This window comes from Vipera berus (assembly GCF_964194415.1).
Source record: "Vipera berus genome assembly, chromosome: 2".
NCBI classification, from domain to species: Eukaryota; Metazoa; Chordata; class Lepidosauria; order Squamata; family Viperidae; genus Vipera; species Vipera berus.
In genome coordinates this window covers 34,521,935-34,666,113 of record NC_138203.1, presented here as the reverse complement: position 1 = coordinate 34,666,113, position 144,179 = coordinate 34,521,935, and the positions used below count along the sequence as shown (strand labels likewise).

The following is a 144,179-nucleotide window of genomic DNA, read 5'->3' as shown; positions in this document are numbered from 1 at the left end:
GGTATGTGGCAAAACCACACATTTTACTCAGAACTGCAAGTTGTGGTTTCTTTTTTCCTCTACAAAAGAAGCCAGATTTTGCTTCTGCTTTCCAATAGGCTTTGTAGGGGAAGGAAAACCACTGATAACAAAAAGTAAATTGAGAAAAGAAAGGAGCTAAACTATATGAAATTTAAGTGTAGACCAAAAAAGCATATATACAGTGGTGTTCATCAGGTTAGAGAAAAGTAAAGTCAGCAAGATGGCGAATGGAGAATTTACTCTGATGCAAATGCCATTTGTGATTTGTATTACAATGGCCCATCTGCCATGATTTGCAACCTCTGTGGAACAACCCCAGCTTTTTTCAATATACTTTTTTCTAAAAGTAGAGTACAGATTTATACAATTTTTAAGTCAAACCAATTCGTGACTAGCTGAATTAATCAAGGCACAATTCCAGAAGACCACATGATTATTACAGAGCTCAAAATCTGACAACCTCATGGAATTAACAATTTATTCTTTAACCCAAACCAGTGCAATCAACCCAATGTCCATAAGTGTATTTCTATTGAATTGGTTGCATCTGACATTTGAAGCATTAGAGCTTGGGTTCACACCATCTCCACAAAATCTCCCCATGATCATACACCCAACTTTCTACTCCTTCTCCACCCCCTACATACAATCCTCACCTTGCACAAGGGTGGCAATTTCAATTCTTTTCCATCATGAACATGGCTTGACAGACACAAACGGAGGATGATATAATTGGGGTTGCTTTAAAAAAGAAGTCAACTGACATAATATTGCTAGTAACTTGACAGCTTTATGGAAAGTCTTCCCAAAGAATCTCAAGCTGGTCACACCAGAGGTTACAGAGGAGGGTTAGGCTCTCTTCAGCTCAGTCTTTTAGGAGCTTCAGCCATATTTAGCTTGACCTGTGACATGACCTAACCTTAAACAATAGCTTTCTGGATATGCTACATGACCAGATCTTGCCAGTCACTGCCAAATTAATGAGCCCATGTCATTTTTAGTTTACAGTTCAGCTGTAAAGCAGCCAAGTGGAAAATGAAGCCAGGACCATTAAGGACCCCTCATCCACATTTTCAAAGCGTATCTTGCTCCCCCTTTCAGCTCCTAATCATTGTTTCCCCAATTTCAGTCTCCTCTCTTTTCCCTGGGTCAGAACCTCTAGAGAAAGTAAAAGAATTGCTAGGAAAAGCAAAGACTATCTGGCAATAACTATTACAGGATCAATCAGCAGTAATCCAAAATGTAATCCCTCATAAACAAGAGTATTAACAAATAGTTCTAAGCAATGTGAGTCCATTGCTGCCCAAAGACAAATACAAATATTTGTCCTTACAGTCAAATAGCCCGGGGAAAAAATTATGAATGGATGTGATGCTCATAGATTGCAGCTGCAATCTAAATGGAAGCTCAGCTCAGAGTCTCCAGACATTCATCTGAGTATGTAGAGGGCTTCAAACTGTGTCCCATGGAGAATTAAACGCTTGTTCTGTTCCTTCTTCTCTCTTTGGCCATTGTAGATTCAGCTGTGCAGGCAATAGCCTAACCATGCGAATCATTGTCACCAGACCTGCTGGTGAACAACAATATTGCTGCAATCCTTCTATATTTGTTAGACCTGAAGCCTGATCACAAGCCACTTCAAGGATTCACTACTATATTTTAATGTGCAGCTTCATTTATGTGTGTGTGTGTGTAGATTTTCAACAACTCAATAGGCAGACTATTCCAGAGCAATGAAACAAATTCACTTTGAGCTCCATTGATGGGTTGGGGTTTTTTGGCCAAGATGACCAAAAATTATAGCTTTCTCTCTTCACACATTATCACTTCCTTCTGTAGGGGCCTTTCTCTACCTAAATTACTTCTACAGATCAGTTCTACACCAAGATACTGTAGGTCCTTTTGAGAACATCCACGGGAGGAGCAAAGTCAAAAAAATGTAGATAGTGCCATGATTGTACAACTGAACGTTACCCTCCCATTTAAAGATAGTGTGCATTAATTCAAGTAAAAATGGTAGGGCTTTAATTCTACAGTTGTGGCCATCATTTTGATCTTTTTGACGCCCCCAAGATGTCCCTGGGCCCTATTTTAGTAGGCTGCATTGTGCTCCAATTTTGAACTCATACTTGACTTTTGCAGGCAGAGACAAAAACTGCACTTTACCCAAGAATGTGGGAGACCCATGTACATAGCAGTGATTTGTCATCTTGTATGCATATACCTTCTGCTCCCATGGCCGAATAGGACAACAAAAATCAGCCTAAAGGTTGGGAGTAATGTTTTTAGCTGGACTCAGAATTATGCAGAACAATTCAGCATATCACAAGCTTAAACCCAGAGCAAAGGAACCAAAAGGAAAATAAAAGTTATTTTTGCTTGCAAATATTGTCACCTAATCATTCCTCCAATTTATCAAGACACTAGACAAGTAATAGACTTTTCAAGTAAATTTCCTGCAGACATACAGTATTAAAATGCCAATCATGATTGAAAGCTACCTAAACAGCAAGGACAGCTATCAATAACAGGAGGGAAAATCTTTAAAGAGAACAGAACACTGCAAGATAGCCACTATTCTTGATAGCCACTCAATCAGAATACGACTGATGGTTATAGTAGGTAGATGGAAATGAAAGGGAAATAAAAATATAGTGCCTGAAAAAAACCCCAACAAAATATGATTAATTCTGGCTTAATGGAACTCATTACCAAAGTTCTTTGCCCTTGAGTGCTTCCCTAGAGATACCATTTTTTATAAACTGCTATTAAATTACCTGATGAGTTTCAAACAATATAAGCAAGAATGCAGCCCAGTGATAAGAGAGATTCTTGTCCCAAAAATATTATAATTGAAATATGGTAGAGAAGAAGTCTCAAAATGGATTATAGGCTTAGAGATAATTGTATGGTTTATATGACTCTGTGTTGTGCAATTGAACAGGTATAGACATTCTTGTTCAGTCACATTTTTTAAAATGTTGTTATCAAATTGCAAGGATCAGATAAATCCTTTCAAGCTTTATGCCACTTACTGCCAAGAGAAACGTAGGACCTGAAACCAACCCGCTGATAAAAATAACATTTGCTTGGCCTGTGGTTAGATTGCAACCTCCAGTCCAAGGTTTGCATAACATGCTGCAGTTGTGGGGGGGAAATAAAGAATTGGAGTTCTTCAAAACTTTCAGCATCTTCTACTAGTAGTGTTTTTAAAAATTTAACTTGTATTTTTGAATAGCTTCAGTCCCTGTTTGCATATCATCTGAAATCAGGCATTCACAGAAAGCCTTCATTTTCAGAGATGTGGGGAGGTGGGGGGGAGATAAAGATTTAGAAGTCAAAGTCACTTTAACCTATGCAGTGATCTGTATTGGAACACAAGAGATTGGATTCTCTAAAGACATTTGGGAGGGTGGGGGATGTTCAGTGCTTTGGAATGTCTGCATGCATCCTCAAACCTCTTCCCACAGGCACAAAATAGTCTAAAGTAAGCCTAAGATTCAAGTGCCAAAGATAAGATTCTGTAATGTGCAGAATTCTCCATTCTATGTCAAAAGGCAACTGGAGAAAGAGTAATGAATTAGGATCCTTCCCTATACCTTAGGACAGTGTTTTTTCAACCTTGGCAACTTGAAGAAGTGTGGACTTCAACTCCCAAAATTCCTCAGCCAGCAAAGCTTAAGGGTTTGAAACCCAGTTGTGTGGCATACACAACTCTGTACAATAGGATAGGATAGGATAGGATAGGATAGGATAGGATAGGATAGGATAGGATAGGATAGGATAGGATAGGATAGGATAGGATAGGATAGGATAGGATAGGAAGCTGTTCCTCTGGTTAATTGTCCTCACTCTTAGGAAGTTCTTCCTTAATTCCAGGTTGCTTCTCTCTTTGATCAGTTTCGAACCATTGTTTCTTGTCCTGCCCTCTGGTGCTTTGCTGAATCACGTGACCCCCTCTTCTTTGTGGCAGCCCCTCAAATACTGGAATATTGCTATCATGTCATCCCTATTTCTTCTTTTCTTTAGATTAGCCAAACCCAAGTCCTGCAGCCGTTCTTCGTATGTTTTAGTCTCCAGGCCTTTGATCATTTTAGTTGCTCTTCTCTGAACTTTTTCCATAGTCTCAACATCTTTTTTGTAGTATGGTGACCAAAACTAGTTGCTGTATTCCAGGTGTGGTCTTACGAGGGTTTTATAAAGTGGTACTAATACTTGGTGTGATCTTGATTCTATACCTCTGTTTATATAAGCCAGGATTGAAGAGCTAGGTAAGTGCTGCTTCCTGGGTAGCTGGTAAATACTGTCTATTTTTTATAATTTAAATTTGAAATCCATTGTTTTTCAAGGTAGACAGGTTGTTTTTTTAAAAAAAGGAAATTAATAAAACAGAGGCAAACCACTTGCTAAGACTGCCAAAGAAAACTGAATAGATCTCTCCATGTAAACCCTCCTTTTAAGGAATTCAGACTATTATTCCAATTTCTGCTAAATTTATTCTCAGAATAGTCATGTAAGAATGCTGATTCTAGCATTTGCTGTTGTCCCTGCTCTTCGGTAGCCAAGAGCATCCACAGTGAGGTGTCAAAAAAGTAAAGATGGTAGTGACAACTATACAATTAAAGCTCTGACCTTTTTTAGTCTATAGAGATAGTCCTTACTTAGTGAGCATTCATTCAGCCAGTTTGAAGTTACAACAGCACTGAACAAATGGTAGTTATAGTTGGTCCTCAAACTTATAGCCCCATCTCTGCCCTTTTGGCTGTTCTGCACATTGCCACCGCCACATACACATATCACACACACACACACACACACCAAGCTAACCTTCATTGTCTTCTTCCTCCTGCTGCTGAGTGTAGCTGCTGCCTCTCCTACTATTGAGCTGAGCTTCTGGGCCTTCAAAAGTTCACACAAATGGCCTGCATCTGCCTTGGCCAACCACACATCATCAGCAGCAAGAGGAAGAGGGGGGCACTGGTCATCTGGGGATGGCGGAGTTGGTGGCAGTGGAAGAGTGCAGCATGGCCAAAAGGGAGAGATGGGAGGTGATAGGTGTGGGAGGGGGGGAACAGGAAACTGAGGCAAGTTCAGCAGGACAGGAGAAGTGCATGATACTTGCATAATGACAGCATGGTCCTAGCTGTCACTAAACAGTGTGGTCACATGATGTTTCACCTAACAGCTGCTTCATTTAGTGACTAAAATTCCAATTAGGTTATTCAGCAAGGACTACCTGTATTGTAATTTGATTATGTGGACTTGATTACAAGGTGGTGGCCGTGGCTGTCATCTTGACTTTCTGACTCCTTTGCAAATAATCCTGTCAGCATCCCAAAGAATATGGTTTAGTAATACCTACCCATAACATTAATTAATTCTCACAGTTTTTCTTACTTTTTTTATTCACACAATCTTATTTTCACATACTGAGTGCACTAGTTGGAAATTACATGGATGCAATAGTTTAAATACATCCAATGCCTATGAGAGTGTTACATGATCCAATAAAGCAGGGGAAGGATGTTTTAAATTTTTAACTGCAATTGTTTACCATAGAAAATCAGTTAAAGGAATTATTGTCATCTTCCTTGAAAGCCAAGGGAATACCATATGCCTTATAAATGCAACCCATGATACCCTCATGTTTTACATTCTAAGCACAGCAACCAATTTCTTGCAAGCCAACTCCAGACCATGGGGAATCGCTTGTAAGCATGAAGCCACAAGTTACAGCAGAGAATGGTGCTGAGTTTCATTATGTCCCTAGAGCAATCAAGGAGCTTCTGTTCATATCCTGCATGGCTCTGTGTGTGTGTCCTGAGCCATATAGAATCCAGACTCTTTAACATAATCCAGCTTCCAGATCATCTCAGCTTGCTTTCCTTATGTTTTACCACTCTGTCCCTTGCCATAAGTGTTTTGAAATTTGGCAAAATCCAAACACAGCAGCTTGAACTGATTATGAAATGTAAGCAAGCTGCACTCTAATTTGTAACATTTATTTTCAGTGTGGAATGGTGGATTTAATCATTTAGAAAAGGGTTTGATCTAAATGAATGGAATATCTTAATAAAGACAATGCTTTTCTGTCCACTGAAACTCAATGGGTCCATAAGTCAGTTGCCTATGGAAATATTGCTTGTATGATGTAGATAAATCCAAATTTCGATTAGACCAGACTTACTCATCTTGGTGCCTTTCAAATGATTTTTGATGCCTCTCAGAATTGACAAGTTAGCATGATGGGAAACAAATTCTGGGAAATGTAGTTGTCCCAAATATCTGAAGGACTTTAGATTGGATAAGACTGTTGACAAAGGTTCATTGGGAAACAAGCCATGACTTAATGACAGATTCATCTTAGACTGGCAAGTCTTAGATAATAAGGTATTAAGGCTGAATTTTGCTATAAGTACTGTATGGTGTTGAAGAATGAAGACAGAAGTAGCAATAAATATTAGCAGACTAAAAAGCCAATGGATAAATTACAGTATTGAACCTGGTACATCTACCAGAGTGCACAAACTTAAAAAGCCAAGTAAAAACTGGAATGGGTCCTCATTTTTACACTTCGATTTTACCGGTATTTTTAAGCTACAAATAGTAGAAAAGCCCCCACTGCATCTCTAAGGAGTAATAGATTTAAATGACTGCTTCAGTTACACAGTTGATCTAATTTTTGCAATGACCAGCTGAGCTTCCTGATTCCATTTACTACTGTAGTGTAACTTTTTCATTGGTGTGCTATTGTAAAGGGTACAGCCTTTTATTTAAAGGCATTGCCTGTGTGAAGGACAGCATGACTGTTATAGATTTTTGGGAGTGTGTTTTGTTTTCAGTAGAAGTAATTCTTCCAAATCTCACAGCTGACTGCAGTGAGGACTAGTAGGTAGAGGGCAACGATTCCTTCCATGTCCCTTCTTTGATTTTGATCCCTCCATACTCCAACTCTTAGTCTCTGGGACCACTGATCATCTCTGGGTCTTCCTTCTGCCTTTGTTTCCAAGACAGCTTTGCATGGTGTCTTTGCAGGCTGAGTCTCCCCTAAATGTTATCCTTTCCATGTATTTCCTTAAATAAATCTTATCTCTATTAGTTATAAACCTGCTTCATTAATCCTTAATCAGGCTAGATTCCCATTCTCAGAAATGTTCACACAGAGAAAGTTGTTTTCTACAATTGGTAAGGAAAGAAAGGAAAAACACTTTTCAAGTTGTCTACTAGTAAAACTGGCATCTACCCAAGTCAATCCTTCACAATCCTTCTCACGATGTGAGCTGACATTCACTGCATTTCTAGCTCAACTATTGGGAGTGGGTATACTGTATATGCACATCTACATAGGCACATATGCACTTACAAATTTTATACAAAGGGCTGCCTACTTTTTCTGTGATTGCTTCCTTGCTTTGAGCAATGCACACTTGGTAGCCCCCAGAAGCAGAAAATGATTCATTTGTATATGAAAGACTATTTCTTGCTTCCCCTCTGAAAAGAAAATGCATTAAAGCACAGTAAATATAGATAAAATATGTAGCTAAAAACAGCAAACAAATCAAGGCAAAAAAAACACCATTACTGATAGAAACAAGAGACATCCTAAGTTTCATTCACCAGAAGATTCTTTATAAGCCTGCAAGTTGGAGCTATCTAAAAAAGGAAAGCTTACACAAAACAAAACAAGACCAAGTATGCAGGCCTTATCTCCTTAACTTCAATATCCATATTCTAAGTCTAACCATGCAGAAGAGTGTGAAACAAACTTCAAATTGATTGCAAACTGGTAGAATAAAAAAAGTGCCTACTGAGAGATATTTGGTTGCAGGGACGGATCTATTATTGGAATAACACAATGTTTCAGACAGCAAGTTTAGGAAATCAAAGGCAATTTATCATGATGATTGTTATTAATACTCACTGTTGCTATATATAGCTGGTGTTGGGGGTGATGAGAGTTTTGAATTTTAGATCTGGTCTTGGGTAGATGGGAACTTGATTCACTATAAAATAGTTTATGTCAACCTTGATAGGAAGGTATATTTATGCACAGGATCCAGGATGTATGTTTAGGAAGTTAATGATAACAATAACTCCTTGAACAGACCTGGAGACAATACAATTACTGTCAGTAACAGTTATCATTCTGTTAATTGACTACTACAGCATATACTGTATAGGCCAGTGTTTCTCAACCTTAAAAATTCTAAGACATGTGGGTTTCAGTTCCCAGAATTCCCTATCCAGTGTCAGTGAGAAGGTTGAGAAACACTTGTATAGGCACTGAACGATACAGACAGAAGCAAAAGTGATATCTTTCCTCAAGATCCACCTTCTTTCTTTTCAATACACCCTCTTTGGATTCCTTTATTACTGGCTGCAGTGTGAAAGCACACAACAAAAGAGCAAGAATAAAAAAGTATGAGAGAATACACTTGAAGGAAATCAAGCTTTGCTAAATTAATGTGGTTGTGCTGTCAAAGGTCTGCAGTGTTGGAAGCTCAGAAGAACTTAGCTGGGATTTTTATATTAAATGTCAAAAACAGGGTAGCCAAGAAACTGTTCCAATCTGGATTTAATTCAGAAACCACTGGGATTTCACTTGAAGTGAAATAAATTGGCAAGAGGTCCCTAATCCATATATCTAAGGCTTAAAACTTCATTCCATTTTTTCTCCATTTTTATGTTGTGGCTGGCTCTTTAGATTGTAAATTGCACTAATTGAACCATGGGATACTGGTGGGTTTTGCTGCCAGAAGCAAAGTTATTATTTATAACAGGAAGAACATAGAACACTGGCAAAGCTTTTCCCTACTTGGCAGTTTCCAAATTTGTTGACAACTCCCATGGTTAGAGTTAATGGAAATGATAATCCAACCCATTTGAAGGACACAGGATGGATAAAACTCATCAGTATTGGGTGACAATGGTTTTCTAGCCTTCCAGAGCATTTTGCTAACCGTATTTGAAGAAGCTGAGGGTCCTTTTACATAATTTTATCTCGTCTAAAGTACATATAAGATTTCCTTCTCTGTATTCACTTTGCTGGATCCCTATTCAACTCTCATATGATATGTTGGAGATGCTTCCCCAATTCTGTAGAATGCCAATTATTGGGAAGTCTTAAATTATATTTCACTATCAAAATAGACATATTCAACAGTGAGATAGTTCATTAAGATCACTGGTGAGACTGAATTAGAAACCCATTGTTGTACCTCTTGAATTAAGGTAGATAATGTCAGCTGATGTCCCATACTCTTTATTGTTGTTATTAACATATTTATCCTGAATTCAGTGAGGTAACCCCTTAGTAGATGTGCATGGAATGGCTACTGTAAACCATTCCATTAATATATATAATAATAGACACAATTCAGTACAAAATTAAGCATTCTTAAATCACTTATTTCAACTGGATTCATAATCATAAATGTTGTGTTGGATTATGGCTTGCATTGACTTTTGGGAGGATATTTGTGTATTACAGTATAAGCACAGTCAACATAGTTGGTCTTTTTCATTTCCAACAATCATGGGAATAAATGTTATAAATCATTCTGGTCTAAAGACTTATGCCTGTTCTGGGTCAAGGTTGAGGTGTTTTTTCTTGCTGGATATAGGCCTGCTTCCCCTGATGCAAATACATAAGTCCAGCTTTTGTATTATGTTGTCACATTTTGTCACTTGCCTCTCATTCATGTAAGGACATAATTAGAGACACGCCTGAAGAATCTTCGCCAAATTATACCATAGTTCTGACTATATACGGAACAGCTTTCCCAATTTGATGTTCTCCAGCTATGTCAGTTTTCCCAAACTTCCCAAGCAGCTCATAAAATCCAGCTATTGGATTACTGAAATGATAACAAAGAGTAATTATGCACATGACCAGAGTATTTTTTTTTCTTCCTCATTGTTCATTGTTTTGTACTATACTGGAGTTTGGGCTTCATTGTATATTTTACAATATATGCAAAAAGATGCTATTTTAAATCTTAACTTGGCTAACAAAGGTGTTTTTTAAAAAATATCTTTGCGTGGCTCTCTCTGCATAACCCAACTAATGGGCTGTTGATAAAATAAAATAAGACAGAAGGAGAACCATGTATGTCCCCTTGAACTCCTGAGAGGAAAGATGATCTGAAAGTGTAAGTCAATAAATAGACTGAGGTCAAAGGGCTTGGTTTCTAACATCTCTCATTTTACAAATAAGCTAATGGAAGAGATGTTTCTTATTATCAGTCCTGGTTATAATATTTGCACATCACATGGTTTTAATCATTATAGTCCAACACTGATTTTCTTACTGCCTGCTTCTTTTTCAGCATGCATAGACAAAGTTGGAGTATGTTAAAAGAAGTTGGGAAAACTCCAGTATTCTTTCTATCCCCATTTTTCTTTTTGAGTCAGAAGAAGTGGAAGTGAGTCACCACATAACCAACTTTCATGCAAGTCATAAAAGTGATCCTCCTTCTTTCATTCCTCCCTGCATTCAGCATTTTATAGTCCTGGGTACTGGCTTGTAATTGCATATCAGCCTCTTGGACTTGCATTTATGACAGTTTTTGTGTATTCATAACAGTGAACTCTGTTAATGATTACAGTGCTTATGGCTGGGATTAAACATGGGAAGCTTTAAAGATGAAGCACTAATAACATGAGGAGACAGAATGGTTTTCCATGCCATATACTTTTGCACTAAAGTTTTTTGTGCAACTGATAGATAATTAAGCACAGGATATAGTAATAGCTATTGGAGAGCTTTTAAGATTTAAAATGTGATCAGCTTTTAAGATTGAAATTTGACAAACTGGATTAAAAAATATATGAGGGGCCCTTAATGCTCTCTGAGCTTGGTTGTTTTCTTACAGACATTTCATTACCTAGTTTGGGTAATGAAACATCTGCAAGGAAACAGCCAAGCTCAGAAAGCCAAGGACCCTTCATTTCAACCTAGATATTCTCCTTTAAAGACCTATACATTTGTTGTGTAACATAATGATAATATGATCTGTAGTTGCTACGTTGCTTGTTTACTTCAAAATGATTGTTTTTGTTCTAAAGTTGCTTTAAAGTGCTTTCTTTTTCTTCCCTTTCATTCATCACATTGAAGGTTTTTTTTGATAGAAATGTAGAATATACGTACTTTAAGGAATAATAAATAATATATTATGTCAGGTGCAGGTAGCCCGTGGCTATAGGCTCAAATGTAGACTTTGAACAAATTTTGTGAATTCGCCACCCAAATTTTCAAAATCATTTGCAAGTGATCAGTTCAGAACTCAGACAAAAGTGAAATTTCCTCTGGCTGGTGGTTGCAGCATATGGAGAAAGCTCAAAACAAAAGGGTTTGAAAGAGGAAAACAAAGGGTAACCTGCAATGGGCTCTGGGTATACCTTTATTTGCCTCAGCTCTACAGATCACTTGCATGCAAAGAGGCCCCAGCTCAGATATAATTCTGAGTAGGAAAAAGGTTGCTTTTCTTTGTTTCATAGCATGATAGGCAGCTGATGTTAGATGCTGAGAACAACCACCAGGGAAGGGCCAGCAGCTCACTGGGTCCATGTAAGCCAGGGGTGTCAAACTGCCAGCCCGTGGGCCGGTTGCATCATACAGAGACCACACCCACCCCAGCTCCAGCCTTGCAAAAAAAATTGTGATACATCACAACAGGTCACATGATGTGACGAGTTTGACACCCGTGATGTAAGCAGAGACATCTTCAATCTCAGATCTCAAGCAAGGGGGCAAAGAAGGAATGGGCCTAAGGTCATGGAGATACCACTGGAGGAGAAGAAAGTAAGCAATTAAATATTTGAATCAGGACAACTTTGTGAAGTTTGTGACAGCAGCTACCCATTTTTTCAGGGACCATGCCATCCTGCTGGTGACTATAAGTGGTGGATTAGCCTATGTTTTAGTTGCTATCTGGTACATCAACACTGAAACAGCCCTTACAAATTGTAAAGCATCTCCTCCAAAGGGTTGGGGGTGGGAGAGAGAGAGAGAGAGAGAGAGAGAGAGAGAGAGAGAGAGAGAGAGAGAGAGAGAGAAGTTGTATGTTTAAATTCCAACCAGTTAGAAGCAACAGAGGCCCCAGTCTCCTAATATCTTAACTAGAGCACCCATCTGTATGGAGGCATGTTTCCACAGGTGCGGCTTGGTGTCAGCTAATGTTTAACATATGTACGTCTAAACAATCAGACAGATCTCTTTCTGCTCTACAATGCATGCATTGTAATGTCTCCTGCTGCACATTGGGAGGTTAGACAACTATTTTAAAGTTGTCTCATTCTTTGAAAACAAAAAGTGAAAACAAAAAATCCAGCCAGCAACAAGGTCTCATCCCCTACTGTATTTGACTTCCAAAAGGCAGATGGGTATTCTAGAGACAAATTCTTATGCCTCAAATGGCTACAACAGACTGGAAGTCCTGAAGGTGCCAAGGATTCTAGATCTGGTGGCTTCATGGAGGCCAAAGGCACTTCCAGTGCTGGAGCAGATTGCAGGAGAGCAACCCATTTTGTTTATCTCCAAAAGAAAAGCACTTGCTGGGTTGGGCAAAGAATCTGCAGCAATAGGACAGATTACAGACAGGGATAAGCTGAGGGATAGAGTAAAGCCTACCTGAATGAAAGCACCCGGCCTAATAAAAATCCAGTAACAAGCTCATGTCTTCAGTTTGCTTAGATGTATTGTGAAGCATCTACCTCATTTTGGAAAAAAGGTTGGAAGATTATAAAAAACAATCTGTGCATTCCCAGAACCCTGTCAATTTATACCCATTTTGCTTGAGAAAAAAGAAAGGATAGTCAGACAGCTCTGTTAAAGTATTACACTCCAGTCTGAAAGCCAGCAGAAAAGTACGCTGGTTAGCTTGCTCTCATTGTTGATGTCTATTCGGCCTCAGTAATTAGGAGGATGAATTATGCTGTCCTTATTGGTTTAAAGCAGCAGAACACTGTTTTTCAAACTTAGCAACTTTGAGATACGTGGACTTCAACTCCCCAAAGTCTATATTCACTGGGGAGTTCTGGCAATTGGAGTCCACAAAGTTGTCAAGGTTAAAAAACACGGTAGTATAAGTTAAGGAAAAACAATTCATATCCTCTAGGTTAGGTTCCCCTCCCAGAAACAAGACAAATACAGAGCTGTCTTATCTTTATCAGAGCTGATAAACCTGAGGAGTGTTATAACAACAAAGTGACAATCAGATCAGGTTAAGTCCTTATGGCTGTACTGTAAAAATGAAACAAATTAAGAACTCTGAAAACATTTCCAGAAGAGTGAATATTGGTAGTAAAGGCAATATCTAAAATGTCTAAATGGGACCTTAAAAAGTGCAAGGTGTGTCCATGGGGTGGAGGAGTAAAAAAAGTCAAGATGAAAGTGATAACATAATCAAAGGACCTTTTTTCCAAATTGAGTATTGAGTATTGCAAATTGAGTATTATTTTTGAGACAGGGAAGGAAAGGAAATGGGTCACAGAGCTGTAGACCCACTGTCCTAGAGGTTGTTGTTTAGCTGTGATTAAAGGTAAAGGTAAAGGTTCCCCCGCACATGCGTGCTAGTCGTTTCCGACTCTAGGGGCCGGTGCTCATCTCCGTTTCAAAGCCGAAGAGCCAGCGCTTGTCTGAGAACGTCTCTGTGGTCATGTGGCCGGCATGACTAGATGCCAAAGGCGCACGGAGCGCTGTTACCTTCCCACCGTAGTGGTCCCTATTTTTCTACTTGCATTTTTTACGTGCTTTCGAACTGCTAGGTTGGCAGAAGCTGGGACGAGTAACAGGCGTTCACTCTGCTACGCAGCACTCGGGATTCGACCCGCCAAACTGCCGACCTTCTGATCCACAAGCTTAGTGTCCTAGTGTTGAAAAGCATAGGGACACTGTTCGGTCATTAGCCATGTTAGCATCACTCAGCAAGGCTTGGAACAGAAGCAGGACTGAGACTAGCAATAGGGGTTGAATTCTGTATCAACATAGTTATACACCAGCTCAAGGATAGGTGGATTGCACTTGAACTACATAGTGGAGAAAAGCCCTATTTCCTTCAATGATACAGGAGGTCCTCAACCTATGACCAGTTGCTTAGCAACCATTTAGTTACAACACACCCAGAAAAAGGAATTTACAATCCAGATTCAAAGTTGTAATGTCTGCTCCTCCCCCACAGTCATGTGACCATTTTGGACACTCAGCAACCAATCCATTTCCAGTATCCCGCAGTCAAGTGACCATAGTTTATGATGTTTTTGCCAGAAACCAGCATTTACTTCCAGTTTCTGGCAAAAAAACTCCCCATAGCAAACAATGAATTCACTTAACATGGTGTTTGCCTAATGACTATGGCAAAGGTTGTAACATGATGGCCGCTTTACATCCATCACAACTTACAGTCAAAATTGCAGGCTCAATTACAGTAGTAAATCAAGGACTATCTATATGGATAATGAATGGAATCCTAAACGTTACAGGGCTGATCAATTTGGGCAAATCTCAGATACCTTGTTAGAATATTTGTGTTTCTCCATTCTGCATATTTGAGCTTATCAGCTAGAATGCATTAGTTTTCTTCAGGTGCAATAAAACAACAAAAGATATTGCATTATAAGTAATACTTTATAAAAATACGCCATACTTTTGTAACCATTCTGAATTGTGACATTCTCTCCCCTTAAACATACATTTTAGTTGATTTGTTCATGTCAGGATATCACTTCAGACATACAGCTGATATGCCAACATAAACATTAAAGGGAGATTAATATTTTGACAGTGAATTATTCTTAGCTAGCCTTGAATCAGCAAGCTGTGGCTGTATCTGAACTCCACCAGAAAATGATTTATAGGGTTCAGTGATACTAACAACATAAATCTTGCCTTGCACACAGGTAAAGCCAGCACCATGCCCACTGTGCTCATGTCATAAACCATTTTAATGTTTCTGTCAGGGGAGTTAATGCTCATCTCCTGACCACAGAAACTGCATGGATTCTTCAAACGGCAAAAGAAGGGAAGGATGTGGAAATTAACAGATGATAAACTACATTAAAAGCATATTTATTATCTAGTGTGACCCTTAGAAAGGAAAATAAATCTACAGCCAAAGTTCATTTTGGCAACAAAAGGGCATCACTTGTTCAACATCCCCCCCTCCCGAAGTAGGGACAGCCTTCTTTAACCTGGTGCCGTCCAGTTGTGTTGGACTGAAATTGCCATTAATAGGAATTATGATCCATTGCACCTTCTCTAGTTGATGTAGGGTCAATGGAAATTGATTTAGTGGTTGGCTAAATCAAACAGAAGAAGATACTACTATTCATTTTTTTAAACCCTGTCCATTTTTGTAACACATTTTGGATTTTTTCATGTATCTTCCTCTTAATTGCTGTATTGTATTGTATAAAAAGGGACACAGTGGCTCAGTGGGTTAGGACGCTGAGCTTGTCGATCAGAAGGTTTGCAGTTTGGCGGGTCGAATCCTGAGTGCCGCATAGCAGAGTGATCACCTGTTACTCGTCCCAGCTTCTGCCAACCTAGCAGCTCGAAAGCACGTAAAAATGCAAGTAGAAAAATAGGGACCACTACGGTGGGAAGGTAACAGCGTTCCGTGCGCCTTTGGCGTCTAGTCATGCCGGCCACATGACCACGGAGACGTCCTCGGACAAGTGCTGGCTCTTCGGCTTTGAAACGGAGATGAGCACCGGCCCCTAGAGTCGGAAACGACTAGCACGCATGTGCGGGGGAAACTTTACCTTTACCTATTGTATAAAATGTCCTCGTAAGAAATTAAACTTAAGGAGAGGGAACTCCAGAATTCACCAGAATATTCTAACATACTTAATCAAATGAAATAATTGCAACAACAATTTTTGTTGTTGACTGTTTCAGATATTGAAAAGAAACTTAAATAGTGTGTACAAAACAATGCTTTTTTTGAACATGCAAATAAACCAGGAAGATGGTTGGCATAAAGGTAAAGGTAAAGGTTCTATTAAACATCTGTTTAATAGTATAACATCCCATCTAATAGGTCAAAACCTCTATTTTCTTCAGTCTTACACTAGCTTTCTTCCTTGCCAAATAACTTCCCAAGTCAGTGAATTTGAATCATCAAGCAATTCTTCCTCTGTTATTGTATATATTGTTTGGAATGAGGAAGAGAATTTGATTGAAGTATTTTTGGAAGAATGCTCAACCCATTTATATTTATTAAACAGCCTCCATCCTTCTTCAGTTTTTCTTTTCATTTCTTGTTTGTCAATATTCAGCATTTCTCCTAACAGCTTTGTCATCCGTTCGATCAGCTCTTCTTCCTTATCCTCAAATGTGTTCTGAGATCTTGACAAGTAAGATACCTTTTCCATTTCTGGTGTTATCACTGCCTCTTCTAATTTTTCATTTGTCTGTATCTGTCTGTTAATTACTTCCTTTAGGTCCTTTAGATCTGTTTCTTCTAATTTTCCTTCTGTTTTCTGGGTTATTAGTTCCTTCTTTGTAGTCATTGTCTGGTTTGTAAGTTTACATTAGAAAATTGTTCTTTTATCTCATTTGTGTTATTTTTAGTCTCATCATGAAATAAAACAATTGTCACTTATATTGATTTCAACACAGAAAGAATTTCTGAGATTCACTAACATTTTCTTGTTGGTATATCAAGCTGGAGGCTTCAGAGACAAGTGTTAAAGATGGTTTTTTACCATTTGATGCTACATATGGAACACCCATTTTGTTTTTGTATGTAGTCTTTGTAGTCCAATAGGGTTCCCAAAACAGATAAGCAGACCAAGAATTTTTTTCCCCTTTGCCCAGCTGCAGTCTGCAAAAGTGAAAGTTCCCAGGAACAACAAAGTGTCTTATCTAAGTTCGGGCTTTAAGCCAAATTTCCTTTAAGCATCAAAAAATACTGCTTTAGTTTCTGGGCTTTGGCTCTGAGATACAGTTCTAGCTTTTGGATCAATTAAAGCTTATTATGTTCTTAACTCTTGCTTACACAGAACCATTCTGTTAACTATAACAACATGGAACCCAGCTGCTGCTGACACTACTATAATGCAATGTTAATTACTGGTTACAATGTGCAGCAGGAAACTCACCACAAGTCCTGTGTCTTTCAAAATCAGTCTCCCAGAAATTGTATGATCTTCCTATTTTGTTGCCTGTGCTTCTGGATGTGTGTATGAAAGAAGCATTGTTTATTTTTCTGGCACAGAGTTAACTTTAACATGCGATTACTTTAATTGAAGAAAACATTTCTTGACATCCTATGAATCAACATTTCCATTTGCTTATAAAGAGGATGGGTACATTGTAGCCTGTGTCAATCCATACAAATCTCAGTGCTTTCATTCTAATCTCAAAGACATTTGGTTATACAAACAGAATGCAGCAGAAGAGTGTGAAATGGCTTTTCTGGATTTACACTATAGTATTTAGGTTGGCTAGTTACTTATATTCACATTACAAAGGACTTTGTAATCACTCCATCTCAACATAATACAGAGTGCATTTTAATGTCTGGTTTGTACTGAGGGAAGAACAGCTTATTTTCTTCAAGTCTTTGATGACAGCCTTTTGCTCAATTTGTGCTCAGGGAAGATCCTGCAACCCCTAATACTAATAATTCCTTAAATATTGATTGATTAATAATTTAATCAACTGATATTGATGTTTGTTTTCATTTTATGTTATTAATTGTAAGCTGCTTGGAGTCTTGGAGAAATGGAGCCACATATAAGTCAAATGAATGAATGCTGGGTTGTCCTCAGGAAGGTTCAAAAGAAGCCATGATGGTGGGGGGGCATCATGGCTGCCTTCTTAACTTTTTTAAAATTTCCTTTTCCCCAGTGATGACCCCAAGTGAATGACTGAATGAATAGATCCACCTGTAAATGTTCAGGTCAACTGGTTTGAATGAAATTGATCGTTGCCTTTTTTGTTGTTTAGAAGCCAAAACAAACAAATAAATATTTTGACATGTTTGTCCTGAAACATGTTTATTTTCTGTTTAGACCCAAGGTTGCTTGTAATTCCTTTTTCAGTCAAAGTCACAAAACTCAGCAGTGAAGAAACACCGAGGGCTGTGCCTACGTCTGAACGAACTGCGGATATATTGAAAAGCTGCTCCCACTGTATCACAGTGGGACAGGATGCTTGATTGCCACACATGGAGTCATTTTCTCTTAAAACATATTATCCTTTTAAAAAAAGAAATCAACCATATTCTTAAAGGTCTAGAGACTCTGGAGTGATTATACTAAATAGAATCATGGCGCTGAAGCCCTAATTCTATAGTGTGTAAAGATGAAATAACCCAAAGGTTCAATTCATATAAATTGGCCTTTGGAGTCCTTAAAAGTTCTCTAAGCTTGCTTGTTTTCCTACAGAGATTTCACTACCCAACCTAACGTCATCAGGATTCCACAATTCAACTCTTGAGTTACAAATATTATCTTCTACTAAGCATTGATTTGCTTAATCATGGATTACTAAATACATCTGAGTAGATTCGCACAACACTTACAACCATAAACAAGCGACTGAGTTCACAGAATTCTATGCCTCAATCAAATCATATTTTGGCATAGCCAACCAAATAGTTCTATGATTCTTAAATTGCACAGGCATTAATATCAAAAGAAGCACAACAGAACAACACTTGGCTTTTATGTTCCATTTCATTTTCATTTCCTTTTATTTGAAAAAATATCTTATCCAAATGGTCCCTCATTGTTGAGGCTATATGTATGAATTTAAATAATAATACTTTTGGAACTCTATGATGATACAATAGAACCATTTTCTCATTTGGCTTCCCAAAAATTAGGGGGGGGAAATCCATCTTTTCTTGGAATTGCATTCCCTAATCTTGCCCACTTCCATTATATTGGATTATGACTACAGTACTAAAATCCACAGTAGAATAGACAGATGGTCAGATGATGGGATTTGTTGTCAATACATTGGAAGGTTTCCAGGTCAACAAAGGTGATCTTTGGGTAAATATCCTCAGGTTAGGGGACCAACTCCCCTCCTTCCCCCAACTATGATTTAATCAGTCACACAAGATTTCTCTCTGGTTCCATCCAGAAATATCCAAATGACCTTTTGAGGGATTTTTTTTCCATCAATTGTCTTTGACTAGCACTATGTGAAATGATGATTATGCCCACAGGAATTTCTTCAGAGTGCTAAAGCCCAAAAGAAAACATAGCACCAACCCTTCCTCTAGAAGAGTACAAACGTTTCCTTAAACTTCAGCATCTCAAGGGGGAAATTGACAGAATAAACTTTTCACCCAGAAAGCCAGCACAAGTGGCATTGGAGTTGTGTATAGCACCTCCTCCCTACATTCTTGTATCATTGATTTATATACAGTTTTGCCAATAAAAGCAATCACATTTTCTGATTCCAGCTTTACTACAGTGGAAAAGAGGCCAAAGTCAATGACATTATCGTATGTTTTATTAATGGCAAAAAGGTGTGGAAGCCAGCAACATTTCAGCTCCTGTGCTTCTCTTATTGTCAGCTTGAACACCTTCTCCCAAAGATCAGTCAAGGGGCAATTTCTGGAAACAATAATAGATTTAGTATAAGGATAATGCTATGTCTATAAAATAATAAGAATGTACATTATAAAATCACACAACCTCTAATAACCTTTTTTTGTCACGAGAACTTTCTTTACTTGCCTCTAACTATGGCACAAACATGCTAGGATGTTTTTTTTCCACCATGTTCCTAGCACATCTTCACATCAGCACCAGCTAATGAATGAGATAAGCTTAACATGTCTTAGCTTTACCAGCATTAAAGTAGCACTTCTCCTCTAATGCCTATGCCATCCAAAAACATCCATTAAAATCCATTAGATTTTGTCATTCATTGCTCTAAAAAGAAGTCAGGTGACTCACAGTGATTGAAAGAAAGACGGAAGTGGAATTGGCAATCAGGACTTGTGTGGGTTTTTGTGTAATTTTTGTGTGGGTACAATTTTCTGCCTGCTCAAAAATGGGTGGATAGCACTTCAACCAAACAATGGGGAAAGGGCAATAATTCCAGGTCCCAATGGTTAAAACTTATAATTTTGCATGGAAAAGTCCAAGTCACAGTTTCCTTGGCATCTCCAGGTATGGTTGGAAAAGATTCCTCTTTTTGAAAACTGGAGTGCTGCCTCCAGAAAGAATTAGGCAGCCTTGAGTCAGAAGAAACAGGTTTGGCTTCATGTAATACAGAGGTTTCTTTCAGTGTTCTGTGTTCTTTGTTCTGCCTGCTGAAAAAGATTTGAGAATGCATCTGAATGAAGTTAATGGCATAAAAACACTCACCGCTTCCTGCAAAATCTTTTCTCGTATTTCCCAAAATCCAACTCTCCATTTAGAAAAGTAGGCAAAGAATTAGTTCTTCGCAATGTATGGAATAGGTCTTGGATTCAAGTTATATAGTTTGGGTTGGGCTAGAGCAGGGGTTCCTATCTGGGAGTGTTTGCATCCCCTGGGGATGTAAGATGATATTCCAGGGGGTGTGAGAACTTGGGTTTTCAAAATTATAGTGTATATGCATACTTCATTGCCGTTATTTTGAACTTTTGTAAGGGGTGCGAGAATATATCAGAAGCGTTCTAGGAGTGTGGGGTATAGAAAAGGTTGGGAACCACTGGGCTAGAGAGAGAGAGACTATATAGAGAGTTTCAATTAGGAAATAAAGAGGGAAAATATGATTCTGCTTCTCTGGTCACATGCATCACTTAAGAAGTCACAAGTATTTTGAGGCAAATATATGGCTGTAATAATAACAGAATCACATTGCTTTTATAGGCTGGTCCTTGTTATAACTTAGAGGAGGTTCTAAATTAAAGCAACTGTTTCTTTATATCCCTTGATAATGCCATGATCCTTTTTTCCTAGCATTTCCTGTGCATGATTGCAGAAATGTTCTCTCGGCTTACCAAGAACTGAAAACTGCCTCTCATATTCAGCAGAGTAAGGCAGAATGAAGCAATATGCAGGAAGAGGTCAAACAAATCAAGATGGAAGACCAGGGTCATGTCACCAAAGTTCTCCATTTTATGGGTGTTGTATATGTGATCCATGGAAAAAGGGGTCTTTGATGTCTGGTTGCAGCTGCCATTTTTTTCTCTTCCTTAATATGCCAAGCGAGCAACAGTTGGGATGCAATGCAGTCAGCTAGAGACAGACCCATATTTCTCAGTCCCTATATTGAAGAAAGATTGGAGATAATATACAGTGTAGTATAATTTAACTAGGTTGTGCCAGTTTATGGCATATCTGCCCAAAAGATCCCATGCACGGGTTCTGGGCCTGGTTTGAAATAAGCTCTTTCTAGAAAGTAAACAGTCCAGCATGCATACAGCAACCACATTTTCATGGAAAAAAACATAAAGGACAAATCTAAAAAGGGAGCAGATCATAAAGAGCTTCATATGGATAAAAAATGTTTACAACTTTGCTTTACAAAGGAAAATAATTCAAGAGCAAAACTAAGAAAATAAATAATTAAATTGAAAAATTGAAAGCACAGCTTTCTGAAATAAAGGACTGTTCTTTGTAATAAAGGGCATATGGTCATTGTAAGCATAAATGCAGTGGTTAGCTAAACTGCAGTGAATGTTGGGAAAACGTTTTGATGAAGAAATAAAAGATCATCCTTATGACTATGATTGGAATTAAGGTTGTAATTACTCTGAATTCACATTGAGGCCTGTTAGACATGGAAAGCATCGACACAGGACTTGCGCTGAGGCGATTTTGCTCAATATATGGTCCCGGGCATGCACAGAGCAAAAACTTCTAACCTTAAGTACCTTGAAGTTATATGTTAAAGGTAATCTTTGTTAGCCTCCTTAAACCTTTGTTGACCTCCTTAAAGAAGACCTCTGTCCCTCCTAAGGTACAGAAGATTGTGTATTTATTTCAGAATATGAAAGAAAAAACGTTGTGGAGTTGATGCTCTGAGAAGAACCAAGAACTCCACTGTTCAACTCTGAGCTATACATATGCATTTCTATTAGAAAAATCATTGTCCTTACAAGCTTGCACTTGAAGTGGAACACTTTATAACACAGTAAATACAGAGACAGAAAGTCAGGAGGTAAACTAAGTTTTTATTGGCCTTTTAAAAAGTCTTGAAGAGTTTTGAATATATTATTATTCAGTTCAATCTGTTTCCCAGAGATAACCTTGATCCATGAGCTAATTTTAGGATTTTTTTAACCATTATTTTTATTATTATTATTGTTAAGGCTTGGCCATTTTTTGTGTGTCAGTCAGTTTATTTTCTGTGACACGACCTTTGAATTTATAGCAGGTAATTAAAATGTCTGTGCAGGATCTCTATTGCAGCCTGTTCCTACATTATTTTTAGTACAAGCTTCTTCCCTTTCTAAATTGATTTTGAAAGATTGTGGCTGTACATTTGATGACCTGTGTGTGTTTATCAAGGATGCTACAGTGAAATGCACAGCATGGGAAATCCCATCTGAATATTCAACTGCTTGTTGGCAAGAGTATGTTAACATGTCATTTCTGTCACTGATTTTCAATGCACTTCATGTTGTAGTAAAAGCTGCTTCTCGGAGGAGCCTGGCTTCATAAAAGTGTTCCTGCTCCTTGATGTTCTCAGCAGAGGATGGGAAGGAAAACATGACTTTGAATGGCTCACATTGATTGCAGCAAATCGAGTGTAGGAGGGCAAACAGTATATCTCTGACCCAAGCTAGTCTGTAACAGAACTGAACATCTATTCAGAGTCACTGGACCAGGTCCAAGTCATGAGCGTAAATTTACTTGTATCATCTTTGCAGAAAGGATTTGTAGTCCCTTGTGCCCCTGTTTGATTCTGAAAGACTGTTTATTTGTTTAGGCCTGTAATGATATTATCCACAGGGCTAGAGCCACACAGGGAGGATCAGGAATTCCTGCTGGAGAAACTATGTGTTTTATTACTCTGACAGCCTTTCGTGACACAAGCCAACAGTGACTTTTGTTTGTTGATACTCTCCACGGCTGTTGCTCCTTCTCTCTTGCAAAATGGAGCAGTTTACATTTAGAAAAAGCAAAGTAGATTTTAGTGCTGCAATCCATAGGCTATAAACCATAATCTTTCTTTCTTTCTTTCTTTCTTTCTTTCTTTCTTTCTTTCTTTCTTTCTTTCTTTCTTTCTTTCTTTCTTTCTTTCTCTTGCCAGAAGTCACAAAATATTTTTAGAGATATTCCCATTTCCAAGATGGCATGAAATCTGAAATGTGCCATGCAAGTTTACTCAGTATTCAATTGGCTTATTTTGTAGTACAGTACAGGTAGTCCTTATTTAGTGACTCCTTTGTACAATAAACATTCACAGTTACAACAGTGATTAAAAAAAATTCTGTAACCAGTTCTCACACTTACAGCCTCCACAGGTCTGTAAAGCAAAGAAAAGTTGAATTATAAGCACAGTTTCACTTTCATTTAGCAGACAGCAAAATTGCAAGTAACAGTCACATAATGTGTCGCTTAAGGACTGCATCAGTTAATAACTAAGTTGCTGTTTCCAATTGTGGTTGTTAAGTCAGGACCATGTGTATGTGCTTTTCAGCACCATCATAATTTTAAGCAGCCACTAAACAGGATAGTCATTAAGCATACCTGAAAAAATATTGCAACTTTGGGATATAGGCACCCACATTAGGGCTGTGTAGTTTTTGGATTCAAAGATGCCTCAGAGGGTGCAATAGTATGAATTCACACGTTTAATCCAAAGGCAGCCCACCAGGATTGTAGGGCAGCAGCAGTTCTATAATCCTAGGAAAATGTGTGGCTGCTTTAAATAGTTGCAAACAGGTGCTGTCTTCATGGCTCTCTGGATTCCTAAGCTCTCTTTTGCATTCTAATCTGAAGCACTGCACATCTATAACACACACAAACACACCCAAATGCATCATTAATTTATAAGTAAGTTTATATAAAAAATAAAGACACCTAGACTCCTTACTCATTGGCTTCAATTGTATGGGCCGGTTGTTGTTATTCAACACATCTAGATTTCTAATAAAAAGCAAAGATGTCGTTAAATTGCCCCAAAGATGCTTTTTCACAAGGCAACTGGGGTTTTTTTTCTTGGAAGATGTTTTGCTTCTCATCTAAGCAGCTTCTTCAGCTCCGACCTGATGGTGGGGAATGGAGGATTTATACTCAGGTTCTGGACAGAGAGGACCACTGGTTTGAAAGAAGGGTCAAAGAGGCCATCTATGTCAAAACTGAACAGCCCTCTCTCAACAGAGGGGGAGGGATCCGATATCATCTGTCTCCAGTCTACAACACAGTCCTTTCAACAGTTCCCAGAGGGCTCCACACCCATTTGCACTACTCAGATGACTCTGACAACACAGGTAAAACTCCAAATAGCCTCAGTGACTCTAAAAGAATGCAAATGACCAGCCATCTGCAAAAAGTATAAATCCTTCCATTCCCCTCCATCCGGTCAGAGCTGAAGAAGCTTCTTGGATGAGAAGTCAAACATCTTCAAAGAAAAACAAGAAAGTCCAGTTGCCTGGTGAAAAAGCATCTTTGGGACAACCACGAACGGGATGACTGAGAATCTCCACTGACATGTCCTTAAATTGAACTTGACTCCATTCAGGCACTTCTCCTGAAAATATTACCAAAATGGCGTGCTACTGCCTTCCTCTGGGAATTTTTTTTAAAAGTTTCCCAGACTAAACAAAACTCCTAAAATTCCCAGGCAGTCCCCTCATCAAAACTGTACTATGGCCAACCCTGATGAGCTTCTGAGGTCAGCCAAAGTCAGCAAGGTGCTGAATATAGAAATAAGTTTACATATCTGAGACAGAAAAACTGCTGAAAGGAAAAACCTTGGAGTGCAGCATTCTTGCAGCTTAAAATGAGTAAATTCTGCAGCATCCACTTTTTTCCAGCGTATATTTTTTATTTATTTATTTATTTTATATACATTTTATATACATTTTATTTATATATACATTTAGGAAAAAAATACTGTTTTGTAGAAATCCATGGAATAAAGGCCACAATCCTCAGGAATAACTTGGAAACAATAGATTTCAACATATGCTTAATAGTGCCAGAACAGACTGTGAAATGCAAAGTCAGGTTGTATAAATCTTGTCCCAAAGCCGTGCTGTTCAAAAGACAACTGGACTTGCTCTGTTTTTCCCTTGAAAGCTGAAGGTGCTTTTTGGATGAGAAGCAAAACATTTCCAAAGAAAAACCCAAGAAACTCCAAATGCTTTCTGAACAGCACCTTTGAGACAACCATGACCTAGATGACAGAGAATCTCCATAGACATTTCTATAAATCTTGCATATTTGACAGATAGTATACCTTTTTGTTGGCACACTAGAAACTGAATCTGAAATATTCAGTTTTGAGCAAGAAAGCAATCTTTTTACATCCATCTCCCTTCTGAAAATCAGAATATTATAATAAATCCAAAGCTACTATTGCTTCTGAAAGCACTGATTTTTACCTTGTAGTTCTGCTGAAAACTCTTAATATGCAAACAGCATATACTATATACAGACCAGGGAAATTGTGCCAAGATTCCACTTGTTTTTACATAATGTATACTGTACGTATCATAAGGTATTTAATATAACTTTGCTGCAGGAAATGCATAGGTTGCATCTTCCTGCGGTTCCCCCGAACCCCCATCATTTGCCAACCAGTTTACGCAGCAGAGTTGTTACCATAGTCTTACAATAAAGTGTCTCAGGACCAAATAAAATGACATTGCAATCTATGAAGGTAAACAGAAGGAAACAGGAGAAAGGAGAGACGAACAGAACTACAATGAATCTAAAAGCTCTATGGGGGCTGCCACCGCGGAAAAAGTAGTGTAACTTAAATTTTAAAGAATGCAAAGATTATTTAAACCAGACATGTCAAACACAAGGCCCCAGGGGCCAGATCCGGCCCGCGAAGTGGTTTCATGTGGCCCGCAAAGCCATCCTGGAAACAGTGAGGGAACGGCCCCCACTGCCTTGGTCCTGGCCCAGAGACCCTCCTTCTGCCAGAGACCCTCAGATCTGTCCCACTCCTGCCCAGGCCCCCATAGGCACCCTTGATGCGAACGATGTAGAGCTGGCCATGCCCACCCAGTAGGCCATACACACTCTAGCCACGCCCACCCAGTAGGCCACGCCCACCCTGGCCATACCCACCCGGCCCCTTGAGGGCAATCGCAATGCTGATGTGGCCCTCGATGAAATTGAGTTTGACACCCCTGATTTAAACAGACAGTCCTCTAGAGAGGACCAAGGATGCTCATTTTTCTTTTTGAGTTGATTGATTATCTAACTGAGATAATCTGAACCTCCCCCTTTTCTAATATATATGTGGCCTGATTTTGCCCATTTGCAGAGTGCTGCCCCAAGCATACAAAGATTTAACCCAAAAAATAATAGTCATGTACAGAATATAATGAGGGGGGGGGAATCCACACAAAATCACTTTATACATAAAGCTGGGATCTTTGGGGTTTATTTGGATTTGTGAGGCTTTTTTAAAAAAAACTTCATTCCTGGCACTAGTTCTGCACCATCAAATTGCAGGTAATTTTTCATGACAACTGGAGTGTTGAATTTGCCTAAGTAGTTTTTGTTTAATCCTGCTGGATTTATTTTAGAGAGAGGCGCTAACACTAACACACTAAATATAGACTATTTTGTCAACCTACTGCAGAAAGATACATAGCACTGGGCTTTTTTCTTATAAATGTTGGTAGGGGAAGAATCCATGTTTTTTTATGAAAATCAGACCTTTTCTGCAGGGCAGTTTATATCTAAACAGCCCTTCAAGAGTCTTTAGCAAGTCTATAAACAGTTCAAGCAGTTGCCAAAAATCATTTACAAATAAAGCTTTTGCAGAACCTTGCCCAATCTGAGCAAAAATTACAATGTTTTTGCTCTTTCTTCTTCTTCTTTCCATTAGGTGAAGGAGGAGGGGGGAAGGCCAAGGGTAACAAAGAACATTGGTTATTCAGCTTGACTAGCCTGAGCTGGAACTCCCTCTTTGCGCTGACCAGTGCTACATATAGGTTAATTTCCACATGGAGCTGTAGAAATTCTATCCCTGGTTTGTGAAGTTCAGGTCAACCAAAACATGTTAATCTGTTTAGCATGTGTGCCTTGTGGAGGAGGCAGACCACCATCAAGCCCGGGGAGCTGCAGCAACCATCACTAAGGTCCTTGGGGGTAGTTAATAAAGAGCTGAAGGAAAAGACATTCATAAAGAGTTCAGTTTGTAAGGGGGAGGACAGGTTGGGGGATATATGTGAGGTTTCCAGGCTCAACTGTACAGATTGCTTATAGCAGGAGTCACACTGCCCCTGCATCAGGGATCCAAGTGAAAGAGAAAGAAGAAGAATGGTTGACAACATCATTGTGATTGAGGAGGTGTTAGAAACTACTGTTACAGAAGGGATCCCACTGAAGTCTTTGGTCCTAATTTAAAAGGGGCAATTTCCCAGGGGGGAAAAAACGGCAGAATTAATTTTCTCACAAGTTAATTCCTACCGAATTCAATTCAATCCAAATCAGATCTTTATTACAGTCATAGACCAACATAAAGAGGGTGAAGTACAGGCAATTAAAAAGAAATAGAATATGCATCAGACTCCAAAAAAATTATGAAACCTAGAAGATATAAAAATATATCTATTTAAACAGAAAATATGTACAAGTACCCCTCAACCTCTGACCACGACTGAGGCAAAGTTTCTGTTGTTAAGAAAGACAGGTGTTAAGTGAGTTTTGCCCCATGTTAGGACTTTCCTTGCCACAGTTGTTAAGTGAATCACTGCATTTATTAAGTTAGTTACACAGTTTAAGTGAATCTGGCTTCCCCATTGACTTTGCTTGCTGGAAGGTCACAAAAGATGATCTCATGACTCTGGGACACTGCGATCATCATAAATATGAACCAGTTGCCAAGAGTCCGGATTTTGATTATGTGACCACGGGGATCCTGCAACAGTCATGAGTGTGAAAAATGGCATAAGTCACTTTTTCCATTCCCTTTGGAAATGAATGGTGCTAAGTTGAGGACTACCTATATAAAGAAACAAGAATCTAAAGGAAGATGACATGATAGGTAGGAGCATTAAATGGTGCATAGGAGCATAAAGATTAATTAGTATGTGGAAAACTATTCCTATCAAATTATAGAGCTCTCTAGTATTAATAAAGGAGAATATCTGTAACTCAGGGTTGACTTGACTCATTCCCTAGTATGACTGACCAGATGGTCATTAAGTCTAGCTTATGGCATCCAATGAATTTTAAACACTGCTGAGAAGAACCTGGCAATATTGTATATTGTAGTAGGGTTGGTATCTGAAAGCAACAGGGATTGTCCTATGTGTCCTGGGTATTTACTGTATGCAGTAATGGTGAGATGAGGCTAGTCCAGATGTCTCTGTAATGCAACACTGGAAAAGCACATGCTCTGTTACCTACCAAATTCATTGTCACTTTATCCTCAAGAGTACATGAGCTTTTGCTTTAGCCATTACTAAGTGCCATTGAGACACTTTTAAGGATCATAAAATTTTTGCTAAAAGGTAAGTTAGGACTTGTTAAGGGACATTCTGACCGCAATGACAGGTTGATAAACATTAAATAAATATTTTTCTGTTTGGGATTTTGATTCATTTATTCCAATGAATTCATTAAGTCGTTTGTCCAGGAGCTCCAGGGGAAGAACTTTGTCCCTTAATCTTATCCTTACAACAAGAGATTGATGAGTTTAAGTGGGCTGGGGATATGAGGGATAATGGCTGAGTATGGATTTGAACTGTTCTGTTGTAGAGCATATAGCTAGCTCTTAAACTGATTTAAAAGTGTTTGGATGTGTCTTAATGAACTAACAGAACAGCTAGTTATTCTTGGGGTGGGTTTTATATCTCCATCTCTGGTTTTCTTCCTCTCTCTACCCGGCTCCACTTTTTTTTCCAAGATAGACACTTAAAGCATTTTCAGCTAATCAAAATATTTGCTGATGAGTATTTATTTTTACAAAGATTTTGCTTTTGGATTTAGACTTCCTTTTAAACAACACATAGACTGCAATATTAATTTGCTATAAAACCAAATAAGACTGAGATTATTCTGGCCTGGCTCTGGAGTCAGTCACTGGTGTGAATATATCTATTAGAGTAAAATAAGCAATTAGAAACACATCTTTCAGCATTCAACTGCTTAGCATATCAGGCTGCAGCCATGTGTCCCAAAAGCAAACAAAAGGAAGGGTGAACTCTTGAGGCCTCCTTTTGGATATCACTCCTCCAACCAAAAAAAAAAAGACTGAACAAATACAGTAGAGGGAGGGATATCAAATAAGCTGAAGGTTGTTTTAAAACTTTGAATAAACTTTTCGCCCTTCACACTGCCAAACTCCTGCCATGGGTCCATCCATCCTTACCTAGCTCCCCTACCCATTCCAGCTAAACTAAACAATAACTGACAAAGAATACCATTTCCAGCATTTAAGTGACATCAATCATTATTCCTTGTTTATGACCATAACTGGGCCCACAGGGTGGCTTCCACAGTGTCTATCAAAGTACAAAAACAGACCACAGATGTCAGTCCTGCATACCAGGATTTGCGACTTTCATCGACTCAGGGACAGCATCAAGAGCTTTATAGCTTTGTTAAGGGCCACATTCCAAAAGCGGTCAGTCCAGGCTAAAAAATGCAAAAAAAAAAAAAAAGAACACTGAGCTAGTCCAGTGTGGCTGGGGAATTCTGGGAGTGGAAGTACAAACATTTTGAAGTTGGTAAGTTGGAAAAACACTGGGTCAGCTCTTCCTTCTTTGGAGTTTTCCTGGACTTACATACCAGTTCAAGAAACAAGTGGCAACTGGTGACCAGGAAGAGCTTTGCACGATTTCATCTTCTGCACCAATTGCACCTGTTTCTTGACCAAAAGGGCCACTGGACAATGACTCACGCTATGGGGACTTCATGAGTGGATTATTGCAATGTGGTCTTCGTGGAGCTGCCCTTGAAGATCACTCAGAAGCTGAGATGGTCCAGAATGTGGCATTACAAGTAGTGATTCCCATGTAGCACCTCTACTCCATGAGGCTTCAAGATGCAACATAAGTTGCTGGCTACCACTTTTAAACTTTTTCATGGTGTCAAGCCTGACAAGGAAACAGTTCTTCATAATTCCTATGAAAAAACCCAACAATCTACCTCTTCCCTGCTGCTGAGGGTGAAGAGCCAATGATGTGGAGCAGGATCATTAGAAAGGAAGGAAGAAAAGTTCTTCTCTTTGCCAAGGACTATTGATTACATAATTATCTGATGTGGCACAATATTTGCTATGTAGAAGCAAATACGTGTATTTGCAAGTGAACGTGTATGTTTTCACCCTCATGTAATAAAAATGACATAATGTGTACACAAAATGGAGGTATTACTACACTTAGTAAAATCTTTAGACCAAAGTATAAAATGCATGATTTTTCAAGAAAGAAAGAAAGAAAGAAAGAAAGAAAGAAAGAAAGAAAGAAAGAAAGAAAGAAAGAAAGAAAGAAAGAAAGAAAGAAAGAAAAGTGACAGCATGCTGTCCTCTCTGTGTTTGTGTGTATGTGTGCACTGAGACAGGGAAGTCAAAGAGAGGTCCAGAGAAGAATAAACTGGTTTGTTGTCTACAGAATGCAGGGATAAATGTTAACTCTGGGAACAGGGAGGCCACACAAATTGTACAGTATGAGGCCGCTGTTACTAGTGTGCCATAAAAAGCCATATATATCATGATTATAAAACAAATACTAGAAATATAAGCAGATGCATGACTCAGACACATTATCTCATCCACAGACTGCATGTCATATCACAAGATGTACAATATACACATGGTAATTTATTAACAAGGAAGTAAACATTTGTAAATAGGTACATTTTTCTAATCTAACTCAGAAAAGATATTGCCTGTACCCAGCTTACATCTGAGTTCCGACACAAGTTAAAGATGAAAATCCTGAATATGTCCAAGCAAAGGCTGGAGGAAAACTGATGGGTGAGAGTTAGAGTACTCCTGCAACTAAATATTAGCAAAGGTTCATTACATAATTAGTTTCATAAATCCTGGTGGAGGTGGGAAGGAGGGCTTATTTAATCCAGCATTCTATGTCCCATCATGAGATGCATTATGAACACACAAAGAAGAGCATCAAAAGTGACAGTCCTCTTCGATTCTTCCTCTCTTACAACTAGGATTTAAGAATACTATAGTTACACTTAATACTAGAGGAAGTATATAATTAATAAGGCTGCATCTATTGATAGCTCTATCATTCATGAATATTTTAATCCTCTTTTAAAACCATCTAATAGGCATTGTCATGACATATAGTAGCAATGAGTTCAATAATTTAACTGTGTTATGTTCAGAGATGTTTTTATCTATCCTAAATCTCTCAATATCTAAGCTTCTATAAATGAGTCCACTTCTTGACAGTTGCTGTGCTGTGTTCCCTTCCCCTCCCCCTCCTCCCCTCCCCTCCTATTCCAGAGCTGGCAGGAAACTGTCACTGCCCGAATAGACCCCTTATCTGGAATGGACCTATACTGTATTGCTGATCATACAGTCTAAATGCCCAATGTTTTAAGGCATATGAAGGAATCCCAGTAAATGTTATCCAGTAGAGGTAGTCCTCGACTTACAACAATTCATTTAGTGACCATTCAAACTTATGACCTTTTTTCATTCTTATAACAATTGCAGCATTGCCATGGTCATGTAATCAAAATTTGCATGCCTGATAACTGGTTCATATTTATTTTATTTTTTTATTTTAATTCCATTTATATCCCGCCCTTCTCCGAAGACTCAGGGCGGCTTACAAACTTAGCAGTAGCCTTCATTCTATGTAAATGCCTGCTTATTAGGGCTTTTCACACACACACCCCAAGCGGCATTATTACAAAGTCAGCTTATTGCCCCCAACAATCTGGGTCCTCATTTTACCTACCTCGGAAGGATGGAAGGCTGAGTCAACCTTGAGCCTGGTGGGATGCGAACCTGCACTAATTGCAGGCAGCTGGTGTTACTTAAGGAGGCATTAGCCCACTGCTCCACCAAGGCCCTTTCATTTATAATAGTTCGAGTGTCCTGGTGTCATGTGATTACCTTTTACAGACTTCTAACAAGCAAAGTCAATAGAGAAGCCAGATTCACTTCACAACCATGTTACTAAAATGGGGAAAGACTCACTTAACAGCTGTCTTGCTTAGCAACAGAAATTTTGGGCTCAATTGTGGTCATAAGTTGAGAACTACCTGTATATGAAAACCCACTTGCCATGCCCACTATTATTCCATGCCCTATATTTTTTCCCCAACTGATTGAACATCATTATCATTGCAGGATCCAATCTGGGTCAGTCACCAGGACCAGAGATGATTGACCCAAATTGGATCCTGGAACATTATCCTGGGACTCCTATATTTGCCTTCCTTCATCATTATCATCATCCCTTGAAAGTATCCGTTCATTGATCAGACATTTGATCTATTGATCACTAGATGGCAGCAAAGAATTAATTGGCTATTTTTGCTACCATCTGGTGGTCATGCAAAGAAGTCTTATTGGATAAGTGTTGAAGAGCTGGAGTCTTCAGGATTTCATTGGGAACAGCAACCATTGAGAAGCGAATTTTCTTGCCAGGTAGGCTAGAGACTTGACATCTTAGATCTATCAGTCTATCACTTGTCCTGAGTACTGTATATACTTTGAAAACTAGCATATTCTAAACATGGGGTGATCCACAGCACAATTTCTGTAGAATTGTACAGCTTATATTAATGAAAACAAATAAAGACTTCTCTGCCTTTGACTAAGATCAAGTGTGTGCAAAAAATGAACGGCAGTTTATATTTTTTTTCCTGACAGCATAAAATTAATTGCTACCTAATTTCTTCTCCCATTCTGAGTTTGAGTACATAAATAATATGAAGTAATTCTATACTTCAGAGGATTCTGTCACATTTTTAACTCAAATAGAAAAGACAAAGTGACTGATTTCATATAGTAATGTTGGTAACACTGAATAATCTTCAATAAATATTACTTCCAGAAAGATTAATATAAAACTTTCCTACACTGCAAAGATGAAATACAGCAAAGATACATGTACACCACATTCCAATTCCAGTGTTTTCGTGTATTTATATGGAACAGTATGGAGGATAAATGGGATTTCAAAATATATTGCAACTGCTGCAGTCCAAGCCCTCTGGCCAGTAATGTTGCAAGTCCAGAAAAGATCTGAAGCCCTCAGTGGAGTTATATCTAGGTCTTCACTGCAGATTTTGATCAAGAGTCTGTCCTTGTTCTCTGGAAATCTTTGTATGCATAAGAGAAGTGATGGATTGTGCATATCAGTCCCATTGGCAGATAAACAAGAACAGATGAAAAGAAGATAGATTGATGCAACAAATAGCTAATGTATTTCTTATAAATGGCTGCTTATACTGAGAAAGAGTGTAGACTATATTCTGTTGAATGTCATAGCAAAACCTTCACAGTAATTGGAGAGAAGTTGCAGTTCAAGACAAATATTCAATTTTTAAAGAAGGCAATTGCTGGCACATGAATCCTAAAGCCAGGAGTAAAGCAGTTATCCTTGGTTACAAATAAAAAGTTCCCTTTGACTTCGTGAAATGTATTTCTGAGAAAACGTATTTAAGAATAGATTCCAAATCTACTATCATTTGTGTATTCAAAGGAGCTTTCTCTGATCTTCATCCAGGAACCACAACAGATAGAGAGGGAGAGGGAGAGAGAGATGGAAAACATGAAGTTAATCCAGCAGCTGAGGAAATTTTCTGATCAAACTAAATAGATGATTTCTTTGGAACAGGATATCATCCCTGAGAGTAACAAATGCCGTGTTTCCCTGAAAATAAGACCGGGTCTTTTTTTTTTGCCTCCAAACCAAGCAACAGGTCTTATTTTCAGGGGATGTCTTACCTCCAGCACCAACAGTCCTACCCAGCAGGTCCACTTCTTCTTGGGCTAAAGGAGCAGCTTCATTCTACAGCTGTATTCCAGTCTGCATTTTATAGTCAGGCCTTTCCAGAAGGCCTAAGCAGCCAAGTAGCAAACTATGGATTCAATCCATAGCTCGGTCCTCAGATGCAGAACTCTTGCAGAACCAAGCTATGAATTGAATCCATAGCTCGGTTCTTGGCTGCAGCGGCCTTCTGGAAAGGCCTGTGACTGAGAAATGCAGGCCTGGCTGCAGAAGATGCCGCAGAAGAAGTGGGCCTGCGAGGAGAGGCTATCTGCTGAGGTAAGTGGGGGCGAGGGGCAGCTCCACACCCTTATCCCCACATTAGCTTGATTCTTAGGTATGTGCCTCACCCCAAAACTAGGGCTTAATTGGGGGGTAGGAGCAGTGGAGCAGTGGGCTAATGCCTCCTTAAGTAACACCAGCTGCCTGCAATTAGTGCAGGTTCGCATCCCACCAGGCTCAAGGTTGACTCAGCCTTCCATCCTTCCGAGGTAGGTAAAATGAGGACCCAGATTGTTGGGGGCAATTAAGCTGACTTTGTAATAATGCCGCTTGGGGTGTGTGTGAAAGCCCTAATAAGCAGGCATAGAATGAAGGCTACTGCTAAGCTTGTAAGCCGCCCTGAGTCTTCGGAGAAGGGTGGGATATAAATGGAATTAAAATAAAAAATAAAATAAATATTAGGCCCCCCCAAATCAAGTTAGGGCTTATTTTCGGGATAGGCCTTACTTTCGGGGAAACAGGGTAGTGCAAATAATAATTAGAGGCCAGAATTTTAGAGACTTGTATCTTAATCTTCTGGAAACAAATTTCTGTTTTTAAAAGAAACTGAAAATCCTGAAGGCCACTTAGCACTACCACATTGGTGATTTTCACTTTCTGCTGAAGTCTGGAATCAGCAAGCTGAGCTGTAGTTTTACAGAATTCCAGGTACCACAATGAAATACGTGGAGAGAAGGTGCCAGTACTAACAATGAAAAATTTAGCAAATGATACTGAGAAAAGGATAGAAATGAGTGCAAACGATTATTCTAGATCCAAGGAAAACAGAAAAAAAGACTTCAACGATATTTTGTTCTCTGATGCCTCAAAGATTAATTGCAGCAAATAGCACAGGGAACTCTGCATAAAACTAGGTCTATAGTAACAGGCCCATAACCAGCATAAAATGATATGAAGCACACAAAATGTTACCTGATCTTTGTTAAAAATAATATGGCCTGGGACACACACTGAAATTTGAGTAGAAGTCAAATTATGTTTTCAATTATGCTTCAGTTATATTTTTAACGAAGATTCCATTTCATCTATATTTCCACATCAGCAAAGCAGAGTATAAAAATTGCCACCTTTAACTTTGCAGTTATTTTTTAAATATTTAGGAATTTATCTGATCTCCATGGCTGTGAAGTCATCTGACCAATGGTGATTTCTCATTTAAATTTCCTTAGGCCACAGATTTAGGCAGTGGGGAAGGAGATAGGGCTTCAAAAAAAGAGCCAGCCAAGCTGTGCGGCATCATAGAAATCTGATTATTCATTATGGTGAGGGATGAAAAAGCGAGAGGGTGGAAAGGAGCATCATTAATAAGAGCACTTTGGGTTGCAACGTTGATAATTAACTTAGAGCAAGCCCAATTCTCCTCCAAAGAACAAAATCTGTTTGGTTCTGATAGACGAGGACTCAGAGTGGTTTTTGCAATGAACAAGTTTATTGAATACACATAAGTCAACTGGCAACTGTCAAATGTTGCAACCTTTTATAGTGGAACTGTTTGAACTGTAACCAATCAGTGGCGTTTGTTTTCCCGCTTCTTGCTTATTGCAGCCAATGAATGCACCTGAATCTCCCGCTCTAAACCCAGCTATAGTGCAATCTGCAAATACCCTTGTTTGCAACTATTTACATACACAACACCCCTTACCCCCCAGTTGTTGTTATTTATGTACAAAATCCTTTAAATATTTTGGTGGCCTATGGATTCTAGAAGGGTATCTATTGCCCTGGCTGCTAGGGACACCTTTACCAGATTGTCTGCTTGGCTGATTTTCTCTGTTGGACCTGGGTTCTAGGTTACCTGACTCTGATGCTTCCCTATTGCTGTTTTGTGGATTTGTTTGTGTTTGAAGATCAGCGGTCACTGGCCTACTCCGCAGGGGTATTTCCCAATCGAACTGACTAGATTGTTGTTGTTGATTACCAGGGGCTGAGTTATTATGGAATTCTGCTACCCCACTATCTGGCATATTGTTATCACTGAACCAGGATGTACTGTTCCCCACATATATGCTTTGATCCCCTTCTTCTGGTACACATCCACTAGTTCGCTTCCTCAACTGATCTATGTGTCTCTTGCTGATCCTATTCCCTTCCCCCTCAATAGTGTACGTCAGGGGACCTAAAATTGCTGTAACCACCCCTGGAATCCATTTGTCCCCTTGTGCATAGTTCCTGGCCCAGATTAAATCCCCCACTTTAAATGTTCTATTAGGAATGTCCAGTTCAGCACTTGGTAGAAGTCTGTCAGGGTGTAATCTGTCCAATTTGGTGGTTAGTCTCTTTCCCCACCTCATTTCAGCTGGACTTTTGCCAGTAGCAGTACAAGGGGTCGTGTGTTGGGTCAGCAAGAATTCGGCCAGTCTTTGATGCCAGTCACCTCGGATGATTCTTTTTAAAGCGTCTTTCGTGGTCCTCACATTTCGTTCAGCCAAACCGTTGGTGGATGGGTGGAAGGGTGCTGATGTCTTGTGTTTAATCGAGTTGGCCTTGAGGAAATCCTGGAATTCAACAGAGGTGAATTGTGGCCCGTTATCTGACACAATTATATCCGGTAACCCGTGAGTGGCAAAGAGGCCCCTTAATACCTGTATTGTTCTACCTGAAGTCACTGAACTGACTGGTACTACCTCTAGCCATCTAGAGAAGCTGTCTACAACCACCAGAAAAGTTAACCCTTGGAAAGGTCCAGCAAAGTCGATATGAATCCTGGACCAAGGATTTCTAGCTAACTCCCACTTATGCGTACGAATGTGTTGTTGTTCTGGCCTAGAGCGTTGGCACAGATGGCAATTGGCAACACATTCCTCAATGTCGTTGTCCAGACCTGGCCACCACAAGTGGCTCCTAGCCAACGCCTTCATACGTACTATTCCTGGGTGTCCTTCATGTAATTCTACTAAAATGGCTGGTCTGTGGATTTCAGGAATAACCACGCGGTTCCCCCACAGTAAACATCCCAAATGAACTGACAGTTCATCTTTCCTTCTGAAATAGGGAATGTACTTGGCATCTGGATTGGCATTTGGCCACCCGCTCAGGACCCAGGCCATTATTCTCTTTAAAGTTGGGTCATTGTTTGTTGCCACAGCTATATCTTTAGCGGTTAAAGGCCAGTCAGGGATGTCCTGTAGGGACATTATTTGTCCCACAGGGGCAGGGTCATCCTCAGTGATGTTCAATGGCAGCCTACTAAGGGCGTCAGCGTGTCCCATGTCCTTGCCGGGTCTGTATTGGAGAGAAAATGAATATGCTGAGAGGAAAATGGACCACCTCAGCATTCGGGGTGACATGATTTGGGGAGTCTGTTTATCCGTGGTAAACAGTCCCAACAGGGGTTTGTGGTCAGTCAGTATGGTAAAGTTCCTACCATAAAGGTAGTCATGGAACTTCTTTACTCCTGCCACAATTGCTAATGCTTCCCTGTCAATCTGAGCATAGTTCCTCTCTGCTTTGGTTAGTGTCCGGGAATAATATGCGATTGGTCTTTGTACCCCTTGGTTGTCTAAATGGCTGATCACAGCCCCTACACCATAAGGTGAAGCATCGCACGCTAGGTAAATAGGTTTATTTTCTATAAAGTGGGTTACAGTTGATTGGCTAGACAGAATGTCCTTTAACGTTTGGAAACTAACCCTATGTTTATTCAGCCACTGCCAAGGAGCCTTTTTATCTAAGAGTCTGTGGAGGGGTTCTGCAATGGCAGCCTTGTGCGGCACAAACGTATGGTAAAAATTTACTAAGCCAAGGAAGGCTTGTAGTTCAGCCTTGTTCCTTGGTTCAGGAGCCCATTTAATTGCATTAATTTTGTCAGGGGTAGGATGAATTCCATTCTTGTCTATCCTGAATCCCAAAAAATCAGTGGACTTAACCCCAATGGAACATTTTTCCCTTTTAAGTTTCAGTCCAGCCCTCCTAAATCTGCCCAGTACCTGTTCCAGCCACTCTACTAACATTTCCTCATTTTTTCCAGCAATCAAGACATCATCAAAGTAAGGGCATACACCAGGTATGCCCTTTAAGGTCCTCTCCATCACTTCTTGAAAGATGCCTGGAGCAGCTGCAATACCGAATTGCAGTCTGTGGACCCGGAACGCCCCCTTGTGGGTAACGATCGTCTGTGCTTCTGCAGCCTCTTCAGAAACAGTCAATTGTAAGTACGCATGCGCCAAGTCTAGCTTGGCAAACATGGCGCCGTCCTGGATCGTCGCGAGGACCTGCTTCACCGTCGGGACCGGGTAAGCATGTTTTTTCATTCCAATGTTCAGGGTGGCCTTGTAGTCAGCGCAGATTCTCACATCCCCATTGGGTTTGAGGGGTGTGACAATCGGCGTTTCCCACAGACCACCCTCAACAGGTTCTAATACTCCTTGGCCTACAAGCCTGTCGAGCTCGGCCTCGATTTTTTCCTTCAGGGCGAAAGGCACCCTTCGGGCCTTAAGCCTGATAGGTTTTACTGAGGGGTCTAGATTAAATTTGATTGGGGGCCCCTTGTATTTACCAAGAGACCCATCGAATACGTCTGCAAATTCATTGCAGACTGATTCGAGGGTCTTATTTTTAGTTACTGAATTTATTCCCCCGACCCAAATGCCCAGGGCCGGGAACCAGTTAAGGCCAATTAGACTAGTCCTATGCCCCTCAGTAACTAATAAATCTAAGACCCCCTTAAACCCCTTAAATTTAACACTGAGGCTAATCTTCCCTTTTATTTTTATTGGGCTTTTTTGAAAATCAGTTAATTGAATTTTTGTTGAACTAAGTGGAATTTTCCTTCCACTTATTTGTTCAATCCTCTCAAGGGTTTCCCTGGAAATTATTGACACTGAAGCCCCTGAGTCTATTTCCATTCTGCAAGGAACCCCTTGCAGATGGACTATGATTTTTAATTTTCCTTCTGGAAAATTGCTGTTTTTCCCATTCCTCCTGCGATTGACGCGCGCCACCTCCCCTAGATTTGGAATTTTAACCCGGGGTCTAGGGGTCTCTTTGCCACTAAAGTAAGGGGTTACCTTACCTTCGGGCCACACATCGACTTCGTGAAGGCGGTTGTCGCGAGCACGGCTCCTACAGATGGCCTGGATGTGGCCGGTCTTCCCGCACGCCCTGCACTTTGCAGTACGGAATCGGCAAGATGCGCGGGGATGATTGCCTCCGCAGCTGACACACCGGTTTTGGTTGTCGTTGTCTCTTGGTCTGGTTGCGGTGTCCCTCCAGGGTCGTTGTGCCCCTGTCGCTTGTCTTTGCGGAGTTGCGGGTTGTTGTCGGCGGTTAGGTTCAGGCCCCTCACTTCTGGGTGGTCTTGGCGCCAATTTTCCGAATCGCCTGGAGACTTCGGCAATATCTTCCTCCCACTGCTGGTCCACCTCCCCGCAGTCCACATAGCCCTCTTGGTTGATCTCGGACGACGCTGCCATGCTACTGCGGGGGGGGGTCGCGATACCCGGTAGACTCATACGTTAAAAGTTCATCGATCACCTCCTGCAGATCGCCGGTGGGTTTGGCGATTATTCTGTTTTGTAGCTGCTCATCACGCAAGCCCAGTACTACTCGGTCCCGAATTCTTATTTCTAAGTTATCGTATTTACATCGTACTGCGGCTTCCCTGACGGCAGCGACAAATTTTTGAATGGATTCTCCCGGTCTCTGGTTCCTTTTCTCAAAGATGCGCCGCCAAAAGAGTTCGGATCTCCTAGGTGTAAAGTGGACCTTTAGTTTAGCTAAGAGGTCGGCATAAGGCACGCTTGAGACCGGTTGCGGTTGACACAGTCCGACAGCGATTCTATAGACCGGTGTGCCGCAAATTGTCAATAATGCTGCCGCCCTTTTTCGGTCATCTGTGATTCCATTCACTAGCAGGAACCCTTCAACTTGTCCGATGTATTCTTCCCAATCCTCGGGGAAGTTTGGGTCGAATTCCTTCAATGACCCTATTTGCGCCATTCGGAGAATTTTCTATTTCGCCGCGGCCGCTCGGTTGACTGTGACACGCTTTCGAATTTGCCGCCTTTGCGCAACAATTCGCCAATTCTCTGGTCTTCTGTCTATCCCACCTTCGTCGCCAATTGTTTGGTTCTGATAGACGAGGACTCAGAGTGGTTTTTGCAATGAACAAGTTTATTGAATACACATAAGTCAACTGGCAACTGTCAAATGTTGCAACCTTTTATAGTGGAACTGTTTGAACTGTAACCAATCAGTGGCGTTTGTTTTCCCGCTTCTTGCTTATTGCAGCCAATGAATGCACCTGAATCTCCCGCTCTAAACCCAGCTATAGTGCAATCTGCAAATACCCTTGTTTGCAACTATTTACATACACAACAAAATCAGTCTATTGATTCATATTATAAAAATAACTGTATAATCCATCTATGAACATATTGAATAGATTTTCACAACAAGACAGAGTAGCCTAAAATGGAAATTAGATATAATGCATTGTAGGAACCCAATCATTGTCTTAGCTTGTTATGTACATTAACAACTATTTAACTATTTTTATCTATTTTTATTTGTTTGGACTTAGCATGTTAACTAACACATAGTTTGTTTTGTTAATATGAGCATAGTCTGTTGTGCAAACCTAAAATCTGTTAATTGGAGTTACATCATGCCCAGGACTGGACTAATGAAAACAGAAGAGGAATTATGGCCAACATGTACTTGTTGAGTTTTCTGACTAAAACTTTCAGTTTATTTCTGAATATAAGTTTTTTAGTAAAAAAAAAAAAGTTACCATGTCACCAATAAATTACAAATATGAATACCTACTAGAGCATATATGTTATTACACTTCCAAGTTATCCTTCCATTGTAATATTTTTGTCTCTGAGTTCATTAATTCCAAAATTGGACAATACATTTTACAAGCCCCAAGTAACAGAAGCCTGAAATATTCAGAACATGTTCCTTGAACAAATAACATAATCCCTGGCACATGGGAACACATGATTTGCTTCGAACATGTTTCATTTTGTCATCGCATTGAGTGCACAGTCTTTCTCTCTGGGTGCAAGAGTGATTGATATCCTTGGAATAGAAGCTTGTAGGAACATGGAAGTTGCCAAAGCAAACACGTTAGAGGGAAGTGTTCAGAAGGGACCTCCACAGCCTTCCAAACAGATTTCAGTTTAGGGAGTTCACACAGAGGTGAGACAGCTAGCTGTAGAACAAATACAAACAATTTGCACACTTCATCTAAATAAATTATATGCAATATTTGCTTTTCAGTAGTTAACAGACCATAGACTATCTTTCCTTCATGTCCACATAGAATTGGAGCAGAATGTCAGCTTTCTTCAGTTAATGATTTGCAACATTTCCTTCTCGTGAATGGGTTTTTACCCTTAGGCCTTTTCCATTTTATTTTCCCAAAGCTGTGGCCATTCTAAAACAGAATGATCTGGGTTGTTTCCAGGTAGACTTTTAAATGTATAATATGGCCAGTTCATTACAGCAGTATAACAGGACCTCCAGACAATAAAGTCATAGTTTATATCAGGCAATGTTTTATCTCCTTTCATCTGTTTTTATCCTTAAGAGAGATACCTCCTCTAGACAGAAAGACTTGGAACACAAGCATAAATCTCTGAAAGTGTTGATGTTGTATTTCATTCCCATAGTTTAGGGAGGGGAGCTTTGACATCAATGGTAATATTCATCAAATGTCTCCTTCCTACTTGATTGCCTGAAACCCCTAGTTTTAAAGTCTTTTGCTTGTACTCTAGAGTGCCAGAATTCTGAAGAAAAAAATGCAGCACACTCAGACACATTTGCTTGTTTGGTCAGAAAAAAATGGTCCAACTATGTTAAATGGTTCCATTTCAAACAAGTGAAATTGTATGCTCCAAAGGCTAACCTCCTTGTATATAGAACATAGAACATAGAATAGTTGGAAGGGACCTTGGAGGTCTTCTAGTCCAACCCCCAGCTAAAGCAAGAGACCCTATACCAGGGGTGTCAAACTCAATTTCATTGAGGGCCGCATCAGCATTGCAGTTATCCTTGAGGGGCCAAGTGGGTGGGGCCAGGGTGGGCATGGCCTACTGGGTGGGCATGGCTGGAGTGTGTGTGGCCCACTAGGTGGGCATGGCCAGTTCTACATTGTTCGCGTCAATGGTGCCTATGGGGGCCTGGGCAGGAGTGGGACAAATCTGAGGTTCTCTGGCAGAAGGAGATGGGACTGGGGCAAGTGCCAAGGTATGGTCCACTGGAGGAGCCTCACTGTTCCTCTCAGGCCATGCGGCGGGGGTAGGCTGGACAGTGGTGCGGAGGTCAAATGCCCAGCCTAGCCCTCAAGCACCCGCAGCACTAAGCCCACCCCCACTTCCCCAAGGGGGTGCCCAGCTGCTGTGCTTGCTCTCCTTAGCCAGGTTGCTCATGATGGGTATGAGGGCAACGTCAAGAGGGAGGCCCACTTCCTCTCCATGTGAGGAGACCTGGCTTTGTATCCAAAGCTTCCTTAGCAATAGGATGGGAGACCACCCAGGTTAGGCCAGGAGGAGGGGGCAAGGGGATGGTGAAAGGGCAGCAGGGAAGGACTAAGGCAGGACTTCCCTCAGACCCTCCCTCTCCTTCGTTCCTTCCTTCCTTCCTTCCTTCCTTAGAACAGAGTGATGGGAAAATATTTGAGATGAGGGAGGGAGAAAAACAGGCAAGAAACGCAGCTGGGGAAGTGTCATCCTTCATGAGGAATGAAGAAATCACCTGGAAGTGGCCAGCACATGGACCTCTTCTCACAGCGCCGAGAGGCTGAGCCGGGTGGCACAAATCTGAAGAGAAGCACAATGCTGCCCAGCCCCTAGCCTGCCCGAAATAGGCAGGGCCATATGCTGGCCACTTCCAGGTGATGGTGAATTTCTTCATTCCTCACAAAGGGTGATATCTCCCTAGCATGCACCCAGGGGGCGGGGCCAATGCAGCAGGGGCCAGTCCCTCACTGTTTCCAGATGGCCTTGTGGAGCTAAGACTGAATGTATTTTAGCATAGAATACCACCACAAAATTGTACATTGGCTCCTGACGGCCTGGGCCGGAGCCAAGGCAGTGGGGGCCGTTCCCTCACTGTTTCCAGGATGGCTTCGTGGGCCACATGAAACCACTTTGCGGGCTGGATCTGGCCCCCGGGCCTTGTGTTTGACATGTCTGCCCTATACTATTTCAGATAAACAATTGCCCAGTCTCTTTTTGAAAGCCTCCAGTGATGGAGCACCCAAAACTTCTGAAGGCAAGCTATTCCATTGATTGATTGCCTTCACCACTAGGAAATCTCTCCTTAGTCTAGGTTGCTTCTTTCCTTGGTTAGTTTCCATCCATAGTTTCTCGTTTTGCCTTCTGGTGCTTTGGAAAATAATTTGACCCCCTAGTCTTTGTAGGAGCCCCTCAGATATTGGAACACTGCTGTCACATCTCCCCTAGCCTTTCTTTTTATTAGACTAGACATACCCAATTCCTGTAACTGTTCTTCATGTGTTTTATCCTCCAGCCTTGTAATTATTTTTGTTCTTCTTCTCTGCACTCTTTACAGAGTATCAACATCTTTTTAATATTGTGGTGACCAGAATTGGATGCAGCATTACAAGTGGGGTCTTACTAACACTTTGTAAAGCAGTACTAGAACTTCATGTGATCTTGATTCTCTCCCTCTTTTAATGCAGCCTAGTATATTGCATTGGCTTTTTTAGCTGCTGCCACACACTGTTGAGTCATATTTAAGTGATTGTCCACTAGGACTCCAAGATCCCTCTCACAATAACTGGCATTAAGACAAGTTTCACATAGCCATGTTTTCTATGCTATGCTTTTCACCTAGTTGTCTATGCTATAGAAAACTAGCATATCGGAAAGACAGATTAGATAATTCCTATCTTTGAAACTGCATGGAGGTTGTGTTCCAATAATGACAAACTATATAAAAATTTCCAATAGCCTAAAATGGAGCAAAACCAAACAAAGTTTTATAACCATGCATGTAAAAGGTATAACATGTGAAATGGTATAACACAGACATGTCAAACAAAATGCCCCTGGGCTGGATCCAGCCCACAATTGGCCCATATTTGGCCCACAGGGCTGCCCTGGAGATGGCAAGGGACTAAGCCCTGCCATCCCAGCCCCACTCAGCCAGGCCAGGATCCCCCCCAGGCACACACTGCACACGCACAGGAGGCAGTGAGCACATGAGGGCTGATGATGTCCAGCAGCAGCCACCCCTCCCCCTGCCTCACTTCACCTCACCCTGCAGGATGAGCCTCCCATCCACCACTCCACCCGCCAGAGATCCCTGGATTTCCCCAGCCCCGCCTAGCCCCCATAGGCACCTCCCAACATGAGCGACATTGAGGTGGCCATGCCCACCCCAGCCATGCCTCCCCAGTCAGCCATGACCACCCTGACCACGCCCACTAGTCAGCCACACCAACCCCAGCCCACCAAGGGCAACCACAATACTGATGCGGCCCTCAATGAAATTGAGTTTGACACCTCTGCCCTAACACGTGTAGTCTAAAAGGTCTTGTGAAAACAAATAGTGAATATCAACATTTATTATAGCTCTACTGCAAATACAGTATATTTCAATAATGTGTATGTGTACATAGCTAAGTATAATAAACAAAAATATAGATAAAAATAAATACATACGTATCTACTTACACATGCATCCCTTAAAGGAGTGAATGGATATCACTCATTTGGGGCAGAACCAGCAGAACTTTCTCTCCTTGTTTAAATCAACTTTCCATTCAGGTCTAGCCCAAATCATGCTTCACTAATGTCTTCCAAAGTTAGGTCAGATATTAGACAAGCAGATGTCTTTGAGGAAACTAAGTTCCAGTTTGCTTCTTCAGCCCAGTCCAAAGTGATCAGGGAGACCAGTTCCCAGAGGGGAGGGGACCTGCCCATAGCAGCTGGAATTGGCATTAGTTAAGAAACCTGACCCCTCCCCTAAGCGAGCCCCTAAGGTTGCCCCTGTGCCCCTAGAAAATATAAAGCAACAGAGAAGAGGAATCATGCCCAAAAGGCAGAGTGCCTACCTGACATGTAAATTGATCTATATTCCATCTTAGGCATTTCCAAGTGGGGCTAGGCACACAACCTGAAATCCTGAAGGATGTTTGTCAGTCACTGTTGGCAGTGTTAAGTTAGAGGAATCTATGGTCTGACATATTACTAAAGGAAACCCCCCTGTTTTGAATAGAAGCAAATGCAAGGCTCTAAGTGCAAGAGAGTATCACCAGCACTGGGGCATCTGGGATTTTTAGAGAGAACAGGTGGTGCATGGTTTGAGTCACCAGGATTTATAGAATTCTACCAAATTCCTATCCTCTGAACAAGCCTCTCCACCTCCACTGAGGCAGCCACTACCTGATTTTATAGACTACCGATCTTTAAAGCAGCTTGAAGGCAATCCAGATCATATTCATGTCTGCCAATCCAGGGATGTTTTCATCATGTGGTATCAAAATGGTGGTTGTGATGTTATGATTGAAGTTCCATCTGGTTTTATGGTCATCACACAGTGGCACACACAATGCAGATAAAAAGAAAGGGAACTTTTATCACAATCACTTGTGGCTGCCTTCTTGACTTTTTTGACCACAGGATGAGAGCAGTCTAGTGACAACTACAGATCTGAACATAATAAATTTAAGCACGTTTAAGATGAGCAGATCCCCAAAATAAGAAGGGGAGAGGGAGAGGGAGAAGAAAAAAAAAGTATCTTGCACAGACCACCTTATTCTGTGTTGGGTGCATTTCTCCAGTCCTATACAAAAAGATCCAGGCAATTCCTATGCATAGGAGCTACAAAGGCTCCAAACCTCCTTTCTTCTTCAGTAGCCCAGTAGGGAGGGTGATACCCAGCAGCCAAGAGTCCAGATGAAGCAAGGCTGCCTCAAGAGGGGAAACTAATAACCCATTACCTCTGCAAATCCATAGGTGGATCAAGAGTAGGCAGAGGCTTCACTGGTTGAAAAGCTCCTATCCCCCAGCCACCCAGTTCACTCCATGTCCTCAACCATGGGCAGTCTCTGAGCTTTGCCTGGAACAGGAGGCCTTGTTGGCCGAAGCAATGCAAAAGGAATTGTCTGGAGCTCAGTGACCAGCTTGTGGGAAGCAGAGCAGAAAGAAAATGACTCTCAAACCACAGTCTAAAAACAGTCACTGACCAGCCTCTACTGAGTTCATTCCTCCCACCACAGTGGGTAGCATTGCCTTGTCTTCCATTTACTTACTGCCACATCTGCCTGGCCAGATTTTGCATGGGAGTGGAATGGAGTGGAGTAAAAGGGAAGGGTGGCTTGCATCACTCCCCAGAGGACTCTCTTGGTTTCATTTGCCAGAGGGGAAAAGGGACAGGGACATCCAGTTATCTGCAGGCTTTCTGAACAGATGTCTTCCAAGGTGGTGGATAGCCCATCCCATCGTGCCCATCCCTCAACGGATATTAGCCGGCAAGTTATGGATGAAGAACACTTGCCTGATGGGAGTTTAAATCTGTGGGATTGTTTCTCTTGAGAAAAGGCCTGCTAGGCACTGGGAAGATGCAAAGCCTAGAGAAGCAACTTCACTGGAGCCCAGCCTGCTTCCAGTAAGGACTTACTCCCCAAACAATCTGAGAAGATGTAATGTGCATCTTTGCTGAGAAGCTTATTTTGACACAACTTTCAGCAAAAGATCTTTGCTGACACTTTGTCCGGTACCCTCCAGGAGTGTTGAACTGCATCATCTTCAATGCTTATGTTGTCTGGGGATTATTAGAAGATATAATCCAGTACTAAATTTTAGAATCAGTGTCTTACTATTCTGCCGTGTTTTAGCCTAATTGCCCATGGCAAACTCAGGCTGCATGATAAATTTAGATTTTTGTATTTCATGTGAAGCCTTCTAAATTGCGTCAACTCGCTAAATTGTGTTTAGTTCATCCTGGTTAGCACGCACAAACAAAGCCAACATCTAATGCCACTTCACACTGTTTAAGCTTTCAAGATTCACTACGTTAGGAGAATTTATCCAGGTTTGGCAGCTTAACTTGTGGATATTATTTGAATAATGCTGGGAAAGTGGAGCAGGAAAAGAGGATGGCCAGCGGCAAGATGGGTGGATTCAATTACAGTGGCGAGCGATGGGCACATGTTGGAAGACCTGGAAGATCCGGATGGGGACCGATTCTCCTGGGGAGCTAAGAGTCAGCCCCGAGTCAAAGGCAGATAAACTTTACAAACAACGTCAATCAATCTAATATAGACAGTATCTAGTGACAAATTGAGTTTTGGTTGTGATAGCTCACTCCTCATCAGGTGTCCCAAGGCAGGAAACCAGGAGACAAATGAGATTTTATTGGCTGAGTTGCCAGGAGCTGTTGCCCACCCTGGAGGGCCATACCAAGCAGAAAACATGCCTACAAAAAATGTCTAGGCTGCCCCCTTAAGAATTATGCTTGCTTCCGAGTCATCACTAAGTGGAACGTCACATCCAGACATCAAGAGGGTGAAGATCTCTCCCGCGCTGGTCCCAATCCAAAGGATGCGTGGCGGAGATGGAACAGATGATTGACGGGAAACCCCCATATGGGGATGGGGATGGGCTACGTCGGAGTTTTCGGTATGTTTCTAAAAAGCCGACTCAGGGACATTATAAACTAGCCTAAACTAAAGCTACAAAAAAGCAAAACGTAGCTGGATTTTAGCCGTAGAAACCTTAACCAACGTCCCCAATGAGGTGCCTTCCGCCTATATTGGGTCCATTGATTGAGGGGGAGGGGAAGTTCTCTGAAACTCACGAACCACAGTGCCTGGTTCAACACGCAGGCGAACATTGTCCTTCCGTGGGAACACTGCCTCTTAGTCCATAGCATCTGGAACACCTTATTAGACCGGAAAAAGGCCGGTCTCGGGCAATAAATGTACTCCTCTGGATTTTCTCTTCTGCTCAAATCAACACCACGATCTTGGAACAACTCCACCTGTTTCCATGAAGCCTTAATAATAGGACTGACGCCTACATTGTTGACCCTGACCGGGGCTCTGCCCCTGCTCCCTCATAAGATACAAAAATCGAAAAACAATTCGAGGAACAATCCCCTCTGGCTTCGGAGGTTTTACGTTTGGGTAGATGCGCACTGGACTAGGCGGCTGGAAATCTTCCCTTCGGAAGTTTTCTGCCCCGAAGTCGCGCCTCCTTGCTCGGGAAGCCGGGCAGGGGAACCTGATCCGGTTGTAAAGTGCTTCGGGGAGGCACGCAGTTCTGCGCCCTTCTGACCTGCGCGATCCAGGACAGTCCCGCCTTGGAAGAAAGAGGCGAGGCTTCAAAGGGGAAGAAGGTCCCAGTCAGTTCTTGCCTAGCGCCCTCCCAGCACAGCGGTTCGTTTCTGCGAAGGAGAGAAGCGAGGCGCCGGTTCTGCTGGACTTTCTCCCAAGGGAGCCGACATCGCACTGGGGGATGTGCGCCAAGCCAACTGCCTGCGTTGTCCCGTCTCCTCTTCCGAAGTCGCCGGAATTGAGACGACAGGCCTTTTGCGGCTCCTGCCTTTTCAATTTCAGCTCAACGTAAAATGCCCTAAACGAAGCAGAGGATTCTCCCCCACCCCACCCCGCGCAATTTGCTGCTTGCCTGGGCGACGGTTGAACTGGCCCGCTGTCCCGTCCCTGCTGGAGGGCAAGCTCTACGGTATCCGGAGCATATACAGCCATGGGGTCTGGCCCGTGCTTCCCCCCTCCCGCCATGTCAGAAACCAAGGGCGCCTCACTTTGCGGGTTATACCCTGAAAAGGCCTCCGCGGTTCTCCGCGGACCCCTCCCCCCCCTCTCTCTCTCTCCTTGTGGGATCCACATCTGGAGGGCGCCGCCCAAAACCTCTGACTTCCGATGAGATTCTTCAGCCAGAGGCCGGTGAGTTCCCTCCTGTCCGCTTTTTGCTCTCCCGGCCAACGCAGCATTCTTGGCTCTCGCTCAGCAGAGAGACCGTCTTCTTCTATTCTTTGGCCTTCCAGATGTGCTAAAGGTCATCCCCATCCACAGCCAGCATAGTCACCTCCATGACCAATGGCTGTTGCTGGCTGTAGGGGGCTGAGTACTGAAATCCAGCACATTAGGAAGATACCAACCGACTTAACACTACACCAACGATCAGCTGGGTTTGTCAGCCAAGAGCAAAGTTTCTCCTTGGTCCTTGAACTTTTCCCTTGCATTGGACTTTTCCGCTGTGTGCCCAGCAAGGAGGAGTCACAGATCCAAGTGCGTCTAAGAATTAGAAGATGCTAAGCCAGCTTCCCCGAAATCAGAAACTTCCAGATATGTAGGACTGCCACCCATCATCCATAGCTAATTATAGTGGCCCCATCCTTTTTAGAATCATTTTTAGTTTGCTTCAGCTACTTCGTGGATATTCGGGCAGAAAAGTCCAAGGAGAGGGAGTTCAGAAGACCTCTCAGAAGAAGTTCTTGGGAAAGCTGGGTTAGACTTGTCTCCTCAGCCTTCTAGATTTCTTTCATGAACTTTCACTATTTAAATTTACTGTAAACTACCGTGAAAAGAGCAAGTAAGCCAAATAAAGTTTTTTGAACTCACGAAAATTGCACCTGTGGATTAATTATTTTTAGCTAAAAGCAATATTACACGTCTGCTTAAAAAGCAAAATTAATAGCTCCCTATAGACCGCCAACAATTGTGGGCACTGACCAAGAGAAGAATGGCCTAGTAGTTCCTGCTTCGTGTGAAACCCGAATGCGATTAGGGAAAGTGATAGGTGACTCCAACCCAACTCCCTCGGTCCTACTCAGAGCTGAGATGTGTCTTAACGAAAGCAAACAAAAAGGCATGTTTTGCTTTCTTCAGAGGGTGCGTGTAGCAAATGCTTTAAAATGTTATTTTAATTTGATCAACTCTGCATGAAATCCCGCTCCAGGTTTATCTCGAAAACCACGTGTAAGTTATAGGCTACAAAAGTCTCTCCGGAAAGAATTCCCAACACGTCTCAGATATTATACCAATAATAATAACACCTTGTTCTTTACAACCGGTGCACATGGGTGTGTTTGGACGGCAGAAGAATTGTAACGAATGTCAAAGCCAGCTGCCTGAAGATGCTTTTCTATTTCCTTTCTCGTTTGGCTTCCCTGGGATTGACTCCAGGTGAATAGAGCTTCTCCCGGAAGGAGACTCCAAGCGCCACCAAACGGATTTTACCCAGGCCAGAGCCAGTGCGTTGGGACTTGGCACCGGGGACAAGCAGCCCAATCTGCGCTGTGATCCCTCAGTCCCGCCTTTACATGGCTGCTATGATACTGATACTCAGAGTTAAAAACTCAAGGAAAGAGCATTGACTTGTATTGAAGTACATCTAAATTACAACCAACCCACCGACTACTCAGAATTGAGTGTATTGGTCCCAACGGAAGACGAGATTGCAAAGTGCAAAGCTTTTCCTGTTTCTTGTAGGGTGCACACGCATTTGCATGTTTGCACTTTAAGTCATGACCCTTGAAATTCAGATAATGGGTATTGGAACCCATTGGAACAGAGGAAAAGTGTGGTTTCCTTGGCATACAAATTGGACTCCGTTACTAGGATGGTCAGGGGCAAATAAATTCAACCTGCCAAGACACAACTAACTAAAACAATCCCAGGATTAAATCAAATGGATTCCACTGGTCCAATATAGTACAAACACAGATGACATGCATTTCAAAGCATTCTCCTTCCTGGAGAGGGTGGGTCACCAACTATACTGTCCAATTAGAATTGGGTACCCCACTCAAATGCTTTCCCATGCCCGGCTAAAATGTCATTCCTGTTTCTGGCTTCCTTGTCTTATGAAACGGGTTCGTTTATTTGTTTGTTTGTTTATGAAGAGAAAATAATTTACTATTATTTTTTACCGACTGGTTTAATTATATTTCCCCGTACAACAGCTCCTCTTGCTGTGCTCGGATCGTGATGGCAGCCACAATGATCAAAGTGGGCCTTTTTCTGAATGCCATCTTGGCTTTTTTGACCACATGCTGGCCACAGTCTTGAGCATCATCCGGCTCAGAACGATTCTAGAATTTGGATGGATGATGGCTAGATTATTAGTCGGGTTCACACATGGCTCAAGGCTACCTTTGGATCACTGAACAAACCATCTTCAGAGGATTGAAGCTGTATACAAACCGCATCAAAAAATAATAATAATAACTTGCCAGCCACAAGATCTGGATTCCTGCATCACACCAACCTACACGTCGGTTTCACCCAAGCGCCAGTCCTTGAAGACTGGCCTTACTTCTACATCAGAAGTAAGATGTCTGATTTTCAGCCCCTCCTCCACCATCACCACCCAGCCGCGTCCTCTGCAACTACAAAGCCCTCCGGGCTCGCCAAGTTGACCGGCATTCGCCCTGAACCCGCGGCACAATCTTCCGAGGACTTGACAGCTTGGCTCACGGCCACCATGCAGCATACCTTGCCTTACAACATCCGGCAAAAACAGCCGTTATAAACAATCTTGGAGGAGAGAGAGAGTTTGTGTGTAGCATGTGTGTGGGGCAGCGTGCATCTAAAGCAGGGGTCTTCAAACTAGGCCCTTTTATGACTTGAGGACTTCAACTCCCAGAATTCCTCAGCCAGCGTACGCTGGGAGTTGAAGTCCACAAGTCATAAAAGGGCCAAGTTTGAAGACCCCTGATCTAAAGGTTTAAGGAGTTTCGAAAACGGCGCGGACAAGTTACTGAAGTTAACTAGTTAACTTTAGTTATTGAAAGAACACTGACCGAATGAAGTTGCTTCGTGCACTTGACTCTTCCCCATTCAAGGCGATTATTGAAAACCCCCGCAGTAAAATTCGACCTTACACCCAAATGGAAAAAATCTACTCCCATCTTTTGAATTGCGGCAGAGAAAATTAAACAGCAGGGAAGGTTGCTCCTTGCCGAGTGGGGCGGAGGTCGAAAGGGTTATCTTCCAAGTCGGGAGGGGGGGGGCTCTCGTAGAGATTCCCCCTGCCTCCGTCCGGGTAACGTTTTCTTTTCCAAAGAAAGCGCAGGATTTATCATCCCCTTTCCACCCCCTTGAACAGGTGAGAGCCTGATTTTTTTAACCAATATTAAAATAAACGATGCACTAGCAGAACCCAGAAAACAAATCCAGCGCGAAAGCCAGTGCGACCTTCACCCTGGCTCCTCATACGCCTTGCGTAATACACGCCATTCGGTTAACGACGATGTGGATGATGGCGACAATGATGATAGCAATAACAATAATGTTGGATTTTTGGCTTTTCTACGTCTACCTGTACCTATATGGCATAATCTCGTAAATTTGAATTACTCCAATTGGTTTCCAAAATTCCCTTCCCCCCCCCCCCCCAATCTCACTTAGAATTTGACAATGGGCTCTTTCCAAGGGAATTTAGGAAGCGGGGCGTTTATTCCCTCTTGCAGGCGAGTGATGAAACTGAAACGCCATCAGACCGGCTATCCTGGGCGCTGAAAACGAGTTCTTTGTTTGAGGGTGGAGAACAAATCAACCACCAAAATAAAAGTGGGTGACCCACTAACAAATCTCCAACATCCAAACGAGATGCTATCACCCCCTTAAATCTCCGTGGGACTGAACTATGTGGCTATTTATATGCACTTTGCACACGCCTGGAGGCTCCTTGCTTTTTAGTATTTTAAGAAGTGACAGGAACACTGAACATTTTTCGAAAAGGAGGAGGAGGAGGAGGAGGAGGAGGAGGAGGAGGAGGAGGAGGAGGAGGAGGAGGAGGAGGAGGAGGAGGAGGAAGGTGCTGCCGCTGTGGGCGGCCAAGATAAAGGCTAAGGGTCTCTTTCTCCGCCTGCCCCCAGGGCCTCCCTTCTCCTTTTGCCTTCAGATCTGTCCAGCAAAGGCAAGATAGCAGTGCCTGGGAAGGGGTCTCTGTCTCCCCCTCCCCTTTATGTGATCTCTTTGGCCCCCTAATTAGGGCTAGATGGGGCAACAAGAACTCCTAAACATTTTAATCGAGCTCTTTTCAATGGGGAGGGATAAATGGTGGCGACTGTTACCGCCCCACTGAAAAGCTGCTCTCCCATGGCGGGTATTCAGGACTCTTTTCACAAGCTCGAAGCAAGGGGGGGCGGTCTGCACAGCCCACCGAGTTTCTAATTAGTCTAATTAGAGAGGAGGATTGATAGAAGGCAAGACAGAGGGAAAGGAGTGAGGGAGATGCTCAGTTCTGCCAACCTGCATTTCAGAATAGTTTTATCTTGATTAAATAATAGTAACTATTATTTTTCATCTAATCCCCAGAATATGAAGTCACGGCTGCCAGGTCTTTAGTTGGTGTTGGCCTTCATATACATCAAGTTCTTCCTATAATGTCAAATCTAGGATGTTGCAATGCAATATACTGTATGTGCAGATTCTGGTTCTGAGATATCCTGTGGATGTGATCCTCTACTGCAGAAAGGGGGAAGGAGAATCATTAAGTCTGGGAAACCCTTGGAATCTTAATAGATCAATAGCCCATAATCACATCATATCAGTTCCTTGTGTGGCAAGGGCAAATAAGAATTGGTACAAACTTATACTTGATATATTTAAAGTAAAGATTAATAAAAGGGAATGACAATGTGCAATCCTATCACATTAACTCAAATAAGCCCCCCCCCAGACTTTTAGCTGAGAGCCAGTTTGGCATAGCGGTTAAAATGCTGACCTAGAAGTCAAGAGACTGTGAGTTCTTTAGGCCTGAAAGCCAGGTGGGTGATTTTTGGCCAGTCACACTCTCTCAGCTCAACCCACCTCATAGGGTTGTGGTTGTGAGGAAAATAGTAAAACTGGAATATAAAAATACAATCATCAAATAAAATGTGTAGTCCAGCATTCCCCATGGATAAATATGTTGTATTTTAATTCTAACAGTTTCTTGCTAGCCAGGCTTTGGGGAAAGCTAACTGGCAATTACACTATGGGAATTATAATTATAATTAATTTGGGGAGGGGTAACCATCATGTCCCAAGTTTATCCTTTTAGGACACAACTTTAAATACACTCCCAAGGAAATAAACCTCACGCAAAACAATGAGATTTCATTCTGAGGAAGCAGATAATACTACATAATAGGCTTAATATTGACTAGATTGCAGTCACAGTGTCATTTTTTGATAAGATCCTTAGATCAGAATTTTACTATTGTGTTATTATTCATCTTCATTATTACTTGAGAAATGCAGTGTGAATAGACTCTATAAACAAAAACTCAGTATTAAAATTATTTAATGATTGTGCTGCTAATTTCCTAAGCTTTGTTGCAAAAATCGTTTCCCACTGTTTTGAAGAATGAAGACTCCATGTTAAAAGAGAAAAATGTTTTTGTCCTCTTATGAAATAAATTCAGATTCAATCCAGATCCTTACTACAGGAATTTCAATAAAACAGTTGCATTATAACTGATTGGTATTATTATTGATATTATTTTAAATATAGTTTCATTATTAGTTTTATACTTTGACAGAAAAAGGTAAAAAACAAAAAAGATAACTCCATACAAAAACAAAGGGGAGATATAATTTATACCCAGAACTTCAATCTTTGATCAGTTTCCAATTATGAACTAACTGCCCATTGATATAAGTATTATTCCATGTCTTTGCTATGTATTTAAACAATTGGGCTAAGTGTCTTTTTATATGCAGTATAATGCAGTAGCCCAACTCTTGACAGCCAGTTGTCTAAATATATTGTACTTCCTCCCATATATCTATTTTTATTTGTTATGTGGGCTGAGAACTATGGGTACTGAAATCCAGCACATCAGAAGCACGCTAGATTAAGAAAGCCCAGTTTAAAATAAACTTAAGGACTCAGGGAACGGAGGTCTCCGAGGCCCAGCCAGCGAGTACATCTGAACGAGTAGGATATGTCACAATGTTTATCTATAGCATAATCTTCCTGAGTCTCCTCTGTAATGACCCCATTGAATTCAATGAAACATAGTCCCTTGCAATACGAAACAAGTATAGTTTTTCAGCATTTTTTTCATCCTAAGCCTCCTCCCCTCCCTCCCTCCCTCCCTCCCTCTCCCCGTACATTGCGCGAAAAGAGCTTTTGAGCTGCTTCGTAATGTTTGCTCCCCTTTCCTTCCTCTCCAAGGTTCAATGAAGTCGGGCCCGCATTTGTGAACCTATCTGCTTCTGTGTCCTTTTGTGCCCCTTCTTTGCCCTTTCCAAGCCTCCTCCTCTGACCGACAGGTATTACTGAAAATCGGCGACAGCATTTCTCCCCATTTGAGGCAGGAAAGACGTTCTGTAAAACGAAGGCCGCCTCCCGAAGCAAAATAAGCTTCGCCCGCGAAGCAGCGTTGCCCCGACCCCGAATGTTAAGCGCAGTCTCGGCTTTCAACGGGGAGGCGGCTCTTCTTTCGCTTCACGTCGAGTGGACCGACCAGGCGAGCCGAGGTTCCGCGGAGCTGAACCATCCAGACGTGCAGTTTCTGCCCCCCCCTGCTTTTGCCAGGAAAGGGGCGGGGAGTTTCTCTGATGCCCAGCCGGCCAAGTACATCTGGACGGGAATCAAGCAGCCCCGCAATCTGGGGCAACGCTGTGTACTGGAATATAACCAGACAAGAAAAAAAGGAGGAGGAAGGAAGACGGAGCTGAGGAATAAAAGCAAAAAAGCGGACCGTAAGGAAAAACAGCAGCGCTCTGCGGAGCGGCGTGGAAGGCGTAGTAAGGGGGCGAGGCCGTGGGTGGACCGCCGCCTCCGGGCAGGCGTCACTGCTGCGCGAACCACGGCAGACGCCTCGCTTTGCTCAGAGACCCCGCCTCCTTCTTTGCACGCAGAGCCACGCCTTCTCTGCTGCTCCTGCTTCTGGGACCTCGCTCTGATGCACCAATCAGAAGGGGGGAAAAAGAAGCGTCGAGCACAGCTCGACGCCAAACGCCTGTGCCCCTAGCGACGCGCGTTGTATTTCCTACCTTGCTTTGCACGCAAACCTTGGCTTTCCCTCTCTCGGAGGACTGGAAAGCAAAACGTGCCTGCTCGGGAGCGGGGCTGGGGTGGAGCTTAAGGCCCTAAGGCAGGGGTAGGCAACCTCGGCTCTTTTATGACTCATGGACTTCAACTCCCAGAATTCCTGAGTCAGCATAGCTGACTCAGGAATTCTGGGAGTTGAAGTCCATGAGTCATAAAAGAGCCGAGGTTGCCTACCCCTGCCCTAAGGCTTTAAACCAAACGTCGGGTTTGTTTCAGGAAATAAGGCTGTGCCACAAGTAAACCTAATTGCAAGGTGGTGGCTGGGGGACAGATGCCAAGCCAGCTGCTCTTAGAAGGAAGCAGGGAAGCTCTACCTCACAGGAGTCTGCATTTGTCCCTTGCAATTCCCTGTCTTGGTACAGTATAATCCTCTCGGGATCTCCCTCTGCTGGGAGGTTGAGCTGTAACTGAACAGTTACTCTTTACTCAATTCCCCTCTCTTTGAGAGTCATTTCTTTTAACCTAAATTAATAGCTGTGAAAATGATTTCTAGGTAAATCTCAGATAATGCCGTCTCCATTCAGACATGCCGTTCCTTTGAATGGGTACAGGGTGTTGCTAAACAGTGATTTCAAAGCAACTATTGTTAAGCACACACGATTATACAGTGCTTCTCTGGTTTATTTATTGACTCAGGATTGAAATGTGGCACACCATGCAAAAAGATTCTTAAAATGGAGAGAGTGGAAATGAGGCTTATTGAAATAAATGAAGTGAGCTTTATCCCTGGAACTATTCTTCTAGCATGAAAGACCCAGTGGAATTACTAAGCTTGCACGCTAAATAAAAATAATTTCTGATCCATTAAACCTTGGTGTTGTGTGAAATCCTACTTACTTAACAACAAAGGACAAGATGCCATGTGATTTGAAAGTTGCAACCCCATTTAAACCAGGGACTTCATTCTAATTAAACTCTTATCAAAAATGAAAAGGCAGAACACAGGAGATTACATAAACCAGTCTCACAACTTGCAGTCCTTGGTTTGTTCAGCATGCAGCATTGATGAAACAGTGTGTGTTACTCTGGCAGCTGTTGTGGGTGAGCCCCACATGCAGCTATGTCAGAGGCAAAAGCTTGGGCAGCCTGGTGCCTTGGCTCAGGCCTGGGGCAGGGAGTGTCTTAGGACCCAGGCCCTTTAAATCCTGAGACCTAATATCTGAATGAGTATAGTTGAATGTGAATATAACTGAGCAAAATGGATAGATGGATAGTAAGTAGAATATAGTAATTACAAGTACTATGCTAATTTATACTAAGATCTTGGAGCAGGTCTTTGTCCCACTCAGAATTTCAGGATTCCATCTAACAAGTCCCAGAAGATTCCTTATTGTCTTAATATGCCTCAGAGTGTTCACAATTAATTCTCCTTCAGTTTCTGCCCAGCTAACAATTGTTACTTAAAAAAAAAGCTCAAAAGAGTAAGCTCAAACAATGTTACCTCCACCCCAGTTGCTCTTCCTGAATCCCATTGCCCTGCATTTGCCTGAAGAAGTCTCCTAAACTAATCCTACCCTCCTAAACTGGTTTGTTGCCTTGATGCAACAAACCAGTTTATTGATGACACCCCTGTTGTTGAAATCAGATTCCACTACCTGCTATAGTAGTGTAAAATGATTCCCTAATCTTTGCCTTGAGCCACAAAATGGAAGCCTTCTAGAAGGAAGATTTCTAGAAATCCCAACCGGACCATGAAATAATAATAAAAAAAACATTGGTGGGTGGAGGGAAAGGCAATGGCAAACCACTCCCATGTTATCATGCAAATAATATGGATGTCTCTATGAAATACAGAGGTGCAGCTCAACTTGGTTCACTCAACCCAGTCACCATACATAATCGTATAGACTGGCTTCATGCAACACATTAGGTTACATCGTAACTGGCTAGCTTGTAGTCTTGTGAATGCAGTCTTTGTCATATGGCACAGACATTTATGCAATTTTTTTAGCATATCTGGACCATTGAAAAGGCTATTTTCCTACAACAGTGGGTAGAACTGGATTTTTCAAAGTTGCTAAATACACACTTTAAAGTTATCTGCCATTAAACCAAGAGGATAACAGCACCTCTTCACCATGGTTCCTCATCTCTGGTCAATCTGGAATTTAAAAATACAGGCACATGGTTAATATGAGGCAGCACTGAGTGGACCATTTAATTCAATAAAAAGATTAGAATACTGAGAGTTTTGGGCAGAAGATTTTCCTCATTGAAGCTACTTCATGAATGTTGATAGAGGAACAATTGCGGTGATGAACTAATGGCATAAGTGTAATGTAACCATGTGAATGTTATCACTTGGATACTTGCATAAGACATTATAATACAATACATAACTACACTCTTAACATGACATCATCAAAAACTTTATGTTGACATAATCATAGTTTGTTATGGACACTGCTGGCCTGGTGGGTGCCAATCTGGGATTTTCAGACACTGTTCGCATGAGACACTGAATCTTTGATTTAGGGAGTCATGTGGGAGTCAGGCAAATTAATTAATCCCATTAATTAACCTATGGTTACTTTTGAGTTAGCACAAGGAGAAGATTATGATGTTAAAATATGATGCAAAAATCAGGATTTTTATAGCCTCTTTTGCTAGTAAAATGTTAATAAAATAAAACATTAATAAAGGACATGGGGTGCAGCTCATAAAAACTTATGCTTTTCAGTAATGTGTGTTAGTTGGAAATGTGCTGTCCAACACCTTAAGATTGTTTGGGAAAGCTAATATGTTGAAGTTAAAAATATATGTAACATATATGTACCAGCCATTATTTATGACAATTACTAGTTTGAAATCCTGTTTAGTCTTCAGGTATTATCAGATTTTTCAGTGCTTATTTCCTCTTCCATTGTTGAAAAGTTGCTGTCTTGGCTGGATGAGCAGCAGTGAACATTCAGGGTCCCTCCTCTTTCCTTTGCATCCTTTTTCTGTTTGTGCCATTGATTTTTAGATTGTGAGTCTGCTATCAGCCTTATTACTGCTATTATTGTTGTTTGTTGCAGCCAGCCAGATGTTTAGACTGGATTTGGCATTTTTATCCACCTACTAAATCCTTCCCAAGGGCCTGGGATAGACAAATCTGGTATAGGTATAGTCACAGGATGTTATTATTATTATTTCAAATAAAAACAGGATAAACACCTGTTACAAATACTGTTTAGTCAGCAAAATGAATTCCATTAGATCCTGTAACCTGGAATAATTTTCTATCTAGGCTCAATCTTTCACAGACAGTCTGCGAGAAAGAGAAAAGCGAACCATTTCATAAAGAGATATTTTATAAAACAGCAAAACTTCCTGTCAAGGGTCCGTATCTGTTCTCCAGGGGGAATTTCAGTCTGACAAAGCAAACTATGGAAAGCCCACTAGGTCATTTTCTCAGGATACTGTTTAAGGCCTGGGAAAGGAGCAATGGTTTTGAAATGTTACCAGAAGAAGAAAAGAGAGAAAATGATCTGGAATAGAAGTTGAATAATCCTTTCAGTTGTTACCATTGAGGAAAGATGGGCTCGTTCCCCCTTTTTTTTTTTTTTTGCTCACTACAAGTGATAAAATCTCATGCCTGATTGCGGATAAATTTTCACAGACATATTCTGTGAATTTTTATTATTCAACAATTCAGTTACAGGAACATTGCACAGTTATATAGAACGTATTTGAAGTTAGTCTTATCACACAACCCACTGGCAAGCCAAAAACTACTTGGTAGGCAAAAAAGTAACAGGAGCCAAAAGATTACTTTTCAATCCAAAGACTGAGAGTTTGTTTGGCAAAGAACTTATGTGAGTGCTTGAAGTCATACTTTCCTTATGCGCACACATTCCAACAAACACAACCTGTATCTGTTGCTTCTCTCTTTCTCTCTATCTCTCCCCCAACAACAAGTAGAGATATAAAGTAGCTGCATGCTGTGCTGAAGTTTACCTACAGTTCAAAACCCATTCACTCCAGACCACTTGGCCCAATGGCAATATGATTAATTTCCCCATTACCCTGGGTATGATAAATGTTAAGCTCCATAATTTTCAGTCTTCAAGTTGGGCACCTAACTCCATGCAGGATAACTTCTATGGCTGCCATTCCTATGCACCATCAGAAGGGGAATCCATTGATGCTGCATTGGAACAGCTTTCCTTAACCTGGCACATCCAATCAGTAACTTTCAATTGCCAAATTTCCCAGCCAGCAATGGGCACTGCTGAGAATGTTTTTTTTTTTACTTTTGAAGATTTTAATTGACCCTGAGTATATTTTGATTTATCATCCTGCATAATTTTGCATTCATCCAGGACACACTCCCTCAAGGAGTTCTAAATGTTGTCCTTTGACAGTGGTCGAATAGCAGGTGAGAAAAAATGCTGTCCATTTCTAGTGTACCCTGTATCTACCCACCAATGTATGTATTCAGATACCTTCCTATTGAAACACCCAGTTATTTTGACAGGTATTACAGCAGTCTTTCTCTGTAAGGTTAACCCTCAATATGTGGACTGACGAATTATCTTACTATATTTAAGCCTAGAACAGTTTGTGAACTACATCTCTCTGGTGAATCTGTGATACAGGCTGTTGAGTAACCAGTTCATTAAATAATGGAAATTCAGCCTCTTTTTGCTTTCCTAGTGGAGGGCTTAACTCTATAAATATTATTCAAGTCCTGCATACCAGGCAGGAATGAAAAACAATAGGATTTACTTCTAAGCAATCAGATCTTGGACTGTACTGCAGTCGAATTATCGTTCATGTGGAATTAAGAGTCTCTGATATTCAACGCTAAATAATCCCCCGGCCCTTTATTCTAATTCAGAGCAATCTTCTGAAAGTTGTAGTACTGTATGAAAGCTTCGATGCCCACACTGGTGTTGAAACCTAAGGCAGCTAAGTCTCACAGGGAAGCCCCTTTCAAAAGACAAGGAACCCACATTGTCCCCGTTGGAAAGTAGCAGGTAGAGCGATGTGTGGATGGAGAATATTGACTATAACAGGACCATCGGAGACTGTGCATTCCGTTAACTTAATTTTAATTCAATTTATATCAGCTCAATCAAATCTAGGTTTCTTCCGGTTCCATTTCCTTTCCAGTGTGGCCCACCCGTGCTACTCAACCCGCACTCGCCTTCAGGGTTTCGAAAAAGCTCGACCCATCTCGTCTTCTCCAACTTGAGGCGCTCAGGATGTTTGGACTACGATCTGCCAGGATACACTTCCCAGACAGAGTACCGACCGCATCGGGTTGGCCCAAGAGCCCGGGAAAGAGTTAGCCGGCATTACCGGGCTTCGATCCGGCCGCCCGACAGCAACGAACGACCGCAGCCAGCTAGCTACCTTTCTAATTCGGAGCGCATTCAGGAGCCCCAGGTCAAGAGCGAAACCCTCCTTCAAGCTCTCACCGAAGTCCCATCCCGCAACCTGCGACCTTTCGTTCTTGCTTGCCCAGAGACTGGCGACTGCGCCCCGATTACTGCAATTCAGCCGGAGCGGAACCTGAGGGGCCATGCTGATTTCCCCCCCCCTCCGTTCTTCCCATCCTTCAGATCGGTGCTAGACCTCACATTCGGCTTAGTGGCTCTTGCCGGTTCAATCTAAGAAGTTTGACACTTACCTACGCCTATCCTTGGTACTTGAACCCGAGCAGGGAAGGACTTCGAATGTTGACTCTCCTAAGTTGAAGAAAAATCCAGAGCAACGCTGGGTTGGCTTTAGTTACTTTACTTATAATCCCACCCAATGCTCTTAGGAGCCAACAAATCCAACTTCAGGATGAAAACAGGGAAAAAAAGGAAATAATTGAACTGACTGATTTGATTCTATAGTTAGAAAATGCTTCCTCACTAGTGCAACCCTTACTCATTTTGTTCAGGTTTGCTCCCAAAAACAGAATTGCAGCCTCAGGTAGATGATTGATGATAGATAGGTAAGCAGATGGAAAGAAAGAAAGAAAGAAAGAAAGAAAGAAAGAAAGAAAGAAAGAAAGAAAGAAAGAAAGAAAGAAAGAAAGAAAGAAAGAAAGAAAGAAAGAAAGAAAGAAAGAAAGAAAGAAAGAAAGAAAGAAAGATGATAGATAGATAGATAGATAGATAGATAGATAGATAGATAGATAGATAGATAGATAGATATTATCAGAAACTTGAAATAATGGACAGTGGCAATTTTGACTCACCATACAACCCTGCATAAGTCATAATACATAAATGTATTGTTAAATACATTTCCTTTTAAATAATCACTAGTAGCAGCTTTACAATGCAAAAATGTCTGTAACCTTGGCCCCACTGAATTCAATAGAAAGAACATCTAAGTTTGAGGAGTTAATCAATTTTCACTAGACAGAACTGAAATTATTTCTTTGCCCCATATATCTATTTTAAAACAACACTTTGGCCACATCTGTAGACAAATACTTATTAAGGTAAATTATAAGTGTGAGATACTAGTTATTACCTCCTTCTTTTCAGATTTTGTTACACACTCATTCATATTTTTTTAGATTATTTTTCTGATAGTTATAGTTTCAGAATTTTTGAAATTCCTAGGTAGTCCTTTGGCATTTATCCCAATGATAAGTTTTTAAGTCTGCAATTCTAGTATATTTCCAACACCATACATCATAGAAAAGAAATGTACTTCCATATAAATGTGCATGGATCTGGTTGCAAAATATCATAGTAAATTTCTAAAAATTAAGAATTCCTTGGACTTTTCAGGAGAGTTCCTGGCTGACCCTACCTATCAATCACAGCCTCCTAAGCCTGTTTTTAGGAAATAAACCTTTGGCTCTTCAGCAATCCTTAAATAAGTAACATCTCTCAAACTCCAGCAGTGCCTGTGTTGAACCTTATAAATCTAATTTCCCACCCATTTCCCAGTTCATAGGGATGCTTTGCCTTTGTGGAAAGATGCAGACAGCACCCTGCAGGATGGCCATCCATTTGAATGGATTTACTTCCAGTGAAGTAACTGTCTCAGTAGTAAATCTCCAGGGGCTTCCGCAGGATGGTCATGAGCATCAGTTGAATCTCGTGGTATAGGAACACGTGTGTGTGTGTGTGTGTGTGTGTGTGTGTGTGATATCTCCCCCCCCCCCACTCTGCAGACTGCCATTCTGAAGAGCCGGATTATACCAAATCAGCAAACCCCCAGCGCCAGACCAAAGAACAGCTTGAGACACCCCTTTTTACAGGCATCCTTCACATCCTTCTCAGGTTCCACCCCTTTGTATATGGCTCATCTTTTTGTTGTTGTTCCTACATTACACTTTCCCACTTGACTGTGTTTTATTCAATTAATGCAATGTTCAGGCTCAGTAAAACACACTAAATTCTGAATTAATTATAGGGAATGGCTTTGCACAACATCTGAGCCTAAAGGGAGCAGATTGGCTGGTTCATAGGTCAGCTTCTCCTGCAAACACATGCAGTATCTGGTCTGTTTGAGTTCAGCCAGACAGTATATATAGGCTCAGGTTTTCTTTTAGCAGCTGTGGAATTGTTAAAAGTAGCAAGAAGGAAATAATAAACATATAATGCTATCATGCAGGCCTATATTCAGAGAGGAGGCCTGTCTCCTATTAGAACTGCAGGGATGCTCAATTCAAATCAACATCCATTGATTTGCAAATTGGGCAGTGCTCATAATTGAGGCCCTTGTGAGTATGAGGTCCAATGAAAGGAAGGAACCTCAATTTCACTCTCCTTGCTACCCCAAGGTCTAATATCATGCCCATCAATACCATAGGGGGTTGGGTTAGAAAACCTTCAAGGTCTCTCTGTCTGTTATTCTGTTATCATACCTTCCTTGGTGCAACATAGGCTGCCTTCGGGAACTCCAGGGAATGCGGCTGCATCTTTCTTTGCTTCACTTTGAAACCCTCACACTTACTCTAGCATATCATGCATTACTAAAGAGCAAAATAAAATGCACCCAGAAGGTGTGGCTATTATTTTTCAAAAGATTTTAAGTAAAACGCACCTCTGTCTACAGCTTCTCTCCTTCTTATTATTCTCAGTCCTGTCTCTGGGTTGTTGTTTAGGGCTTTTCTGCTTCAGCCTGTCTGGGAGGCCCTTTTCCATCTCTTGCTCTTCCACCAAGCCCTGGCAGTCTCAGGCTCCACTACTTTTACAGAACAGAAGGAGGCAAGGCAGCAGTCTCTGGCCAAGAGAGGAGTCCTGTACTTGTGGCTTCAGAATGGCCCCTCTGAGAACCACCAAGGTCCTTCTTTCCAGGTCCATAGTCTTCAGGACAGGGGCATCAATTATGTACAATACAGGAGCCAGGAATTGGCAGGATTTATGTGCCATGCATACAAATCAAGTAGAGCTTCCATCATGCCTACTTCTAACATCAAACAAAGCTTCCATCCTACCCATATCTTGACAACCCTGCAGACACTGGCTTGCACCTGGACTTTTTTAAGTAGAGATGGGAAAATTCTTGCCTGAAATCTTAGAGAGCTGCCTATAGTTTGCTTCAACGTGGTAAACTTGAACTAGTCTGTTAGCCTTGGCAAGAGTTTGCTTGTTTATGGGTTAGCACGTTGGCCATATCCAGCGGAGTTGGTTAGCTGATGGTGGAGAGAACACACAAAATGGATTACTTTAGTCAACACTTAGACCTCTTCTGTGAAAGCAGCTGGCATGGCGCTGAATGGGACCACATACTAAGAAAGCAGTTTCTTAGATTCCCTGGCAAGCAACGGCCTCCTGCCTGGCAATGAATTGGAAGTGGCCTGAGCAACCGCCCCCCCGAGTTGGGAGCAACCGCCCCCGAGTTGGCCCTTCACCAACGGCACATAAAGACCAGAGCAACTCTTCAGGGTGCGGACAAGCCAGAGAAGGCCTCGCCCTTTCTTCCCAGATCCACTGAGGTTTCGAAGCCGGAGGTCCCGGTCCCAGGCCTGTGTAGAAACTTTTTCACCCCAACCGGGCTTCCCTTTCCTGGGCCCAAGAGCCTCCCGCCCCTCGGAAGCAGAAGCACTTCACATCACCGTGCAGGCGCGGGTAAAGCTCCTCAGCAGAGGCGCCCAAAGAGCGCAGCCCCAGAGCGGAGGGAGGCGGCGGGAGCCCCGGTCAGTTTCCCCGCAAGCCCGTTTCTTCCCGCCGTTGCAGCTACCACTGCGAGTTGGGTTTTGGCCTGCCTTCCCCCTCCTCGGCCGCTTCCCACCTCAGAGAGTAAAATTCAGGACTTGGTTTTCTCCACGCCATCGATCACTTTGCCCTAGAAGGGGATGGAGACCCCAAAGGACAGCGAGTTCGTGGGAACAGCAGGCAACCCTGCGAAACGAGCAAGAGCCGAGGGCTCGCCGTCTGCGACCTGTTGGTTTGCAGCTGGCTTCCGCAGGTCCTCAGGTCCTTGGGTACCCGGCCTTCGGCTCCTTTTGCTGGGGCGCGAAAGGCAGCCCTCTGGCCGGGCTCGGCTTAAAGGAAAACAAAGCGAGGAAGCTTCTTAACGCAGCGGATTCATCCCTTGCTTTCCTCCGTGCGACCAGGGACTCTTTCTCGTGGGCTAGAAGCAGATGGCCTCCGAGGGCCCGCAAGAATAGAAGACCGAGGCGGCCTCTGTAAGCAGTTGGGAGACGCAAAAGGGCAGCGAGGACTGCAGTGAATTGTACTTCTTCGTGAGGGAGTTGCTTGTGCAATGTTCCACCTTGAAATACCGGAGAAGGCTGCGGCTGGGCGTCTCCATCAGGGCTGAGAAATCGGTCCTTTTTCACATGCAGGGGGATGCCAGGTCAACCCAAAGATATGCCCCGTACTCTCTCAGAGCAGCCCCCCGATCTGGTCTTGCCGCGGAATCCGATGTTTTAAGCTGGGGAAGAGGCCCCTTCCCCATTTTTACTCGAGCGATTGGTAGCACCATCCAGCCGTCGCTGTGCCCATTTCCCAGTCTCTGACTGGTTTATGATACTATGACTGGGTGACTCTATAAATCACTCATGTCGAAAGAACCCAAATTCCCCAAATCCTTCTCCAGAGCACCCTTCTATCTAGTCTATTGCAATCCAACGAAACAGAATTTACTTCCGAGTAAACTGGTATAAGACGTAGCCTGGCCACCTAGGATGGTGATTAATTTACTGTACATCAACAGCAATAAGAGAGAAAGCTCTGAGTCTTTATTAAAGTGATAGCCAATGCAGTCGTGTAGATGCAAACTACTAGAGTTTAATCTGTGGCTAGAAAATGCATGTAGTGTAATAATAATAGTGCAATAATAACTGCATTTAGCACAACCTGGATTTACCTGTTAAAAGCATAACAAAAGTGGAAGCCAATAAAAGTGAAAACAACATAAGTGCACCTCGAAAAGCTGAAGGTAGGAGGAGGCTGCTGGAAACTCACTTAAGGGAAGCAGGATTGAGTTATGGGCACATAAATCCAGAGAGATGGTCGCCATGAGCTCTATTTCGCGCGCTCTCCCAGCCCCCCCACCCGGGTGGTTGCAGCATTTACTGTGACTGACGGCCTATTTCTTCTTCGAAGAAGCAGCTCTTTTTTTTAGCTGGTCCGCTGGCGGGGATGGGTGCGAGAGTAAAGGCCATTGGATCGGATCCCTCCCGGCCCAATGTGAGGCCCACGCTTCACCCAAGCTGGTCGGGATAAGATTCCCAGCGAATAGGCAAGATTTAAGGCACATACAGTATCTCTAGATATCGACGACCATACCCACGTTCAATCAGTTCCAGAGCGAGAAAACTCGACCCTCAAAAGAGGCGGCAGATTTATGAACCACCAAGGGCGGGAGGGAGGAAGATGGGCAGGTGGAGGAGGGCTAAGAGAGAAGCATCCCACTTGCCGTCCTATTCATTAGAAACATTTGTGGAGTTAGAAGAGGGGTGGGTGGGAACTATAATCCCTTTATTCATATTAACCAATTAATGTCCTAAATAGTTGGAATGCAAGTAAGATGAGACTGCTTTTTGCTCCATCGTTCCCGCCTGGAATAAAAAAATTAAGTAACTTGTTGCATAAGAAAAATTCCGGGTTGGGAAGCCGACTCCTCGCAAAGTGGCGACTTGGATCGCAAGAAACCAAACAAGGCTTTTCAGGCAGCGGCCTCGCCGATCAGGAGAGCCTGTGACGCCTTCGGTGAAGTCTATTTTTCCCTCACCGCAAACCCAGGCGCCCATCACGATTCTGAAGGACTTCACTGGCAAGAAAGTGGGCCTGCCCCTTTATTTCTTTGGTTTTTGCGATAAAATAAAGAAAAGGCCACGCCTGGAGTCAGGGATGAGCTAGGATCAAAGGTAACAAACGAACGGGGAAAACATCTCTGGAGGCGAGAAAGGAGAAAAAAAAAGACACCAGCCGAACCGAAAAGGATCGCGCGTGCCTTCCCCTCCTCGGAAGAAGAGAAGAGAAGAGAAGAGAAGAGGAGAGAAGAGGAGAGGAGAGGAGAGGAGAAGAGAGGAGAGGAGAGGAGAGGAGAGGAGAGGAGAGGAGAGGAGAGGAGAGGAGAGGAGAAGAGAAGAGAAGAGAAGAGAAGAGAAGAGAAGAGAAGAGAAGAGAAGAGAAGAGAAGAGAAGAGAAGAGAAGAGAAGAGAAGAGAAGAGAAGAGAAGAGAAGAGAAGAGAAGAGAAGAGAAGATGCCTTGGCGAGATAGCAGCTCTGAGGCTCGAGCTGCGGCCGGTTAAGCGACAGCGTGTGTGGCATTGGGGGAAACCCGGCCGCGTCCATCAGGGCTTCATTACGTTTCCAATAGATAACATTTGCTTAACTCGGTCCCGAGATTACAGCGCGGCATAATAGCCCCTGAGCGAAGAGGGGGCTTTTTGTGTGGTCCTTCTGCGGGCCGCGAACTGAAACATTAGCTCTCCCTTCGCCGATCCATCCCCTCCTCATCCTTCTCTGAAGCCTACGGGGGATGGGGGGGGGCGTGTTAACAAACCCAGATTTTGTAGTTTGGGGAGACAAAGATCGGGAGGAGGAAAGGTGGGGGGAGAGAATCTGCCCCCCTCCCCACGTTTCTCACCCCCCGGGTTTTCGGCTTGATCTCCCGCAAAACGCAGCGTTCCTGAGCTGGCTGCGCGTTCAGAGCCCAAGGGGACTTGGAGCTCCGCCTGCCCTGGAGCAGGGTCCCTCTTCGGCGAGCTGCTTCGGAGTCTCATCAGACGGTCCGGGTTTGTCGTTCTCAGCATCTGCTTCGGGACCGGCCCTTTGGGCGGGAGCCCCTTTCTTTCCAGGGCCGCGGCCTCCAGCAGGCCAGCAAGGGCAGAGGCTGGAAGGGAAGGGCAGGGGCCGCCGCCGCCGCCGCCGAGCGGAGGAACGCCCCAGAGAAGTCCGGCTATAACAAACCCGGAGGTGCTGAACCGGCCCACCTTCCGGCTAAATCTCAGCCGCAGACTGTGCCACTCACCGCCGGGTGAAGAAGAGAGAGAACACCGCGGATTCCTTAACTGTCCGGGAAGAAGGCGCAACCAGGCGAGAAAGACCTCTAAAGGCAGCAGCACTTGCTTGGCCTTCAGCCTTGGTCCCCCCACCTCTCAAAACACACACCTCACACAAAGCCTAGCCAACTCGGTCATTTTTGGAAGAACTTGGAACAAATGACAACTTGGCGATTAGTTACTAAATGAAAGATCGGAATAGTTTTCTGAGTTTTTAGGAAATTTGGGAAATCATTTAGAAATCATTTTTTTTATATCTTTGAGGGGAGAGTCTGAGTTTTTAAAATACAGAGAGAGAGATTGGTTATTTGCTGCCAAGGCAGGAAGTCAGGTTGCCGCATTCTGAATCCTTAGGAAAACCAAACAATATTAATGCAGAGTTGCCAGGACTTTAAAAGTATCCACCATGACTTTTTGACAAATAAATTGCATTGCCTTCAAATTGAAACATTAACCCAGAGCAACCAGGTAACACATAACAAAAAATCTAGGTTAGAGTTTTAGAGACTGAGAAGAAGATTGATTGTAACAGTCTAGGAAAAGTAGATCCAAGCAAGGCAGCCAGATCCAAGGTTCTACCTGCGAGTCTTGTCAGAGATATTGTCAGAGGTATGGCAGCCCTTACGGTTATACCTAAAGTGAGTGGGTCATCAGGAGAGAGGAGTTAGCTTCCTATTTTTCTGCTAACCACCTGCTTTCTATAGCGCAATGAAGCTTTTAGTGAGATAATACAAAATGTTTCAGCAGAGCTCCCACATACCTGGCTATTAAAACTCTGAACAGTCATTGCAACTCTGTATGATGTATTTTTTTTTCTGGAAAAGAACACATGAAGCATGTATTTATATAAGTTTTTTTTCAAAAGAATATGCTGCTCTTTACAGTATATTATGGAACAGTATTCAAATATGCCTTAGAAATTAATAATGATTATTCTTCCTGAAGGTGGACATAACTAAGAATATGGTTTTAGCATTCCTTAAAATTTATATTTTATTTATATTTAATGTTTTTCTGAAATAGTCAAAATATCCTAGAGGTAGCCTGTGTCTAGGTATATGCAAACGCTTTAGGAAAAAAGTTTCTTTTGTCTGAACTGAAAATTATTTCAAAATTAATACATCAGACCAGTTACTAATTTAGCCTATAATTAGCAAGTTTTTTTTTAAAATTTAAAATTTTAAAATTTAAAAATTCTGTTTTAAGTGTTCATCAGCTTTCAAAATGCCACATCAGCTCAAAGTATTTTCTATACTTCCTTATATTTAAAAGCAATATAGTAAGTATTGAATGTTTGTCTGCACATTAAAGCAATCCTGTTTAATTGGGTTTTGTTTTTCTTATTTGGTTATGCATGCATGTTTCGATTCAAATATGAATACTGGGAAGTAGGCAGCTATCTGCATTATTTGTGTTATTTTTAAATACTAAACCCATAAGTGGGTGCCCCTCATCTATAATCTATGACATAGATTAGTGGGGGACACAGGCAAATGTTATCAGCTTGCCAAGTTCATTATATTCTGAAATCCTTGAAAGAATTTACATTCATTTGCTTGTCCTTAGAGAAGATTATAGCTTACAGCTACCAGACTTTATCCATCACTAAAAGAGCTCCTTGTTTTCTTTGGTTATTCCTTACCTTATTTGAGTTATTTCTTTAGGAAAAACTCAAAAATATTATTCTGTGTCTGCTGCGCTATAATGGTTTCTACCAGAGTAGATCGAGGAATGAGGTAGTTAAATATAAGGCTACTGGTTTTACAGTTAGGTACAAAGGAAGTCCCACTGATTTCAACTATGACCCTGTGGGATTACTGAAGACCAACTTCAGGAAAGAGAGAATTTACAACTTCATATCAAAGTTGCTAATCTCATGGAAATATTATAAACTTTCATCTGGATTAGGTTATGGCCTTGAAAACCATACCTCCTCTGAGAAAACATTTGGTGCTATTATTATTTTTGTTATTATTTTTATTCACCTGCCTAAATATTAGTAAAATTAGAACTACAAATACATGTTCACAGGGCGGAACACTAAAGACCTGAAGCCCTAAAGCCAACAGCGGGATTTATTTTCTTGAAAAATCATTTGCTTTATTTCCAGAAATATGTAAAAAAAACTTTTGCTTTTTTTTTTTTTAAAAATGGAAGGTACAATAAAACTTGTCAGTCCTCTTAACAGTAATCCTGATAAAGAATATGCATAAAATACAAATTGAAAAGACAAAAAAAGCCTTCCATTCATATATACCCCAGGTTAAAACGACAATGACAATCGCTTCTATGTAAACATTTTGATCTTCCCGTGCATAAAAAGTACGGGGAAAAAATGAGCTGCAAATGACGATCCCCTCAACATTTTTGCTGGATTCCCATGTCCTCCCACCCACCGCCTCCTCTCTTCCTGGGGGAAACCAGCGAGCTCTGCAACGCAAAGCAAATAAAACTTGTTTTTTCTTCTGAAAAGATATTTTAAAGGGGGAAAAAAAGGGATGGTGTCTGTTTTCAAAGCAGAGACCTGAGGACCGTTTCTCCGCCAACTGTCTCTGCAGCATCTAGAAATGGCTTTGCATAAATAGAGGTACGGAGGAAGAAGCAAACCGGAAGGCCAGAGACAAGCGAGGAAAAGGGCACAGAGAAACCAACCAGCGAGTCGATCTGTCCGGAAAGGTCTCTCCGCGTCGCTGCTCTCCAAAGCCGAAGGGAGACGAGGCTGGCGGGCCCAGGCAGCTAGCAGTTGGAAATCCGGGCCGCGCAGCTTTCCAGGCTGCCCAAGGCCGCCCCGTGGGGGGGCAGAGTTCCCAGTGAGGCGGCGGCGGCGGTGGCAGGAGAGGCCAGCGAGGGCGAAGGCGACGGCGAGGCCATTAAAGTTCGCGCCAGGACCGGCAGCCCTGCGGCCTGAGATCCGCAGCGGTTCCCCGCCCCGGGGCTCACGCCGCCCCCGATGATGCTCTCAATGGAGAACGGGGAGCGCGCCAAGGCCGAGGTGGTCTTGGTGGCAGCCGCGTGCAAAGAGGCGGCCAGCGACGGGCCCAGCTGGGCCGCGTAGCCGAAACTGGGAGTCCGGGCCAGCTCCGACGCCGACGCCGCTGCCGGGGGCAGGAGGGAAGGCGGGGCGGGCGGCAGGACGGGGCCCGACGCCGACGGCCGCCTCTCCTGAGGCTGGAAAGCGAAGAGGGTCGAGGGCGCGTGGTAAGGCTGGAGATGGAGGCCGTAGCCGCAGCTATAAGGACCGTAGGCGTAGGCGGGAGGCTGGCCGGGGTGCCCAGGCGGCGGCGGCGGCTGGGCGGCCGGCGGCGGCGGGTGAAGGAAGGCGGCGGGTTCGAGCCCGCGGAGGAGCAGGTCGGACGCCGGCAGCGGCTGCCGCTTGAAGCGCTTCCTGCGCCGCAGGAAGCTACCGTTGTCGAACATGTCGGCGGACTCCGGGTCCAGCGTCCAGTAGTTGCCCTTGCCCGGGTTGCCCGGCTCGCGGGGGATCTTGACGAAGCAGTCGTTGAGCGACAGGTTGTGGCGGATGGAGTTCTGCCAGGCCGGGAACTTCTCGCGGTAATAGGGGAAGCGGCCGCTGATGAACTCGCAGATCTCGCTCAGCGTCAGCCGCTTCTTGGGGCTCTGCAGGATGGCCATGGTGATGAGCGCGATGTACGAGTAGGGCGGCTTCACCAGGCTGCTCTTGCCGCTGCCGCCCGCCGCCCTGAAGGGCCCCGGCTGCGAGGGGGAGCCGGAGGACGAGGAGGAGGGAGAGGAGGGCGAGCCGGAGGCCGGGGACCCTGCCGGCGCCCGCCCCCCCGGGGACCTGGGCAGTGAGACGGCCTCGTCCTCCTCGTCGTCGTAGGGCCGCCGGGGAGGGGGCTCCTCCTCGTCGTCCTCGTCGCCGCCCCCCTCGTCCTCTCCCTCCCCGACCACATCGATGTCTGCCTCTTCGGCCAAGGCGGAGGCGGCGGCGGACATCTCCGCGCTCAGAGTCATCGCTTGGCACAGCCGGACATGGGCGCAGCGGGCGGGAGGCGGCGGGCAACTGCCCGCGGGAGGCGTCGGTCCCGGTCAGGGCCCCCCCCCCCCGGACGGCCGCGCGCGGGTTCGGGCCCCGCGCTCCTCCACCAGCCGCAGTTGGCTTGCCGGACTGCTGGGCTGACTTCTCCGGCGGGTGGGCGGGCCGGGAGCTTGCTCCCTTCCGTCGTTCCCCTCAGTCAGGAATGAACCCTACGGGGGGAAGCCGCCGCGACCCTTCTCGGGGAGGCTGGCAAAAGCAGCGGAGCCCGCGGAGGCGCTCGGCCAGGCTGAGGCCGTGCCCAAAGGGGATGGCCTTTTCTCCTCCCGCGGGCGGGCGGGGCGGGGAGCGGAGCGGAGAGTCACATGGCGCCAAACGTCAGCGCCACAACCGGGAAAAGATTCCTGAAAAAGAGCGGAGGGATGGGGGTTGGGGGCGGGGAGCGCGATCCGAGCCAGAAAGAAGGGAGGGGGGGGCGGGTGGCAAAACCGGAGCCTCATTCCGGGCATAAAAAGCCCCGCTGGGCACCTTGGGGTGGAGGGGGGGGGGGTCGGGTGCCCTCAGGAATTCCCCTTCCTCTGCCCTCCCCCTCCCCCCCCGCCAACCGGACTGTCCGGGCTGCTTCCCCGCTTCAGACTCTCCTTCGCCTTCCCCCTCCCTCTTGGACTGGGGGGGGGAATTGTTATTTTTCCCCCTCCCTTCTTAAACCGGAGGGCGCGAGAGAAAGCGCTTGGTGAATAAAAGCAGAGATCCGAACTTCAGCGTTGCCGCCGGCAGGTCCCCAAGTGGGAGAAAAGTCTGCAAGCGCTCCACGGAATCGAGCCAAAGAGGAACGGAGAGGGGGAGGGTCGCGCGATTGCGGGGCGGGGGGACGGGACACACGGGGGACCCGAAGAAATTCCCGCCAATCTTTTATGCGCTGGGAAGCAGAGCAATGAAAGCGGCTCGGGGTTTCGCCCGGCAAGGTCTGCAGAAGGCGGGTTGGTTGGGTAAACCTACCCAGCCGAGATTTAGTGAACTGTAATCCCGAAGTTTGTCAACCGGGAGCCGGTCCCCTTGTGCTCCGCGGGGCCTGCTTCGGTCGGGGACGTAGTAGGGTCTCTTTAAGGCAGCGTTTCCCAACCTTAGGAACTTGAAGATGCGTGGACTTCAACTCCCAGAATTCCCCAGCCAGCTATGCTGGCTGGGGAATTCTGGGAGTTGAAGTCCACGCATCTTCAAGTTCCTAAGGTTGGGAAACGCTGCTTTAAGGTTTACTTTTGCTCTCCAGCCTGGACCTTTTCCCAGGACTATCTCAGCTCAGACCACCCGAGGATACGATCCCTCGTGGGGACAAGCGGGCTGTCCTCGAAGCCCGGCTCCGTCGTTGGCAGCGCAGTAAATACGCCGAGCCTTTCCCGCTTCATCCAGATTAAAACAGGGAACTTTTTCATTGAAAGGCGAAGTGATTGAAAAACAGAACATGCCTGAAGCCGGTGGAGGTTTTTTGTTTTGTTTTTCTTTTTAAAAAATGATTGGGTAATGATCATTTAAATAGAGATGAGCCAACTTCTAAACTGTCCCGACCTTTGTTTCTGCTTTATTCTTCCCTTTTCCCCGCCCCAAACCCTCCGTTGGGAACAAATTAATTGGATAAAAGGATGAAAGGGCTGCGCATTTCCAATCCTAACAGCCCAGCGCGCTTACTCTCCTCAGAAGTGAGGTTTTATCCCCAGGTAAGAGAGCCCGAATCCTTCGGCAGTTTGACGCTCCGCGGCTGAAGACGGTCGCCGGGATGTCTGAAAGGCGAGGAGAAGGCCGGGGCTTCTGTGTTGCTGTCGCCAAGGCGCCGCCAGGCGGAGCGACCTACTTGCCGATCTCCACTGTCTCTTCGCTGACCCGTATTGTGTTAACGCCCTTTCGCTGGGACTGGGGGCCGGGAGGCTGCTTTGCTTCTTGCTCTCTCAGTGAATGGGTAGTTTATCAAATGGACATACTTAAAAAGCGCCCGGATTATTTAGGCGGTGAATTAAAAACGTGTAGAACTCTCTCTCTCTCTCTCCCTCTGTGTGTGTGTGTGTGTGAGAGAGAGAGAGAGAGAGAGAGAGAGAGAGAGACCTAATAAAGGCCAAAGGAGGCCAAAACATTTTTCTTTTTGTTCGTTATTATAGCGTGTGTGTTTGTGTGTGTGTATGGGTGGATGGATGTAGAGCCTGTCTGTGTGTAATTAATGACACTCAACCAGATCCAGAGCAAATTTATTTGGAAATGATTTCATGCTTTACAACTTCTCTTTCCCATTTCTCCTGTATATGTACTTACACATCTATGAAATCATTTACATACAGGTCATTAAATAAAAATCAGCAGCATTTAAGACTGGGTGACTGGAGAAATCACTCTGCCATTTTAAAAAGAAAAATAAATCCCATTTTCTCTAATAGTTTTCTAAATAAGAATTTCCCTGATGAAATTACACCAATAAGATCCCTTCCAGTATAATTGCCCTGCTTCTTACAGTATAAACAAGGATTTCGAAATTAAGAAACATGCAACTCTTATGCTTTGATCTTAAATATATTAGAAAGAAAATTCTAATTTTAGTAATATATTTTAATTATATATTTAATACTTTATTTAACTCAATTTAGTCCAATTGGCAAATAAAAATCAATCTGATTCATAGACATATAATAATTATATTAATTAACTATATCCATTAATATGCCTAAAATAAGGCAACTTGCACATTAATAATGCTTCTTTATCCCATCTGTTTGGAAGTCAAATTTATTTTCTTGGGATTTACTGCCAAATAGATGTATAAAAAATTGCAGCCTAAAGGTAATTCCATTTAGTTCAATATATTTCTAAATTGCTCTAGTAAACTATACTACCATGAATTATTTTTTTATCTAGCCAAGCCTTAAAGATTAACAAAAAGCAAGTGATCTTGTTAAAAACCAGTGGGCACACAAATTCCCTCCATAGTTTCTCCATAGATAGCAAGTTCTATCACTTAACTTTTGAACAAGGAACCTATCCTCCCAGGAACCACAGTTACAACCAAAAATGAATAAGGATTTGAAAAAAATTGTTAGAAATCAGTGCTTATTTAAATTTTTGAAGTTTCTGATAATGCCAGATTCTACTATCATGTGCACTGTTTTAATTATATTTATTTCAGTTTTCTTCTATTTCAGAAAATTTCAGTTGGCATATTTCCCCAGAAATAAGACTTAATTTCTAAGGAATTGCATATATCTTTTTCCCCCCTGAAGAATATGCCTAAATGGGGGAAATTTCCAGAGAGATCAGGTATTTAGTTGGCTTTGGGAAAGAGAGAGGGGGCAGATATAGAAAGGATACAACATTTATTAAATCTACGTGGCTCAGGTGGATCGCTTCCATCAGATGCACAGCGGACTGGAGGTGTCAGACCTGTTAATTCTGACTGGGAAGCGCTGTTCCTAGGTTGAGGTCACCCGGAAAGGACCAGAAATGTAACTAATCACCGCTTTTATTCACTAACGAGAGAAACGGAGATCCTGTGAGACGCCGGAAGAATGGATTCGTTAGAGTTTATATATAGCCGTCCAACATTCCCGTTTCAGTCCGTTTCCATTCCTCTCTTCGACGGTTTGGGGTGGGGAGTTAATGCCTGAGTGTTCTGGTCACAAAATAAGACTTTATTTAAGTGGAACCCGTGGAAAAGGAAGAAGCGGGAGAAGCGATCGATTCTGAATGAATGTATTGGAGTGACTCGCGTGTTAGAAAGCCAGATAATCTTCTGACCCGGACGCCGGCTTTCTCCCAGGCTGCGGCAGTAAAAGAGAAGAAGCGCCTCAGGAGAGCCACGACTGAAAAGTTCCCCGGCCGTCGTCGGTCCAACCGTGGAGACAGAAGGGACTGCTTAGGTCAGACACGAAACAGTTGCCCAAGTCGGCTATCTGTAGATCTAGGAAGGTTAACTGCCTCTTCCTCCGGACAGCTGTGAATCGCCCTGCGGGACGAACAGAAGCTCCCAAGCTGCGTCCCCCCCCCCCCCAGCAATGGAGAGGAAGGATCCCTTCTCTTCCCAGTGAACGACGGCCGCCTTCTTCAGAATCTCACCGCGGAAAAACGGGGCACTCTCAGTCCCATAGTCTGGCGAGGGAAAGGTAGCAGTGGAGCAATGTTCTGGTGTCGTGCACGCCTCCGCTCGTCTTCGGGCAGCAAACATCTTCAACCAGGCCGGTCGAATGACTGTGCTCACTGGGCATTGTGCGGGCTGCAATCTAGCTTTCTGGAGGGCGCCAGGTTGCAGAAGGCCGTCGAGGTGGCTGCCTCCTAGGCAGCTTCTTCCTCCTCAGTCCCGGAGAGTCGCCGGAGTGACTTCGTAGAGGAATGACGCCACCTAGCGGCCACCCGATCAGAAGCTTGTAGCGCTTCAGAGACTATTTTAAGCTGGCTGGATGTGTTCTCCGCGCTGACGGAATGCCGTTGCGCCCCCCCCCCCCCGCGCCCCTAGTTTGATTGATTGATTGATTTATATACCGCCCTTCTCCCGAGGGACTCAGGGCGGTGTACAGGGCAATTAAAATATAACATACAAAAGTTAAAAATAGATTAAATTAAATTTAGCCCCAAACAAAATAAATTATGAAATTTAAAACCCCAATCCCTCAGTCCAGGCTGGCAAGCTCGAATAACCAGGTTTTCAGGTCACGGCGAAAAGAGCGAAGGTCGGGAGCCATCCGGAGCTCTGGGGTTGCAAAGACTGCTTCTTCTTCAAGGTAAACTAGGCTTTCCCCAATCACCTGCCCCATCGAGTTGGAGAAAAGTTTGCAGACTCATTGTGCTCCGGCTTTGGATCCCAACTCTTGTCATTCCCATCGTTCAGCACGATCAGGATCGTCCTACTAGGTGCATTTTTAAAACGGACAAACTCAGAGGAAGCAAGTTTCAGAAAAGTAGAGAGTTACGACTCGTGAGACGGTTGGGAGGATCGTTTCAACCATAGGCTGGGTTTTAGTAATGTATTTTGTTCTTCTGCTGGAGATAGTGGTATTATTCAAAGGTTGAAATAGCTTGACCAAGCCTTCGTTGCTGGGCACTTATGAAAGAGGTTCCCCAAGCAACTCAAGATTAATTGTAGCTGTCTTTTTTTGCAATGAGCTATAATATGTTGGGCCATCTTACTAGGGCTGTTCTTCATCGCTGTTGAAGCACTATCTACAGGAGACGCTACATTGGGATCCTGGCAAAGGATCTGTATACATATACTGCAGACAGGTGCTACTTGCATGTCCCCAAAACATTTTGGACATTAACTTTAAAGCCCAACACAGTTGTATGGTCTGCCCATCCACAAAACTTTATAAGCCTGAAATGTTCTCCTTAGTGCTACTCTCCATTCTCCTCTGTTTTGGGTCATTATGGTCACCTGACCTCCCTTCAAAAATATTTGATAGGTTTTTGGGTTTTTTTACATCATGAAGTTGCTTTGGATACACTGGAATAAGGAGGAGAGTACTTGTGTTAATTCTGGAATACAAAGGAAATTCAGTCTGTCTCACTCATGTCTGGAGACAAGATTATGGCAAGTTCATCACAACACAGCAGGAGAAAAAGGCTGCTTACGCTGATATTTTCAGTTTTAGAGAAAGTCTTTGACAATTTGAATTGGATTTGTTTGTTTACAGTTCTGAAATATATAAACCTTGGCTATAAATTTATTAAATGGGCAAGTTCAATTTATATTTCTCAGAAAAAACAAATAATTGTTAATGGAGAACTAACCAATCCTTGTATGATTTCAAAAGGGACAAGACAAGGATGTCCTGTATTTCCACTTTTGCTTATTTTAGTTCTTGAAGTACTAAATAGAGACATAAGATGAAAGAGTTATGGGAGTTAAGTTTTTAAAAAAACTTATAAGAGCATTTGCGGATGTTAATTCTGAAAGATCCATTAGAGGGAGTAGAAACATAAATGGGAAAATTAAAGGACTTTGGTTTTAAGATTTATAATCAGAAAACAAGGATGATAACAAAAATATGAAAATAGAAAACCAAATAGATTGATGAGGCAAAGTGATTTTAAGATTGAAGAAAAAAGTAAAATGCGTGGGTATTACTATGACAAATATGAATTGGATGTTATTTCAAAATATATTAAGATATGAAATAAAATTAAGAAATACATATTGAGATGGGAAGAATTAAAATTATTGGTGTTGGGGGGATCTTTGTCATAAAAATGAATGTTTTGCCAAGAATGGTGTTTTTGTTTCAGACAGTGCCTATTTTGACAACTGATGTTCCATTCAAACAATGGCAAAAAGATATATCTCAATTTATAAGGCAAGGAAAAAAACATGAGTTAAATATAAAGTGTAAAAAGATTCAAAGGAAAGAGAAGAACTGAGTTTACTGGATTTGAAATTGTATTTTGCTGCTTGTTGGATGAACGAATGAATGTTGCTGAGAAGCAAGAGATTTTTTTACAGTTAGAACACCATGAGTGGCATGTATATTTATGGTACAATAAGGTTAAAATTAATGTGGACTTTAAAATCATTTTTACATGTGCCGTATTGAGAATATGGAGTAGATATAAACCTGACTCATGCTCAAAAAACGGTTTACGGATCTCAGTTCAAGTAGTTTTTCACAGAAGATAAACAGACAAGGACAAATGGTCGGAGTACTGGGAATTATTGGAAAACCACCAAAGGGAATTTAAAATCAAAAGAGCAATTAACAGCAGAAGAATATAGTTTTCATTGGTTTTCCCATGTAATTATCAGATTGATTCAAAATGGACAGAATGACCCATGGCATGGAGCAACATAAGACAGAATGTGAAGTACAGTTGTATACTGATAATGAACGTGCAATTGCTAAAATGTATACACTTTTGCTGAAATTTGAAACAGAGGAAAAACAGATTAAAGAATGTATGATAAAGTGGGCTAAGGATTTTGGTTATAATATATAGATGGATCAATGTGAAAATCTGTGATTAAAAGGGTTGAAAGTTACGTGTTATGATCCCAAACAGAATTTTTATAAAATAATGTATTGTTGATACATGATGCCAGAGAAGCTCTTTAAAGTGTATAAAAACACTTTAAATGTATGTTAGAAATATGAACAAGAAGAAGGGACAATTCATCATGTTTGGTGGACATGTAAAAAAGATTTAAAAATTGGTTTCAAAAATATAGTTTGATGCAGAGGATTTTAAAGATTCAATTGAAGTGAAAGTTTTCCCTTTTAGAACTACAGTAAACAGTTAGAAAAAATACCATTGTGATTTAAGGCTTTGATGATTAGACAGGACAAATTATAGAATAGTATTATGAAGGGACTTTAGAGAGAGAGAGACATTAAAATAATTGTTGTGGATTATTAATATTGATCTCGCACAGTCAGCCAGATGTTCAGACTGGGTTTGGCATTTTTGTCTACTTATCGCATCCTTACCAAAGACCTGGGATAGGCAGTTGTGGATGTTTGATGGTGTTACAGATATCATGGCGGTATGGAAGCTTTTCCCAGTAAAGCCGCTTTTCGCAATTGACTGATGGTGAATTTGTCAATGCCAATGGTGTTCAAGTGGTGCTCAAGTTGTTTTGCGATTGCACTCAAGGTACCTGTTACTATTGGTACTACCTTTGCTTATTTTTGCCACAGTTTTTCAATTCCTATTTATAGGTCTTTGTATTTTGCTATCTTCTCGAGTTCTTTCTCTTCTCTTCTGCTAACTCCAGGCACTGCCACATCCACTATCCAGACTTGTCTTTCTTATTGACAATTGTTAACATTAAGAAAACCAAGATCATGGCATCCGGCCTCTCAATTCCTGGCAAATAGATGGGGAAGAAATGGAGGTAGTGACAGATTTTATTTTCCTGGGCTCCAAGATCACTGCAGATGGGGATTGTAGCCAAGAAATTAAAAGACACTTGCTCCTGGGGAGGAAAGCAATGGCAAATCTAGACAGCACACTAAAGAGCAGAGATCACCCTGTCAACAAAAGTGCATATAGTCAAGGCTATGTTCTTCCCAGCTGCAATGTATGGCAGTGAAAGTTGGACCATATGAAAGGCTGAGCGCCAAAGAATTGAGGCCTTTGAACTATGGTGCTGGAGAAGACTCCTGCGAGTCCCTTGGACTGCAAGGCAATCAAACCGGTCAGTCCTAGAGGAGATCAACCCTGACTGCTCTTTAGAAGGCCAGATCCTGAAGTTGAAACTCAAATACTTTGGCCACCTAATGAGAAGGAAGGACTCACTGGAGAAGAGCCTAATGCTGGGAAAGATTGAGGGCAATAGAAGAAGGGGACAACAGAGAATGAGGTGGCTGGATGGAGTCACTGAAGCAGTAGGCGTGAGCTTAAATGGATTCCAGAAGATGGTAGAGGACAGGAAGGCCTGGAGGAACATTGTCCATGGGGTTGCGATGGGTCGGACACGACTTCACAGCTAACAACAACAAAGTTATGTGGCAGGTGCCTGTCTGTTTGAATTCTAAAGTCTCAGAGCAATTTAATGTCTTCATTTTCTATTACTTTCTCTATTTTTATTATTGTTATTAACATAAGGCATTACATTGGCCAGGAGACTACAATGCAATTGCATGGTAGTAGTTTAGATGCCTGTTTACCAGCTCTGTCAGGTACACCCTTGTGCACTTCCCATGGTGCACCACAACAAGACGAGTCGGTTTCACACCAGAAAGAAAAACAAGTGGCTCTTCCTGCAGCATCATCCAAGGCCCCTCCCTTCCTGGAGCCGTCTCACAAACAGCCGTCACAACCAGGAAGGTTCAGAGGACAGGAATCTGACTACTGGCACAGAACACCAGCTTGTCTCCTCATTAAATGGTACCTATTCATCTACTCGCATAGATTATGCTTTCAAACTGTTAGGTGGACAGAACCTGAGGTGAATGATGGAAGCTGCTAGGACCTGAACCCCTGGAGCAGAAACCATCTCCAGTATCCTATTTTCTCTTACTTTCCTGTTGTTTTGAAAACTTTTTTTCCTTCCCTTTCTTGCTTTCTGTTTGCTGTTTCTTTTTCTTTTCTCTCTCTTAACTTTATATTAGTTTGTATTAGTTTTTATCTTCTTTTTTAGGTTTAGGTTTAGGTTTTATTAAATTTTTATACCACCCTTCTCCCGAAGGACTCAGGGCGGTGAACAGGGCAAATCATAAAACTACAAAAATACAAAAGTTAAAAAAGAATTAAATTATTGCCCAAAGTAAAAACAATAAAATATATATAAATATTAAAACCCTAAGTAACTCCCCATCAGGCCAGGCCAGCTTGTTCAAATAAATGGCTTCAATAAGCCTGATGCTAATGTTTATGATGATGCTAATGTTTATGATGATAATGCGAAAATATTCTCCAAGATATTTGCAAGAGTTATCTTTAAATGTGAAATCTAGGCAGCTCTTTGCAGATAAGATTACCTTTAGGATTCTAGTAGTTTACCATAAGCGTAAACCATAGCTTTACTGCCTATGATGGGGTCCAGAAATACACTGACCTGAAATAAATATTCTGCCTCAATCTCAATTTTGAAGGGGTTCTTGAGACAGATTTCTCTGCCTTAGCTGTACGAAATCAAAAACCTGTCCAAAGTGAAAATGGGAAGCTATTTACTGTGTTGCAATAATTTTTTCCCCAAATCCCAATTTAAAGCAATAAAGCCAAACAGTGAAACAACAATGCTTTGAAGTTTTATTGGTTTGTGACCGTGTGTTCTTAAGAAGACAAAATTTATATGCAAATAAGCATTTTTATTAAACTATTTACATACATCATCTTTCTGCTTACCTTATTAGGAACCACACATAATTATTTGTGCGTGTTTGCTTCTATCTCTAAAAACACTTATTTTAAAAATCAAGAGATTTGTTTTTAATGTGTATATAGCCTGTGCTTCATATCACTTATTTTCTTTCCCACAAGTACCTTTTCTGCTTGACAATTGCTACTAACTTATTCAGTGGAGCACCTTAAATATGGCTTTGGTTATGGTTGCTAATGTTTTCTGATACAGGGTTCTGCAACATTCATTCCCATTGAAATTATCCTCCTTCCATCCTCTGGATTTTACCTTTCTTCTTGTGCAGAAATGGATGGGTGTGTGTGTCTATTTCAGAAGGTCTACTCCTTATTACTTGCTCTTATGCATCAAGACTTCCTTGAAACAGTGGGTGGGCAAATCATTTATTAAAAGTATTTTTTAAGTAAGGGTCACTTTTCTATCATTGAAGCTTACAACTCACTCTATTTCTATATTGTCCCAATCTCACCCTGCCTGTGGAAATCCACTTTGTTAATTCACCTGGCTGTCAGCAGCTTGTGGCATTTTGGTGCTAGCCATATATATGTTTAAATTAATTTTGACTCTTGCTAGATTCTTGTGCATTCACTGTGCTCACCTGAAATGTGATTCTGATTTTACAGTAACTGATGTTTATGCTACTGATAGTTTTTAATGGTTGCAAACTTCTTCAGTTGGGTTGTTCGGACAATAATATCACCATTACTGGATTGTTGGATGAGCAGGCACAAAAACAGCCAGGGAAATGATTGAAACCTGGGAAACAGGCCCCTTGTCAGTCAGCAGGAGTACTGATTTACCACCAGCCTATCAAGGCAAGGATTGGGCAGCACAAGCAAATGACAACTAATGACTTAAAAGCCAGCCATCAACACACCCCAATCAACATCTAAAAAGCCACTTACAACAGGCATTATAAATAGCACACACAGAACAGCACACACTCTGCTAGAGATGAATTCACTGAAGATAAGCTCCAGCATGAGTCCAAAAGCTCAGAAAACAAAACCTCTGGTTCCGGTGACCGATCCAGCAACAGTATCCTGGGACACCTATATTCACTTCATTCATGAATAATATCACAGTCACCACCAAACCAATAACATACCCATTTTCAGCAGCCAGCATGGCCATTTATAAAAGCCTCATTTCCATCTTAGTCGGCAACAGAGCAAAAGAATTCTCAGTCCTCAGTTCTCCAGCCATCACTCCTCTTCTGGAAAAATTGAAAAGAAAACCAGGGAGTTACACTTGTCTTAACTTCCTTATTTACTGGACCATCTGGATTCAGAATTTATACTTGTGTTAAGACAGCTACTGTGATTTTTTCAGCAAATCAAGGTTCAAGCAGATCATGACTTAACATAATGCATTTGCTCAATCAGTCATGTTTGTTATCTTTCTGTTTGTCCCTCACACACAAATACATTGTACCCCCAGTATGGGCACACACAGTTCCAGAATGTATTAATTGCTCCTCTCAGTTTAGCTTTAAGTACTCATCCCTATTTAAATTGCATTCCTTCCATTTCAATTGGTATTTCAATAGGATTGGAAAAGAAAGGCTGATGCAAGCAAGGCTGCGATGCCACGTCATTTAAGTGCTGGACAGACAATGTGCTTAGTGCAGGTCAGTTGGAAGGAATGACAGTGATTTAGCCTTTGGGCATCCATTTCAGAATGGAGGAAATTGAAATCCTACTGGTGGAAATAATTTGACAGTGGTCATACCAGGGGAGGATTTCTAGGCATAGTCATAGTACTGACTGGCTAACTGCATTGCTAGAGCTGTAATATCTGGATTGTAAAAATCCAAACACCCCACTAGACTAGATGCTAGCAAAGAAAGATGGAAAATTCTAATATTTTGCTGCCATCTTGTGGCTCTTTAGAGTTTTGCAGCTTAGACCTAGGATGGGCCAGAAAGAATACTGTATGTAGCCTGAAGCTGTCACAATGGAGTCTAAAAATGCAGCTCTTTCCCCCTCTATCTTTCAATCTCAAACTGCAGTTTCTTGGTTTTCTTTCACACAGATTGTAATCGCACTCCATGCTGGGAGGCAAGAATTCAGTTGCCTTCTCATTGGTTTTCTTATTCAGAATATTCCCCAATGATCTTGAATAAATGGCCCTTGGGGTTGCAAATAACTTAAAAGGGTTATTCTGCAATAACCCAATTAGGCTTGCAAAAGGGGAGCACTGTCTTTGTACCTCAGCTTGCTTCCATAAGTCCATGGTGGGCAACTGAAACCTAAGAAATTTGTGATACACAAATTAGATTTTTCAAAGTAAGTATAGCAAATGGCATGCTGAACCAGTGAAATTCTTGTTTCTATGTTGGAAGCTGGTAGATGGAAGTATAGGCATTTGTAACTATAGTGTTGCCAAACATGATTAGTGGCATCAAGATACAAAGTCTGCCCTGCCATACTTGTATTACTGATGTCACAATTATATATGGAAGGAACAGACTGTGTATTGCAACGTACATTCTGTCACTTTCTCCCCCTGTAGATACCTTTTGGGGGATCATACGTTGTTGTATTTTTATTTTTTAAAAATTACTTTTCTTTTTGTTTTTTTGTTTACTTTTGATTTTTGCCCTATCTTTATTTACTTTTCTGTTTGGGTTATTTCTTAGTGATAGCTTTTCCCCCCAAATTCTCACTGATGTTTCTCCAAAGTAGAATACATCTGCAGACGTAGGCAGTTGCCCTGTGATGTACTGAAAAATGCTTATCATTCACTTACCTGTTGGTCTGGGGCCCCAATGGGGAAAAGCACAGTGGAGGTGGTGATCCAATAACAACAGATCCCACCTGCCTTCCTTTCCACCACCCCAGCCCATGTGTTTTTAGATTTTAATCTTTGGTTTTAATTTGTTTTAATGCAGACATATTTTTAATCACTGTAAGCCACCCAGTTACCTTATGGTAAGATGGGTAGTCAGTACATTTTATAAATAATAATAAATGTTTTTATTGGTTTTAGTGGGACTTTGACATAATGTAATTCTTTTTTAATATTTGTACATATATATATATATATATATATATATATATATATATATATATATATATATATAGGTAAAGGTAAAGGTAAAGGTTCCCCCGCACATGCGTGCTAGTCGTTTCCGACTCTAGGGGCCAGTGCTCATCTCCGTTTCAAAGCCGAAGAGCCAGCGCTTGTCCGAGGACATCTCCGTGGTCATGTGGCCGGCATGACTAGACGCCAAAGGCTCACGGAACGCTGTTACCTTCCCACCGGAGTGGTCCCTATTTTTCTACTTGCATTTTTACGTGCTTTCGAACTGCTAGGTTGGCAGAAGCTGGGACGAGTAACAGGCGCTCACTCTGTTACGCGGCACTCGGGATTCGACCCGCCAAACTGCCGACCTTCCGATCGACAAGCTCAGCGTCCTAACCCACTGAGCCACCGCGTCCCATATATATATATATATATAAAATATATATATATATATATATATATATAAATATATATATATATATATATATAAAACATTATATATATATATATATATATATATATATATATATATATATATATATATATATATATATATATAAAACATATATATATATATATATATATATATATATATATATATATAAAACATATATATATATAAATATATATATATATATATATATATATATATATATATAAAACATATATATATATATATATATATATATATATATATATATATATATATATATATATATATATATATATATATATATATATATATATATATATATATATATATATATATATATATATATATATATATATATATATTGTAGAAAGAACATGACTAGCCTAAAGTATTATATACCTAAAGTCACCAAGGAAAAACACTGGTGTATAGTGAACAAAAGGGACTCCACCTGTTATTCCAGTCAGACATTAGATCAGCATGTAGATTCAGAACAATGTTGGAAAAAACAACTTGTTAACTTTAAGATGTGTGAACCTGTCCTGGCTGAAGGAAAGAGATTGCTGGATTTCACTTGAAACAGGCAGAATTAACTCCACAGATGAATCATAAAAATTACTTTATTCAACAGGCATCCTCAAGTCAATAACTTACAGTTATAGCAGAGGTTCTTCTGGAATGCAGATTGTAATTGGGAGCCATCACGTAGGTAAAAGGATAATAGATTTCTCCATTATAATTGAGCTCCCAAGAAGACTGGGCACCTAAACAGGATATCCCATAATAAAAATACAAGTCCCTCCCAGTGGCTAGTTAAGACACAGATCTGACCAACAACTAAACTACATTTCCCAAAAGGCCATCTCTTAAGGAGACAACTTTTTAACCCATAAAATACTACTTGCTCCAACAGCACAGAACCCATGCTGGCTGGGGAATTCTGGGAGTTGAAAAAACACTGGTTTACAGTGACTGCTATAGCTGATTGTGCTCAATCTCACTCCACACAAAGCTTTATTATGTTTCAGCAAGTGCAGGATCTGCTTTCTTTCGGATCAACCAAATCTCTAAGGAAGGACTAGTCTCTTGGTTCCTAGCTCGGTGCCTTAACCACTAAACCAGGGGTAGGCAACCTCGGCTCTTTTATGACTCATGGACTTCAACTCTCAGAATTCCTGAGCCAGCATAGCTGGCTCAGGAATTCTGGGAGTTGAAGTCCATGAGTCATAAAAGAGCCGAGGTTGCCTACCCCTGCACTAAACCAAACTGGCTCTTACCCTGCACAATGCTTACACCTCGGATCAAAACGAGACCCCTCTAAGAGGATCAGCAACTGGAATTATCCTTCCACCTGCAAGCACGCTACAACTCCCAGCCAGCGGAGGAAGCGTAATGGGATAGAAGACTGGGCTGCAGCCTCCACACGCGCCAGAATCCAGCGGTGAAATGGAATTGGAAGCTGCAAAGGTAGGGGCTTAGTACGCATGCGCAGAGTCCGGGTTGTGTCGCTGCCGCTGCCTGTTTTCCTTTCCGGCCGCCATCTTGGTCTCCTCCGCGTGCGGCTCCCGGGGTCGGCGCTTCCCTCCTGCGGCTTTTCCTGCTCGCCTGTCGGGATCCGGCCGTTTCGTCCCGCAAAGGTACGGCAAGACCCCAGAGGAAAAGCGGGAGAGGGGGCCAAAAGCCGCCGGTGGCAGTCGAGATCCGTTTCGGGGACACCCCCCCCCGCTTTGGGCCTCTTCAGTCGGGAAGCAGCCTCAGGTCTGAGCGCCGAGTGAATCCCGGTGCAGCCTCCCGGAAGTGGCCGCCTGATTTGCTGCAGTTTCTCGTGGGCCGAGCCGAGCCGAGCGGGGCCGGGCTGGTTTGAGCGTCCTCTTTAATCCCGCCAGCACCGAAACGGTGCGGCTCTCTGCCCGTCTAATCCTCCCCTTTGCCTTTTTCCTCCCCTTAGATGAAAGAAACGATCATGAATCAAGAAAAATTAGCTAAACTCCAGGCCCAAGTGCGCATCGGTGGGAAGGTAAGGCAAAGGCGGGCTACTTCTTCCTATTCCTCGCCTCTCTCTTAACCTCGCGTGGAACTACCGTCCTTGGGTAGCCATGTTGTGGGCTTGCCGTGCCGGCTTGGCCCGTAAAGGCCTCTTCTGGCTTTCATCTTGCTCTCACGATTTAAATCTTTTCCATTAATTGTTCGTATAAGTCAGGGGTCGGCAACCTCGGCTCTTTTATGACTCGTGGACTTCAACTCCCAGAATTCCTGAGCCAGCGTAGCTGGCTCAGGAATTCTGGGAGTTGAAGTCCACGAGTCATAAAAGAGCCGAGGTTGCCGACCCCTGGTATAAGTCATGGCTTTGTAACTGGTCTGGAGGGGTAAGTTGCAAGTTGGAATATTATGTGGGTCAACATATTTGCAGAAGGTGCTTTAGATAAGCCTGATTTTTATGTGATTAAATTGTTATATAGGTAAACAAATCATAGGAGATGAGAAGGGAGTGTTCAAACTGACAGTGAGCCCATACGTGAATTTTAGAAAGCTAAGTGAGATTAAATCTGGTTAATACTTGAGTGTTAAGACTACCAGAAAACAGCAGAGTTGAAGGCTGGGCTATAAAGTTGAAAAAATATGCCAGCCCACCATTTTCACATTGTTGTACTAAAACTCTAATTATAAAGAGTCATATTTGAGTTGAGGAACCATGTTTGAGGGCTGTTCTTTTAACTTGCATAGCCATTAAATTCATTGGATAATAAAAAGGGAAAGGAACTAAGGGCCCTTTCTGTTTTGGAGAAAAGCTATGTACAGTTGGAAACAATGGAATGTGCTTATATCTTCATTGATTTAACAAATAATCAGATTTGCTAATTGTTCTGTTCTAAAAATTGTTACATTCTCCATACTGTATTTAAACTTTGCATGCTGATAAAAAGGGATGGTTGGCCAGAGAATGCTGCCCTTTTTCTTTCATGTTTGAAAACATATAACCACAATAATTAGTATCTGATAAGTATGCTTTTAGGGACGTGGTGGCTCAGTGGGTTAGGATGCTGAGCTTGTCAATCAGAAGGTCGGCAGTTTGGCGGGTCAAATCCCAAGTGCCGCGTAGCAGAGTGAGCGCCTGTTACTCATCCCAGCTTCTGCCAACCTAGCAGTTCGAAAGCACGTAAAAATGCAAGTAGAAAAATAGGGACCACTACGGTAGGAAGGTAACAGCGTTCTGTGCGCCTTTGGCGTCTAGTCATGCCGGCCACATGAACACGGAGACGTCCTTGGACAAGCGCTCGCTCTTCGGTTTTGAAACGGAGATGAGCACCGGCCCCTAGAGTCGGAAACGACTAGCACACATGTGCGGGGGAACCTTTACCTTTACCTAAGTATGCTTTTATTCTAGCAATTTATGAAAATAACATGATAAAGATAATTTGCTAACAATAAATCATGTGCTAAACATATATATTGAAAGTTGATAAATTAAGCAGACTTAGACTCGTCCAGTGGAAGTTCCCTGACATACTAGGGCTGTAGGATGAAAAGTATAGAAACATCTTGGAAGAAGGCAGTAATGCACCACATACAATTACCAAGAAAATGTTTTGGACATTTTTTGAGGACATCAAGAGTTGGATTTTAGTTAACAGAGGCTTGACCTTTTTATGCTACATGTTCCTAAATTAAAGATTCAACAAATTCATTAGGACTTAACTTTTCCATTAGGCTGATTGCTATAATGGAATGTAGTCCTGTGGCCACTTATTTATAAGAAAGCCTTTAAATTATATAGTACTCTTGCATATGGGATTCTGTCAAAGTTTAAACATGGCCTGTTTAATGTATATTTAAGGTATATTGTACCTTTCTGATATGGACAGTATTAGATTCAGTTTGCATAAGAAATGTATCCTTAATTAAGGGTGGAGTCTGGAATTTCAGGTCCCAGCTTGTTTACAGCTGGAACATATAATTTTCATCATATACGCTAAATAGTTATTAAGTAGCATAAAGCAGTATAGGTTTTAGACTGAAAATAATGACTAAGACGTCTTAGCCTGTGAATTTAGTTGATTTAATTGAATTAACTTTTTCATACATTTTCAGAATATGATATGGAACTTAAGGTGTTGGGTTCATACTGTTAGCCATGAAAGTTAATTGAGTAGCATTCCAGTCATTATCTTTCAGTCCAGTTTATCCCTCATGGTCATTACTGTGCATAAAATTAGAGGATAAATTGCTATATTTGTCACTTTATCCTGGTTGATTAATGGGTGCCCCCCATTTGTTCAGCACTTCAGAATTGCTTAGCTACAATTTACTGCATATACAAGCAGTTATGCACAAACAAATACGTGGAAATCATTTCCATGAAGAAAAACTAGTATGATTCAAAAAGAGGACTGTCTTAAAACATTGAGTCATTATTCTACAGTCATTTAGACTTAAAATACAGTTCTAATATGTTTTATATTTTTTCTCTTTTTTGTTCATTCCTCATTACTTGTGGCTCTTACCGTGATTTCTGGAACATCTTGAACTCCTCACCACATTTCGCTCACAATTCTCTCTTCCAAAGAAAGAGAACTGTGCAAATGGGCTTTTTTTGGTTTGCTTTATTGTAATATTAAATAAGTCACACCTACTAGTAATAAAAGACTGATGGGTGCTTTCATATCTGCTTTCATTTTCTTCACAGATGCTTTGTATGTTTGTCCATGAAAATTGAATTACTTAGATTAAAGAAAACAGGGTATAAAGCCCCAAAAAGTATTGTAACAATGTTTCAAATCTACCAGAAGTTATTGAGCTCTTTAGGTAAATATATATGTGCTGCTAATGTTTGTGTTAATTCTCTGAAAAATATATTTTCAGCATTTGAAATAGCTTATTTGGCTAATATCATATATAGGTCTGTTTTTAGCTAATTTTTGTTGAACTTGCTTCATTCCTGTTTATCAGTGGAGTTGCTTAGCTTTTGCAGAAAGAAAATAGTGCTTAATGCATCCAGAGATAGAATTAGGCTGCCTGACCTGCGTAAGTGTTTAAAGACAACATTTTGAAGAGATTTTAAAATGTACTCTTTCTCTGTAGGGTACTGCTCGTAGAAAGAAGAAGGTAGTTCACAGAACAGCTACAGCAGATGACAAGAAACTTCAGTTTTCCTTAAAGAAATTGGGTGTAAATAACATATCTGGGATTGAAGAGGTAACATCCTTTTTCTTTCAGTGTTTGACAAAATGCTGCTTTTAAGAAAATGGAGTTAGTAGGAAATGGGTAAAATAGAGCTCACTCATATAAAAAACGTATTAGTATATTTAATAGAATTTTTTCTTGTATTATAGGTCAACATGTTCACCAACCAAGGCACTGTAATTCACTTCAACAACCCTAAAGTTCAAGCTTCACTAGCTGCTAACACTTTTACAATCACAGGCCATGCTGAGACAAAGCAGCTGACTGAAATGCTGCCTAGCATCCTAAATCAGCTTGGCGCTGATAGTCTGACAAGTTTGAGGAGACTGGCAGAAGCTCTACCAAAACAATGTAAGCAAAAGCCCACTGATACTTAAGAATGAAAATTCTGGGAAGGGTTTTAAAGCATTTCTATTAAGTATCTAGATAGGCTTGCAGTCTTTCTGAAAAAAGCTGCTAAATTTGGGATTCCATTGGAATGGATTCTTAATTAGAACTTAATATATTGGTTCATGATTTTCACTTAATGTCCACATAGAACAGGGTGGTGTGATAAATAGAAATTCTTTTTGACAAATGTATAAAAGATCTGTGTTTAAAACTATATTCCGGATTATGAGTTGTGGAGAGAAGACTTGAGACCAGTTTTTTTATATAATTATAATAGATCAGGCTGGGGCCACAAAGACTTCACAATAGGTGTAGAGTTGGTGCTGCAGGAATTATGGTAGCATAAGAACTGATAAAAATCAGGTTTTTGTTTGGAGGAATTGGGCTTTTAAAAATAAAAGATACATCAATTCTAGTAGATAATAGGATTATTATTTTTCTTATTCCACTAAAAGAAAACCTTATTGTGTGATATAAATCAAAGCAAGAGGGCACAAATAAGCTGGAGGTTCACATTCCCCACAAGTGTAAACTGCATCTTCATGCTTGTAATAGGCAAAAATTGTTTTGTGGTGGCTTAGTAATTAGGCCTGGAGGAACGTTGTCCATGGGGTCGCAATGGGTCGGACATGACTTCGCAGCAAACAACAACAACAACAACAAAGTAATTAGAAAAATGATTCAGTGTGTCATGCAAAAATATTGCTGGAATTTAGGTAATTCATATGTTTTTCATGTCCTCTTCCAAAGGGTGGAACCAGGAAGAGGGCTGATAGCTCTGTTCCTCTATTGCAGACATGTCAAACCTGTGATGTCATGTGACGTCGCACAACATATTGGAGCTTTTTCCCCATTGCCAGCAGTTTCCTAGTGACGCATCTGGCCTGTGGGCTGGCAGTTTGACACCCCTGCTCTATTGATAAGATTTTTTTTAATGAATTGAGAAAAGTGCAAGTACATTTTTTCTTAGTTCCTGAACAAAAGAGAGGAACCTAACATGTTCCGTTGACTTAATTAGTATGAATAGCCAGATTTTTCGGCATACAAAGAAACTGGTTAAATAAGTATATCTGGTCTACCTTTCCAAGTCTGGAAGAACAAGATAGAAATTGATTGAATAATAATACAAGTTACTCTCTCAAATACAACATTGAATTCAGAAGTGCTTTTGTATTTTACCTTGAGAGCAGTCTGAATATTTTTTTTTCTAGTTTGAAATAATGTTGGACTGATTCTTTCTTATTTTATTACATGCAATTTTGGGCTCATTCTTGCCTAAAAGCAAACTATATATGTGTGAAATCTGACTATTTTGGACAATAGCAGACAATAAAATTCTAGATATACTTTGCGTGGACTATTCCTGTATTAAATATATTACATTCACAAATTCTATGTATCTGGAAGTGCCATTGAGTTCAGTAGGACTTATTCCAAAGTAAGTGAATAAGAGACATTGTGATGGCAGGTTAAAATATTAGACAAGGGATGCTTCATCCATGTCTTAATATGTGATTTCAGCTGTGGATGGAAAAGCACCTCTTGCTACTGGAGAAGATGATGATGATGAAGTTCCAGGTAAGAGTTGTTAGCCTCATTTCTTATTTTTAAGGACAGGATTTGAACAAATTTGAAAATGTTGTGTTCTTGCCGTTTTAGACGGCAGTATTTTTTTTTGGCCCATTTTTTATTATGTCCAGAAAAGGGGAATATGGATTAGACCTCTGGTGTATACAGATAACCCTCATCTTACAACAGACGTTGAGACCAGAATTTTCACTGCCAAATGATGCAGTTGCAAAGTGCAAAGTCCCCTGTCTTGTGATTCTTAGGCACAACAGTTCTAGCATTTCTGGTTGCTGCTGTTAAGGGTATCGTCATGGCTTGTCAAGCAAGGACATCACACTTCCTGTCAGCTTTCCCATTGACTTCGCTTGTTGGAAACTGGCAAAGGAAGTCACAGATGGCAACCACATGATCATGGAACTCTGTGACACAATTGTGAACAAGCAGTGAATGCTTGGTTGAAGTTGCATGATTGTGGAGACATTGCAACAGCTGAAACTTAAGGACAGGCCCCTTGTTCAGTGCCGTTAAAACTTTGAACGGTCACCGAATGAATGGACTGAAGGACTGTAATTGGTTAAAAATTGTTGCATTACAATGCATTGCTTTTCTAAGATTGAGTAAATATATGAGGTATAGTTGTATAGTTATGCATGAAGCTTTAATACTTAATGCCCCTTGACAGATATACAATTCTAAAATGTTTTAGATGTTAGCATAAGCATTGAAAATAACACTGGACTTTTTTTCCACTTAAAAAAAAACTTATTCCATTTTTTTTTCTTTGCAGATCTCGTGGAGAACTTTGATGAGGCTTCCAAAAATGAAGCAAATTGAATTGTCATGTTCAGTAAAACTTGAAAATTATGTGGAGCTGCTATTTTATACTGTGACTTTTATTTGTAATATTTTGTACTGATCTTAGTCTTAAGATCTGTAATATTTGGAAACTTGGTTCAATGCAGCTCTCTTCAGTTATTGTTAATGCACAATGCAAATGGGCTGGAAGTACACAAAATGGAAAAGTACTAAGTCCAAAAGCTAATAAAGACTAAACCTTTAGGCAAATACTTGATTGGTATTTTTTGTATATAATTAAAATAGTTACTTGTGATAATGGTGGGAAATGAAGGTTCTTGGCTTTAAATCTTACTTTGATAAGATCTTCCAGAGCTACTTTTTTTTTGCATTACCTATTATAATGATTTATGCCAACTAGTACCATTAGAAGCTGTTCTGGTTTCCACTTTGCTTTTACTTTTAATGCAGCAGTTTGTTAACAAAGCACCAAATGAGTATATGTTGTCTTGAATAATTAGATCATTAGCAGCAGAATTGTGTTATTTCCGTCTTGATGCAAAGAATACTGAATTTGAAACAATTATTTAGACATTACTATCTCACTAAAAGTACAGTAGACATAAAACAAAGTTCATACGTGAACAGTTCAGGACTGGAAGTTGTCTCTTGGTTGAATGAATCTTGATTTTTAGATAAAATAACAGTTGTAATTCCTCAGCTGTACTGGTGCTTGGACAAAAGATTGGTGTAGGAATCTGTATTTCAGTCCTTAGAGCAGAGAAGGGCTTTTGTTATAAGTTACCTATTTAAAAAAGGTAGGCACAGGCAAGATGAATCATTTGACATCTGTGCTATGCTCTAAAATGACATGTAAATAAGCGTTCTTTTTTAGAGATAGTAATTAGTCCATGGCTACGTAGTCCACCTTAGATACTATTTGTATGAAAGATCACCAGGAAAACCCAGAACTTGGAGGCTGCATGGAAAAGTTGAAACAATTTCCTGGAAGGTCATGGCAAAATAGTTTCATATTGCCAGTAATGAAGTAATGGACCAATCCTTCTATTTACCTTAATTATAATGCAAAAAAGCAATTAATGCATGTAGTATAGAGCAGAGGCCCCCAACCTTTGGACACCAGGGACCGGTTCCGTGGAGAGGTTTTTCTGTGGACCAGAAGGGGTTGGTTTCATGTGCATCCTGCAGATGGGGCTTTGCTTGTTTGCACGGACCGGTGCTGGTCCATGAACCAGGGGTTGGGTACCCCTGGAAAAGAGCATCCCCCCATTTTTAACAAGAATATGCTTCTTAAAAATTGACTACTGTAGATAAATTCTTAAGATTGCAGTCTAACTGGGAAGTTTTTACAATAGGAAAGCATCCAACAGTGCCATTTACTAATTACTACAAATATGAATAGTGGCAGGAATTGCATCTATTTTACCAAATAGCTGTAACTGTTGGTGCTGTCTAGCTGCTTTCAGTAAAACTCCCAGGGCCAGAACTGCAGTTTTCAACACGCTATTGCAGAAGACAAATTATCAACATGACTCATTTATGTATTTTTATTTACATGGTAATGAATACTGTGTGCAAATGGTTTGCCGACATCTTTAACAATTTCAGTGATCTACAGGAAAAAACTGATAACTTCTATACTATTTAATGGTGAAATTGAAGTATGGAATAACAGCAACATGTAGCTTGCTGCTAGTTATAAATACTGAGATAAAGCTCTTTCTAAAAATACAATACAAGACATTTTAAAAGATCATGATAGACAACAGTTCAAAAACACAATTTGTACTTTATATAAAACAACACTCCCAAAACAGTTTAAAATGTAAATTTCCTTTCAAGTCACAATTCTATAAAATCAAAACAGTATTTTATCTCAAAAGGCTTGAGAATATAATAACACATAGCATATTAAATACACATTGAGAGGTACACACATTTTGAGCTACCTAAAAAATAATTAGCAGAATCTAAAGGATTCTCTTTGGCTAGTAAGATTCTCATAGTAGGCGAATCTGTCATATATTAAGTATTGCACAATTTCCCCACAGCAGTTTAGAGGCATATGCCTGTATTTTCAATGGAACATGTTTACCTCATACTTTTTAGAGTTTTTATGTGAGAAGTAACAATTCCATATAATATGAAATAAAAATAATCTGGATAGTATCAATGCATGGATGGCAAATTTGTTATAATCCAGAGTAATTTCATTTAGTGGTCAGTATTTTTATAACATTCCTAAAACAGAAGACTTTGAACAAGCACTACAATAAGATACATTTATTTTAGGTGGCTCTTAATTAAAACACCAATATTTTTAATTGTAATAGTGTGTTAATGTTAACAATTTTTTCAGTCATTCCAGGTTATAGCTTTAGCCAGCTATATTTTTGTTTTTGTGTATATATTATTTCTCTATCCAGTTCAAATACTTAATCCACATTAGAAAATCATGTTAAACCAGTATATTAAAATAGCGGCAATGAAATAAAACAAGCTATTTGCATAAAAAGTCTGTTCTAAGATTTTAGAAGTCAGTTGTAAACATAAAAAACCCCACCTATTTTAAACAGCAAAGAACTGACTGTTGTCTACACATGAAAATAAATAGCTACATGAACTACACATAGTTGGCACCAACTGAATCAAAATATATTGGATTAATACAGTCTGAAAAACTATCTTGCTATCAACTTGAAATGTATAAAATAAATCATACATCAGCATGGGATATAATTTTGTATATTGTCATAATTTCTTTTTTCAAGTGCATACATGAAATAGAAAAAAGGATAAGTGAATTTTAAACATCTATGAACATCACTCAAATGAAAATGGTTCACCTAAAATATTACTCAAAAGAAAAAAAAACCAATGGCTTGAATAAATCCCAGAAAATTTTCCTGAACTCAGCTTTCAAGTGCTGTCATTATTACCCATTCTTTTATCTAAACAATGAAACAGAAATTCTAATGTCATCGACCGTACTATGAAATAATGGAACAATAAACCAGCACTATGGTACAGGAAAAATTTGCTGGGACAAAAGGGAGTCTCTTCTACTTACAATCAACTGCTAAATATGCATGCCACTAACCATTTCAAGCACATTTGGTAAGTAGTAAGAATGAAGAATAGACTAAGTTACCAATCAAAAAATACTTTTATACTGATCAGTATTCAAATGAAGTCCATTTCTTCTTTTATTCCACAGCTATATTATTCCTTGATATTTTGAAGGAGTGTTAATAAATGAGTTTCGATAACCTGTTGAACTGAAATAGAGGAAAACATCGTTAGTATTCAATCTTTAAACTGGGGACTCTTCTAAAAGCACTGAAAGATGTGAGGACTACAGTGAGATTTTGTAATAAGTTATGTATGCATTATGCACACACCTATCAGTTTCCAATAACAATTGACTACACTTGTGAAGAAAAAGAACCAAGTTATACCCAGTAATACACTTAATTCTGAGTGGCTATGTTTAGCGATGTTGGGGGAAAAGTTTAGAATCCCTGATGCGACAAGATACCAGATTTACTATCCTTCACCTCTATATGGGAAAAATAAGGATTGCTGTTTGGGTGCATTGTTAGGACTAATGATTGTTCCCAAGCCAATGCATTGATGACATAGCTATAAGCAGATACACGTGTGCCTTATGCAGTCACACATCTGATGGGTTTTTTAGATTAAGCAAGTCCCACTTGTGTCATCTCTTGAACATGCTGTACTACACACATGTCAAACACAAGGACCGGGGGCCGGATCCCGCCCGTGAAGTGGTTCCATGTGGCCCGCGAAGCCATCCTGGAAACAGTGAGGGAACAGCCCCCACTGCCTTGGCCCTGGCCCAGAGACCCTCCTTCTGCCAGAGACCCTCAGATCTGTCCCACTCCTGCCCAGGCCCCCATAGGCACGCTTGATGTGAACGATGTAGAGATGGCCACGCCCACCCAGTAGGCCATACGCACTCTAGTCACGCCCACCCAGTAGGCTACGCCCACCCTGGCCATACCCACCCGGCCCCCTGAGGGCAACCACAATGCTGATGCGGCCCTCAATGAAATTGAGTTTGACACCCCTGCTGTACTACAACCAGGTATAGGTGAAAAGTTTAGTTCTCATTGTCCTCCCCCTCCCTTTCTTTTCTTTTCTTTTTTACAAACAAAACAGCAATTTACAACATTTGGAAACAAAAAGATTTTTATCTTGACATTAAAAGGGAATTGAGGCACATAATATTTATCTTTGCTTAGCTATGTAAATAGTGAAGAATGTTGTTCTTTAGAGAAGCAGCAAGAAACACTTGGGAGGGCTTCTGATTTAACCAGGTCATGGTTCTAAAATGCCTACTCCAGGGGTAGGCAACCTCGTCTCTTTTATGACTCATGGACTTCAACTCCCAGAATTCCCGAGTCAGCTATTCAAGTGCTATTTGAAGTCCATGAGTCATAAAAGAGCCGAGGTTGCCTATCCCTGCTCTAGCCTATTCACATACTGATGACAAAACCTATTAAGTGGTTCAACTAGAGTCCGAAGTCAATGCCTTTTGTTTCTTCCCCTCACTTTCATCACATTTTTTTTGTTTTCACTTTTTCTACTCATCCCATACTATGTGTGTTTTCACATTTTATGTTATAAATGAATAAAACTAATTAATAATTAATAAATAATAATAATAATAATAATAATAATAATAATAATAATAATAATGATGTGGTTAAACTAATCAATTGACAGTAAAAAGGATTGCAACAGCATGTTAAAAAGTGCTTGAATTCTCACCACTACGATGGCCCAAGGCTACAGCAAGATCCATAGAATTATATCCAGAATCGGTTTCTACAGTTGGATCAGCACCATGTTCTATTTAAAATAAAATGACATTTAGGAGTATCTGCATGCACTGTTAATCTCATTGGTTAATCTAAAAGTTCCCAAACTTTCTTGCTCCACAATGTTCCTATGTTGTTCCAGTGAGGAACACACTAACAGTTCCATTTATTTAGCAAAATACCCCATACTATCCCTGTGAGTTCACTGCCACAGCACACAGTCTGAGCACTAAAGGTTTTATTTGTATTTATAATAATTACCTAAGAGTATTTTGACACATTTCACATGATTCCCATGAACAGCATAGAGCAAGGGTGTACCACCATTCTGAGGGGAAAAAAAATATTATTTTTGCACAGCTCAATGATAAAAACATTAGCCCCAAAACTTTAGTTTATTAGCAAAGCGTATCATATAGGCCCAATTAATCCTTTTTTTAATCAAATCATGTCTATAAAGCAACAGAAAGATATTTCTTTGTGTGACATAGACTTTAGCTTGCACTCGCTAGTTATGTGGCTTTCCTGTAACTGGGCTGCAACTCGGCCTGTTGACCAGAATACTGCAGGAAGCATTTGGGTGTCATGGCCACAAGGAGTAGGGAAGGAACTACAAGCCACAAGGAGTTGCCCTCAGGTCCCGGGACAATAACAAGAGGAAAGTGCTTGGGAATCAACCCTGAATAATACAGTCAAAGAAAATAAAAGTCAAATATGTTTATACAATGCAATTTACCATATCAGCTATTCACAAAACAAAGAGTATCATATAAAGATCAGAAACTGAAACAAGGACAGTCATCCTTTATGCTCTACTAGGGGCTTATCTAGTGCTGTGATATGTTCCCAAGCCTCCGTCTGTGAGAGAGACGGAGTTTTAAAATATGATAATAAGAGATAGATAGTTTTAAAATATGATAATAAGAGATAGATAGATAGATAGATAGATAGATAGATAGATAGACAGACAGACAGACAGACAGACAGACAGACAGACAGAATAAGTTCACAATGTTACATATGGCACCTGCACTCCCACAGAGAAACTTACCCAGTCATATTCATTTACGTCAACTCCACAATCCAGTAGCATCTTCACAATGTCTGTATATCCTTTACTACATGCTAATGACAGTGCACTCTCTCGACCTTTCCCCAAGATTTGTGGGTCTGCACCCTGTCAGGAAAAACAGCATTGGTTTCATTTACCAGATCATTCATGTGTGCAACCCCTAGGTTAATCAAATGGTCTCCTAAGTCCAAGGATCAAACCCCCATTATAACATATAGTCATTTGCTACTTTAAAATGAGTACAACATCTCTAAACAGCCAAGGAATAATTTGCTTGAATGAGCCACCCTTTCTTCTTATGCATAACTCGCCCTCTATTGCAGTTTAAAGTAATTGCTTCTTAAATCTGGCTCTTCAGACAATTTTTATTTATAATAACCTTTATGTTCCTAAAGAATAATCACATATCTTCACTTATTATTATTTCCCACTATCCCTCTTTTAGAACAGGAATGCAAAACAATATTTTAAGTACCGATGAATCTATCATTTAGTATGATTCTGGGTAAAAGGTTCTTTATTGCTCATATGAAAGTATAGGACGTATAGAAATAGAGAAATGGACAATTAACAAACTGGACAGGAAATTATTTTAATAAATGGAAAAATACTTAACAGGAGACTAATGCAGTACCATTTATAACTGCAAATTTAAACAATTTAAGGTCTACTGATGTTACCTACTTGCCTTAAAGAGATTGACCCCCACAAAAGGCTGAAGGTCCTAAATCTTTGTTTCCCAGACGGCCTCTAAGTCTTTACACTGTTATACCACCATCTGTTTTGGAGCAGCAGTTTGACAGTTTCTGCTGCCACCATCTATCGTGGTAAGAACAGCTCTGGCCATGATAACAAACAGCTTGCAAATTATTTCATTCAAAAGAAAATCAAAAGAAAATCTACCATTGTGGACAGGTAACAAAGCATTCCTACAAGTTAAGTATCCTCTGCCCAAAATATTACAGACCAGAAGGAGAGGGTTGAAAATATTACAGATCATCAGAAAATTCTAAAGGAAAAAAATCCTTCTTTATATGTATAGCCTAATATATGGATGAACACTGAAATTAAACATTATATTATATAATTTGCACCAAAATATAAAGAAATATAGAATACAAAAAGTAATTTTTAAAGAATCCCTAATTCAAATCCCTAGTTATATGTTTTACATATGTCTATAGCAAGCAAAAGTTTTCTGAATGAAATGGTCCTCTTATTCAATTTCCTGCACTTCTCCAGCTGCTTGGAGATCCAAAAATTGATCACAGGATGCTGAGGAAGATAGAAATGCTATTTTACACCCAGCTTATTTCTATAAACTTCTTTTTGGCTTCAGAAAAAGCTAAACATTTACTATACCCAGTAGAAGAAGCTAGAAAACCTTGCTCTATACTAGACAAGGAGACCATTTTTTCTCATAAGGATGTGGCTTGTGAATCTGAAGTCTGGCACGTAGGCTACATTCCCAACACCTGCATACTCATTTCTCAGTTTTTATATTTTCTGTTAGTACTGATACAACTTCTTTAAACTTTATTTAACAATTTATGTTCAAGATGGAAAGAAACATACGTTTGTAGCATCACTAGACATGTATAAAATACAATACAGTTTCACTTACATTTTGGAGTAGAAATTCTACTACTGCGATTTGCCCATGAGCTGCAGCCCACATTAGAGGAGTAAAACCTTCTTCATCCATATGATTGATAACATTTTCTGTTTGACAAAACACACAGGTCAACTATCTTGCCACTTATTCTGCCCCCAAATTACCCAAACTGCTGCCAAAACCTGCATCCCGTTCATTGTATTTTGGGGGGTTGCAATATACACTCGCCAGCTACATTTGGCCCATGATTCAACGACGTCTAAGGTACATAATCAGTTTGACATGTTAAAAACAGCTTTTTCTGTTTTTCTTTTTAGTTTAAATAAATTATGAATTAGATAAAAATCTTTTCTTATATATTCCTACAGTAGTTTTATACCACAAAAAAAATCTTGGTGAAAGTAAAAATATAAACATTCTAAAACAGGGGTGTCAAACTGCCGGCCCACGGGCCAGAGCATCACGGAGAAACCGCGCCCATCCCATTTTCGGCAATGGGAAAAAGTTCCGATACGTCGCGCGATGTCACATGACATCGCGAGTTTGACATGCCTGTTCTAAAACATTCATTATTAGTTGTTTACATTCACCAAATGGTCGTCAGAAAAATGCACAGATTGATTTTAAAGGTAAGAAACAATTATTGATGACAACACTGTAATTTAAGCAATGTTATAGAACCGTGGTGGCGAACCTATGGCACACATGCCACAGGTGGCATGCAGAGCCCTGTGGGCACATGCGCCGTCGCCCCTGTCGTAGGCCTTCAGCTGGGTTTTATAAAACCTTTTCGCTTTAGGCCTCTGCCGCCATGGGCAAAAAAAAAGTTTCAATCAATCAATCAATTTCAACTTCTCGCGGGAAAAAAAAGGATCTCACAAAGTTGGAATTGATTGATTGAACTTTTTAGTCCCACCCAGTCTGCCGTTACCATCGCAGCTATGTCCACCCAATGGGCCACGCCCACCCAATGGGCCACGCCCACCCAGCACCCGACAATACATAAGTGGGTTTTGGGTTGCAGTTTGGGCACTCAGTTTCTAAAAGGTTTGCCATCACTGTTATGGAAAATACTATCAGAACTGAACAATAATGCCATGAGAAGCAGCTTGTACAATACAGGCAAAACTTTTTTATTAGGAGCATGTTCTCTTGCTCATGTCATATGATTCATCAAAATTACAGGATACCTTGGATAATAATTTCATAGTATTACAGAAAAGGTTTGCTAATAAATACATTTTCCCAAAGAAAAAATGTAGAAGCCCCATAACCCTAGTCTATCTACTGCTTTTAAGTCTTTTGCTTTTGCAATACTGACACGTAATTATAAGTACGTATCAGTATTTGTATCAATGCTGATATAAAATGATTTGACACGATTAATTGGATGAAAATGGCTTCAAACTTATTTCAAAGTAACTGGAGAAAAAGAATGGGTGCAAGGAAGAAATGGAAACTTTCTTTAAAAAAGAGCCCCAGCACAGACCCCATCTAGCACCATATTATCTCTGCCAAAAGACCCACAAAACTCCAGAGATCAATTCTTACCTTGTTCTATGCGTGTAGCTAAGTACAACATTTCCCCCTGAGCTGCCAGCTGGTGAACAGACAGAGCTGCAAAGGCAACAACAGAAAACGATATAACAATTCAGTGAATAAATCAAATTCTGTGGATAACCAGGAATAATACCAAGGCCACATAAATTAGGTTTATACTACATACTGTACCAAAATATGGTTTGTCTTTACCTACATCTATTATACAAATCACTCAGGTTTACACACTGAATTATAACCAAGCCTCACCAATTCACATGTTGGTCTGGTTATGAAGCCAGCCACAGGGGTTGGGTACTGGCAGAAGGACATGTATTAAGGAAGTGAGAGCTTCACTTCAATGATCTTTCAGTTATAAAGCAACATGGCTGTATCTTTCATGATTAAAGCACTTGTGTGGAATTCTTGATGCCCTCCAAGTTTGGTTGTTTGCTTGCAGATATATCATTATCTAACTAGATAGCATCAATGCTAGTGGGGTGGGGTTTCCATTTATAGACAGTAGTTTGCACTGCCACTGTTGATGAAGATATAATCTTCCTGGTAGTTGGTTAATTACGGTTTTGTTTTCTGCTTGTCTGGAATTAATCCCTACTTATCTGAGTGTTGGCTACTAAACAGGATATTTCTGGTCTTTTTGTTTCCTTCCTAGCTTTCTTCTTTTCTCTTTTGAATGGTCTGTAAATGTGATTTATCTTTACAGATAGTCCTCAGTTTATGACTGTAATGGAGCCTGCCCATTATGGTCATAAGTTGTGATGATTATAAAATGACTTAATCACATGACCAACCTGATTTTACAGCCTTTTTGCTGCAGTTGTTAAGTTAAACAATGGTTCACTATTGCTTGGTTTTGCCAAAAACTGGAAGTGCTGGTTTTTGGCAAAACTAAAATGTGGTCATATGACTGTGGGGAGCTGCAAATGGCCACAAATGCAGCCACATTGCCAAATGCCTGAAATTCTGTCACATGACTGCTCTGTGTGTGTGTGTGTGTGTGTGTGTGAGAGAGAGAGAGAGAGAGAGAGAACTGGAATTTTGAATATAGATTACGAATACCATGATTTCTTGAAAATAAGCCCTAGATTTTTACACATGTGCCCAATATAAGTCCTACCACAAAAATAAACCCTACTTAAGACCCCGCCCACTCCATTGCACGTGGTTGCACGAGGTGGGGTGAGGCAAGCGGGTAAAAATCAAACTAGGGCGGGGATAGGGTGGTGGTGGAGCTGCCCCACATGTCCTGCACCCACTTAGGACAGTTGCAGCCATGCCTCCCATGCCTTGACATCTGCCTTACCTCGCTGGCCCACTTCTTTTGCAGCCGCTCACTACCGCTCGCTTGCATCACACCAGCCTCCATTTCGCCATCAGAGGCCTTCAGGAAAAGACTCTGCAGCCGAGAAATGAGTTTTGGAAGGGCCTCTGACGGCAAAATAGAAGCTGGGGGGCATCATGCATGTCAATCCAGAGCTCGTTTCTCGGCTGTAGAGGGCTTTCCTGAAGGCCTATGATGGTGAAAACGAAGCCGGGGATGACACGCGTGAGAGGCCACAAAAGAAGTGGGCCGGCGAGGAAGGTGTTGGGGCATGGGAAACCTGGCTGCAACTATCCTAAGGTAAGTGGGTAGGACATCCCTGGTGCCTTTTTTGGAGGCAAAAAGAAGACCAGGTCTCATTTTGGGGGAAACATCGTATTCCCAAGGTAGGTCCATCATAACCAAACAGTCACTAAGCAACTGGTTGTAAGGTGAGGACTACCTATATGGGTCTACTGATGCCTGATTGTCTGAATGTCAGTGTAAAGGAATTACCTAGTGATTTTGAATTTAGCTTGGTTTAGGATGCTCAGTTTCTCAGTTAAAACTATGGTCAAGTCTGTTCATGCATTGGAGATTTAATTTATACTTAGATGGTAGCAATGGATATCCTCTGCCAGTCTTCTGCTTACTTGTCCTGTATAATGCTAGTTACAGTTCTTACACTGTATGTTGTAGGACTTCTGTTTTTCTTCCTTGGACTACTCGGTCTTTTGGTTTACTTAAGATGTTTTAAAGGCTTACATATATTCTCTTCAATTGGTAAAGCACTTCTCTGGATCTGTGGTACAAAACAGCCATAGCAGCTTGAAGGCTCTTGAGGACTTCTGTATCAATATGAATTTCTGGGACTGTTCCCAAACTTATTCTTTCTACAGAGAAACACGTACAGTTTACAAGCAAAGGTGTTGTAGAGACTTCATTTCCTCTGTGTTTGTTAGTTAAGGTAGTTGACTGCTTGATAGGTGAAAAATGCTTAGTAGTTGATGGAGTATAGACGTGCCTCACTTGAATCCCAGGAGAAGGAGAAGTGCGGATATTGCATTCAGCTAGATAAAAAAAATAAAGCAATCATATAACAATATTTTATTGTACAAAAGAATGTAGTTGTTTTATGCTTTATTCAGATAACATCAGTTCTTAAGAAACAGCATCAAAAGACAGAGCTTATCCTGTGCTCAACATTTGCAGTTAGGAGGAATCATGTAAAATGCTAAATAAATCACAGATTCACCCAGCTGAATGCAAAAGAGTATTTAGGCAATATTCCTAACCTGCTAAAATATTTTTGGATGCTGGCTTGCCACGATATTCTAAATACCTGACTGAAGGGAACATTTAGTCAGGATTCTGGCCAGAGTATGGGACAAAGACGGCATTGATCACATTCTTGGATGACCTATAGTGTGAGTGGGATGGGGGCAGACCATCCATCCTTAACCTTTCAGCTGTTTTCAGTAGTACCAGTCATGGTCTTCTTCTTGACCTGCTCTGGGAATTAGGGGTGGGTGCATTGTGCTGGGTTGGTTCCCGTCCTTCCTCAGGGGTAGGTTTCAGTTGTTAATAAAAAGGGAGAGGGCCAACCCTCAGTCTCTTCTTGTGAGATGCTTCAGGGCTTGGATCTTTCTCCTCTCTTGTTTATAACGTACATGAAACCACTGGGATGAAATGGTTTGATCAGTTTGGGATGAAATATGACCAGTATGACTGGGACCGCAAGTGTATATAGGGACCTGTTTTGTAGCTAATGTAATCATTATAATAATCCTTTATTCTGAGCTGCCATGCATTACTTTCATTGTTTTTAATTAAATTTTGTTTCCCCACCCAGAGCGAGATGGACAACCATATGAAATAAATATTACTCTATGTAGTATTTTGATTGGACTGATCCAATCATAATAGAAAATAAAAGGACCTTTTATTTTTATACCTGAGTTATTGTTTATATGTCTGAGACCAAATATTAAGTAAATCCATAAACATGGAAATTTCAGTCCACTTTACATATAAGAATGGTGGAACAATGACAAATTTTCCACAAAAGTGGAAAATAGGAGGAAGAAGTACTAGATATAATTGCTGTCTTGAGTTTATAAAAAGTTTTAATTACTGGTATGTGTACATTTATTTATATGAGATAAATAAATACATACCAGTAATGAAAACAGAAAAAATGCTGGGTTACATAAGATGGAATTTCAAACCAAATTTAAGTCTATTCTTTATAAGAAAAATGTACAGTGATCAAATGCACCCATCTATTCATTTGCTTTGGTAGCATTATCCTTGAAGAAAAAATTAAAAACTGACCTTTAAATAATACTGAAGCGACTTCAAGATCAGAGTTCACTTGATCTTGAATATTTTTGCTATCCTCTTCATTCAATGACTTGACAAATCGAGAACACACATTCATATCAAACCTATTGGGCAAAATGAATTTCATTCCCATGGCAACACTCTGAGGCGCTCCTTCTTCCACACTGGACTCAAGGTGATGTTCAACTTTAATATCTGGCATATGAGACAGGCTAAAGGTGCCAGCACAATCTTCCACAATTAGCTGGGTATCAGCATCTAGATTGGTTGAGGACTCCATGATCTGAATTTCAATTATGTAATTTGTTTCTCAAGGTATTTGATGTATTCTCTTTTTCAGTATCAAGTGTTTGTGATTTCTAATAATCTATAGTTGGAAACAAAATATCAGTAAATTAAAACATTGTGACACTAACTCAGTTTACAGTGCAAAAAGTAGCAATCATCGCTATAAAAAACTAATTAATTCTGAATAGTGCAGAAAATCCCAAAATAGGCTCTAAAATTTCTATACTAAGCTCTACTCAAATCAGATTTCTACTATGTTACAGGGGAATCAGCCCCAGATAGGAGGTCTTAAAAATTGAGAAGGACCTCTTTTCATAAACAGTGACTGATGATCTCACATAAGAGTTTCCAACATATTAAACATCGGTGGCAGAGGTGACTTCTCTTTGCCAGCGTCACTGCTGTAGCATTACAGGTTTCACCAAATGCAGGGCTTAATGGGTTAACGCCTCCCAAACATGACATTTATTTCAATAAAAAGTAAATTTAAATTCCATCTTTTTACAAAAAAACATATAAACAAAGGCAGCTTATAGAACATACATTTCATAACAGCACTTAAGACTTACATACCGCTTCACAGTGCTTTCCAGACCTCTCTAAGCGGTTTTACAGAGTCAGCCGATTGTCCCCAACGGTCTGGGTCCTCATCTTATCTCACTCTATTTTCCTTTATTCAGGAAGACTACCTATACCAGGGGTAGGCAACCTCGGCTCTTTTATGACTCATGGACTTCAACTCCCAGAATTCCTGAGCCAGCTAAGCTGGCTCAGGAATTCTGGGAGTTGAAGTCCATGAGTCATAAAAGAGCCGAGGTTGCCTTGTTGTTGTTGTTAGTTGCGAAGTCGTGTCCGACCCATCGCGACCCTATGGACAATGTTCCTCCAGGCTTTCCTGTCCTCTACCATCTTCTGGAGTCCATTTAAGCTCACGCCTACTGCTTCAGTGACTCCATCCAGCCACCTCATTCTCTGTCGTCCCCTTCTTCTATTGCCCTCAATCTTTCCCAGCATTAGGCTCTTCTCCAGTGAGTCCTTCCTCCTCATTAGGTGGCCAAAGTATTTGAGTTTTAGCTTCAGGATCTGGCCTTCTAAAGAGCAGTCAGGGTTGATCTCCTCTAGGACTGACTGGTTTGATCGCCTTGCAGTCCAAGGGACTCGCAGGAGTCTTCTCCAGCACCAGAGTTCAAAGGCCTCAATTCTTTTGCGCTCAGCCTTTCTTATGGTCCAACTTTCACTGCCATACATTGCAACTGGGAAGACCATAGCCTTGACTGTACGCACTTTTGTTGACAGGGTGATGTCTCTGCTTTTTAGTGTGCTGTCTAGATTTGCCATGGCTTTCCTCCCGAGGAGCAAGCGTCTTTTAATTTCTTGACTACAGTCCCCATCTGCAGTGATCTTGGAGCCCAGGAAAATAAAATCTGTCACTACCTCCATTTCTTCCCCATCTATTTGCCAGGAATTGAGAGGGCCGGATGCCATGATCTTGGTTTTCTTAATGTTTAGTTTCAACCCAACTTTTGCACTCTCCTTCTTCACTCGCAACAAGAGACTCTTCAGTTCCTCTTCACTTTCTGCCATTAGAGTGGTATCATCTGCATATCTTAGGTTGTTGATATTTCTTCCAGCAATCTTAATTCCAACTTTTGACTCCTCTAGCCCTGCCTTTCTCATGATGTGCTCTGCCTACCCCTGCCCTATACACTGAAACGCGAAACCACTATTTCTTGCCATCGGACACCACTAACCTAGTTTGTTGCCGCATGATGCGGCAATGCCAACCAATTTAAATAGCTTAAATATGATCCAAGTTCATAGAAGCCAACCTGGCGCCTCCGTAAGGAGACCTCACCTGCAGAACCAGCATCCAGCGGGCTGACAGAAGGAGCGATCTCACGTTCGCAGCCCCGGGTCTCTCCGACCTAAATCTCGCCACTAGGCTCCTCTACGGCGCAGACGCTTCTGTTCATCACCTCTCCGGCTTCACTTCCACAGGATGCCGAATTCCTCCCCTTCCACCTCGGCTTCTTTCAACTCCATTGTCCCAGTTCGTTTCTCACACCGCACGCCAAGCCGCGGCTGTTGTTATGCCGTTCCGTGACGTCACTTCCGCGGAAGCACACAGGAGACTCAGAAACCGGGGGCCGGGCTCTGCTGCTACGATTACCTCATCTGGGCTGCAAGCCTCCAGAAGGCCACCAGAGGGCAACACGCGGCAGCAGATACTAGACCAGGGGTAGGCAACCTCGGCTCTTTTATGACTCATGGACTCCAATTCCCAGAATTCCTGAGGCAGCTACGCTGGCTCAGGAATTCTGGGAGTTGAAGTCCATGAGTCATAAAAGAGCCGAGGTTGCCTACCCCTGTACTAGACTTAGCTGTTTCCTTGCTGCCCTCTCGTGGTTTCCCGGAGGGTTGAAGCTCAGGAACAGTTCGAGAGCCCCGGGACAAGGGCTTAGTCTGCTTAGTCTCCACCACCTCTTCTTCTATCCCAGGGGGTCTTCAAACCTGGCCCTTTTATGACTTGTGGACTTCAACTCCCAGAAACCTTCAGCCAGCGTGCCTGGCTGAGGAATTCTGGGATTTGTAGTCCACAAGTGATAAAAGGGCCAAGTTTGAAGACCCCTGTTCTATCCCCTGCTTCCTTGTATACGCATTGGAATAAGACTGGAGAAAATTTAAAGCAATGCTACGCAAAGATTGGTCGACAACGGGCAGGAATTGCGAAGAACTTCCCTCCGGCTTATTCTGCCCTCTTCTGGCGGAATCAAAAAGGAAGCAGAAAGGGCGAGAGCCGACGCGAATGAGAAAAGCGGCCGCCCTCTGGCGGGCCGCCGCAGAACTTAGAGATGAGGCGCGGTATGATGACGTAGTTGCTGAGCCGCCACACTGTGCTGCGATGGCGGCTCCCTGCGCGGCAGCGTGAGCGTGAGGAACCGGAGATCCCGGTAACTGCGGGCTGATTGTGTGTGGGGGGGAATTCCCAGGGATGCGAAAACTCCCCAACCTCGAAACAAAATGGTTTCCTTCCCCTGGTTTAGCGTTTCCTTTTTTAGCCTCAATTCATCCTCTTTTCTCTAGTAACGGTAGGTAGACTGTAGCATTTTAACGGCAGGAAGGCAAACCAGGAAGAGCCGCTTCTTTCCTCACCTTGTTGTCTCCCTCCCAGAAAATGCTGCGGGAGTATTAGATTAGATTAGATTAACGCTTTCTTGCCTGCCTGCATTGTTAACAGCAGGCAGGTGGCCCTGGAAAGCCTCCAAGTGAAGTCTGAAAGCAGCGTTTGCAATCATTGGTATTAGGGGCAATGTTGCTTCCGGAAAAAGTTTCTTGGGGCAGTCGTCCACTGGCATTCCTGCTATCAATGAGTTTTAAAAGTAATTGCAGTAAGAAAAAGTGCTCCATTTTATCTGTTACCAATCTGATTTGTTTTTAAATTGAAAACCAGGTGGCCAGAATTGGGCATAACCTGTATTGTCATAAACACAGTTTATGAAGTCTGACTGTATCGGCTATAAATTATCAATTGCAATTTACTAGGTGTTGACATTAATAGCTGATAGTCAATTAATAGTTGACATTAATTGAGACTTTTTCTCACATCCCTCTTCAGAGCTTGTAACTACTGACTTCAAGGAAACATAAATCTTACCTTGGCTGAGGAGAGTTTGAGCAGATTTTCTAGTTAGATTTTAAAAAATTGAATGGAAAAGAGTAACAGGATAACAGTTGGAAGGTACCTTGGAGGTCTTGTAATCTAACACCCTGTTCAAGCAGGAAACCCTATCTCATTTCAGACAAATGGCTGTCCAATCTCCTCTTACAAATAGAATTCTTGTTTAAGATGGAATAACAAATATATTGCAGATTATTGTAGAATTTTACCACCTCCCATTTCAAAATGAGTGAAACAGCCTAGTCCTCAACAGTAATTTGAATTCTAAGATTTATTCTACGCATTCATATTTTAGATAAAAGAAGATGGGAGAATTGTATCCTTACTTATTTTGCTATTTTAAACAACCTGTTTGCTTTTTATTTTAAAAGGTTGCATCTAGAAAATTCTAGCCTTATGAAGTTTACAGGTGGAAGATTACTTTCTGCTTCTGGAAACAATGGCAAATTACAAGCCTGTAATAGTTCAGACATTTCCAAAGCTTGGAGAAAAAATTACAAAGGATACTTTGTATTGGAAGAATTATAAGGTAATAACATACACTAGCTAATTTTAGGAATTGAAACTGATATAGTCAATTCTTTGTAACTATAACCTGATTTGATTTTTTTTATTGAAAAAAGAAAAATGCAAAATTTGTCTGCACTCTCCCATTCCTGAGTGAACCCTGATTTAACAAATCCTCAGTTTAGCTGACTTTAGAATCCGTGGACCAGATTTCATCCAAACATTTCCCACATGCCAGACAAGTTGGTTGCATTAGAGTAGTTTGGACAAGATAGTTGAACTTATGGTAATTTAGCCTACTTTTTACAAAACTACAGCAATTGTGCAAATTACGTTAATATAAAATTAATTTTTGACAGCCAGTTCGGTCTAGTGGTTAAGGAAACAGGCTAGAAATCAGGAGAGTGTGAATTCCAATCCTGCCATAGGCATGAAAACTAGTTTGGTGACTTTGGAACAATCACTCTCTTTCAGCCCACAAGGTCAGCCTTGGCTGTCAGTGCTTGTCTTAACCAATAGATTACTATTCAGTTGATCTGAAAAAAGTGGACCCGGCATTTGCAGGAAAATGACAGGAATAAATAAATAAATTTGCAAAATGAAAGTACTACACAAATGAAGTAAATTATCATGAGTGTCTATTTTCTTATTTTTTGAAATTTGGGAGTAATTGACATTCCCCCCCCAAATGAGCTATTAAAATGAAGTTTCACTGTATGTGAATGCATATGATGTTGCAATGCTGTGAATAAAAATATTTCATTTTTAAACTTAAAAGATTGTCACTTTTTTCTTTCAGTCTTTTATAAATATTTTTCTAATAACATTGCCTTAAAAAGGATAATAATGTTTAACATTGTCCTACCTTTGTTCAGACTCCCATTCAGATAAAGGAATTTGGTGCAGTGAATAAAATAGACTTTTCTCCAGTTCCTCCGTATAATTATGCTGTCACAGCCTCATCAAGGGTAAGATTTAAGTTAATTTTTTTCTTTAAAATATCTACATTTTCTCACACTCGAATTTCTGCAAATTAATTGCTGTGCCATCCTATGTTTACTGTAGTAGAACAAATGTGTCCATTTGCTGAAACAGGTGAAACAATGCATAGGAAATTCAGTTCTGTTATACGGAAAGGTCTTTTATAATTCTATAGGTTTTTTTTCCTGGTGCATATTTTTACTTAGGTTGCTCCTTCCACTTACTTTAGTAGCAAGAGCAAAGAATTTGTTTTGTAGCCTGTAGGTTGCCTCATAGAACTACCTCCAAATTGTTTGATTCTTCCCTCTGATACGCAGGTTGATGCACCAGCTCCCAGCTTATCTTGATTTTCTGCTCTTTTTATCTTTATTTCTCATTGAAAATTTTTCATTGATTGCCAGGTCCCCTGAAGGTTTCGGAAGCCCCTCATTCTTCTTGGCTGCTTCACAATAGTTATCAGAAAGTTGGAACCACCATTTTCAGAATTTAATCTTTCAAGCGGCTGCCTCACCAGAAGCATGACTGTCTCTTCACACACACACACACACACACACACACACACACACACTGCATATCTTTCCCTTCCCTAGGATAATTTTCAACAGCTGCAGTGGGGACAGCAAATGTTCGCTCAATTGATTTACTCCTCAGAGGAGGTAAAATCATTCTCAGCCCTTTTGAGGAGCTCAGAGATCCACAGATAGACTAAGAGAACAATAGTTTCCTTCCCCTCAAGGGACTAACCATCATCCTTCACCACAATAATAATTAGCTGCAAGAGCCTTAAGCTCATTAGTCCTCTTTTCATTCTAGCAGAACCATTTTAAAACTCTAAATTGGTTAATCTTACTGAAATTTTGTTCTAGGGAAAGGTTTTGTAGCCAGTAGTGGAAATCTGAATTGGTAGTTAGCATTGGATTCATAAGTCATAACATACTAGTTTGGTCCAGAAGAAAAAGAAAGATTTGGTTTTGTTACCTAGGAGAAGGAAAATGTACCATTCAGGATCCCTATGCTTATACTTGTGATACCAAACAATGGTTTATCAATAAATGTGAGTCTCTAGATATACCTGAAAGAGAACTGGTTCTTCAGAGAAGAGGTATTCTATAGATCAATGGTCTCAAACTCGAAATCATCATAATGACTGATGACAAGTTTATTAGTCCAAAGGCTGGAATAAGGAACCCTTTTCATATTTTTCTGCAAGTGTATTGTGCACCAAAAATGAAGAAAGTAAAGGGGATCATAGCAAGTTGTTAAGCACATTTATTAAAGAAAGAAAACATTGATGCAAATCAGAGTTACCTTTTGGCCATTTCAGAGGCCACAGTAATGTCTATGCAATCAAGGTCAAAGTTATTGACTTTGATGTAGGGCATGTGGAGAATGATTCGTGCATCAGCTGTGGCCATAAGCAGCAAGCTTTTGGCTTTTCCAGTATCATTCTGAATGAAAATTTGTGCATTATATATTGTTTTAGATCCACATATATGGACGATATTCACAAGAGCCAATCAAAACATTTTCTCGCTTCAAAGATGTAGCTTATTGTGCCACCTATCGAGAGGATGGACAGCTGCTTGTTGCTGGCAGTGAAGAGGGGAGCGTTCGAATCTTTGACATTGGTGGGAGAGCACCATTAAGACAGTTTGAAGGCCACACCAAGTAAGTACAGGAACATGACTATACTTGATGCATTGACTTAATTACTTCAGTCTACAAGTGTACTTTGGAGTAATTGCAATTTCAGATGTGAGAAAATATAATATTTACAAGTAATAAGTTGCCATTGTTTTACCAACTGATGAGTCTATATTAATGTCATTAGGCACAGTGCATTGATTTTAAAAATTCTTTGTGTGCAATTGTGATGTAAAATGCAGACTTTTGGCATACATTTTGCACATAATTATGCTCACCTTTGCTCCCACAGATCTGATTTGTTTAATTGTGCTAGAAAACTTCATTATTAATTTTGGTTTTAATTAATATACTGGAAACATTTGATTATTGATCCGAGTTTTCATAATTGTAGGTTTTAAAAATATGACTAGAGTTTGCTTTTATGCATAATACAGAATTTTAAAATATGAATTGTTGAATACATTTAATTTACTAATTAAAGTTTAATTGGTATTTTAGTTGTTTATTTCAGATCTTTTAGGATGCACAGATCCAAACTAATTCTGAGTGGCCTATAAGATGCATATAATATCCTGGCTTAGCATATCATGCCTTAACCCAGAATAACTGGATCATTATTGTTTCCTTGATGGGTGAACCCAGCCATTTTATTTGTAATCACTGTGTGAATTAATGGACAGCTTTCCCCCTATTTATAAAGATTATTTTCTTAGATCTTTAATATATTGTTCTCAACTATTTTTTAAAATGACAGAGATGATTTCAGATTCCCTTTAAGTATCTCAGATAATCTTCAAGTAATTCAGAAAACAGTGCTAATCATTACTCTGAAATAGTAGAATACACAGACCCTTTGAAGGGTTTGTATTGGCTATAGCAAAAATGAGATGGCTTTATATTTGTTTTTTGTTGTTATGATTTATAGAGCAGTACGTGTTGTAGGATTTCTGTCTGATAAGTATCGAATAATGTCTGGAGCAGATGATTATACATCACGTGTTTGGGATGTTTCAACCTCATCTGAAATAGCATGCTATAAAGAGCACACAGATTATGTAAGATGTGGCTGTACTAGTAAACTGAATGCAGATCTTTTTGTAACAGGTTCGTGATTTACCTTACATTTACTGGTGACAAAATGACTTCCTGAATGATTTTTTTCTTCATTTCTCTACTATTACAATATTTTCCTAATTATAAATTTCCTAGTTATTTATGTTCAAATAGATTGATTTTCCTGAGTCAGCTTGGTTTTCTGCTCTATGTTTCATTTTTTTTGTTAGAATAATTTAATAATGATAGGTAGCTAATTTTAAAATTCTGACATTTTGGAATCAGAACATGAAATCCTTAGATGGCATATTTGACCTTAGATTATAAGACAATTTACGTTGAAAACTTGGTTATTGTTGAGTTTGTTTTATTCTTACAAATGTTGGTAAGACATTAGACGTTGTAAGACGGCCAATACAGATAATTCTTGACTTACAATCTTTCTTTTAGTGACTAGTGACAACAACACTGAAAAAAGTGATTTTCACACTACTGTTGCAGCATCCCCATGGTCACGTGATCATTCAGATGCTTGGCATTATTTATGATGGTTGCATTGTCTCAGGATCATGTGATCACCATTTGTAACCTGCCCAGCCAGCTTTCTGACAAGCAGAGACAAGGGAGAAGCCAGATTCTCTTAACAACAGCATGATTCACTTAACAACTGGCAAAAAGTTATAAAATGAGGTGCAACTCAATAACTGCTTCGCTTAACAACATAAATGTTGGGCTTAATTGTTGTTGTAATCAGCTTGTCACTTTTCCAAATTGGCAGTTAGAAACAGACACCTAAAGTACAACGACCCTGATCAAGACAAGTAGGACAAGCTGCCACATAAAAAGCCAACAAACCTCACTCCTTTGTGTTAAAGCACTAATAAAGTTAGATTATGTTTTAGGTCTGAAGAAAAGCACAGTTATGTGCTGTTCCTTCTCGTTGTGAAGCATTAAATCCTTTCTTCTTCTGGGATATATTCTAGGTTCCTACGACCATACGGTGAAAGTATATGATACACGGACAGACAAAAGCATTCTGAGGATAGAACATGGGCAGCCAGTAGAGAGTGTTAATCTCTTTCCTTCTGAAGGTCTTCTTGTGACAGCAGGTATTTCTTTCAATTAGCAGTTTTTTTTCCACCGCTCTTTGCCATCTTTATTTTAAGCAAAACATCCTGTTTTTATTTCCATATGCAAAAATGCCATTGCCCAGTTTCTTTTTCTTTTAAATTTGCATTACGTAAGCATGGGCTCAAGTCTTAGTAAGCTGTGATTAGTGACCTGCAGTTGTTTAATGCACAATGGGATTTGCAAGCCTTTTCTAAGTTATAGTCTAGCTTCTTTTGCTTGACTCCAAGTGAAAGTTTGAATCTGTGAAAAAAGGGGGTGATTAATAGACTGGGAAGGGAAGTAAACTATGGAGATTGCCTTCCAAAAATGTATGTATAAAATACTATTTTTTAAAACTTTGCAGGTGGTCGCTACATTAAAATCTGGGATATCCTTAAAGGAGGCCAGTTGTTAGTTTCTTTGAGAAATCACCATAAAACTGTAACCTGTTTGTGTTTGAGTAGCTCTGGAGAGAGGCTGCTCTCAGGCTCCCTAGATCGGTTTGTATTTTTCAGCTTTTTCTATCAAGCCGCTTATGCTGTGCTAATTAATAGTTCTGGGCAACGAATGCATATTCAACTGCAAAACTGAAAACTCGACAGATAATTTAAATACTGTGATGCACTTCTTCCATTTTCTGAAGACAAAGGTGAGACTTGCAAGCTTGCTGAATCTCAGAATCAGGGCTAGAGGTCTGCTGATGTGGTTTTGGTGCCATCAATAGATTGCTATCTTTCCATTAGCTGAAAGGAAATGTGACCATTTTATTCATATATATCAACAAAGCAACTCATTCTCAGGAAATGGTGCACAGAGCTACAACCATACACAGAGATGTTTGTACGGCAATGACATATATAAGTAATGGGGATCACTTTTACAATTTAAGGTAACTTTGAAATTATTCTTCATCCAAATTCCTGAAGGGCTGATAATGTCACGGCATGATGTAAAAAGCCTGGGGATATTCTTCAGTGTTTGGCTGGGAAGATTGGATACTTCGGTGTGTGGGGAGGTTGTTTCAGGTATATTCAATCTTTCAAAGAAAAAAAATATATGATCTTGCCTGCTGGAGCAGTAGGAAAAGTAACCCTTCAGTTGAGGATATCAAATGATAGGATATCAGCAACATTGTGTAATGCAATCCATTTTATTAAATACAGGTAGTCCTCGACTTACAATCACAACTGAGCCCAAAATTTCCATTGCTAAGCAACAGTTAAGAGAGTTTTGCCTCATTTTGCAACCTTTCTTGCCACAGTTGTTAAGTGAATCGCTACATTGTTAAGTTGGTAACATGGTTGTTAAGTGAATCTGGCTTCCCCACTGACTTTGCTTGTCAGAAGTTTACAAATGGTGACCACATGACACTGCAGCCGCCACGAATTGCCAAGTTGCCAAGAGGCCAAGTTTTGATCAGGTGCTATGGGGGGGGGTTGCAATGGTTATGAATGTGAAAAACATCACTTTTATCAATGCCATTGTAACTTTGGTCACGAAATGAATGGTTGTAAGTTGAGAACTACCTATATTGATGAAATTACAGCAGAGGGCTGACTGGCACGGGCATTTTATTTTTTAGGCATGTGAAGATTTACAGTACATCTTCCTACAAAGTAGTGCACAGCTTTAACTATGAAGCATCAATTCTCAGTCTTGCATTAGCAGTAAGTAATATAATCTGGTGGGTATACAGATAACGGACATTTGTATCTGTGTATTGTTCTAAGCCAAATGTGTTTGGTTTGCTTTTTGTTTAACATAATGTGTGATCCCTGCCATTCTTTTATTTTGTAGGCCTTCAGATTTTTGTCAGTAAAAATGCTTATCAGTCTAAATTTTTGAATATAAGGTACTGGATATAAAGACATTTATAAAAATCAATTTATTTCTATAAAAATAAAAGGCAGTTGTGCATGTGCTATGCTTTTCAACTATATTCTTTAAATTTACTTGGCTGCCCATGCAAATCACATACCTGGCTGGCTAATAAAAAAGTAGAAGCAAAAATTTGCATATAAAACAACAATAAGACACTAGCTAAAAGTACAGAACTTCCCAGTCATTTCAACATAAAATCTGCAGTCCAGGCACCACTGATATGCTGACCCTAAAGCCTGAGAAATGAGCCATATTTTTAAGGCCTCCTGAAAGGCCAACAGCTGAAAGCCTCAGCGCTATAACTTGGGTGTCAAACAATTGTTGACCTGGTAATAGCCAAATAATGTTGCTTGGAATATGTGTTCTCTGGGTTGACGTTTGAGTACTTCTGGCCATCTAGATCATCTTTAGGCAGATTAAGTCTGCTTTAAAAAAACATAGCTTTATCTCATGAAATATACTGTTACTACATCCTGTTGGACTGTGTACTAACATAGTCTTCCTCAACATGATGCCTCCAAATGTATTAGACTATAGCTCTTGAATTCTGGATAATATAGTCGACACGTAAGCTGCTAGGAGTTCGGTAATGTACAGCATATCTGGAGGGTAAAAAGGTAAAGGTTCCCCCCGCATGTGCGTGCTAGTCATTTCCAACTCTAGGGGCCGGTGCTCATCTCCGTTTCATAGCCAAAGAGCCAGCGCTTGTCCGAGGACATCTCTGTGGTCATGTGGCCGGCATGACTAGACGCCAAAGGCGCATGGAATGCTGTTACCTTCCCACCGTAGTGGTCCCTATTTTTCTACTTGCATTTTTACGTGCTTTCGAACTGCTAGGTTGGCAGAAGCTGGGACGAGTAACAGGCGCTCACTCTGCTACGTGGCACTTGGGGATTCGACCCGCCAAACTGCCGACCATCTGATCGACAAGCTCAGCGTCCTAACCCACTGAGCCACCACGTCCCTATCTGGAGGGTATCAGTTAGGAAACATAACAACACAATTGTAAAGTCTTTACATTAGTTTGTTGGTACATAAGGACATGAATGTTTTAGAAAAGGGCTCTATCAAGAGTGTTACCTCATTGTTTATTAATTAAACTTTAGGGCCAAAGATAAGGGATTCAATGCATATTTGAGATTAAGAAGTTAGCTACCTTGGATTGACTTCATTTTAAGTATAGGCACAAATAACTGAACAAAGCAAATGAAAGTTTTACTGGCAGTATAAGCTCCCTTGAACACAATGGAATACATGGATAGAATAGTTGGGCTAAAAGACTTGATTGGGTTTAACCTCATAAGCCTGGTAATTTAATATAGTTGTATTTGATTAAAATATTTCAGTCTTTGTAGAATGCCTCTTCATATATAATATTAGGAGTTAGTTTCTATTTTTACAAAATTAATACCGTTGAACTAAATATATGGATTAAACCAACTTTGTTTTCCTTTATAGCCTGAGGATGAAGCTTTGGTTGTAGGCATGACAAATGGCATATTGAATGTTAAACATCGGAAGCATGAAGGAGAAAAAGAGGTTTTGCATCGGAGAAGACCTGCATACAGAACCTTTGTGAAAGGAAAAAATTATCTACCAAAGCAGGTATGCAGAAAAAGGTGCTCAGAGAAAACCCTATTTTTTGTTAGTGCATGGCATGAAGAACTAAAAATATGAGGGGTAAAATTAGGTTACATTTCACCAGATATTAACACTAACACAAAGGGGACCAGGTTGGAAAAGCTAATGTAGGGTAAGTAGATTAAAGAACAAAAACAAATATGCTGCTGGTTAACTGGATACTAAACCTTCAGCATTTAAAATACAAAAGTGGCAGGTGGCAAACTTGATGATAGAAGAAATCGAGTTGTAACCATATTTGTTCAAAACTAAGTGAACAAAGTTTGTCAGGTCCATAGAACAGTCTGTTGTCTCACTGAATGAATTGGATCTTCTTTATCATGTAAAAGGATCTGTTTTATTTATATAATAATTATCCTGCGTGGCCTTGTAATGCATAGATGGCAGTTTAAATCAGTGAAGAATTAAAATATAAAACTGACAGAAAGGCATGGATATTTGAAATACTTAACAAAAGTTTGTGGTGGTGTTTACACCAGGGAAGGTGCCAAGGTGGGAATTTCAAAGTTTACTTACGTTCAGTAAGGGTACCTTTTCTCTTGAGTTCCTCAAATGAGCTCTACCATTGCTGGGACACAGACGAACAGTTCTCCTTGTTTGTTATGGGCTGGGCAGGGAGCTTTGGGAATAGTCCAAAAGCTATTTGGATTGCAGTGATACTGTTTAAGATCATTGCCTAAAATTACCTAGGCAGGTGAGAACCCAGAAATCAGTACCCCCTTTTTTCCATGACGTGAGCACAAAGCAGTGGACTGTGTAAACAAGAATCTTGCGAGAACAAACTGTGTCTCTTATAGATTCCTTTTAGCAGAGGAGATTAATTAAAACAAGAAATAAATGAAACCAAAACGATTTTTTTACCACTTATGTTATTGACTGTCCTCTGACTCTTTCCCTGTCACTAGGAAGATTTATTTGTCAGCAAGCCTGTGAAGATCTATTTGAAGAAATATGACAGGTTCCTGCGAACTTTTCAGGTTTCCAAGGCTCTGGATGCAGTACTTCAAGTAAGATGATATTACTTGAACCATCTGATCAATATTTTCATAAATATAAGCCTTCTGCTATATATGCAATAACACTGGTGCTGTTGTTAACACTGGGAAATACCAAATATAATGTTAAAAAGTATTGGAGAAATTCTCTGTAGGTTTTATGTGAAGAAATATGAAGGATTAGGAAAACAAAGGGATCACCTTGTTTTGAGTATTGCTTGTTTAACTAGAATCTCTTTATATTTTAGTAGAATTTTACAAAGCTCTGATCACACTGTAAGTTGCAGTATTTCAGGATTACAGATGGTCCCACAGTTCACAAACATCCTCTTACGGCTGTTTTACACTTTAATTCCTAAAGTAGCAAAGTGGTTTTAGATTGGTAAAAGATGCTGCTAAAAGCATTTCAGGTTTTCAAATTTGTTTTATGTCTTCTAAAGGAAAATAGATGCTTTTTCCTCTGTAATTAATATTTCCGGAAAATTTCCATCTTTAACCAGACCAAGCCTTTAATCCACATTATGGGGAACTGAGCCTGGCCTGGGGACTGGACTTAGTTGCCCATTGCTCTTGCAGAATGAAAGGTAACAGGTTAAGTTCTCCCTCCAAAGGACCATTATAGACAGTATCACTTTGGCCTGTGAAAGGAGATGAGGGCCATTGCTTTCCATCTCTTGCATGGTTAAAGGCTGTTGCTGGAGAGCCATCTTTTCCTACCTTTCACTTCATGGAAGGCTTTTGACTGCAGGAGGAGACAAAATGGTGAAAGATGGACGTGGTTCTCACCTCATGTCTTTCCTTCCCGAGAACAGTGATGAGTGGCTAAAACAGAGCTGTGTTTGAAGGCAAATCACACAATTATGCCAGAGAGGAGAAGGTTGGTTGAGGAAAGTACTGAGACTTTCTTGAGGCCATGTAGGCCAGATTAGATTTGGTTGGAGCCAGGCAGTTAAGTGGTCTTCCCACTCAGGTTGGCAAGTGCTCTGTAGGATTCCATTTTGCTGCCTTTCCTTCTTGGAGAAGCCACATTTTGAATTAGGTACCATTTGCATGCAAATCATGTACTGTGCCGCTGACCTGGAACCTCTCCCCACTTCAGGTTCTTGTATCAGCATATACAGTGGGACAAAAAAGTATTTAGCCAGCCACCAATTGTGCAAGTTCTCCCACTTAAAAAGATGAGAGAGGCCTGTAATTTCCATCATAGGTATACCTCAACTATGAGAGACAAAATGGGGGGAAAGAATCCAGGAAATCACATTGTAGGATTTCTAATGAATTAATTCGTACATTCCTCGGTAAAATTAAGTATTTGGTTATCTACAAACAAGCAAGATTTCTGGCTCTCAGACCTGTAACAACTTCTTTAAGAGGCTCCTCTGTCCTCCACTAGTTACCTGTATGAATGGCACCTGGTTGAACTTGTTATCAGTATAAAAGACACCAGTCCACAACCTCAAACAGTCACACTCCAAACTCCACTATGGCCAAGACCAAAGAGCTGTCGAAGGACACCAGAAACAAAATTGTAGACCTGCACCATGCTGGGAAGACTGAATTTGCAATAGGCAAGCAGCTTGGTGTGAAGAAATCAACTGTGGGAGCAATTATTAGAAAATAGAAGACATACAAGACTACTGATAATCTCCCTCGTTCTGGGGCTCCACGCAAGATCTCACCCCGTAGGGTCAAAATGATCACAAGAACGGTGAGCAAAAATCCCAGAACCACACGGGGGGACCTAGTGAATGACCTGCAGAGAGCTGGGACCAAAGTAACAAAGGCTACCATCAGTAACACACTACGCCGCCAGGGACTCAAATTCTGCAGTGCCAGACGTGTCCCCCTGCTTAAGCCAGTACACGTCCGGGCCCGTCTGAAATTTGCTAGAGAGCATTTGGATGATCCAGAACAGGATTTGGAGAATGTCTGTTGTGATTCAGGGTCAGCCTGTGGGTTCGGCAGTTGGGTCGGATGACTCGGATGACTCAGACGAGGGGGAGGAGGGGGGTGTTGAAGAAGAACTTGCTGATGATGGCTTGGAGGCTCCGCAGAGCCCTCAGCCAGGCCCCTCTTACTTGGTGGAGACCCAGCTGCGTGAGCTCGACAGTGTGGATGAAGATGACCCACAGCTGGCCCTGTTCAAGGACGCCCGACGCAGGAGGCAGTCAAGTAGGAGCAAGCAGAGAAAGGCTGTGGGACTTTCGGAAGGAGGCAAAGAGAGGCCACGCCCTGAACTCTTATAAAGGGAGTGTTTGGGGGAGGGCTGGTTTGCTGAAAGCAACCGCTCCGATAGAGGATCAAAGCTCCGGTATCTTGTTTCATGTTTTGTTGTTTGTTTAATAAATTTGGCAGACGTTTTCCAGCCTCTGCCGTTTGTACAGGGGTTGCCTTTCTGCAAGGCCGGTAGCAGGCTGGTACAGAACAATGTCATATGGTCAGATGAAACCAAAGTAGAACTTTTTGGTAAAAACTCAGCTCATCGTGTTTGGAGGAGAAAGAATGCTGAGTTGCATCCAAAGAACACCATACCTACTGTGAAGCATGGGGGTGGAAACATCATGCTTTGGGGGTGTTTTTCTGCAAAGGGACCAGGACGACTGATCCGTGTAAAGGAAAGAATGAATGGGGCCATGTATCGTGAGATTTTGAGTGAAAACCTCCTTCCATCAGCAAGGGCATTGAAGATGAAACGTGGCTGGGTCTTTCAGCATGACAATGATCCCAAACACACCACCCGGGCAACGAAGGAGTGGCTTCGTAAGAAGCATTTCAAGGTCCTGGAGTGGCCTAGCCAGTCTCCAGATCTCAACCCCATAGAAAACCTTTGGAGGGAGTTGAAAGTCCGTGTTGCCCAGCGACAGCCCCAAAACATCACTGCTCTAGAGGAGATCTGCATGGAGGAATGGGCCAAAATACCAGCAACAGTGTGTGCAAACCTTGTGAAGACTTACAGAAAACGTTTGACCTCTGTCATTGCCAACAAAGGGTATATAACAAAGTATTGAGATGGACTTTTGTTATTGACCAAATATTTATTTTCCACCATAATTTGCAAATAAATTCGTTAGAAATCCTACAATGTGATTTCCTGGATTCTTTCCCCCCATTTTGTCTCTCATAGTTGAGGTATACCTATGATGAAAAAATTACAGGCCTCTCTCATCTTTTTAAGTGGGAGAACTTGCACAATTGGTGGCTGACTAATACCTTTTTGTCCCACTGTAAGTATTTTTTTTAGGGAAAAGTGGAACTAAAATATTTTTGCATACTTTTTATATTTAGTTCCTAAAGTTTAGTTTTATATTTAGTCATAGGAAATGTTTACCTGGTTTTCATCATTAAATGTGAAAGTGGGATGAGCCATTTTTAAAATATAATTTATTCATATAAGAAAGCAAAATATATGATTACCTTGGCCTAGAAATAACTGTAAATTCAATTATGTTGGTTTGGAAAACAAAAAAAGTGTTTCATTAATGATCCTTGAACAGCTCCTTGCAATCAAAACCCTTAACAGATGTGTCCTTGGCACAGCATTTAGACAAGATTGCAACAAGCTGCTCCGTGAATGGCTCTGAAAAATAAACTCTTACATTCCGAATTAACTCATTTTTCTTTAGGAATTAGAATACGTTTGGGTTGCTGAAATGCTTGAGAACATTTCATTGTAAAACATTTTATTCTTGAATACTTTCCACTACTAGGGGCCTGAAAAAAAGAATCCACCTGAAGTTACAGTTGCTGTCATGCAAGAATTAAACCGCAGAGGAACCCTGAAAAATGCACTTGCTGGGCGGGATGAAAAGCAGCTCAGTGTCCTACTTTCTTTCTTAATAAGGTAATTACCAGATTAGTTGTCAAAGGCAACTAAATTGCCTGGGGTATTCTACTTTTAGAATGATGGGGTTTTCAAATTCTTTTTTAAAAGTTTGGATGAGTTTTATTGGATCAAAGGGGATGGAGAAATATCAGAATGTGAAAGAACTTAATACAATAATGCACTACAGTCTGATTCAAAACCAAGATTCCTTTCTTTCTCCAGTAGGTCATTAAAAGTGAAAAAAATTGAGTGCGATAGGAAGTTTAACATCTGGCTATTAATTAAATTTGCAGGAATGTGACTGATGCAAGATATGCTCCTGTACTGATAAATGTTGCAGAAATGATTATAGGTACGTTCATATATCAAATAACATGAATAAAGTTGACATGTACCCAGATATTTCATAACAGCATGCATTTTGTTGCTCATGAAAGAATACAATCCACAAATAAGCATAGGGGTAGTAGCTAGAGTTCAATGGGAAATTGAATGCTTGCTTATAAGAAGGTTCCAGATTCAGTTACTGGATCTCCATAAGGCTAGGAAAGCCTTACCATGTAGTTAATTGTTTCTCAACCGTGGCAGCTTGAAGATGTGTGGACTTCTACTCCTAGAATTCTCCAGCCAGCACTTAATTCCATTCACCCACTTATCTCCCCCCATCTCCCCTGCGCTCTGCTGCCACCTACCCCTGCTGCCCCTAGGTAGCCTTTGCTGTTTTCCTGCTGTTGAGGTGTGCCTGGCTGATGGTGATGGCAGCAGAATGCAGGGTGGCCAAAAGAGCAGAATTGAAGAAAGGACTGGCATGGCCAGGCAAGTGAAGCATGAATTCCTTGCCCAACAGCTGCAACCAGGACTACTGGAACTGTTGTTGCTAAGGACTGCTTTACTTACTAATGGAAATTGTGATCCCAATGAGGGTCATTAAGTGAGGACTACCTGTTCCTTTCTATTTGTCATGTAAAACTATTGAGTATAGAGACCTGAGAGCCAATTTGGTGTAGAGGTTAAGGCTAGAAACTGGGAGACCCTGAGTCACAAAGTCTACCAGGTGACCTTGGGCCAGTCATTTTTTTTCTCAACCTGGGGAAAAAAGGCAATGGCAAACCACTTCTGAAAAACCTTTCCAAGAAAACTGCAGGGACTTGTCTCCAGCAGTCTCTGATAATCAGGCATGATTGAATAGAAGAAAAAAAAGAAACTTGAATAAGAAGTATGTTTACAGAGTGAGTGAGCGCTTCAGTGCATATAATTGTACATAGATACTCTCGCTCACTCACTCTGTAAACATACTTTTCTGCTTTTTTAAAAATTGAATCTGTGATCAGAAATATTTAATTCTGCAACTTCCTGAATTTATGTCCCCCCCCCCAAAAAAAATCCTGGAAAAAAAGCTATGGCAAACCACTTCCATATTGTTACAAAGGAAATTGCGTAATCAGATCCATGAAGTCACTACGGGTTGAACTTGAAGGCGTCTTGACTTTTTAGGATCCAAGATAGGAATGATGAATCAAGAAGGCTCATGGATAACTTTGTGCCTCTTCGTTGTCTCGTTTCTCGTTTCTCAGATTGGTATTGGTGTTTTCCCAGCTATTATTTTCAGTTAGTGAACTGGCAAAATGGAATTTCATCGTGTGCTCCAACTGCTCCATCCTCTTCTATAGTGACAAGATTTTGGCTGCCAAATCCTGCTTAAAATTGTTCTAGAAAAGAGGCAGTTGGGACTTCTTAGTATGTCTTTATTCTCATTAAGCACATAAATTCCATTAACGTGTATCTTTTATTTTTCAGATATATATATGCCTGTGATTGGGCAATCCTCAGTTATTGATAAGCAGTTTCTGAAACTTCAAAATCTTGTAGAGAAAGAGATTGATTATCAAGAGGAATTGCTAGAAGTTTTGGGAATGATGGATGCACTGTTTGCTACCATGACAAGAAAAAAATACAGTCCCATGGATGAGAAAAAAACTGTTGAGCTATAGAAAGTACTGGATCTGTGCTGAGAAATTTCACCAGTGAAATCTTTGCATTTAGCTCTTATTTGCACCCAAAAATAAACATTACTTTTGACTGGAGAGTGACACATCTTCTGAAATATTTTAATGCAGCCAGGGTGGATTTTTAAATTCCAATGCTATTTAATTATCCTTTTATTTATGCAAATTCATTAGGCTTTCTCCTTTAGATTATTCAAATATTTTTCTAATCATTAAATTGTCAGCTGCTAAGGTAGAAATAAATGCCAGAACTTGAAGAAAACTGTATAATATCTTATTTACAAGCTCTCTCATGGGACCATCTGTATTTAACCAGGTCTGCTTTCATTTGGGAAAACCAAGTCTTTGGAGATCTTTCTGTGCCAACTTTCAACAAAATTATTTCTATAAAAATATTCTGTATATGTAAAGTATCTAAGGATGCTTATGCTAAATATTTTAACATTTTAAATTCTAAGAATTTATCATAAACATGTACTTTCTGTTGGTATTTCAGCAGATGAAAATAAATAACAGTTGGCTAAGTAGTATCTTTTTCCTCCTTCACATAATATGAATAAGAGCATATTGACAGCCAACAACTAGGATTATTTAGAAATCTAATTCAAGTAGCAAATTATTCTTGGACAGTGTGGGATTGTCTGATTACTTCTAATTGCCAAGAATGCATGTTTAAACTACCACTGATAGACTATGTGTCATCAAGTAGTGTTATCTCTTAGTGATCATATGTTTCCAGCCTAGTTGTTCTAAGATGATGGCGCCTGGATCGGCTACAGCTGCATTGGCTCTCAGGTGAAAAATTTTGGGAGGAATATAAGGGATATAGGCCACATGATCAGAAAGGTTTTAATGTGTTTGAGCAACCTGGTGGAACTAAGGTAACATACAACCAACAATCTTTGCTGGCACGGCGAGTTTCTAGCTGTTTCGGAACTGTTGGTGAGACCATTAAAAGTCGGCACTGTTTGAAATTGTCCTGCTGGCAGCAAGATCTGACTGCTGGCCCAGCGACGGATTCTATTGCAAATAAGAGCTGTTTCCAAAGGAGGCAGAGGAGGAGAGGTTCCAGGGCTTATGGAGCGAAGGAACTAGATGAGGCTGTCAGCAGGACCAGAGGACGAGAGAGAGGCTTTTGGAGGAGTTAGTGGTGGCGGCAGCATGCTCCAGGGGTGAAAAGAAATGAGGCCTCTTTAAGGAAAAGGTGGAAGAGACAGGATCAGAAAAAGGAAAGGAGGCAAGGTTGTGCAGGAATACAAACTAATTTGAGGGCTAATCCACATGGAGCTCCGTTTCCATCTGTCTTGTTTGCCATCGTTTGCTCCCAAGAGACTAAAATAGACGATCTGAAACTTGAGCTGGCCACGAACAAGGAGTGTATATTGGAGGTGGTGACCCTTTGAGAGCTGTATGCAACGAAATTTCATTTTGATGTATGCCGATTGGTGTACGTTCAAAGTGACAATAAAGTTGTAGTAGTAGTACTTCGAGCCTTCCAATGGTGCACTCATTGCTACTATGATTGAGTCCGTCCATTCTGCTGCTGGTCATCCTGTTATTTTTTTCTTCTTCCATCTTTCCCAGCTTTATATACTTCTCAAGAAAGCTAAGCCTTTGTATAATGATAATATGAGCCTGAACATTTTGTGCTTCAAGTGAAAACTGGATTAATTTGTTGAATAATCCATTTGTATTCTTGGCTATACATGGTATTTTCAGGAGTCTTCCCCTGATGTCAAAGTTCAAAATCATCAGTATGCTTTCCATCTTGCTTCTTAAAAGTACAACTTTTCCCTTCCATAAATTCTCACAATAAAACCACTGCTTGCAATTATGATCTTTGTAGACACAAAAATATAGCACTGAATATCTTCCAAGGCCTTCATTGCTACTTAACCAAGTGCTAGTTGTAGTATACTATTTCAGAGGTCCCCAACCTTTTGGGCACCAGGGAACTGTTATGTGGAGGGAGTTTTTTCCGTGGACCAGAGGGGGCGTGGTTTTGTGTTCGTGTGGACCGATTGCTGGTATGCCGCAGCCCGGTACCAGCCCACGGGTTGGGGACCCCTGTACTACTTGACTACTGGTTGTTTTACTGTTGATAACTGATCTTTAAAAACAAGCTCTATCTCTTTAGTATCAACAATTAAAATGTTCTTGCTATCATTAGCATGGCCTTTTTTTAGTATTAGTCCCATTTTTTTCATTGTGTTTCTTGACTTTAATACTAGAATTTGTAAATCATTTACATTTTCAATTATCAGAGAAGCCTTACCAGCATGGCATAGGTTGTTTGTTCTTTTCTGTTTTAAAACCATACTCATCTTTCAATCCAGTTTCCTTCAATATATATCCATTATATACATTAAATAACTAAGAGAAAAGCTTTGTCTCATAGAATCATAGGGTTGAAAGGGATCTTGGTGGTCTTGTAGTCCAACCCCTATCCAACCTTTTCCTGAAAGGGAGCAATGGAGCACCCACAATTCTGGGAGGCAAACTGTTCCCTTGCTTAATAGTTCTCATTACTAGGAATTCTTTTATTTCCAAGTTAGATCTCCCTCTGACAAGCTTCCATCCGTTGTTTTTATCCTACCATCAAATGCTATGGAAAATAAATCAACACCGTCTTCCCTGTGGCAGCCGTTTAAGTATTGGCAAACTGCATTGTATGTCCCTTCAGTCTTTATTGAAAAGTTTTAACATACAATTTTTCCCCTTAAAAAATCCCCCCTCCCCCACCCTTCTCCCTCCCCCCCTTCCTCCCCCCCCTCCCCCCCGACTTCCCAGAGCTAAATACAAGGTATGTATAAAAAAAAAACAATCATAAACAACCATATACTAACAACCATAAACTCTAAAATCTATCACTCTCTAGCTTATATAGGATAAAACAATCCTTAGTAATATTAAATATATATATAAAAAAAACTAATATAGAAAAAGAAACAAAGAAAGAAGCCTTATTCAAATATAAAACTTCTTAACCCTATACTTATTCTGGATAAACTCAAACCATTCTCTCCCTTCCATAATATAGCGTTCCTGCAAGTAATCTTGCAAATAGGCCGAAATCTTCGCCATTTCAACCAAGTCGGAAACCTCTAAAACCCACTCTGCTATGGTCGGCAGTTCCTCTTTCCAGTACTACCCTATCAAAAGTCTTGCTGCCGTAATTAAATTCAACATCAACTTAGTATGTTCCACCAGACTTTTATCCAAAAAGCCTTAACCTTTTTAGAAATCCACCATATATGAAAATATATTACGTCTTCATCACCGCACCTCCAACATTTAGGCTAATGATTCAGATACATACTTAGCTTTTTAAAATCTAAATACCATCTATAAAACATTTTATAAAAATTCTCTCTTAGATTTCAAACTTGTTTAAATTTTACATTCCTCACCCAAATCTTTTCCCACCTCCCACTACTTGGCTGTAAGTACGTTGTGAAAGTTCCATAGACTTCTGCTGTTCTTGTTCTTTTATCTTTTTTGATCGTTTTAAAGCAGCACGCGTCACCCTCTGTTCTCTGGGATCATCCAAAGGTGTTATAACTTGATCTCCTCCAGCACCATTCTCCTCTGTCTGTCCATCTTCAGCCTCTTGATGTTCTCCTTCTCCAGATCCCTTTGCAGCTTCCAGAAGTGTTAATGGGGTTGCTTTTAAAACATTATTGTAAAAATCACGCGCTTGCATCACAGTAACCAGACGGTGCCTTTTACCTTCATGCATCACCATCAACCCAGCTGGGATCTCCCATCTGAACCTTATATCTCGTTGCTTGAGCTCTTGCACAAGAAATGTAAAATCCTTCCTTCTCCTTAAAATCTTTGGAGGAATTTCTTTTAGAACCAGAACTTCTTGATCAGCAATCACGACTTTAGTATCATAGGCAGCTTGTATAACTTCATCTCTAATTTCCCTTTTTGCAAAATAAACCACCACATCTCTAGGCAACTTTCTCTGTCTAGCAATCCATGAATTCACACGAAACACCTTATCCATACCTCCTTTTATTTCGGATGCTGGCTGATTCAATACCACTTCAAGAGCCTCAGAAACCAGCTGCTTTAGATCTTCCTTAATATTCTCCTTTAAACCTCTGATTCTAATGGCAAACTGCATCTGGAAATATTGAGCAAGACTCAATTCTCTATCCATTTTATCTCTTAAATCTTCATTCTCCAGTACTTTTGCTTCTAATATGGCATTCTTTTGAGTCAAATCTTCCACTTTTTCATCCAAATCTTCCACACATTCAGCCACTTTATACACTGAAGACAAAATGTCTACCTTCATCACCCTGAACTTCTGTTCCATCCTCTCCTCCATTCTCTCCTCCAACTTCTTCAATTTCTCCTCCATCTGTGCAAATTTATCACCAATTGATTGATTAATTGATTCCAAAAGTACCTGGGCATGTTTATCCAAAGCATCTCGTAAATCCTTTGGTGTCAATACATCAGGAGGGTGCAACGCCTGTAATGATGATTGTTGCACCGGAGAAGATCCACCACTCCGAAGAGTTTTAGGGGGAGGTTTAGCCGCCATCTTTAACTTTCAATTGTGACGCACTTTCACTTAAAGTTTAAAAAAGTCCATCAAGCTAGAGAGTAAAATAAAATAATCCTCTTCACCTTTTCCTCTTGTACCGCTCTGCCTGCTCCTTTTAATCCATAGTCCTTCCTTCAGGCAGGGGTGGTCGCAGACGCCTGGCTCTGCTCCATGAAATCAGGAGCAGAGGCACTGGCCAGCTGGGAGCGACCCAGGCTACGGGGGAGTTCAATCCTTCAGCCGCCCAAGCTGCAAGCTCAGGCGGCCCCGGAGAACTCGACCCCTACCTGGGGCCTCACCCCCTCCTCTTCTCCCAAGGAGGGGGCTTCAAATTCGCCCGAACAGCTGATCGGCGCTGTTTCGGGCGAAAATCACTCAGCTGAGCCGCGGGCAGCCCGGGAAGGCTGTCTTCGGCGCCGCGCAGCCACCGGAAGTCCCCCTTCAGTCTTTGTTAAGCTAAACAAACCTAGTTCCTTTAGTCTCACTCCTTTGCTGACTTGTTTCGCTATATTTCATCCATATTGTGTTTTTTTTTTTACCCGAGTATAGGTTTTCCATGAAAACAAGATATTCTGGGATTCCCATTTCTCTAAAGACACTTTATAGTTTGACATGGTTGAACAGTTGAACACCTTTCTGTAATCAATGAAGCACATACTGATTTTTTTTAATATTCTTTGTTTTTTTTAATTTATCCAGTATATTTCAATATAATGTTTCTTATTCTTCAGCTTTTCTAAAGCCATCTTGAAGATTTAGCATCTCCTTTTCCACGTAGGGCTCTAATTTGTGTTAGATGATCCTAAACATTATTTGCCTATCATTGTAATTTAAGGATATTGTGCAACAGTTTGCATATTCTGTTAACTCTTTTTTTATTGGTATGATATTCAATATTGATATATGTCTCTCAAACTACTGACTAATGCATCATTCTCTAGCTTCATTAGCATAGTTTGGTTAGAACCTTTACAAATTTTTCTTTTGCTGCTTGACAGATTTCTGGACATATTCCATCTATTCCTGTAGCTTTTTGATATAGTAATGAGAGATGATTGAACTTTATCTTCTAATGGTAGAGGATCTTGTAAGGTACAGTATATCTTCCAAGGGATCCTACTGTACATAATTTTAATAGGGTTGATTCAAAGAACATCAAATAAATATGTTCAACGGCATCGTTTAGTAAAGAGATTGAGGTTGGAACATTTTTAGGGGTTCAGAGATCTTTTGGAAAGGTTGCCTTGATATTCTTATCTTTGGTGTTTACAGATATCATACTACTACTTGTCTCTTTTAACAGCGCTCTGAAATTTTCTGTTACGTTTCTTCTGGAGATGTTTGTCTTTCTTGGCTTTGACTTTTCTTAGCAATTTCCACCAATTGTTATGACATACAGTTTGCTTTCTTCTGGTTTTTTTTTCTTTTTGTCTGGCAGTGTCCTTTCAAATTCACTCATAACAATATATTTGATTCATTGCAGAGTTTTTTTGTTTCCCTATCAATAAGGTTAAAGACTTTACTGCAGTTCTTGATGTTCCCCTTGAAAATGGTGGTATGTGTTCAAGATCATACTATAGAAATTGGTTGAGCAATCTCTAACCATATCTTGCTTGTATGCTCTATTTCAGATTAAATACGATCATAAAATTCATAAAGTTAATTAATTCTGCATCACAGTACAAGTGGTTGGAACACAAACTTGGATAATCTGTGAAGTCTAATTGATATTCACTATTGCATTCACATACTGTTCTTGCTGTATCTTTTATCTTCCTTGATTATGAAAGCAATTTCTTCTTTGAACTTTGAGTAGGAAACAGTATAATATTCTGACTGCATATGTTCAGTTGTGCATTTCAATTCACTTATGCCTGATATGTCAACATGGGCTCAATTTATGTAATCTTTTATGGTTTCATTTCATTTCACTTCTTATAGTCCATCTACTTACTCTAATTCTATCTTAACTATCTTCAGATTTTCTTTTTCGGTTAAGGCAACATCAGCAAGTAGTTGTGTTATACACTTTAATCATGTCCTAAATCATTATTGGTAATCTTAAATATCATCAGCAATTCCTCAATACCATGTTGGGTACCTTCTGACCTGACAGGTTCAGCATTATGTCATCAGTTATTTTATACTGACTACTTATCACTCTTGATAGAATTATAGGGAGTCCTCTATTTACAACAGTTCATTTAGTGACATTTTGAAGTTACAACGACACTGAAAAATGTGACTTATTACTGTTTTTCATAGTTCCCCATGATCATGTGATTAAAATTCAGATGCTTGGCAACTGGTTGATAGTTATGACCACTTCTCTATCCCAAGGTCATGTGATCTTTTGCGACTTGACAAGCAAAGTCAATAAGGAAGCCAAATTCACTTAACAACCATGTTACTAACTTATCAACAGCATTGATTCACTTAACAACTGTGGTAAGAAAAGTCATAAAATGGGGTAAAACTCACTTAACAAATGTCTCACTTAGAAACAGAAATTTTGGGGTCAACTGTGGTCGTATGTTGAGGATTACCTGTACCAGAGTGGTTTACCATTGACATCTCCCATGCGGTATGAAATTAGGCTTTTGCCATTGACATTAAAATAATAATCTGCCTCAAAGATCTTTTTATATCATTCTTGCCCAATATAGGTGCCTGCTGAGGAGACCGTAATGCCTAAGGTGACCCTGTGGGGATTATATAATCGTTTTTAACTTTTGTATCTTGTTTTTTAATATGTATTGCCCTGTTCACCGCCCTGAGTCCTTCGGGAGAAGGGCGGTATACAAATTAAATTAATAAATAAATAAAAAATAAATAAATAATCTCAGCATCCTTTGGTTCTCCTTTCCAGGAACATAGCACCACCATAATGAGACAGCCCAGCAGGATTTGAGGGGACCCACTCTTATATTGCGCTTCAAATTAGCATCTTTAGAATTATAGGGCTGGAGATACTTGTTTAGTAAATAAGAATACTTACTAGGTCAGAATGCTGAGTATCTGTTAATTGAATTTCTAAAATTCTAAAATTGCAGACCATCTTTCATGAACCTGGTCATTTGCAGACATGTTGATCATAATGGCTCTGACTAATGAGAACTGTTGCCCAAAATATTTATTATGTACCAGTTTATTATCCAGATTAAGCTATTCTGTATACTGTGATCTAGTAATTCTACTGAAAACATTTTAAAATGTGCTATATTTTAAATTGACAAAAAACAAAACACAATCAACAGATAATACAGAGGTACATTTATATAGATGTAGTGGTCAGTACATAATTTGAGCAGGATAAAGGGCCAAATGTAATACAGCTCAATGAATAATCATGTCCGAAGGATTTTGCTTATTTGCTACCATCCTTGTCAATGGAAAAAATGAAGTTTACTCCCTTATAGACAAGAATTTCTGCTGTAACAGAATATTCACAGCTAAGTATGCAGTGGTGCTTTCTACTGCCAGTAACCTGATGACAGCTACTGCAATGATAAATTCCATTTTAAGATGAGTTTGTGTTTGGCTCTATCCTGTTACAACTCCAACAGCAACCTTACGATATTTATTTTCACGGAATTTATTGAATGTTACATTTATTCAATATTAACTCGCAAAATCTTCCCTTGCATTAAAATATGAAAAGGAATGTCAGGAGATTGGTTAGTCTTTTTCTTCCCCCCCCCCTTCTCCCCCTGCATTGCAGAGTCACACAGACATGGTCATGAAACACAACCCACACAGTTTCAGTGAAAGATAAGAAATACAAGATCCCTCCAGGGTCACTGGGAATGCTGGCTGGCCCAGTGCTGCAGCTTCGGAATGAAATAAGCAAACAAAAGTTTTGCAATTTACCTGTACACTTTCTTGCTCTGAGTAGCTGTTTGGATAAGTTATATATATTTTGCTGAAATATTTTTAGTTGTTGAACAAATATTATGACTCACAAGGTTTATTGCTTTCCTCATGAGACAATATTGTTGGTGGACAGAGAGTCCACCTGACAAAAACAGGACAATGAATACCCTGAAACTAGAAACTGACCAAAAAAATGTTACAATAGCCTTATTTCTTAACAAAGTCATTCCACTACTTCCAGTATCTTAAACAGACATCTGTTGTTTAACTTTGGTGGTATTCATACTGACTTATTTAAATGCAATTAATGTGTTTTACTATAGTCCAAGGACTGGTGACCTAATTAATTTTGAGTGAGATCTGCTATTCCTTCACCCTTCTTTATGATACCTTTAACAAGCTAAAGTTATATACATAATGGCTCAACTAATCTAAAAAGGTGTATAATTTAAGATCTGCTCCCCCACCCTGTTACCTTCTTGTAAGCAATCTTCATATACAGTGAATATAAAAAGTCTACGCTGATAAAATGCCAGGTTTTGGAAATGTAAAAAATCACAAGATAAAGCACTTCAGAATTTTTCCATTATTAATACAAGATATAAGCTTGTATAAGTTCAATTGAAAAACAAAATCTTTTAGGGGTAAAAATAACAATAAAAAAGTACAGTAATATGCTTAAGTGTGTATAGATTAAACTAATATTTCATTGAAGCACCTTTTGATTTTATGACAGCATTCAATCTTTTGGTGTAGGAGGCTATCGGCATGACACATTTTGCCCCGGGAATCTTTGCCCATTCTTCCTTGCCAAAGTGATCCAAATATATCAAACAGTCTACTGTGTACTCTTTAGGTCACTCCATAGATTTTCAATTGAATTCAGGTCTGGGCTACGGCTGAGCCATTCCAAAACTTTGATCTTCTGAGTCTTGGTGGAGCAGTGGGCTTAAGCAGTGGCCTCCTTAAGTAACACCAGCTGCCTGCAATTAGTGCAGGTTCGCATCCCACCAGGCTCAAGGTTGACTCAGCCTTCCATCCTTCCGAGGTAGGTAAAATGAGGACCCAGATTGTTGGGGGCAATTAAGCTGACTTTGTAATAATGCCGCTTGGGGTGTGTGTGAAAGCCCTAATAAGCAGGCATATACACAGAATGAAGGCTACTGCTAAGCTTGTAAGCCGCCCTGAGTCTTCGGAGAAGGGCGGGATATAAATGGAATTAAAATAAAATAAAATAAAAACTCATTCTTTTATTGATTTGCTTTGGATCATAGTCATGATGAAAGTAAATTCCTAATATATGTTATATTAAAGGCGGAAAACATTATGAAGTGCTTTATCTTGGTCTGTTTTTTTATATCTCAAAAGCCTGTCATTTTAATGGGGGGGTGTATAGATTTTTTATTTCCATTGTACATATTTATTTATTTATTTATTTATTTGATTTGTATACCGCCCTTCTCCCTAAGGACTCAGGGCGGTGAACAGTGACATAAATGTCAAAATGCACAAATACAGAAAATTGAAAATAAACTAAGCCCTACTGCCCAAATGTAGAAGATAAATTAAAACCACAATTAAAATTAAACCCCTCAGACCAGACCGGATTGCTTAAATAGATATGTTTTTAGATCGCGTCGGAAGGAGCGAAGGTCGGGAGCCATCTGGAGCTCAACCGGTAAATGGTTCCATAGGTCAGGCGCGCCCACAGAGAACGCTCTCCCCCTGGGAGCCACCAAGCGGCATTCTCCGAACGGTGGCACCCTTAGGAGGCCCTCTCTGTGGGAGCGTACCGGGCGGAGGGAAGTTGATGCCGGCAGCAGGTGATTCCCAAGGTACTCCGGACCCAAGCCATGTAGGGCTTTGAAAACCATTACAAGCACCTTGAATCTCACCCGGAGGATAACTGGGAACCAATGCAGCTCACGGAGTAGAGGTGTAACATGGGAGTATCGGGAGGCTCCCAATACAACTCTCGCAGCTGCATTCTGTACCAGTTGGAGCCTCCGAGTGGTCCTCAAGGGCAGCCCCATGTATAGAGCATTGCAGTAATCTAAACGAGAGGTCACGAGTGCATGAGTGACTGTACGCAGGGCATCCCGGTCCAGATAGGGCCGTAATTGGCGCAACAGGCGAACCTGGGCAAAGGCTCCCCTAGTCACAGCTATTATGTGGTCTTCCAAAGAAAGCTGTGAGTCTAGGACTCCCCCCAAGTTACGGGCCCTATCTACGGGGGTAATAACTTACCCCCTATAGAAAGAGATGGAATGTTCTGAATATGCCGAGATGCCGGTACGTAAAGCCACTCAGTCTTCGCTAACAGCTTAGTTAGAAAATGCCTTTTCTCTAAATGAATGCAACATTTAAATGATGTAAACATAAATAAATAAGAGCAGCATGCTTAATTGTTTTGAGATTGGTATCTTTCTTGTTGCCCCAGTTTTGGGGGCTTAGGAAACCATCATTTCTGGCTGCCAAGATGGTTCTGCAGTGCTTTCTCCAGAGCTGCAATGGAAACTGGTATAAACTCCTGTCTTGTTCAGCCTCTTGTTGTACCTGCCAGATGGCAAAAATGATAGCTATTATCTCTTGCTACCATTGTCCCCATTTGTTTAAAGAGGCAGTTTGGCTATCCCTCTCAGCAGTGTGTCTGGTCAGATTTTTAAACACATTTATTGCAAAAAGGAATAACATGAAAAAAACAAGTGAGAAGTTTTCCTAGTTGCCATTTTAGTATTCCGCCATTTGCCTAATGGAGGGACTAGATGATAAAGCAAGAAGGAAACTCTGAGTTTTGTGAAAGTGCCATTTATGGTTGAAGCTGGTGAAGCTTGTCAGCACATGAAAGGGATCTTAGGTGGTAGAGGAGAAAGCAAATAATCTACTTGATTTTAAGTACATGGAAATAAAGGTCAAATTCTCTTATTGTTTCTCAAAGCATCAGGTGAGTAAATGAGGCTATTGTGATAGTGATTCCTATTGCATAGTTGTTTTTTATCCAGGAAAGTTTTAATAACATCTTTTAATACAGATGATAGTTTGAATAGACAATTGAACTGCTCAATGCCACTTAACTCAAGAAAAGAAATAGAATTTTTGGAACTTTGTGAACTTTTTTAGGGAGACTAGGAAGTTAATTAACATCCCTACTGGGGAAAAAACCCTGTAATCTTGTTTCAAAGCTACAGCTGATAACATTTAACTTCTCCATTGGTCTGTAAATTCAGTTGTAGTATGCTAAAAAAAATCCTTCCACATTCTTTCAAGGACAACATTCTTAATATCACTATTTATTATTATTTAATCTATTTATTTGATTTTGGCACCGACTCCAGCCCAACTCAGTTAACAATGTACAGTATTCATAATGTTTTTGCTATTTTGTTATTGACTCGAGTATAAGCCGATCCGCCGTTCTGCAAGCCTGAATACACAGGAATACCCTGTGTGGCCGCGGCTCGTCGGCAGGTCTCCGTTCCTCCTGCCGACCTTTGGGGAGGTTTGGGCGCCTCCCCAAACCTCCCCAAACCTCGGCAGGTCTCCGTTCCTCCTGCCGACCTTTGGGGAGGTTTGGGCGCCTCCCCAAACCTCCCCAAACCTCGGCAGGTCTCCGTTCCTCCTGCCGACCTTTGGGGAGGTTTGGGCGCCTCCCCAAACCTCGGCAGGTCTCCGTTCCTCCTGCCGACCTTTGGGGAGGTTTGGGCGCCTCCCCAAACCTCGGCAGGTCTCCGTTCCTCCGCGCAGACCTGCCGACCTTTGGGGAGGTTTGGGCGCCTCCCCAAACCTCGGCAGGTCTCCGTTCCTCCTGCCGACCTTTGGGGAGGTTTGGGCGCCTCCCCAAACCTCCCCAAACCTCGGCAGGTCTCCGTTCCTCCTGCCGACCTTTGGGGAGGTTTGGGCGCCTCCCCAAACCTCGGCAGGTCTCCGTTCCTCCTGCCGACCTTTGGGGAGGTTTGGGCGCCTCCCCAAACCTCGGCAGGTCTCCGTTCCTCCTGCCGACCTTTGGGGAGGTTTGGGCGCCTCCCCAAACCTCCCCAAACCTCGGCAGGTCTCCGTTCCTCCTGCCGACCTTTGGGGAGGTTTGGGCGCCTCCCCAAAACTCCCCAAACCTCGGCAGGTCTCCGTTCCTCCTGCCGACCTTTGGGGAGGTTTGGGCGCCTCCCCAAACCTCGGCAGGTCTCCGTTCCTCCGCGCAGACCTGCCGACCTTTGGGGAGGTTTGGGCGCCTCCCCAAACGTCCCCAAACCTCGGCAGGTCTCCGTTCCTGTTTGGGGAGGTTTGGGCGCCTCCCCAAACGTCCCCAAACCTCAGCAGGTCTCCGTTCCTGTTTGGGGAGGTTTGGGCGCCTCCCCAAACCTCCCCAAACCTCGGCAGGTCTCCGTTCCTCCGCGCAGACCTGCCGACCTTTGGGGAGGTTTGGGCGCCTCCCCAAACGTCCCCAAACCTCGGCAGGTCTCCGTTCCTGTTTGGGGAGGTTTGGGCGCCTCCCCAAACCTCCCCAAACCTCGGCAGGTCTCCGTTCCTCCGCGCAGACCTGCCGACCTTTGGGGAGGTTTGGGCGCCTCCCCAAACGTCCCCAAACCTCGGCAGGTCTCCGTTCCTGTTTGGGGAGGTTTGGGCGCCTCCCCAAACCTCCCCAAACCTCGGCAGGTCTCCGTTCCTCCGCGCAGACCTGCCGACCTTTGGGGAGGTTTGGGCACCTCCCCAAACCTCGGCAGGTCTCCGTTCCTGTTTGGGGAGGTTTGGGCGCCTCCCCAAACCTCCCCAAACCTCGGCAGGTCTCCGTTCCTCCGCGCAGACCTGCCGACCTTTGGGGAGGTTTGGGGAGGCGCCCAAACCTCCCCAAAGGTCGGCAGGAAGAACGGAGACCTGCCGAGGTTTGGGGAGGTTTGGGGAGGCGCCCAAACCTCCCCAAAGGTCGGCAGGTCTGCGCGGAGGAACGGAGACCTGCCGAGGTTTGGGGAGGTTTGGGGAGGCGCCCAAACCTCCCCAAACAGGAACGGAGACCTGCCGAGGTTTGGGGACGTTTGGGGAGGCGCCCAAACCTCCCCAAAGGTCGGCAGGTCTGCGCGGAGGAACGGAGACCTGCCGAGGTTTGGGGAGGTTTGGGGAGGCGCCCAAACCTCCCCAAACAGGAACGGAGACCTGCCGAGGTTTGGGGACGTTTGGGGAGGCGCCCAAACCTCCCCAAAGGTCGGCAGGTCTGCGCGGAGGAACGGAGACCTGCCGAGGTTTGGGGAGGCGCCCAAACCTCCCCAAACAGGAACGGAGACCTGCCGAGGTTTGGGGAGGTTTGGGGAGGCGCCCAAACCTCCCCAAAGGTCGGCAGGTCTGCGCGGAGGAACGGAGACCTGCCGAGGTTTGGGGAGGCGCCCAAACCTCCCCAAACAGGAACGGAGACCTGCCGAGGTTTGGGGACGTTTGGGGAGGCGCCCAAACCTCCCCAAAGGTCGGCAGGTCTGCGCGGAGGAACGGAGACCTGCCGAGGTTTGGGGAGGTTTGGGGAGGCGCCCAAACCTCCCCAAACAGGAACGGAGACCTGCCGAGGTTTGGGGACGTTTGGGGAGGCGCCCAAACCTCCCCAAAGGTCGGCAGGTCTGCGCGGAGGAACGGAGACCTGCCGAGGTTTGGGGACGTTTGGGGAGGCGCCCAAACCTCCCCAAACAGGAACGGAGACCTGCCGAGGTTTGGGGAGGTTTGGGGAGGCGCCCAAACCTCCCCAAAGGTCGGCAGGAGGAACGGAGACCTGCCGAGGTTTGGGGAGGCGCCCAAACCTCCCCAAAGGTCGGCAGGAGGAACGGAGACCTGGGGAGGTTTGGGGAGGCGCCCAAACCTCCCCAAAGGTCGGCAGGAGGAACGGAGACCTGGGGAGGTTTGGGGAGGCGCCCAAACCTCCCCAAAGGTCGGCAGGAGGAACGGAGACCTGGGGAGGTTTGGGGAGGCGCCCAAAGCTCCCCAAAGGTCGGCAGGAGGAACGGAGACCTGCCGAGGTTTGGGGAGGTTTGGGGAGGCGCCCAAACCTCCCCAAACGTCGGCAGGTCTGCGCGGAGGAACGGAGACCTGCCGAGGTTTGGGGAGGCGCCCAAACCTCCCCAAACGTCGGCAAGTCTCCGTTCCTCCGCGCCCTGCCTGCCTGCTTCTTTCCGCTGCGGAAAGAAGCAGGCAGGCAAGGCGCGGAGTTTGGGGAGGTGCGCGCGCACCTCCCCAAACCTCCCCAAACTTCGGCAGGTCTCGGACGGCGGTGGCTTGGGAGAGGTGCGGGCGATCCCGGAAGCACCAAAGCCTCGGCCGCGCACAAGTCCTCGGTAAGTTTTTTTTGTTGACTGGAGTATAAGCCGAAGTGGAATTTTTCAGCCCAAAAAGTGGGCTGAAAAATTCGGCTTATACTCAAGTATATACGGTATATCTTTGGGGTATTTCTTTTATATATCTCTTTGGCTAGGTTTTAAATTATTAATTAATTTTAGTAGCAGCATATATTTGTCAATATTTTGCATTATATTTTCTAATTTGTACTAGCTGGCATGACAGTAAAGGAATACCTAGCACACTCACAGTTGTACTCTGCATTCCTCATCCAATTGGAGAGAGATTTTGATTTGACTCATAAAGCTCAAATCAGGTTTATTACACTGATGTTTGGTAATGCCCAGGGGTGTCAAACTCGCAATGTCACATGATGTGTCACAACATATCGTGACTTTTTTGCCTTTGTCTTGGGCGCTGTTTCACTATGATGCATCCAGCTCGCGGGCCAGCAGTTTGACACCCCAGCCTTAGCCAATAAGTGGAAGGACTGCCCATTAAATTTGCAAATGGCACACATTACACTGGTGATACAGCTTTATGAACGGAAGATTTTACAAACACGCTTCGGATGAACACATGTCCATCATCTGACAAAATTTTACAAAATCAAATAAAAAAATCTCAAAGGGCAGATTCGATGGATCACTAGGTCTTTTTCTGCCATCAGTTTTCTGTGTTTCTATAATATTCAGAACTGAGCACAGTAATCACGGTGAGATCTGACCAAAGCAGAATAAAAAGGAACAATAACTTTGATTTGGAAATTATACTCCTATAGATGCAGCTAGAAATTGCATTTGTCTTTTGTGAAGCTACATATACTATTGACTCATATTCAGTTTGCAATATGCTACTATTCCATGATATTCTGTTCAGGTATTATTGCCAAGGCAGGTTCCCTGACCCTGTGCCTTCTGATTTGATTTTTTTTCCTAAAAAGTGATCACAGCACATGTTTCTGCTACATTTCATTTTGTAACTTTCAGCCAATTTATTCAGATAATTTTTAATTTCAGAAAAAATGTCCTATCAGTTCAACAATAGAACTAATTACCCAAAGAGAGATGCTAAATTTTATTTCAGAGAGTTTGCTTAAGCAGAGGCTAAACAACCAACAACTATGGTGCTGGAGAAGACTCCTGCGAGTCCCTTGGACTGCAAGGCGATCAAACCGGTCAGTCCTAGAGGAGATCAACCCTGACTGCTCTTTAGAAGGCCAGATCCTGAAGCTAAAACTCAAATACTTTGGCCACCTGATGAGAAGGAAGGACTCACTGGAGAAGAGCCTAATGCTGGGAAAGATTGAGGGCAATAGAAGAAGGGGACGACAGAGAATGAGGTGGCTGGATGGAGTCACTGAAGCAGTAGGCGTGAGCTTAACTGGACTCCAGAAGATGGTAGAGGACAGGAAGGCCTGGAGGAGCGTTGTTCATAGGGTCGCGATGGGTCGGACACGACTTCGCAACTAACAACAACAACAAAACAACCATCTTTTTGAGATGCTTTAATTTCAACGTTTGCACTGAATGAAGAGTTGGATTTGATGATCTAAACTGCCCCTTCCAATAATATGGTTCCAACTTATTAATGCCTTGAGTGCCCATCTCAGCAGTAAATCAAATTATAAAACTATTCAGTTAAACTAAAAAGAAATAATGTGTTTTTCTTACTGCAGCCAAGAGTATATTTGGCTGCCAGTTTACAGTATCATTCTCTTATGGACTAGAGGCTAAAACACATGGAGCATTTTAGCCATTGTGGACTGGAGGCTAAAATATATAAAAAGTTGCAGGAATTAAGTATGTCTAGTTTAATGAAAAGAAGAACTAGGGATGACATGACAGCAGTGTTCCAATATCTAAGGGGTTGCCATAAAGAAAAGGGGGTCAATCTGTTCTCCATAGCACCTGAAGGCAGAACAAGAAACAATGGATGGAGATTAATCAAGGAGAGAATCCAACCTAGAACTAAGGAGATATTTCCTGACTGTTAAAACAATCAGTGGAACAATTTGCCTCCAGAAGCTGTGGGTACTCCATCACTGGAGGTTTTTAAGAAGAGACTGGACAACCATTTGTTTGAAATATATAAGGCTTCCTGCTTGGGCAGGGGATGGGACTAGACGACCTCCAAGATACCTTTAAACTCTGTTATTCTGTCTTTGTATGAAATATATGTGTAATGAATTGTTTAGGGTGTCATAAGATTTTTGCTAGGTTTGCCTAACTTGAATCTCCTTCCAAGTCTAATTTATATTATTTCATTAGCAGCTCTGATTAGAATTGCTAAATCAACAGTAAGCAGCCAAGGCAGGTATTTTCATAATGAAGATCTTTAAACACATTGTTGTGACTAAGTGGTTTAATAGAAAAAGTCTAATAAGTCTCTTAATTCATAAATTATTTTGATAGCCAATTTGGGGAGGGGGTTCAAACAGTATTTTGTCAAAATATGTTATCCATTATAGAAATCTTGTATAAGTGATACACTAGAATTGTCATAAAGCTTTATTTACCATGAAAACTTTTGCATGCTATGCAATCTGTGTTTAGATGGAATTCCAAGAAAGAACTATTTTTGCATATTATGTTGCTTTGGAATTATTTGGCAGCAGTATCTGCCTCAGTCAACAGAAGAATTCAGAAACTATTTAGGAGTTACTCTTTTGGTTTGAACACTGTTTTGAGCACTAAGAGGCAAGAAAACAACCAAGCTCAGAGAGCACCAAGGACTCCAGAGTCTTGATAATCTTCTAATGTTATAGAGAACTTAACTTCAATTGGGGAATGTTTGTATTTATACTTCAAATTTATTATCTGCATAATGATATGACATTGTGACTTTCTCTCCCACCCTTCCTAAAATATAAACATCTTTCTGTCCTAAACATGTTATTGAGTATTTAGGAGATATGGAGTCAAGTCAGATTTTTTCAGATTCTTTCCTGGCATGTCATTTCCCCCTATTTTGTGTAACAAGTCGGAGGCAGTGTAGCTAATTCAAGACAAATCCTTGGTGGCTGATGCAGAAGTTTTAAAGTTGCATTCTACAGTTAAAAGACTAATTTATTCAGAACCTTGTCCTAAAGCAGACATG

At 41.3% G+C, this 144,179-nt stretch overlaps 4 protein-coding genes across 4 annotated transcripts; 2 read left to right on the top strand and 2 right to left on the bottom strand.

Annotated features, from left to right (window-relative positions):
• Positions 1 to 71,495: 71,495 nt before the first annotated feature.
• FOXD1 (forkhead box D1) lies at positions 71,496 to 72,734 on the bottom strand (the record flags this gene model as incomplete). The annotated part of the gene is made up of 1 exon (XM_081321672.1): positions 71,496 to 72,734. One exon carries the CDS (start codon positions 72,732 to 72,734, stop codon positions 71,496 to 71,498), a length of 1,239 nt encoding a protein of 412 aa, XP_081177798.1.
• Positions 72,735 to 87,537: 14,803 nt separating this feature from the next.
• BTF3 (basic transcription factor 3) lies at positions 87,538 to 94,262 on the top strand. The gene is made up of 6 exons (XM_081317027.1): positions 87,538 to 87,676; positions 87,988 to 88,056; positions 91,119 to 91,232; positions 91,370 to 91,571; positions 93,132 to 93,188; positions 93,967 to 94,262. Exons 2-6 carry the CDS (start codon positions 87,988 to 87,990, stop codon positions 94,011 to 94,013), a joined length of 489 nt encoding a protein of 162 aa, XP_081173153.1. The 5' UTR covers positions 87,538 to 87,676; the 3' UTR covers positions 94,014 to 94,262.
• Positions 94,263 to 96,722: 2,460 nt separating this feature from the next.
• On the bottom strand, positions 96,723 to 109,187 carry ANKRA2 (ankyrin repeat family A member 2). The gene is made up of 9 exons (XM_081319815.1): positions 108,873 to 109,187; positions 106,721 to 107,096; positions 105,298 to 105,456; positions 103,078 to 103,143; positions 101,536 to 101,633; positions 99,891 to 100,016; positions 99,101 to 99,167; positions 98,790 to 98,870; positions 96,723 to 97,273 (listed from the first exon to the last, which is right to left on the bottom strand). Exons 2-9 carry the CDS (start codon positions 107,007 to 107,009, stop codon positions 97,218 to 97,220), a joined length of 942 nt encoding a protein of 313 aa, XP_081175941.1. The 5' UTR covers positions 107,010 to 107,096; positions 108,873 to 109,187; the 3' UTR covers positions 96,723 to 97,217.
• A 601-nt stretch (positions 109,188 to 109,788) lies between these two features.
• On the top strand, positions 109,789 to 126,897 carry UTP15 (UTP15 small subunit processome component). Its single transcript, XM_081317509.1, has 13 exons — positions 109,789 to 109,968; positions 111,068 to 111,225; positions 112,079 to 112,171; positions 113,668 to 113,852; positions 114,757 to 114,935; positions 115,868 to 115,993; positions 116,359 to 116,494; positions 117,577 to 117,661; positions 119,334 to 119,480; positions 120,422 to 120,523; positions 124,219 to 124,352; positions 124,628 to 124,686; positions 126,132 to 126,897. The coding sequence occupies exons 2-13, from the start codon at positions 111,136 to 111,138 to the stop codon at positions 126,323 to 126,325; spliced, it is 1,530 nt and encodes a 509-aa protein (XP_081173635.1). The 5' UTR covers positions 109,789 to 109,968; positions 111,068 to 111,135; the 3' UTR covers positions 126,326 to 126,897.
• Positions 126,898 to 144,179: the final 17,282 nt, after the last annotated feature.

Excerpts from the sequence above, each read along its gene's own strand:
- BTF3 (XM_081317027.1), top strand. The coding sequence starts at position 87,988 with ATGAAAGAAACGATCATGAATCAAGAAAAATTAGCTAAACTCCAGGCC. Across the intron at positions 88,057-91,118 it reads AAGTGCGCATCGGTGGGAAG|GGTACTGCTCGTAGAAAGAA; the intron begins GTAAGGCAAAGG and ends CTTTCTCTGTAG. Across the intron at positions 91,572-93,131 it reads AGAAGCTCTACCAAAACAAT|CTGTGGATGGAAAAGCACCT; the intron begins GTAAGCAAAAGC and ends ATGTGATTTCAG.
- ANKRA2 (XM_081319815.1), bottom strand. The coding sequence starts at position 107,009 with ATGGAGTCCTCAACCAATCTAGATGCTGATACCCAGCTAATTGTGGAA. Across the intron at positions 105,457-106,720 it reads CGCTTCAGTATTATTTAAAG|CTGAATGCAATATCCGCACT; the intron begins GTCAGTTTTTAA and ends TTTTTTATCTAG. Across the intron at positions 100,017-101,535 it reads TAGAATTTCTACTCCAAAAT|GGTGCAGACCCACAAATCTT; the intron begins GTAAGTGAAACT and ends TTTTCCTGACAG.
- UTP15 (XM_081317509.1), top strand. The coding sequence starts at position 111,136 with ATGGCAAATTACAAGCCTGTAATAGTTCAGACATTTCCAAAGCTTGGA. Across the intron at positions 119,481-120,421 it reads AAAATTATCTACCAAAGCAG|GAAGATTTATTTGTCAGCAA; the intron begins GTATGCAGAAAA and ends CCCTGTCACTAG. Across the intron at positions 120,524-124,218 it reads CTCTGGATGCAGTACTTCAA|GGGCCTGAAAAAAAGAATCC; the intron begins GTAAGATGATAT and ends TTCCACTACTAG.